This window comes from Falco rusticolus, chromosome 18 (genome assembly GCF_015220075.1).
Source record: "Falco rusticolus isolate bFalRus1 chromosome 18, bFalRus1.pri, whole genome shotgun sequence".
Taxonomy (NCBI): domain Eukaryota; kingdom Metazoa; phylum Chordata; class Aves; order Falconiformes; family Falconidae; genus Falco; species Falco rusticolus.
This window is the reverse complement of record NC_051204.1, coordinates 5,476,755-5,598,295: the sequence shown is the minus strand read 5'-3', so window position 1 is coordinate 5,598,295 and position 121,541 is coordinate 5,476,755. Positions and strand designations below refer to the sequence as shown.

At 54.5% G+C, this 121,541-nt stretch overlaps 18 protein-coding genes, 1 long non-coding RNA gene and 7 pseudogenes across 19 annotated transcripts; 8 read left to right on the top strand and 18 right to left on the bottom strand.

Moving 5' to 3' along the window:
- Positions 1-6,713: 6,713 nt before the first annotated feature.
- Positions 6,714-7,018, bottom strand: LOC119158698 (annotated as a pseudogene).
- A 1,882-nt stretch (positions 7,019-8,900) lies between these two features.
- LOC119159044 lies at positions 8,901-10,241 on the top strand. The gene is made up of 3 exons (XM_037411564.1): positions 8,901-9,044; positions 9,411-9,563; positions 9,915-10,241. The coding sequence occupies exons 1-3, from the start codon at positions 8,901-8,903 to the stop codon at positions 10,239-10,241; spliced, it is 624 nt and encodes a 207-aa protein (XP_037267461.1).
- A 4,871-nt stretch (positions 10,242-15,112) lies between these two features.
- On the bottom strand, positions 15,113-16,460 carry LOC119159043. Its single transcript, XM_037411563.1, is given in 4 exon segments — positions 15,113-15,439; positions 15,798-15,900; positions 15,902-15,950; positions 16,223-16,460. Coding segments are annotated over 4 exon segments (717 nt in total).
- Positions 16,461-18,076: 1,616 nt separating this feature from the next.
- Positions 18,077-18,886, top strand: LOC119158851 (feather beta keratin-like). Its single transcript, XM_037411244.1, has 2 exons — positions 18,077-18,228; positions 18,580-18,886. The coding sequence occupies exons 1-2, from the start codon at positions 18,077-18,079 to the stop codon at positions 18,884-18,886; spliced, it is 459 nt and encodes a 152-aa protein (XP_037267141.1).
- Positions 18,887-22,755: 3,869 nt separating this feature from the next.
- LOC119159042 lies at positions 22,756-24,494 on the bottom strand (annotated as a pseudogene).
- Positions 24,495-25,667: 1,173 nt separating this feature from the next.
- On the top strand, positions 25,668-26,487 carry LOC119159041 (annotated as a pseudogene).
- A 2,927-nt stretch (positions 26,488-29,414) lies between these two features.
- On the bottom strand, positions 29,415-29,739 carry LOC119158975 (feather keratin Cos1-2-like). The gene has a single exon (XM_037411477.1). It carries the CDS (start codon positions 29,718-29,720, stop codon positions 29,415-29,417), a length of 306 nt encoding a protein of 101 aa, XP_037267374.1. The 5' UTR covers positions 29,721-29,739.
- A 4,288-nt stretch (positions 29,740-34,027) lies between these two features.
- Positions 34,028-34,655, bottom strand: LOC119158976 (feather keratin Cos1-2-like). The gene is made up of 2 exons (XM_037411478.1): positions 34,638-34,655; positions 34,028-34,354 (listed from the first exon to the last, which is right to left on the bottom strand). The coding sequence occupies exon 2, from the start codon at positions 34,331-34,333 to the stop codon at positions 34,028-34,030; it is 306 nt and encodes a 101-aa protein (XP_037267375.1). The 5' UTR covers positions 34,334-34,354; positions 34,638-34,655.
- Positions 34,656-37,128: 2,473 nt separating this feature from the next.
- LOC119158973 (feather keratin Cos1-2-like) lies at positions 37,129-38,270 on the bottom strand. Its single transcript, XM_037411474.1, has 2 exons — positions 38,077-38,270; positions 37,129-37,709 (listed from the first exon to the last, which is right to left on the bottom strand). Exons 1-2 carry the CDS (start codon positions 38,242-38,244, stop codon positions 37,383-37,385), a joined length of 495 nt encoding a protein of 164 aa, XP_037267371.1. The 5' UTR covers positions 38,245-38,270; the 3' UTR covers positions 37,129-37,382.
- A 1,805-nt stretch (positions 38,271-40,075) lies between these two features.
- On the top strand, positions 40,076-41,254 carry LOC119158974 (feather keratin Cos1-2-like). The gene is made up of 2 exons (XM_037411476.1): positions 40,076-40,159; positions 40,527-41,254. The coding sequence occupies exon 2, from the start codon at positions 40,548-40,550 to the stop codon at positions 40,851-40,853; it is 306 nt and encodes a 101-aa protein (XP_037267373.1). The 5' UTR covers positions 40,076-40,159; positions 40,527-40,547; the 3' UTR covers positions 40,854-41,254.
- A 736-nt stretch (positions 41,255-41,990) lies between these two features.
- On the top strand, positions 41,991-44,505 carry LOC119159040 (annotated as a pseudogene).
- Positions 44,506-48,215: 3,710 nt separating this feature from the next.
- Positions 48,216-50,624, bottom strand: LOC119159039 (annotated as a pseudogene).
- Positions 50,625-51,518: 894 nt separating this feature from the next.
- On the bottom strand, positions 51,519-64,979 carry LOC119159037 (annotated as a pseudogene).
- Positions 51,747-52,539, bottom strand: LOC119159072 (feather keratin Cos1-2-like). The gene is made up of 2 exons (XM_037411587.1): positions 52,456-52,539; positions 51,747-52,088 (listed from the first exon to the last, which is right to left on the bottom strand). The coding sequence occupies exon 2, from the start codon at positions 52,065-52,067 to the stop codon at positions 51,762-51,764; it is 306 nt and encodes a 101-aa protein (XP_037267484.1). The 5' UTR covers positions 52,068-52,088; positions 52,456-52,539; the 3' UTR covers positions 51,747-51,761.
- LOC119159071 (feather keratin Cos2-2-like) lies at positions 54,345-55,633 on the top strand. The gene is made up of 2 exons (XM_037411586.1): positions 54,345-54,538; positions 54,906-55,633. Exons 1-2 carry the CDS (start codon positions 54,371-54,373, stop codon positions 55,230-55,232), a joined length of 495 nt encoding a protein of 164 aa, XP_037267483.1. The 5' UTR covers positions 54,345-54,370; the 3' UTR covers positions 55,233-55,633.
- On the top strand, positions 57,637-58,772 carry LOC119159038 (annotated as a pseudogene).
- A 971-nt stretch (positions 64,980-65,950) lies between the features above and the next one.
- On the bottom strand, positions 65,951-67,003 carry LOC119158832 (feather keratin Cos1-2-like). Its single transcript, XM_037411217.1, has 2 exons — positions 66,810-67,003; positions 65,951-66,442 (listed from the first exon to the last, which is right to left on the bottom strand). The coding sequence occupies exons 1-2, from the start codon at positions 66,975-66,977 to the stop codon at positions 66,116-66,118; spliced, it is 495 nt and encodes a 164-aa protein (XP_037267114.1). The 5' UTR covers positions 66,978-67,003; the 3' UTR covers positions 65,951-66,115.
- Positions 67,004-70,896: 3,893 nt separating this feature from the next.
- Positions 70,897-72,419, bottom strand: LOC119159036 (feather keratin Cos1-1/Cos1-3/Cos2-1-like). The gene is made up of 3 exons (XM_037411561.1): positions 72,378-72,419; positions 71,557-71,658; positions 70,897-71,223 (listed from the first exon to the last, which is right to left on the bottom strand). The coding sequence occupies exons 1-3, from the start codon at positions 72,417-72,419 to the stop codon at positions 70,897-70,899; spliced, it is 471 nt and encodes a 156-aa protein (XP_037267458.1).
- A 4,665-nt stretch (positions 72,420-77,084) lies between these two features.
- On the bottom strand, positions 77,085-77,414 carry LOC119158820 (feather keratin Cos1-1/Cos1-3/Cos2-1-like). Its single transcript, XM_037411203.1, has one exon. It carries the CDS (start codon positions 77,397-77,399, stop codon positions 77,085-77,087), a length of 315 nt encoding a protein of 104 aa, XP_037267100.1. The 5' UTR covers positions 77,400-77,414.
- Positions 77,415-79,902: 2,488 nt separating this feature from the next.
- LOC119158819 (olfactory receptor 6F1) lies at positions 79,903-81,664 on the bottom strand. The gene is given in 3 exon segments (XM_037411202.1): positions 79,903-80,864; positions 81,444-81,514; positions 81,624-81,664. Coding segments are annotated over 3 exon segments (1,074 nt in total).
- Positions 81,665-84,135: 2,471 nt separating this feature from the next.
- On the bottom strand, positions 84,136-85,918 carry LOC119159035 (feather keratin Cos1-1/Cos1-3/Cos2-1). Its single transcript, XM_037411560.1, has 3 exons — positions 85,880-85,918; positions 84,811-84,912; positions 84,136-84,477 (listed from the first exon to the last, which is right to left on the bottom strand). The coding sequence occupies exons 1-3, from the start codon at positions 85,916-85,918 to the stop codon at positions 84,151-84,153; spliced, it is 468 nt and encodes a 155-aa protein (XP_037267457.1). The 3' UTR covers positions 84,136-84,150.
- Positions 85,919-88,096: 2,178 nt separating this feature from the next.
- On the bottom strand, positions 88,097-90,722 carry LOC119158899 (feather keratin Cos1-2-like). The gene is made up of 2 exons (XM_037411335.1): positions 89,226-90,722; positions 88,097-88,849 (listed from the first exon to the last, which is right to left on the bottom strand). Exons 1-2 carry the CDS (start codon positions 89,292-89,294, stop codon positions 88,505-88,507), a joined length of 414 nt encoding a protein of 137 aa, XP_037267232.1. The 5' UTR covers positions 89,295-90,722; the 3' UTR covers positions 88,097-88,504.
- Positions 90,723-90,727: 5 nt separating this feature from the next.
- Positions 90,728-93,242, bottom strand: LOC119158902. Its single transcript, XR_005108006.1, has 3 exons — positions 93,165-93,242; positions 92,872-92,992; positions 90,728-91,566 (listed from the first exon to the last, which is right to left on the bottom strand). It is a non-coding gene; the product is annotated as an uncharacterized LOC119158902 (long non-coding RNA).
- Positions 92,537-121,069, top strand: LOC119158898 (T cell receptor alpha chain MC.7.G5-like). Its single transcript, XM_037411334.1, is given in 7 exon segments — positions 92,537-92,588; positions 93,064-93,347; positions 116,269-116,350; positions 118,373-118,636; positions 119,265-119,327; positions 119,670-119,786; positions 120,407-121,069. Coding segments are annotated over 6 exon segments (861 nt in total). The 3' UTR covers position 119,786; positions 120,407-121,069.
- Positions 97,558-98,116, bottom strand: LOC119158901 (feather keratin Cos1-2-like). Its single transcript, XM_037411337.1, has one exon. The coding sequence runs from the start codon at positions 98,099-98,101 to the stop codon at positions 97,778-97,780; it is 324 nt and encodes a 107-aa protein (XP_037267234.1). The 5' UTR covers positions 98,102-98,116; the 3' UTR covers positions 97,558-97,777.
- On the bottom strand, positions 102,680-103,441 carry LOC119158900 (feather keratin Cos1-1/Cos1-3/Cos2-1-like). Its single transcript, XM_037411336.1, has 2 exons — positions 103,363-103,441; positions 102,680-102,987 (listed from the first exon to the last, which is right to left on the bottom strand). Exons 1-2 carry the CDS (start codon positions 103,439-103,441, stop codon positions 102,680-102,682), a joined length of 387 nt encoding a protein of 128 aa, XP_037267233.1.
- Positions 121,070-121,541: the final 472 nt, after the last annotated feature.

Here is a 121,541-nt window from a genome sequence, read left to right as displayed (position 1 = left end):
CCAGCCGTCACCCCTGGGAGAGCTGGGGGAAGTTCCCTTGCCTCTCCAGTGGTGCCGGGTTGTGCTCCAAGGTGAGGAGGCCTTTGGGGCCTGGAAAGACGACATGATGAAGCACTAATGCCAAGAGAAGGTGTATCGCCTGACGGCCAGGGAGGAGCCCCAGCCGGTGGGGACACGTTTTCTGCAACCCCTCCTCTCCCTCCACGGGGTATGCAGGCATCTGGTGGCATGCACTCGTGTCTCTCCAACCGGTTTAAATGTCCCCACACCGGATCCTCCTCGACTGTGGGTAAGACTCTCCCTGCCCCAGACTTGCCAAGGAATGGCAGAGGCCCGGTCCCTCGACAGCAGCTCTTGCCAGTCAAGACCAGGCCGCGAACCCCCGCAGCACCTCCGCCTTGCCGTAACCCCTGTGCCCGGTGAAGCTGCCCCATTCAGCGCTGCAGCTGACTTTGGCCAAGCCTTGCGCTGACCTGTTGGAAAGAAATCTCCTCAGTGCCCTCCACGTGCCTTGCCTGATGGAACACCAGGTGGGCTTTGGCTTTCCGAAGACCAGCCCTGCGTACTCGGGCAGCTTGGCAAATGTTCTCCCCAGAGCAAAGGGCATCAAGAGGAACACGGCTGAAACCATTGGCACAGCCCGGCTGCCTGGAGACGCCATGGCTATGACCGTGGGCGAGCGGAGGCAGAGGGAAGAGAGAAGAAGCACACGGCACGTCCTTAAAACGAGGATCTGCGGGTGCTTGCTGACACGTGCGGCGTGGAGCACAGCTGGGCCTCTTCCTGCCAAGGAGCTGCAAACACTCGCACTGCACTGCCCCAAGCCACATCCCTGCCTGCGCGGGACTCCTCCACCACTGAGCCATCCTCTGCCACACGCCCGCTGACACAGTCCTGCCCAGACACCCCTGGCGTCTCATCCCAGCACATGAAAGGCACTTGCACGGCAGAGCAAGCATGTCAGAAATGAGGAAATGAAATGGCAGCACTGACGAAACCAAAACACAACATGTGCCATTAGGTAGGACATTTTGCTTTGGAGGTGAGCCTGCTGGAAAATTACTGCCCGCGTGCAGTGACTGTGCGCCTGGGGCGGTGCAGAAGCAGTATAAAGCAGGCCCTTCTCCTCACTCTCTCTCATCCACTTCTCTCGCCTCCGTCTCCTTGTGAACAAGGTGAGTTTGAGGCGCTTTTTGTCTTCATCCCATTCCTGACTCTTAACCTCCTCTTCCTCCGCCCCTCCTCCTGGGATTCTCAGCACATACCTACCCTTTGTCCTGTGCTGTGTTTTGAGGCTGCTTGCCATGGAGAGGGAAAAGGAGCAGAAGGTGTGGCATGGAGAAGCGCTGAGATTTGGCTGAGGGGTCTCCTGAGCTATGAGCTAGGTTGAGACCTCCCTGGGCTTTGTCAGTGTCGGTGGGGCACTTTTGCTCTGAGGGAAGGGGTCTCCCTCATTGTAGGGTGACAGGCTGCTCTTCAACCATCCTCTGTGCTTTGATTTCCCCTGCTTCTCTCTCCCAGGTGCACCTCCAGCCCCAAGCCATGTCCTGCTACAGCCCGTGCATGCCCTGCCGGCCCTGCGGCCCGACCCCGCTGGCCAACAGCTGCAACGAGCCCTGTGTCAGGCAGTGCCAGACTCCAATGTCTTCATCCAGCCCTCCGCCGTGGTGGTGACCCTGCCCGGCCCCATCCTCAGCTCCTTCCCGAGAACACCGCCGTGGGCTCCTCCACCTCCGCTGCCGTTGGCAGCATCCTCAGCTCTGAGGAGTGCCCATCAACTCCGGGGGCTTCAGCCTCTCTGGCTTGGGCAGCAGCATTTGCGGCAGGAGGTGCTTCCCCTGCTAAAGCTGCTGGCCATGGCCCTGGGTTAGAAGGCACCCAGGGACCCACACGATGGTACCGCACTGGGGACGGAGCATCGGCTTGTTGCTTCCAGAGGGGCTGAGCAACCCCAGCACCCCTTGCAAAAGGACAAGGCCAGCCTGGGCTCTCAGAAAGCACAGCCCGTGTCTGCCCTTCACGTGCTTCCACTCTTTCTTTTGCCCCCTGTGTCCTTGTTCTCTTGTGGTCTCCTCAGCTGCGAGTACCAGAAAGGCAGCCTGGGGGGTGGCCAGCTGGCCCTGCTCCCTCTGTGGGCAGGCAGATGGACAGCTGGCAGCATCTCTGCCTAGCTGAGGGCTGCAGACTCCTTTCTGCCCCTGGTGCTCCCTGCACTGGGACCTTCACTCAGGGTGACCTTATTTCCCTCTTTTGACTCATTAAAGTTCCGCTGCATCCCAGCCCATGTCTCTGTGTCATCTTTCTCAGGCAGATGATCTCCCAACACATTCAGGATGGTTCTGTGAGGGGTCTGTTGGAAATAAATGTGAAGCGATTACTAGAAGCATCGTAGAGGGTCTTCCTGGGATTGACTGAAGTTGTTTTGTTAAGAACCAGTTACCTGGTTCTTTGTAGTTTTTGGTAGAATGGTCTTGAGAACACATACGTGGTTTGGGTTTTGCTGGACAGTGTTTGCTAAGCAGCAACCTTGTCAATCCAACCCATTCCCCAAATAGCAAGTAGGCTGGGTGTGGACAAGAGACTGGGAGGGGACACAGGCAGGACAGCTGACTCAGACTGACCAAAGGGATAGTCCATACAATATGACATCATGGTCAGCAATACATTCTAAGAGAAAGAACAGTGAGCATCAGGGGACATTCATTATTAGGGAGTTTCTTTTCTGAAACAACTGCTAAGTGCATTGTGCTCTGCTTCGCAGGAGTGGCTGGACATTGCCTGCTGATGGGAAGTAGAGAATAAGTCCTTTTGCTTTGCTTCATTTCCACACATTTTCCCTGCTTTACTTCATTCAACTACCTTTATCTCGACCCATCTGGTTTTAATCTTATTTTCTCCCCCCTTTCTCTGAGGAAGGGCAGTGATAGAGCGCCTTGGTGGGCACCTGGCAGCCAGACAAGGTCAACTCACCACAATCTTTTTGGTGTTCACCATGGGACTCGGGACATCAGCAGTTTCGAATTGAGCATGGTATAGCTGTAGTAGTTACTAACTGGCATGCTTTTGTGTGAGTTTAAGAGTGCACTTGCTGCACCCTTTATCTCTTTATTTTGCTAAGCCTGGGAATACATTCACAGAACCAAAGACTATGGCTTTGCCCTGGCACTGACGCCCTTACTGTGCTGGGGGAGCTATCTACCGGAGAGGGTGAGGAAATACACCCTTCCAGTCTAGGACTGCTGTGAGTTGTTTCGTTGTGCAGGCTCCTGAGGTCCTTATTCACCCTAATGTGAGGTATTTAATGTTACCTAATTAACACTGTTGGCTTAATGTGGGGTTTGCAGAATCTGATGTCAGGCTGGTGTAAGAGGAGGCAACTTTTGGGTGCAGCAACAGTGAAACATGCCCTGAGGTGATTGTTCCCTGGGTGACAACTGCTTGAAAACCAGCTGCTTTTAGCGTGGTACTGGGGCTTGCAGTGAGTCTGTCAAGCCACGATTCAGTACTATCAGAGGATAGTGGTTAAGACAAGGACCCAAACTACCTCCAAGAATGCCATGATTGAGCCAGGCATCCAAACTACAATTAAGAACATGGCAGTTGAGGCAGAGACTTAAACCCCACCTGAGAACACCATGGTTGAGACAAGGAACCAAACACCACCTACAGTAATTGCTGCAGTAGTGAAAAAAAATAGCAGACAATGAAGTCAATGGGTCTATGTCATTGATTAGTAAGGGAGTGAGGAGGAGGAAGAGTCTGATGGGTAAGCAGGTACTTCAGCAAAGAAATGGGAGGAAGAAGTGAGAGAAATCACTCAAGAGACGAAGTACCCAGTCCCTGACCTTGAGAGAACCTGGGGAGTTCTGGTGGAAAGAGTTCTGGTGGAGAGTACAGGCATCAGACAGGTAAGCAGATGACTGCCTGGCAACTCCAGTGCTGGGAGAGTGGGGTCAATGGTCAGGAACTGGAAGGTAAGGAAGCCCAACAGCTGAGATCCCTCGCTAGGGACTGGGGAGCTGATTGTGGAATTGGAAAAGAGGCAATGAAATACAGTCTTGGGAGGCATCTCCTGTCAAGTGTGAGAGCAAGATATCTGTTCAAGGAAGATTTTGTGGTTTAGCAAGGAAGGTGGACTACCACTTAGGAAGGCATCAAGTACCTGAGAGAATTAGTGGTGCTGGAAGTCATCTACCATGATCTCAATGACAACAAGGTCTCTGAAGGTCTAGATAATGCTCTGTATATATGGTTGTCCAAAATGCACCTGTGTCATACTTTAACAGCTTGGCAGCAACATATTGCCCAGGTTTAGATACATTAACTGTGGAGAGAGCATCTTCCTGTCTGAAATTTTGAAGAAAATCTCTCTCCCTCCGTGTCTTCGCAGGCCAACACCTCAGCTGTGAAGAGTGCCCCACAGAGCCAATCCCCTCCTGCTGTGGTCAGGGGGAAAGGAAGACCAGGACCACGCTCCATGTCCCTTTCTGATTCTTCCTGTGTGACCAGGGGAAGGGGGATGGTGAGCCCACTTTTAAACTGGAATCTTGTGTATGCACGTGAACTGAGAGGGAAGACAACTGCTGAGGGGCCATGCAAGAAGGCTGTCAGTTTAGTTGCTGTTTAGTTACCCCATCATGTGGGTCAAGAAAGCAGAAGTGTTGAGAAGGGCAAAAGATAATTCTGACTCTTCTGAAAGGTGGATTGGCCATGAAATGAAGCAAAGTCAATGAACCTGCACAGGACATGCAGTTTTGGTGGGTAAAATGGGAGGGGCGAACGTTGTCACATCCTCTGTAAAGGAATGAAGGCAGTGGGTTGGTTATCATTGATAATACGCAGCTGTGGCCTTGCCTCAAAGGCAGTGGGTTATTGTCATGGACGATGTGCAGCTGCAGCTCATCCTGCTAAGTGGTTAAATAGCCCTGAGACGTGTGGGAGAGAGGCTGGTTGGAGGAGGAGTGGTGTGGTCTGACTTCTGGAGTAAGGAGAAACAGCATGGATGGTAGAATCTGACCCACGGTAAAGCCTTGTTGCAGCCAGCTAGTTTGTTTGTGCTGCAACAATTGGTACCTGCTGTGAGGCTGAGTTGGACTACGACTACAACAGCTGGTGTCCAATGTAGCTGAGACAAGCGGGAGAACCTGTGACCCATAACAGACACTGAGAGGTGAGCTATTGACAACCAATTGATATGGGTGTATTGCAATATTTATTGTCTGTCTTAACTCAACTTACAACTGAATCCCCATCACCTGGCAGCCAGACAATATCAACCCACAGCAAGCACAGTTGTTAATTGCATCTGCATGGTCCTTCCCTCTGTGGAGGCTGCAGCACAAAGGGTGATGAGGGCATAGTCCCGAGGATGCATGGGGAGCCTTTACTGCTCACAAAAGGAGGGGACGGAGGGACACAGCACAGTGGCCCTGTTGGGGGCACTGTCACTTTCAGGAGAGGAAGTCATCCATGACTCCTCCAGACCCATGGCCATCAGGCCCAGCTTTGCTGAGCCTTTGCCCAGATATACCTTCTTGGCCTCAGTGCACTTGCTTCAGAGATGTGTGTGGCCACTGCTGATGTCAGTTGAGGAGCCTAGGCTGTGGGAGGGCAGCAACCCCACAGGCGTCTGGGAATTATTCAGGTGGGGTGAAGAAAAATGAGGGCGATGGGGGGTAGCAATTCCTCTTCCCCTTGTTGCTGCTGTGCTGGAGAAGGAGGCTCAGGCAGGACATGACCACGGAATGGTTGACCAAAAATGATGAAAGAGCTGTGACATGCTGTAGAACATCACACCTAGCAATAAAAATGTAGGTAGAGCCCTGATCAACAACTGGCTTGGCAGCAACCAGCTATGTCTCCCCACGTATCCTTCAGCCAATGCTAAGCAACAGCACAAAAGCAGGGCCAGGAAAAGATGCTTTTGCAGAGATCCCATCAAAAGAGGTGTGGCACTCAGCACTGTTCCTGGACACCAAGGGCTGTCATCAAGATCCTGGACTATATGACCAGAGGTGTAGCCAGGAGATTGATGGGAATGATCATCCCACTCTGCTCAGCACCCACCAGACACAATCTAGAACACTATGTCATCTTTGGGGCTGTAATGCAAGAAGGACCTTGACTAAGCAGAGTGAGTTCAGTGCAGAATGGACAGGATGGAGAGAGGACTAGAGCACTTGCTTGGGGATGAAAGGCTGCAGTAAACATCTTGATGAGCGTTGAGAAATTAATGCTTTGGTGGGAAACCCAGAAGCAGCTTTGAGAGCTATGGTTGTTGAACTGTGTGAGGTAATTCTTCCAGCCTCAGCTAGGCAGAGAAATTCAGATAACAGAGGGTCACGCTAAGTACACTCAAAGCAAGCCTTTGTTAAAAATCACAGCAGGACCACCCCTAAGAAACATATCTTTCCCCAGACATGTTGGCAGGATATCTGCAGAGAAAATGATGACAATAAGGCATAGTATGGGATGCAGCAGAACTTTAATGAATCAAAAAAAGGAAGTGGGGTTGATGTGAGTGGAGGCCCAAGCACAGGGAACAACAGAATTCATGTCTGCCCAATGGCTCTTGCAGAGATGCCACCAGGTGTCCATCTGCCTGCCCCGAAGAGGGAACAAGGCCAGAAGGTGCTTCCTAGGTGGCCTTTGTGGTGTTTGCAGCACAGGAGACCACAAGAGAATGGTCTTCCCGAGAGCCATGGCCAGCAGCTTTAGCAGGGGAAGGACCTCCTGCCGCAAATGCCGCTGCCCAAGCCAGAGAGGCTGAAGCCCCGGAGTTGATGGGCACTCCCTCAGAGCTGAGGATGCTGCCAACGGCAGCGGAGGTGGAGGAGCCCACGGCGGTGTTCTGCGGGAAGGAGCTGAGGATGGGGCCGGGCAGGGTCACCACCACGGCGGAGGGCTGGATGAAGACATTGGAGTCCTGGCACTGCCTGACACAGGGCTCGTTGCAGCTGTTGGCCAGCGGGGTCGGGCCACAGGGCCGGCAGGGCATGCACGGGCTGTAGCAGGACATGGCTTGGGGCTGGAGGTGCACCTGGGAGAGAGAAGCAGGGCATGGGGGCTGGGTGAGGAGCAGCCTGTCATACCACAACGAGGGAGCCAAGGCACGAGCTGGAGACGAGAGCTGGAGGCTGTGTAGGGAGGCACAGGGGCTGCTTCTTCCCTATGGCCCAAAAGTGCCCTGCCGTGAGGGACCAAGCCCAGGCACCTTCCCACCTAGCCCATAGCTCAGGAGACACCTCAACCGAGACCCAGCCGCTCCCCACGCCACAACTTCAGCCCCATTCCCTGTGCCATGAAAGCTGCTCCAGGACCCACGGTAGGAGAAACCAGCAGCTCTGTGGCGAGAAATCCCGGAGGAGGAGGAGGAGGAGAAAGGTCTTCAGACTCACCTTGTTCACAAGGAGACGGAGGCGAGAGAAGTGGATGAGAGAGTGAGGAGAAGGGCCTGCTTTTATACTGCTTCTGCACCGCCCCAGGCGCACAGTCACTGCACGCGGGCAGTAATTTTCCAGCAGGCTCACCTCCAAAGCAAAATGTCCTACCTAATGGCACATGTTGTGTTTTGGTTTCCGTCAGTGCTGCCATTTCATTTCCTCATTTCTGACATGACCACTAGGGCACGGAGGCTCTTTTGAAGATTGGGATGAGGAGCCCAAGGATTTCCTGAGCAGGACCATGTCAACATGGCCAGAAGACATGCCCCTGAGCACTGGAGGGGTCTGTGCAGATGGAGGACATCATTCTCAGGCGATACAGTGAGGTTGTTCTCAAAACCCTGTGCAGGAGGGTGCACATGTCTTCCCACCAATGCCGTCCTCCCCTGAGTGCCCAAAGCTTCTCCAAATGAGGACAGGCCGCGTCCTTCTCCCTGGGCAGGACTGTCCCTCCCTGCCCCTCTGCTCGCGCCAGCAGTCGCTGATCATTGCCTCTATCGGCAGGTGGGCTGCGCGGCCGGTTTCAAATGGCTCCGCCCAAGGAAAACTTGCCTTTCTGGAAGACATTTGCTGCTTTCCTTGGCAAAGACAACCCCTGTCGTGGCAGCCTCTGGGGGTGCGCAAGCAGTGCCCTCAGCCCTGATGGGACACGGGCCTGCAGGCAGCCCGCGCTCCTGGCTTGGCCTCGTGCCAAAAGCTGACACACGCCAACCCAAAATTAGAGTGTGACTGGCCGTGGGTAGGGAGAGTCTATCCCAGGAAGCCTGCCTACTGCAGGCATCGCCTTGCCCTCCTGGGACGCGTCCCAGCTGCCTCCACGTCTGCAGGGCAGGGAAGAGCATCACCTCCTCGATGTAGTCTGAGAGCTGGTTTCGTGCCTTCCGAGCCCACCCCCTCCTTGAGCATCCCCACGCGCGTGGCACGGCAGGGTCCTGCCAGCCGTCACCCCTGGGAGAGCTGGGGGAAGTTCCCTTGCCTCTCCAGTGGTGCCGGGTTGTGCTCCAAGGTGAGGAGGCCTTTGGGGCCTGGGAAAGACGACATGATGGAGCACTAATGCCAAGGGAAGGTGTATCGCCTGACGGCCAGGGAGGAGCCCCAGCTGGTGGGGACACGTTTTCTGCAACCCCTCCTCTCCCTCCACGGGGTATGCAGGCATCTGGTGGCATGCACTCGTGTCTCTCCCATCGGTTTAAATGTCCCCACACCTGATCCTCCTCGACTGTGGGTAAGACTCTCCCTGCCCCAGACTTGCCAAGGAATGGCAGAGGCCCGGTCCCTCGACAGCAGCTCTTGCCAGTCAAGACCAAGGCCGCGAACCCCCGCAGCACCTCCGCCTTGCCTGTAACCCCTGTGCCCGGTGAAGCTGCCCCATTCAGCGCTGCAGCTGACTTTGGCCAAGCCTTGCTGCTGACCTGTGTGGAAGAAGATCTCCTCAGTGCCCTCCACGTGCCTTGCCTGATGGAACACCAGGTGGGCTTTGGCTTTCCGAAGACCAGCCCTGCGTACTCGGGCAGCTTGGCAAATGTTCTCCCCAGAGCAAAGGGCATCAAGAGGAACACGGCTGAAACCATTGGCACAGCCCGGCTGCCTGGAGACGCCATGGCTAGTGACCGTGGGAGCGAGCGGAGGCAGAGGGAAGAGAGAGAAGCACACGGCACGTCCTTAAAACGAGGAGTCTGCGGGTGCTTGCTGACACGTGCGGCGTGGAGCACAGCTGGGCCTCTTCCTGCCAAGGGAGCTGCAAACACTCGCACTGCACTGCCCCAAGCCAACATCCCCTGCCTGCGCGGGACTCCTCCACCACTGAGGAGCCATCCTCTGCCCACGCTGACACAGTCCTGCCCAGGACACCCCTGGGCGTCTCATCCCAGCACATGAAAGGCACTTGCACGGCAGAGCAAGCATGTCAGAAATGAGGAAATGAAATGGCAGCACTGACGGAAACCAAAACACAACATGTGCCATTAGGTAGGACATTTTGCTTTGGAGGTGAGCCTGCTGGAAAATTACTGCCCGCGTGCAGTGACTGTGCGCCTGGGGCGGTGCAGAAGCAGTATAAAAGCAGGCCCTTCTCCTCACTCTCTCATCCACTTCTCTCGCCTCCGTCTCCTTGTGAACAAGGTGAGTTTGAGGCGCTTTTTGTCTTCATCCCATTCCTGACTCTTAACCTCCTCTTCCTCCGCCTCCTCCTCCTCTGGGATTTCTCAGCACATACCTACCCTTTGTCCTGTGCTGTGTTTTGAGGCTGCTTGCCATGGGAGAGGGAAAAGGAGCAGAAGGTGTGGCATGGAGAAGCGCTGAGATTTGGCTGAGGGGTCTCCTGAGCTATGAGCTAGGTTGAGACCTCCCTGGGCTTTGTCAGTGTCGGTGGGGCACTTTTGCTCTGAGGGAAGGGGTCTCCCTCATTGTAGGGTGACAGGCTGCTCTTCAACCATCCTCTGTGCTTTGATTTCCCCTGCTTCTCTCTCCCAGGTGCACCTCCAGCCCCAAGCCATGTCCTGCTACAGCCCGTGCATGCCCTGCCGGCCCTGCGGCCCGACCCCGCTGGCCAACAGCTGCAACGAGCCCTGTGTCAGGCAGTGCCAGGACTCCAATGTCTTCATCCAGCCCTCCGCCGTGGTGGTGACCCTGCCCGGCCCCATCCTCAGCTCCTTCCCGCAGAACACCGCCGTGGGCTCCTCCACCTCCGCTGCCGTTGGCAGCATCCTCAGCTCTGAGGGAGTGCCCATCAACTCCGGGGGCTTCAGCCTCTCTGGCTTGGGCAGCGGCATTTGCGGCAGGAGGTGCCTGCCCTGCTAAAGCTGCTGGCCATGGCCCTGGGTTAGAAGGCACCCAGGGACCCACACGATGGTACCGCACTGGGGACGGAGCATCGGCTTGTTGCTTCCAGAGGGGCTGAGCAACCCCAGCACCCCTTGCAAAAGGACAAGGCCAGCCTGGGCTCTCAGAAAGCACAGCCCGTGTCTGCCCTTCACGTGCTTCCACTCTTTCTTTTGCCCCCTGTGTCCTTGTTCTCTTGTGGTCTCCTCAGCTGCGAGTACCAGAAAGGCAGCCTGGGGGGTGGCCAGCTGGCCCTGCTCCCTCTGTGGGCAGGCAGATGGACAGCTGACAGCATCTCTGCCTAGCTGAGGGCTGCAGACTCCTTTCTGCCCCTGGTGCTCCCTGCACTGGGACCTTCACTCAGGGTGACCTTATTTCCCTCTTTTGACTCATTAAAGTTCCACTGCATCCCAGCCCATGTCTCTGTGTCATCTTTCTCAGGCAGATGATCTCCCAACACATTCAGGATGGTTCTGTGAGGGGTCTGTTGGAAATAAATGTGAAGCGATTACTAGAAGCATCGTAGAGGGTCTTCCTGGGATTGACTGAAGTTGTTTTGTTAAGAACCAGTTACCTGGTTCTTTGTAGTTTTAGGTAGAATGGTCTCGAGAACACATACGTGGTTTGGGTTTTGCTGGACAGTGTTTGCTAAGCAGCAACCTTGTCAATCCAACCCATTCCCCAAATAGCAAGTAGGCTGGGTGTGGACAAGAGACTGGGAGGGGACACAGGCAGGACAGCTGACTCAGACTGACCAAAGGGATAGTCCATACAATATGACATCATGGTCAGCAATACATTCTAAGAGAAAGAACAGTGAGCATCAGGGGACATTCATTATTAGGGAGTTTCTTTTCTGAAACAACTGCTAAGTGCATTGTGCTCTGCTTCGCAGGAGTGGCTGGACATTGCCTGCTGATGGGAAGTAGAGAATAAGTCCTTTTGCTTTGCTTCATTTCCACACATTTTCCCTGCTTTACTTCATTCAACTACCTTTATCTCGACCCATCTGGTTTTAATCTTATTTTCTCCCCCCTTTCTCTCTGAGGAAGGGCAGTGATAGAGCGCCTTGGTGGGCACCTGGCAGCCAGACAAGGTCAACTCACCACAATCTTTTTGGTGTTCACCATGGGACTCGGGACATCAGCAGTTTCGAATTGAGCATGGTATAGCTGTAGTAGTTACTAACTGGCATGCTTTTGTGTGAGTTTAAGAGTGCACTTGCTGCACCCTTTATCTCTTTATTTTGCTAAGCCTGGGAATACATTCACAGAACCAAAGACTATGGCTTTGCCCTGGCACTGACGCCCTTACTGTGCTGGGGAGCTATCTACCGGAGAGGGTGAGGAAATACACCCTCTTCCAGTCCAGGACTGCTGTGAGTTGTTTCGTTGTGCAGGCTCCTGAGGTCCTTATTCACCCTAATGTGAGGTATTTAATGTTACCTAATTAACACTGTTGGCTTAATGTGGGGTTTGCAGAATCTGATGTCAGGCTGGTGTAAGAGGAGGCAACTTTTGGGTGCAGCAACAGTGAAACATGCCCTGAGGTGATTGTTCCCTGGGTGACAACTGCTTGAAAACCAGCTGCTTTTAGCGTGGTACTGGGGCTTGCAGTGAGTCTGTCAAGCCACGATTCAGTACTATCAGAGGATAGTGGTTAAGACAAGGACCCAAACTACCTCCAAGAATGCCATGATTGAGCCAGGCATCCAAACTACAATTAAGAACATGGCAGTTGAGGCAGAGACTTAAACCCCACCTGAGAACACCATGGTTGAGACAAGGAACCAAACACCACCTACAGTAATTGCTGCAGTAGTGAAAAAGAAATAGCAGACAATGAAGTCAATGGGTCTATGTCATTGATTAGTAAGGGAGTGAGGAGGAGGAAGAGTCTGATGGGTAAGCAGGTACTTCAGCAAAGAAATGGGAGTAAGAAGTGAGAGAAATCACTCAAGAGACGAAGTACCCAGTCCCTGACCTTGAGAGAACCTGGGGAGTTCTGGTGGAAAGAGTTCTGGTGGAGAGTACAGGCATCAGACAGGTAAGCAGATGACTGCCTGGCAACTCCAGTGCTGGGAGAGTGGGGTCAATGGTCAGGAACTGGAAGGTAAGGAAGCCCAACAGCTGAGATCCCTCGCTAGGGACTGGGGAGCTGATTGTGGAATTGGAAAAGAGGCAATGAAATACAGTCTTGGGAGGCGTCTCCTGTCAAGTGTGAGAGCAAGATATCTGTTCAAGGAAGATTTTGTGGTTTAGCAAGGAAGGTGGACTACCACTTAGGAAGGCATCAAGTACCTGAGAGAATTAGTGGTGCTGGAAGTCATCTACCATGATCTCAATGACAACAAGGTCTCTGAAGGTCTAGATAATGCTCTGTATATATGGTTGTCCAAAATGCACCTGTGTCATACTTTAACAGCTTGGCAGCAACATATTGCCCAGGTTTAGATACATTAACTGTGGAGAGAGCATCTTCCTGTCTGAAATTTTGAAGAAAATCTCTCTCCCTCCGTGTCTTCGCAGGCCAACACCTCAGCTGTGAAGAGTGCCCCACAGAGCCAATCCCCTCCTGCTGTGGTCAGGGGGAAAGGAAGACCAGGACCACGCTCCATGTCCCTTTCTGATTCTTCCTGTGTGACCAGGGGAAGGGGGATGGTGAGCCCACTTTTAAACTGGAATCTTGTGTATGCACATGAACTGAGAGGGAAGACAACTGCTAAGGGGCCACGCAAGAAGGCTGTCAGTTTAGTTGCTGTTTAGTTACCCCATCATGTGGGTCAAGAAAGCAGAAGTGTTTGAGAAGGGCAAAAGAATAATTCTGACTCTTCTGAAAGGTGGATTGGCCATGAAATGAAGCAAAGTCAATGAACCTGCACAGGACATGCAGTTTTGGTGGGTAAAATGGGAGGGCGAACGTTGTCACATCCTCTGTAAAGGAATGAAGGCAGTGGGTTGGTTATCATTGATAATACGCAGCTGTGGCCTTGCCTCAAAGGCAGTGGGTTATTGTCATGGACGATGTGCAGCTGCAGCTCATCCTGCTAAGTGGTTAAATAGCCCTGAGGCGTGTGGGAGAGAGGCTGGTTGGAGGAGGAGTGGTGTGGTCTGACTTCTGGAGGAAGGAGAAACAGCATGGATGGTAGAATCTGACCCACGGTAAAGCCTTGTTGCAGCCAGCTAGTTTGTTTGTGCTGCAACAATTGGTACCTGCTGTGAGGCTGAGTTGGACTACGACTACAACAGCTGGTGTCCAATGTAGCTGAGACAAGCGGGAGAACCTGTGACCCATAACAGACACTGAGAGGTGAGCTATTGACAACCAATTGACATGGGTGTATTGCAATATTTATTGTCTGTCTTAACTCAACTTACAACTGAATCCCCATCACCTGGCAGCCAGACAATATCAACCCACAGCAAGCACAGTTGTTAATTGCATCTGCATGGTCCTTCCCTCTGTGGAGGCTGCAGCACAAAGGGTGATGAGGGCATAGTCCCGAGGATGCATGGGGAGCCTTTACTGCTCACAAAAGGAGGGGACGGAGGGACACAGCATAGTGGCCCTGTTGGGGGCACTGTCACTTTCAGGAGAGGAAGTCATCCATGACTCCTCCAGACCCATGGCCATCAGGCCCAGCTTTGCTGAGCCTTTGCCCAGATATACCTTCTTGGCCTCAGTGCACTTGCTTCAGAGATGTGTGTGGCCACTGCTGATGTCAGTTGAGGAGCCTAGGCTGTGGGAGGGCAGCAACCCCACAGGCGTCTGGGAATTATTCAGGTGGGGTGAAGAAAAATGAGGGCGATGGGGGGTAGCAATTCCTCTTGCCCTTGTTGCTGCTGTGCTGGAGAAGGAGGCTCAGGCAGGACATGACCACGGAATGGTTGACCAAAAATGATGAAAGAGCTGTGACATGCTGTAGAACATCACACCTAGCAATAAAAATGTAGGTAGAGCCCTGATCAACAACTGGCTTGGCAGCAACCAGCTATGTCTCCCCACGTATCCTTCAGCCAATGCTAAGCAACAGCACAAATGCAGGGCCAGGAAAAGATGCTTTTGCAGTGATCCCATCAAAAGAGGTGTGGCACTCAGCACTGTTCCTGGACACCAAGGGCTGTCATCAAGATCCTGGACTATATGACCAGAGGTGTAGCCAGGAGATTGATGGGAATGATCATCCCACTCTGCTCAGCACCCACCAGACACAATCTAGAACACTATGTCATCTTTGGGGCTGTAATGCAAGAAGGACCTTGACTAAGCAGAGTGAGTTCAGTGCAGAATGGACAGGATGGAGAGAGGACTAGAGCACTTGCTTGGGGATGAAAGGCTGCAGTAAACATCTTGATGAGCGTTGAGAAATTAATGCTTTGGTGGGAAACCCAGAAGCAGCTTTTGAGAGCTATGGTTGTTGAACTGTGTGAGGTAATTCTTCCAGCCTCAGCTAGGCAGAGAAATTCAGATAACAGAGGGTCACGCTAAGTACACTCAAAGCAAGCCTTTGTTAAAAATCACGGCAGGACCACCCTAAGAACATATCTTTCCCCGGACATGTTGGCAGGATATCTGCAGAGAAAATGATGACAATAAGGCATAGTATGGGATGCAGCAGAACTTTAATGAATCAAAAAAGGAAGTGGGGTTGATGTGAGTGGAGGCCCAAGCACAGGGAACAACAGAATTCATGTCTGCCCAATGGCTCTTGCAGAGATGCCACCAGGTGTCCATCTGCCTGCCCCGAAGAGGGAACAAGGCCAGAAGGTGCTTCCTAGGTGGCCTTTGTGGTGTTTGCAGCACAGGAGACCACAAGAGAATGGTCTTCCCGAGAGCCATGGCCAGCAGCTTTAGCAGGGGAAGGACCTCCTGCCGCAAATGCCGCTGCCCAAGCCAGAGAGGCTGAAGCCCCCGGAGTTGATGGGCACTCCCTCAGAGCTGAGGATGCTGCCAACGGCAGCGGAGGTGGAGGAGCCCACGGCGGTGTTCTGCGGGAAGGAGCTGAGGATGGGGCCGGGCAGGGTCACCACCACGGCGGAGGGCTGGATGAAGACATTGGAGTCCTGGCACTGCCTGACACAGGGCTCGTTGCAGCTGTTGGCCAGCGGGGTCGGGCCGCAGGGCCGGCAGGGCATGCACGGGCTGTAGCAGGACATGCTTCAAGGCTGGAGGTGCACCTGGGAGAGAGAAGCAGGGCATGGGGGCTGGGTGAGGAGCAGCCTGTCATACCACAACGAGGGAGCCAAGGCACGAGCTGGAGACGAGAGCTGGAGGCTGTGTAGGGAGGCACAGGGGCTGCTTCTTCCCTATGGCCCAAAAGTGCCCTGCCGTGAGGGACCAAGCCCAGGCACCTTCCCACCTAGCCCATAGCTCAGGAGACACCTCAACCGAGACCCAGCCGCTCCCCACGCCACAACTTCAGCCCCATTCCCTGTGCCATGAAAGCTGCTCCAGGACCCACGGTAGGAGAAACCAGCAGCTCTGTGCCGAGAAATCCCAGAGGAGGAGGAGGAGGAGAAAGGTCTTCAGACTCACCTTGTTCACAAGGAGACGGAGGCGAGAGAAGTGGATGAGAGAGTGAGGAGAAGGGCCTGCTTTTATACTGCTTCTGCACCGCCCCAGGCGCACAGTCACTGCACGCGGGCAGTAATTTTCCAGCAGGCTCACCTCCAAAGCAAAATGTCCTACCTAATGGCACATGTTGTGTTTTGGTTTCCGTCAGTGCTGCCATTTCATTTCCTCATTTCTGACATGCTTGCTCTGCCGTGCAAGTGCCTTTCATGTGCTGGGATGAGACGCCCAGGGGTGTCCTGGGCAGGACTGTGTCAGCGTGGGCAGAGGATGGCTCCTCAGTGGTGGAGGAGTCCCGCGCAGGCAGGGGATGTTGGCTTGGGGCAGTGCAGTGCGAGTGTTTGCAGCTCCCTTGGCAGGAAGAGGCCCAGCTGTGCTCCACGCCGCACGTGTCAGCAAGCACCCGCAGACTCCTCGTTTTAAGGACGTGCCGTGTGCTTCTCTCTCTTCCCTCTGCCTCCGCTCGCTCCCACGGTCACTAGCCATGGCGTCTCCAGGCAGCCGGGCTGTGCCAATGGTTTCAGCCGTGTTCCTCTTGATGCCCTTTGCTCTGGGGAGAACATTTGCCAAGCTGCCCGAGTACGCAGGGCTGGTCTTCGGAAAGCCAAAGCCCACCTGGTGTTCCATCAGGCAAGGCACGTGGAGGGCACTGAGGAGATCTTCTTCCACACAGGTCAGCAGCAAGGCTTGGCCAAAGTCAGCTGCAGCGCTGAATGGGGCAGCTTCACCGGGCACAGGGGTTACAGGCAAGGCGGAGGTGCTGCGGGGGTTCGCGGCCTTGGTCTTGACTGGCAAGAGCTGCTGTCGAGGGACCGGGCCTCTGCCATTCCTTGGCAAGTCTGGGGCAGGGAGAGTCTTACCCACAGTCGAGGAGGATCAGGTGTGGGGACATTTAAACCGGTTGGAGAGACACGAGTGCATGCCACCAGATGCCTGCATACCCCGTGGAGGGAGAGGAGGGGTTGCAGAAAACGTGTCCCCACCGGCTGGGGCTCCTCCCTGGCCGTCAGGCGATACACCTTCTCTTGGCATTAGTGCTTCATCATGTCGTCTTTCCCAGGCCCCAAAGGCCTCCTCACCTTGGAGCACAACCCGGCACCACTGGAGAGGCAAGGGAACTTCCCCCAGCTCTCCCAGGGGTGACGGCTGGCAGGACCCTGCCGTGCCACGCGCGTGGGGATGCTCAAGGAGGGGGTGGGCTCGGAAGGCACGAAACCAGCTCTCAGACTACATCGAGGAGGTGATGCTCTTCCCTGCCCTGCAGACGTGGAGGCAGCTGGGACGCGTCCCAGGAGGGCAAGGCGATGCCTGCAGTAGGCAGGCTTCCTGGGATAGACTCTCCCTACCCACGGCCAGTCACACTCTAATTTTGGGTTGGCTGTGTCAGCTTTTTGGTTTGGTGCACAAGCTGGGAGTGTGTGCTGTCTGCATTTTTGTGTCCCACACAGGGCAGTTCCACCCCTGCCCCAGGAAATCCATCTTCAAGTTCTGGGCTGTACCCATGTACACAGCTCCAGGCAGCCCCAGCAGCCATTACACCCAACATGACCTTGCCAGCTCTCCCAGAGCTTGAGTGGCTTGCAGGGCAGTCAGTCTGTATTGCAAGAGCGCCTAGGCCTTTTGGTCAGGGTCTAAAGTGTGCAACGAAACTGCGTGGTGGTGTGAGGAGAGTAGGAGGAATAAGGCACTGTACTGTGTTCCTATGGTTGTTTTGAGGGACCCGAATCTATAAGGGTTGTTGAGGAATCACAGACTTTGAGTGGGCAACATTGTCCTTCTGCAACACTGCTGATGGCAATGGTTGGGGACCCCCAGAGAGCCATGAGAGAGGATGACTTTGCCAATAATCTGGCAAATTTCTTCCCAGAAGAAACTTTCCTTGGGCAAAGTTCTTTTAAATGAGCAGCACAGCCTACCTGCCTGTAGATGCAATGACCAGTAACTGCTGGAATGAGCAGAGTGCTAGGTAGGGAGGGAGAAGACATGGGCTGTAAACAACCTCACCAGACTTCCCCGCACCTGTGTTTGCTACCTATGCAACACCTCTCCAGCACTTGGAGGCACATCTTCTGCCTGTACTAGCATGATCCTAATCAGCACGTCCTTTGAGCTTCTCATCATGGTACTTGAAAGGAGCCTCTGTGGCATAGTGGGCATGTCTGAGATGAGGAAATGAAATGACGGCTTTGACGGAAGCCAAAACACAACCTGTGCAATTGCAGGTTGGATGTTTTGATTTGGAGATGAGCCTGCTGGAAAATTACTGCCCGCGTGCAGTGACTGTGCGCCTGGGGCGGTGCAGAAGCAGTATAAAAGCAGGCCCTTCTCCTCACTCTCTCATCCACTTCTCTCGCCTCCGTCTCCTTGTGAACAAGGTGAGTTTGAGGCGCTTTTTGTCTTCATCCCATTCCTGACTCTTAACCTCCTCTTCCTCCGCCTCCTCCTCCTCTGGGATTTCTCAGCACATACCTACCCTTTGTCCTGTGCTGTGTTTTGAGGCTGCTTGCCATGGGAGAGGGAAAAGGAGCAGAAGGTGTGGCATGGAGAAGCGCTGAGATTTGGCTGAGGGGTCTCCTGAGCTATGAGCTAGGTTGAGACCTCCCTGGGCTTTGTCAGTGTCGGTGGGGCACTTTTGCTCTGAGGGAAGGGGTCTCCCTCATTGTAGGGTGACAGGCTGCTCTTCAACCATCCTCTGTGCTTTGATTTCCCCTGCTTCTCTCTCCCAGGTGCACCTCCAGACTTGAAGCATGTCCTGCTACAGCCCGTGCATGCCCTGCCGGCCCTGCGGCCCGACCCCGCTGGCCAACAGCTGCAACGAGCCCTGTGTCAGGCAGTGCCAGGACTCCACCTTTGTCATCGAGCCCCCTGCTGTGGTGGTGACCCTGCCCGGCCCCATCCTCAGCTCCTTCCCGCAGAACACCGCCGTGGGCTCCTCCACCTCCGCTGCCGTTGGCAGCATCCTCAGCTCTGAGGGAGTGCCCATCAACTCCGGGGGCTTCAGCCTCTCTGGCTTGGGCAGCGGCATTTGCGGCAGGAGGTGCCTGCCCTGCTAAAGCTGCTGGCCATGGCCCTGGGTTAGAAGGCACCCAGGGACCCACACGATGGTACCGCACTGGGGACGGAGCATCGGCTTGTTGCTTCCAGAGGGGCTGAGCAACCCCAGCACCCCTTGCAAAAGGATGGGGCAGCCTGGGCTCTCAGAAAGCACAGCCCGTGTCTGCCCTTCACGTGCTTCCACTCTTTCTTTTGCCCCCTGTGTCCTTGTTCTCTTGTGGTCTCCTCAGCTGCGAGTACCAGAAAGGCAGCCTGGGGGGTGGCCAGCTGGCCCTGCTCCCTCTGTGGGCAGGCAGATGGACAGCTGGCAGCATCTCTGCCTAGCTGAGGGCTGCAGACTCCTTTCTGCCCCTGGTGCTCCCTGCACTGGGACCTTCACTCAGGGTGACCTTATTTCCCTCTTTTGACTCATTAAAGTTCTGCTGCATCCCAGCCCATGTCTCTGTGTCATCTTTCTCAGGCAGTTGCCTGTTTAATATGCACAGTGAGAAAGATGTTGCTCAAGGTTCATTCTGGAAGGATGTGTCTGGGGATTGTTTTTCAGTGATTGCTGACATAGCCGTGCGTTGTGTGTGCTCAGTCACTGGATTACTCTCTGCTTTCTAAACTTCTCTGCCTTTTTCTAGACCAGCAGGCTGATAATATTGCAGCTGCAAAAGGGGTTTTACTCTGGATGACATCCATGGTGAACCTGAAACTCTATGGAAGGAAAATGCACACAGTGTGTCAGTGTTTCTCTAGTGCACCAGGATAACTTGGTCCACATCTGGCAACCCTTTCCATGCCATGGTATATCCACTGTCTTATGAGTTGAGGGTCCACTTGCCACGGAAACTGCACACCTTTTTTTCTGCATAGGTGATCCACATAGGGACAATCCCTTTTTTCTGTGTTATGGGAAAATGTCCTCTGCAGAAGTCAAAAGTTTTTGATACAGAGGCTGGACTTGGAGGATACTTTACTAGTTTCTTTTGGTCTGTGGATTTTGCAGAGACCAGGTCAAAATAGCCCTGTGTAGCTACAGTAAGTGTGGTCCTGTCCTGGGATGTGGAGAGAGATCATTTCCACCATATAGGCTTTCTCACGCTTTGGCCATGCTCTGAAGAGTGACCATTTTCAGAAAGAGGTTCATTGTCTGGACATGCCTGGCTGTGGAGGTAAAATAGCGCAGCCAGGGCAGACCTGGCCCCAGAGCTCAACCCTGGACAGGAACACCTCCTCCCTTTTCCGCAATTTTTCCCAGCAGAGGAAGCTCCCTGCACTAGGGTGTCATGGACAGCACAGAAGGACAAAACAGCATCAGAGACCTCAAATTCCTCCAGCCACTGGAGCTTGTATTTCCCCATGGTGCTCAGCTGTGTGGTGAGCTGGCTGCTCTGCTTGGGGCCAGCTGCTCTGCGATATGAGAGCAGAGGCAGTGTTTGAGCTCCCTTCTGCTGGTACCAGAGCATGGCACGAAAGCAGCATATCTGATAAGAGCAGGTGGTCTTGAAGGTGCCTCTTTCCTCCACCATGACTAGTCCCTTCTGCTGACTGACAGGGGTCTTTTCCACGGAATCTGGAAAAGGTGGGAGTCGATTACTGCACAGTGAAAGGCTCCACGATCCAGGTGATCCTGGAGAAAGCAACAAGTTCCTGACTCTGCAGCAGGAACTGGAAGGCTGGAGACAAAAATCTGGGGAGTGGTTTGGGGCAGGAACTCAGAGCTCTTGGCTCAGTGTGGAACCAGCAGTACATTAATGATGTTCACCTCTCGTAGGATGGCCTGGTAGGGTCGCTGTGCTGTGCCCCTGCTTCAGATCCCTGGTCTGCTGCTGACCAGAAGCCCCAGGAACATCCTGTAGTGCTTGGCCCTTATGTGCTGGGACCAGGACACCTCCAGTGGGGTGCAGTTCTGGTGTGGATTTGAAGGAGAGGAGTTCCTTGGCTGGGCAAGACTCCATCAGCCTTGGGATCCTTCACATATTCAGGAATACTCTTTGAATGATGAGGGGGTGAAGAACTTTGGGGGAGTGGGGAGTGGAGGGAAATGCAAAGCAAGGCAAGAGCCCTAGATAACAGCGCAATACATCATCATGCAGGAGGAAAGCAGCGCTGCTCAGCATAAATGTGTACTCAGACAAAGATGCTGCTGGTCTGGCTGCACGCTGGGTGGCCAGAGAAGTTCACCGGGGAGCCTTTGGCCCCTGACAGGGATGGCTGTGAGGGTCGTGTCCTTGGCCGCCTCCATCATCTCCTTCAACCTGGGAACTGCCGGTCCAGCCCTGGGAACTGTCAGCAGCTTCCTACCTGCCTATCTGAGGTGCACGGCTCCCCGTGGACAGCCTGGCACAGAGTTTTGCAAGAGGCGGCGGTTTACAGGCAGGTAGGATTGCCTGCGGGATGTTCAGGGCTCTGATGACCAGCAGGATTTTGAGAGGTCGAGCTGTGGCCTGGCTGCACCAGTTGGAGGCTCCCAGCGCTGGAAAAACTGTTTCTGGTACTGGGGAGCCTGGGGCCCAGCACAGGTGGCTGCTTGATTCCCTTCGTTTGGCTGAGCGAGCGGTTTAACCACGAGGCGATGCGAGCAGAAAGGGTCCCTGGGGCAGAGGAGTGGGAGCCCAGGCAGCCCTCAGAGCACTTTGTTCCACCCTTTGGGCTGAAGTTTGGAGCCAGTTTTGAGGTGGCAGCGGGAGGAGAACGCTCGAGCTGGCAACCTTCAGCTTCCTGGCAGCTCCCTGGGCACTCTGGTGGAGGCAGAGCGTGACGCGGTCCAGGTTTCCTGGGCAACCTCAGTGGCACTGGCAGGGGCTGGTGCCACAGGGGCATCAAGCTGGGGAGCAGCAGGGCAGTGGGTCACTGGGACTGGAGGGGGAAGAGGGGAGGCCTGACCCTCTGGCAAAACCCGGAGCTATCTTACCCGGAGGGCAGAGGCCTTAGATGGCAAAGGATGGGAGGCATGTTGCGAGCAATGGGCATGAACGGGGGAACAAGGCTCTGCACACCTGCCGCAGGGAGAGAAGCCCCCATGAGACAAGAGCCACCTGCCAGGAAAGGCTCGCAGGTGCTGCTGGATGCAGGAGCAGCTCCCAGTGCCACTGCCACCAGCCAGTGTGGCCGGGGCCGTGGGCTTCTCGCTCGGGCACTGGTTGCGCACCCCATCATCTGCAGGGTGTGCTCCAAGGCTGAGGAGGGCATCTGTGCGCAGGGGTGCAGCAAGGCAAGCCCTGACGCTGCTGACTCTGCAGGAGCCAGGGACATCTTCCTCGGCTGCAACGGGCAGTGTCTTGGAAGGAGGCCGCTGCCTGTGTCTGACCCCCCTTCCTCCGGGAATGCCCATGGCTCTCCTTCATCCCTGCAAGCTCTCCCCAGAGCGACACCTTCCTTTCTGCCAGCTGGGGAGAGCATCCGGAGAGAGAAGGACCACGCGGAGGCCCAGGCTGCAATGCATCAGAGCTTTAATGAGTTGAAAGAGGGAAAGGAGGTCCTCTGCGTGGGTGCTACGGTGCAGGGAGCACTAGGAGCAGCTAGGAGTCTTTGCCACTTGGCCAGGGTGGAGCTCGCACCAGGCGTCTGCCTGCGCACCTGCCTGTCCCCGAGAGGGAGAGGGGCAGCAGGTCCTTCCTCAGATGGAGCTTAGCAGGCGATCACAGCCCAGGGGAGCAGAAGACAACAGCAAAAAGAGAGAGAAAGAAGAGAGGGAGAAACAGGCAAGTCAGACAAGGGCCATGTTTTCAGAGGGCCCAGGTGCACCTCTTCCTGCTTTCCTTTGCAGGTGGAGCCGGGGATGCTCAGTCCCTCTGAAAGCAACGGCCAGGATCTCCGTACTCAGTCCATTACCATCTTCTGTGTTCCTGGGGGTCCCTCTGTGTGGCTGCCTGTGGAAGCTTTAGCATGGAGGACATCTGCTGCCGCAGTAGCGGCTGGTGATGCAGGAGAGGTCAAAGCCCCCGGAGTTGATGGGCACTCCCTCACAGCTGAGGATGCTGCCAACGGCAGCGGAGGTGGAGGAGCCCACAATGGTGTTCTGCGGGAAGGAGCTGAGGATGGGGCCGGGCAGGGTCACCACCACTGGAGAAGGCTCGATGACGATGTTGGAGCTCTGGCACTGCCTGCAACAGGGCTCGTTGCAGCTGCTGGCCAGCGGGGTCGGGCCGCAGGGCTGGCAGGGCTGGCACGGGCTGCAGCAGGACATGGCTTGGGGCTGGAGGTGCACCTGGGAGAGAGGGTAGCGAGGAGTACAGGGGCACGTAAGGAGCAGCCCGTCCACCCACCACGAGGGAGCCGAGGCACATACTGGCTGGGGAGTTGGAGACCGTGCGGGGGGGGCCCTCACCTCGTTGCCTGTCCCCCTGGGCACCGAGCAAAGGGAGCCAGGCCCAGGAACGCTTTTTCCTAGCCAAGAGCCCAAGAGCCCCCTCAACCCAGCCCCAGCCCCTCTCCACACCAAACCTTCCCCCTGCTTCCCCTCCCAGGACAGGCTGCCCCACGGCCTGGTACAGGACAGAGCTTCCAACTCACTTGCTTCCAAAGGAGAAGAAGGGGAGCAAAGTGGATGAGAGAGTGAAGAGCCTCAATGCCTTTTATACTGGCCCTGCACTGCCCCAGGTCCAGAGGAAGCCTCTGCGGAAGTAATAATTTTCTGAGAAACAAATCTGAAATGCAAAACACCCAGCTAATGATACGGGCTGTGTTTTGGTTTCCTGCATGGCTGCCTTTTCATTTCCTTGTTTGGCCGTACCCACTCCCCCTTGAAGGCTCCTTTTCAGTGCTGGGGTGGGAGGCCCCAGGATTTCTGGGACAGGAGCGCATCAGTGCCAGCGGAAGATGAGTCCCAAGTGCCGGAGGGGTCGCGTGCAGGCTGGGGACATTGGCCTGCGGCACTCGTGTGGGCTTGTTTGTGGTCCCATCGGCAGGAAGGGCCCTGCTGCTCCCAGCCCTGCAGTGCTCGCCTGGATGCCAAAGGGCTCCCAAGCGGGATGATGTGCCGCGTCACCTTTCTCCCACCCCCCAAGGTCTCTCTGATGGTCACTGGCCATTGCCTCTGCAGGCGGGTGGTCAGCCCTGCTGCTTTTGACACTTTCTCCCAGTGCTGCTCTGGGGAGGCCTTGGTGCCCCTGCTGGGCCTTCTGCGCTCTCTTGGCTCTCTCTTGTGGTCCTCTACCAACACCAACAGATTATATGGTATAAAACCAGAGTGGTACTCACCAGGATGTATGAGGATGGTGGGAGAACGGGGAGCTTGCAATTGCAGCAAGTTTCTTTCAGAAGCAGGGGGGTGGGATGGAGAAGGAGAGGTTGTACTGGCAGTGGAGAAGGATCTATATACTGGATGGGAAACATGCAGCAGAGGGAAGGGAAGGGAAGGGAAGTAACAACTATATCTGGAGTTACTCTGATGAAACAAATAATTTGCAGCCAGCATGTGTGATTGCCTTGATCACAGTGTACAATGGCTTCCATGGTGAAGAGATGGCTGCTCTGGAGTTGCAAGGTGCTGCAACCAAGCTCAGGCTTCTTTGGGACTTGGTTGACAGTGGTGGAAAGGCAACACATTGGGAATAGTAGGCAGATCATCAATGACGTCCCACAGGGAACAGTTGTCTGTACCATATAATCAATCGCCATCAATTTTAGTGACAATCTCCTAGAAGAATAGTTCTTCCTCTTCAATGACTTCTCCATAACTTTTCTTATCATAACCCCAGTTGCCGTCCCAGGAAGTGAAGGGGTCATGGAAAACTCCGAGCAAATGGCAGTGTTTTTGACCAGAGAGTCTTGTCTCTGTACAGCAACTGGCAAGCATCGTTACAGCTCTCTTGCCTTGTGAGCTGTCCTTTGTGGCCAGATGGACTTTCCTCACCAAGTGGTCTCACTGATTGTAGTGTTAGGTTCCCACAGAATCCTACCACCTTCTGCTTTTTTTGGGTCCAGATCAGTGGGTTGAGCAGAGGCAGCAACAGTACTGTTGGAAACAGACATTCCTCTGTCCTGGGAGAGGCTGGTAGCGGGTTGGGTGAAGATGCAAAGAACAGCACAATCATAGCCAAGTGGGAAATGCCTTGCATCTCTCTTCTCATATATGCTGCCAAGTTTCATCAGAGTTACTTGTTTCATCAGAGTAACTCCAGATATAGTTGTTACTTCCCTTCCCTTCCCTCTGCTGCATGTTTCCCATCCAGTATATAGATCCTTCTCCACTGCCAGTACAACCTCTCCTTCTCCATCCCACCCCCCTGCTTCTGAAAGAAACTTGCTGCAATTGCAAGCTCCCCGTTCTCCCACCATCCTCATACATCCTGGTGAGTACCACTCTGGTTTTATACCATATAATCTGTTGGTGTTGGTAGAGGACCACAAGAGAGAGCCAAGAGAGCGCAGAAGGCCCAGCAGGGGCACCAAGGCCTCCCCAGAGCAGCACTGGGAGAAAGTGTCAAAAGCAGCAGGGCTGACCACCCGCCTGCAGAGGCAATGGCCAGTGACCATCAGAGAGACCTTGGGGGGTGGGAGAAAGGTGACGCGGCACATCATCCCGCTTGGGAGCCCTTTGGCATCCAGGCGAGCACTGCAGGGCTGGGAGCAGCAGGGCCCTTCCTGCCGATGGGACCACAAACAAGCCCACACGAGTGCCGCAGGCCAATGTCCCCAGCCTGCACGCGACCCCTCCGGCACTTGGGACTCATCTTCCGCTGGCACTGATGCGCTCCTGTCCCAGAAATCCTGGGGCCTCCCACCCCAGCACTGAAAAGGAGCCTTCAAGGGGGAGTGGGTACGGCCAAACAAGGAAATGAAAAGGCAGCCATGCAGGAAACCAAAACACAGCCCGTATCATTAGCTGGGTGTTTTGCATTTCAGATTTGTTTCTCAGAAAATTATTACTTCCGCAGAGGCTTCCTCTGGACCTGGGGCAGTGCAGGGCCAGTATAAAAGGCATTGAGGCTCTTCACTCTCTCATCCACTTTGCTCCCCTTCTTCTCCTTTGGAAGCAAGTGAGTTGGAAGCTCTGTCCTGTACCAGGCCGTGGGGCAGCCTGTCCTGGGAGGGGAAGCAGGGGGAAGGTTTGGTGTGGAGAGGGGCTGGGGCTGGGTTGAGGGGGCTCTTGGGCTCTTGGCTAGGAAAAAGCGTTCCTGGGCCTGGCTCCCTTTGCTCGGTGCCCAGGGGGACAGGCAACGAGGTGAGGGCCCCCCCCGCACGGTCTCCAACTCCCCAGCCAGTATGTGCCTCGGCTCCCTCGTGGTGGGTGGACGGGCTGCTCCTTACGTGCCCCTGTACTCCTCGCTACCCTCTCTCCCAGGTGCACCTCCAGCCCCAAGCCATGTCCTGCTGCAGCCCGTGCCAGCCCTGCCAGCCCTGCGGCCCGACCCCGCTGGCCAGCAGCTGCAACGAGCCCTGTTGCAGGCAGTGCCAGAGCTCCAACATCGTCATCGAGCCTTCTCCAGTGGTGGTGACCCTGCCCGGCCCCATCCTCAGCTCCTTCCCGCAGAACACCATTGTGGGCTCCTCCACCTCCGCTGCCGTTGGCAGCATCCTCAGCTGTGAGGGAGTGCCCATCAACTCCGGGGGCTTTGACCTCTCCTGCATCACCAGCCGCTACTGCGGCAGCAGATGTCCTCCATGCTAAAGCTTCCACAGGCAGCCACACAGAGGGACCCCCAGGAACACAGAAGATGGTAATGGACTGAGTACGGAGATCCTGGCCGTTGCTTTCAGAGGGACTGAGCATCCCCGGCTCCACCTGCAAAGGAAAGCAGGAAGAGGTGCACCTGGGCCCTCTGAAAACATGGCCCTTGTCTGACTTGCCTGTTTCTCCCTCTCTTCTTTCTCTCTCTTTTTGCTGTTGTCTTCTGCTCCCCTGGGCTGTGATCGCCTGCTAAGCTCCATCTGAGGAAGGACCTGCTGCCCCTCTCCCTCTCGGGGACAGGCAGGTGCGCAGGCAGACGCCTGGTGCGAGCTCCACCCTGGCCAAGTGGCAAAGACTCCTAGCTGCTCCTAGTGCTCCCTGCACCGTAGCACCCACGCAGAGGACCTCCTTTCCCTCTTTCAACTCATTAAAGCTCTGATGCATTGCAGCCTGGGCCTCCGCGTGGTCCTTCTCTCTCCGGATGCTCTCCCCAGCTGGCAGAAAGGAAGGTTGTCGCTCTGGGGAGAGCTTGCAGGGATGAAGGAGAGCCATGGGCATTCCCGGAGGAAGGGGGGTCAGACACAGGCAGCGGCCTCCTTCCAAGACACTGCCCGTTGCAGCCGAGGAAGATGTCCCTGGCTCCTGCAGAGTCAGCAGCGTCAGGGCTTGCCTTGCTGCACCCCTGCGCACAGATGCCCTCCTCAGCCTTGGAGCACACCCTGCAGATGATGGGGTGCGCAACCAGTGCCCGAGCGAGAAGCCCACGGCCCCGGCCACACTGGCTGGTGGCAGTGGCACTGGGAGCTGCTCCTGCATCCAGCAGCACCTGCGAGCCTTTCCTGGCAGGTGGCTCTTGTCTCATGGGGGCTTCTCTCCCTGCGGCAGGTGTGCAGAGCCTTGTTCCCCCGTTCATGCCCATTGCTCGCAACATGCCTCCCATCCTTTGCCATCTAAGGCCTCTGCCCTCCGGGTAAGATAGCTCCGGGTTTTGCCAGAGGGTCAGGCCTCCCCTCTTCCCCCTCCAGTCCCAGTGACCCACTGCCCTGCTGCTCCCCAGCTTGATGCCCCTGTGGCACCAGCCCCTGCCAGTGCCACTGAGGTTGCCCAGGAAACCTGGACCGCGTCACGCTCTGCCTCCACCAGAGTGCCCAGGGAGCTGCCAGGAAGCTGAAGGTTGCCAGCTCGAGCCTTCTCCTCCCGCTGCCACCTCAAAACTGGCTCCAAACTTCAGCCCAAAGGGTGGAACAAAGTGCTCTGAGGGCTGCCTGGGCTCCCACTCCTCTGCCCCAGGGACCCTTTCTGCTCGCATCGCCTCGTGGTTAAACCGCTCGCTCAGCCAAACGAAGGGAATCAAGCAGCCACCTGTGCTGGGCCCCAGGCTCCCCAGTACCAGAAACAGTTTTTCCAGCGCTGGGAGCCTCCAACTGGTGCAGCCAGGCCACAGCTCGACCTCTCAAAATCCTGCTGGTCATCAGAGCCCTGAACATCCCGCAGGCAATCCTACCTGCCTGTAAACCGCCGCCTCTTGCAAAACTCTGTGCCAGGCTGTCCACGGGGAGCCGTGCACCTCAGATAGGCAGGTAGGAAGCTGCTGACAGTTCCCAGGGCTGGACCGGCAGTTCCCAGGTTGAAGGAGATGATGGAGGCGGCCAAGGACACGACCCTCACAGCCATCCCTGTCAGGGGCCAAAGGCTCCCCGGTGAACTTCTCTGGCCACCCAGCGTGCAGCCAGACCAGCAGCATCTTTGTCTGAGTACACATTTATGCCGAGCAGCGCTGCTTTCCTCCTGCATGATGATGTATTGCGCTGTTATCTAGGGCTCTTGCCTTGCTTTGCATTTCCTTTCCCTCCACTCCCCTCTCCTCTCCTTTCACAGACATTCCTTTTTTTCCAGGATAGGGCCCTCACAAGGCAGACTTACTCTTCTGGCGTTTGCACTTTCTGTGTGCTGCCCGGGTCCCTGTCCCTTCCACCCGTGCCCATGTGTCTGGCTGTGGTCCTGCTTGGGGGCAGTTCCTGAGGCCATTCACCCAATTCCACTCCTGCTGTCTGTCCATCCGGTCTTCTGTCTCAGCCTACTGCTCCATCACAGCTCCACTCAGAGCAGGAGGAACTGTCTTCCCCAGTAGCTTGTGTAGCTGCAACCTACTCTATAACCTCCTGCAGCACCCCTCCCCCCCCCCCACCCCGTTCCCCACTAGAGGTCAGCAGAAGACAGGTTTCCCATGTCCAGGACACACTCCCAGCCTGAAGGGGCCTTTCTGGGCAGAGGTTGACCTAGGCAGTCCTTGGTGGCCACTGTCATTTGGGCAGCTGGCAACATCTTCCACAGGCCCAAAGGACACTGCACAGAGCTTCCTAGGGCAGTGTGCCACAACCTCTTCTCCCCCTTCCCAGTGAAGGGTGCCCTGTCATTGTGTTCCTTTGACCAGAACAATGCTTTTGTTCCTGAGTAGTTTGTGAGAACATCCTAAAAGAGAAGTATCACACAGAGGCTCAAGTTGGGTTGCAGCAGAATTTTTATGATTTAAAGGAGGGAAATGAGGTAAATAAGTGGAGGTTATGATGCAGGGAGTACCAGATCTTCAAAGAGACCATGTGCTGGGGCCAGGGTGGAGTTCACAAAGGGTGCCAAACTGCCTACAGCACAAAGGCAGGAGGACAGCAGATACCTACATGGATGGCTTTGGAAAAACCCATGGCCCAGGAGAGAAGGAGACAACAGAGAAAAAAAGAGTGAGAAGTAGTCAAGTCAGACAAGGGTTATGCTTTCAGACAGCTCAGGCACATCTCTTCCTGCTTGCCTTTGCATGTGGAGCCAGGGATGCTCAGTCCCTCTCAAAGTGATGACCCAACACTGTGTCCTCAGACCAGCATCATATCTTAGGTTCCCGGGGTCCTTCCTGTGGGAAGTCACCAGTGGCTTTAGCAGGGGCGACACCTGCTGCCGCAGTAGCGGCTGGTGATGCAGGAGAGGTCAAAGCCCCCGGAGTTGATGGGCACTCCCTCAGAGCTGAGGATGCTGCCAACGGCAGCGGAGGTGGAGGAGCCCACGGCGGTGTTCTGCGGGAAGGAGCTGAGGATGGGGCCGGGCAGGGTCACCACCACTGGAGAAGGCTCGATGACGATGTTGGAGCTCTGGCACTGCCTGACACAGGGCTCGTTGCAGCTGCTGGCCAGCGGGGTCGGGCCGCAGGGCTGGCAGGGCTGGCACGGGTTGCAGCAGGACATGGCTTGGGGCTGGAGGTGCACCTGGGAGAGAGGGTAGCGAGGAGTACAGGGGCACGTAAGGAGCAGCCCATCCACCCACCATGAGGGAACTGAGGCACATACTGGCTGGGGAGTTGGAGACTGTGCAGGGGGGACCCCTCAGCTCTTGCCTGTCCCCCTGGGCACTGAGCAAAAGGAGCCAGGCCCAGAAACACTCTTTCCTAGCCAAGAGCACCCTCAAACCATACCCAGCCTCCTTCCATGCTAGATCTTTTCCCTGCTTCCCCTCACAGTTAGTCCCAAGCCCCAGACAGGGCAGGTATTATCTGACATGTCCACTGAGACATGGCTTCATCCTGTAGGAGCAGGAGAAGGGACTTCAGACTCACCTGGTTCCCAAAAGAAGGAGGGTTAAGTGGATGACAAAGCAAGGACCTACACTTGCTTTTTATACTGGTCCTGCACTGCCCCAGGCCCAGAGATAGTCCTAGCAGGGTTAATAATTTTCTGAGAAGCTCTTCTGAAATGTAAGACATCCCAGGTAATGATACAGGCTGTGTTTCAGTTTCCTTGTGCCTTTTCATTTCCTTGTTTATGTCATGCTCACTTCCTCATGGATGTTTGAGTGTGGAATGAGAGTTCCTAAAATTTCTGGGGCAGAAACATGTCATTGCAGGCAGAACACTCACACCAGTTGCTGAAGGGGTCATGTGCAGACTAGGAATACTGGCCTGGGGTACTCCTAGGGGTATGTTTCCTGCCCCATTGACAGGAAAGACCAAGGTCCTTTCAGCGCTGTAATCCTTGACCAGTCACCCAAGGGCTCCCACACGTGAGGACATGACATGGCCTTTTTCCTCTCTCCCTCCCAGCCCTTTCTGGTTGTTACCAGTCTTTTTCTTCCAAGAGAGGCAGACTGCACTTCTGAGTTTCAGCGTTTCTTCTTCTAACATCAACCCTAGGAGAGATTTTCCAGGCTGCTTGGCTTCCTCCATTCTCTAGGCCATCTCTTGGGATTCCCAGCCAGCCCAGCTCAACCTTTCTTGGAACTCTGCAAGCAATATGTAAAGGTGAAAGCATGACATAGTCCAGTTTTTTCTGGCAGCCTTGGTGGGACTTGCAGCCTTTGGTGAGATGTGTCTTTCAGGCTGGCAAGGATTGGAGCAAAAGAAGTTGCTGACCCAGGCCTCTCAGATGCTGCTGTGGATGGGTAGCTCCAAACCTTGCATAGATTCAGGGAGAGATTCTCCTCTGTGCTGTCTGTGGACAACTTCCAGGTGCTTTCCCCCGTGTAACGATGCCAAGCTACAGGACAGCACCACCTGTCTCACCACTGAGCCCACACTGGTGCCCACAGCATGCAGCATCAGACAGAAAGAGGGTATATGTGTATGTTCCTCGTGGAGTGGTTTCCTCCCCAGCACTGTGTGCATGTAGGTCAGTTCTCAGCTTTTCCAGCAATAGCCTGTTGGGGTGGTGGTGGGGTTGGGTCTCTACCTCCCCAGCCTATGCAGCACAGACAAATGTTATTAACAGCATGCTGGTGTGACTTCTGTCTGAATTCAGAGCCAGTGACTTGGTAAAAGAGCAAAATAGTCCAATAAAACTGTCACTTTCAAGGAGTACTTGGACATGGAGGAGAGCTTTTGAGGGATGCCACATGGACCATACCAGACTTCATCAACCCCCCTGAGCTGAAACTAGCTGTGGCATGGGAATGAATATTAAAAAGATGTGTCTGATCAGCTTGTCCTGCTCTTACTGCTCCCTCAGCCTCCTCTGGAGCATGCTGCTGCAGAAGAGAGCCTTTGTTGTGAGACATGACTGCTTTCATGGTTTTATCTCCCAGCCAAAATAGCCCAAGGAAGGAAAATCTCTTCCTATCCATGCACCTGGGCATCAGCCAAACCCTCAGCATGTGAAAAAAGCCCGTCAGCCCTAGACTGGGGAAGATTTTCTGTTTAACCGGATTAGCACCCATACCCCAATCTGCTCCACTGCTTTTCATCGCTCTCCTCTCTCCCAGGGGAATCACCATTGCTTTGCTGGGAGGAATCTCAGTGCACCAATTTCCTGACAGAAATCAGCTGTTCACTCTGTTTCCATCTTGGTGGAAAAAAGAGCTGACCTTGGAGACCAGCTGTGTTGGAAGCTGACAAAATGAATTGTGGTGGATGCAGAGAAGTTTAGCTGTCATCTGTAAATATTGTTGAGCATAAGCTGTGTATTTTTGCAAGATGCCCAGGAGAAACTTGTGGTTACCCCTCCTCTTCTCTTACACATCTGTTTGAGACCTGCTCAGGAAATTTTCCTTGCTCTGTGATGAGCAGATGGATTAAATTCCAAGGCTAAATCACCTGGAAAAACCTGGTTGCTGATGTGCTGGTGGTGGGAGCTGACACTACTGGGATCTGAGTCCCCTGATTCTGCCTCCATCAATCCTGATCTGCCTACTGTCACCACCTCCTTGTGCATGTTTGTCCTGGTTTTGGCTGGGACAGAGTCAATTTTCTTCTCAGTAGCTGGCACAATGCTTTATTTTGGATTTAGTATAAGAATAGCATTGATAACACACTGATGCTGTAGATGTTGCTAAGTAATCCTTACTCAAAATCAAGGACTTTTCATGTTTGCCAGTGAGCAGGTGCACAAGAAGCTGGGAGGGAGCAGAGCCGGGACAGCTGACCCAAACTAGCCAAGGGTTGTTCCATAGCATAGGCTGTCATGCTAAGTATATAAAGCTGGGGGAAGAAGAAGGAAGGAGGGGAAGTGTGGAGTGACGGCGCTTGTCTTCCCAGGTAACTGTTATACATGATGGAGCCTGGCTTTTCTGGGGAAGGCTGAGCCCCTGCCTGCAGTTGGAAATTGTGAATTAATCCCTTGGTTTGCTTTGCTTTGTTTCCTTGCACGCACGGCTTTTCTTTACCTTTAAACATAATCTCAACCCACGAGTTTTCTCACTTTTACTCTTCGGATTCTTTCTTCCATCTCACTGTGGGAGGAGTGAGTGAGTGAGTGGCTGTGTGGGGCTTAGTGGCTGGCTGGGCTTAAACCATAGCAGTGCTTTATAGTGCCCCATGTTGGGTTTAACCCCAACCACACAGCTGCTCACCCACTCCTCACCAGGCAATGAGATGGGGAGGAGAATCAGGAAAAAGGTAAAGCTCATAGCTTGAGATAAGAACAGTTTAATAATTAAAAGAAAATATAATAATGATAATAACAACAACCACTACAAGAACAACAAATACAACAATTGAAATGGAAAGAGAAGGTGAGATTAATAATTCCCAAAAGGTAGGAAAAAAAAAAAAGTGATGCACAGTACAATTACACACCACCCTCCAACCACTTCCCTGCCAGTCCCCAAGGAGCAATAATCAGGACACAGAAACAATGGATACCTGAGGGATGCTGGGGTATAAACCATTACCCCATGCTGAAGGCCAAGGTACAAAAAGAAATATTTTACTATTACTGAAAACAATACCAAAAAGCTGACATTAACAGGGAAGACACACATTGTTTGCATAGGGAAGACAGAAACATGAAATGAGCAATAGAGGATTTAAGGAGTGTGGAAATACGCAGAAAGTAAGGATGTGATTGCATCATCGGAGTGTGGCTGATACCAATGCTAACTTGTGGATTCCCTCAACCCTGATGTCTGGGCGGAAGCTGGGCCCTACCAGGGACTGAAGGACTGTGTGAGGAACCTGTCTCTTCTGCCTGTACCCATGTGTGCCGGTCATGGACCCTTGATCGGTCAACGGAGACAAGAAGAAGGCAAGCATGAGGCTGTGGGCTGTCCCCAGGTATTATTGTTCCCCATTCCCACTCCTGCCACACTTTGGAGCCATGATTTCACCGATGACCATTAGCTATGGAGTAGCAAGGGCTGTTTTCCTCTGATCCAAGGGAAAAGGCACCAAAGAGAACACACTGCAGGCAGTTCTACCCTCCCCTTCCTCCCCCGTTATTCCCCGGGCAGACTGGGAGAGCTGCCACAGAAGGAGGGAGGACTCGGAGGCACAGGCCTGGATGCAGCACAACTTTAATGAGTCGAAAGAAGAAAAGGAGGTGGCTCCGAGGCAGCGCCAGGGGCAGCCGCTGAGGTGCGGTGGAGCTCCTGCAGGGTGTCCGTCTGCCTGCCCTGCAGAGGGAGGGAGGCCAACAGGTGCCAGCCACGCTGGTGCTGGGAGGCAGCGACAGCAAAGGGAAGAGGGCAAAAAGGCTGAGTGGAAGAAGGGGCCAATGGCACGGAGCTCCATCTCCGGTCCATGTTCTGAGGTCCTGAAGGTTCTTGCCCAAAGCTGTTGCCAGCGGCTTTAGCAGGGGCGACACCTGCTGCCGCGGTAGCGGCTGGTGATGCAGGAGAGGTCAAAGCCCCCGGAGTTGATGGGCACGCCCTCAGAGCTGAGGATGCTGCCAACGGCAGCGGAGGTGGAGGAGCCCACGGCGGTGTTCTGCGGGAAGGAGCTGAGGATGGGGCCGGGCAGGGTCACCACCACGGCGGAGGGCTGGATGACGATGTTGGAGCTCTGGCACTGCCTGACACAGGGCTCGTTGCAGCTGCTGGCCAGCGGGGTCGGGCCGCAGGGCTGGCAGGGCTGGCACGGGTTGCAGCAGGACATGGCTTGGGGCTGGAGGTGCACCTGGGAGAGAGGGCAGGGGAAGCCAGAAACGGGGAAACATGAGAAGCAGCACTGCACCCAACCACAGCGGGGCCACCGCATCTCCTGGCCCAGCACACGCTGCCCAGCTGAAAGCCCAGGAGCCACCTCAGCTACGTCCCAGGCTCTCTCTGCAGAAGACCTTCTCCCCCCTTCCCTCTCCCGTGAGAAGCAGCTCCCAGCCCGGGGCTAGCACAGCCCACACGAGCTGAGCCCTCCATGGAGGAAAGACCTGGTCTGGAAGGAGGAGGGCAAGAGACTTCACACGCACCTGATTCCCAAGGAGAAGGGGGCAAGAGAAGCGCATGAGAGCGCAGAGAGTCGGGCCGCCTTTTATAGCAGTCCTGCACTGCCTCGGGCCCAGAGGCACCCTCTGCGGAAGTAATAATTTTCTGACAAGTTCCTGGCAAATGCAGACCATCCCACCTAATGGTATGGGCTGTGTCCTGGTTTCCTGCACCGCTGCCTTTTCATTTCCTTGCTTACGGCACGTGCTTTCCCACATGAAGGCTGCTCTAAGTGCCGGCATGAGAAGGCCAAGGATTTCCGGGACAGGAACGTGCCGGCGCAGGAGGAAGACGCAGCTCAAGTGCTGGTGGCATCCCATGCGGAGAGGTGATGTGCGCCTGGCTCATTCCTGTGGGCTTGCTTGCGGCACAGTTGTCGGGAAAGGGGCACCGCTCCCATGCTTCTCATCTGCGTTGGCCCCAGGACTGCCATGGGAGAGGGCACGGCACATCCTTTCCTCTTGCTCCCCCCATCTCTCTCTGATGGTCGCTCATTGCCATTTCCTGTCTTTCTGTAAGTGTGCAGAGGTTTGCCTGGTTCCGTGCAGGCATGAATGAGCACACGTGTGTCAGCCTGTACTTGCGTGGGTCAGGGTGAAGACCTTGGCCTTCCCGGGGGTGTCCCTGGGCACTGCAGAGCAGCAGATTGCCCTTGCCAGCCAGAGCCCATTACAGCTGAGAGGCGGTGCCTTTGGCCGGGCAGAGAGGTGCCCAGGGAGCTGAAACGCAGCCTCTGCCCCCACACCCCCACCTCTTGCTCTAAGTACAGGGCCAGGAAAGCCTGCCCGCCTCTGCGGGCCCCTGTCCCTGAATCGGTCCCCTTATGGTGCCGTCTTGCTGGGGGCTGGGGCGGGACGCAGGCTCCTCGTGTCCAGGCCAGGGCCAGGTGCACTTCGGCCTGGTGCTCAGTGAGGCACGGCCTGAGACCTCGTGCCAAATGGGTGTGGAAGGGAAGGGACGGGGCTCCGCATGTTGCTCGGCTGTGAGATGGGGTGCCACAGGGGCAGTCGCGCAGCTCTGAGTCCAGCTCCTTTGGTGTTCAAGCTCCATGAGTTCCAGGTCACGCACAGAACACGGAGTCTGAAGGCCGAGCACGTGTGTCTGGGGAGGCAGAGACAAGGGGTTCGGGGGAAGGTGCCAAAACCCGGCTGCTTCTTCCTGAGCAGGTCAGGTGAAGTCCCTCTTTGCGCAGAAGGAAACTTGTGTGTGCTGACCGCAGCCCCCGCATCCGCAGCCCCCTGCGCTGCTGCGCGGTGGGGGAAATAGAAGAGCCGTGAATGAAGGAGGGAAGCTGAGGCTGTGGAGAAGACGTGGGGACGGGGTGGAGGCATCTTAAGGGCTTTTTTGCTGTTTCTCTCCACCCTGCTCTATTTTTCGTTGGCAATATGTTTGAGGAATGTTCCCCCAGTCAAGTCTGTTTTTCCAGTGAAAGTAACGGGTAAGTGATGCCCCTGGCTTTGCCTCGACCCACAGCCTTTTTCACCTTCTTTCCCCCTCTGTCGCGTTGCGCAGGGAGAGGGAGAGAGCAGCCTGGTGGGTCTGGAAGCCAGCCAAGGTCTTTTCAGTATTGCCCCACTTATGGTTCATGCAAGTGCCATGAGTGTTTGTCATTTATGTGCTTTTTTCCTGCTTTCTCTCTGTGCCATCAGGAGCAGACTCCTTCTGCCACAGATGTTCCCCTCAGAGGACAGTGGGCAATGATGCCCATTGGCCTCTGCAGGGACCCGCTGTACGGACGTGACGGAATGAGAGGGGACTTGCCGTAGCTACCCTTGCCCTCGGATGCACACCCTGCCCCTTCCTCCTGGAGATGGGTGGGGAGGTGAGGAGGCGGCGGCTGTGGGCTCTAGCCAGGGTGATTTCTCCTGCTATTCCCTCCTTCCGTCCTCGTCGCCACCTTCTGCCTGAGCCTTCTCCCCCAGCACAGCTCCATCCAGAGCAAGAGGAACTGCCCTGAGTGCCCGTGGGGCTGCTGACCTCCCAGGGCCTCCTGCAGCACCGGGCTCGTCCCATGAAGACAGGGCAAGCTGGCATCACCATCCGCAGGGCTTGTTTGGAGGCCAAGGGGACTATTTCTGGGCAGACACACAGCACGGGAAGGGCTGATGGGCACGGGCTGTGCAGTGGCCAGAGATGTTGTCCTCAGCTCCGAGGGACAGCGACCAAAGGAGGCCATGGGGCTGTGTGTGCTGCCCTCCCATTGGTCTAGGAATGAGAAAGGATCCACTTGCTCCCCCATTTGTTCCCTCCCAGCGCATCTCCTTCCTCCCTGCGCAGCTTTAGAGAACATCCAGAGAGGAAAGGACCACACAGAGCCAGGGGCTGGGATGCTGCAGAGTTTAATGAGTCCAAAGAGGGAAACAAGATGTCTCTGAGGGGAGGCCACAGGGAAAGGGTCGCGCGGACAGCCAAGAGCCAGTGCCCCACAGAGGGAGAGGGACAGGCAGGTCCCCCCTAGGCTGGCTTGGTGGGCCTCATGGCCCAGGGGAGTGGACAAAAACAAAGGCAAAGGAGGAAAAGGAGAGAGTGGAGGAAGGCAACGAGAGGCATCGGTCATGTTTCAAGAGAGCCCAGGCTGGCCCCTTCCTCAGGGCTGACACCCGTTGCAGGAGGCGTGAGGCATGCTCAGCCCCTCTCAAAGCAATGGCCAGAGTCTCCGTCGTTCAGCCTGGCATCATCTTCTGGGTTCCAGCGGATCCTTGTCCGGGCCGTCACCAGCGGCTTTAGCAGGGGCGACACCTGCTGCCGCAGTAGCGGCTGGTGATGCAGGAGAGGTCAAAGCCCCCGGAGTTGATGGGCACTCCCTCACAGCTGAGGATGCTGCCAACGGCAGCGGAGGTGGAGGAGCCCACGGCGGTGTTCTGCGGGAAGGAGCTGAGGATGGGGCCGGGCAGGGTCACCACCACGGCGGAGGGCTGGATGACGACGACGGAGTCCTGGCACTGCCTGCAACAGGGCTCGTTGCAGCTGCTGGCCAGCGGGGTCGGGCCGCAGGGCTGGCAGGACTGGCACGGGTTGCAGCAGGACATGGCTTGGGGCTGGAGGTGCACCTGGGAGAGAGGGCAGGGAGGAAGCAGAGCACAGGGACACCTCAGGAGCAGCCTGCAACCCCACCAAAAGGAAGCCAAGGCAGGGGGCTGCACAGCGGGAAACAAGGGCTTCTTTGCCCGAGCTCAGCGGGGTCCTGCGCATAGCAGCCAGGCCCAGGGATGCTCATCACTAGCCTGGAGCAAAGGGCCAGCTCAGCCCAGCCTCAGCCTGTCTCCGTGACAGACTGTCTCTCCTCTGACCTCTCCCGCCACCCCCGTCTCGGAGCACTAACATAAGACCAAGGAGCAGGTACCAGCTGAGCTGCCCTCGAAGGCTAGACCCTGTCCTGGAGGAGGAGGTGGAGGAGAAAAGGGGCTTCCAGCTCACCTGGTTCCCAAGGAGAAGGAGGTGACGGAAGCGGCTGAGAGAGCCATCAGTTGGGCTGGCTTTTATACTGGCCCCACGCTGCCTCAGGGCCAAGGCAGCCGCTGCATAAGCAGCAATTTTCCGGCATGCTGCTAATGAACGGAAACATCCCCGGTAATGACATGGCATGTGTTGCTCTTTCCCTCTACGCTGCCCTTGCGTTTCCTGGTTTATGTCATACCCGTCCCGTCACAGACGTCTCTTTTGAGAGCTGCGATGAGAGGGCCCGTGGTTTCCGGGGCAAGGCTGCCTCACTGTGGGCAGAAGACACGGCCTAAGTGCCAGAGGGGTCCAGTGCAGGCAGGTGATGTCAGCCTGGGCTCTCTCTTTTGGGTGTTTTTGTGATCCTTCAGACAGGAACGGCTCCAGCTGCTCTAGCCCTGCAAACTTGGTCTGCTGAGACCTGACCTTGTTTTCGCGTACAAACCAATGGGCATAAAAGGAGCACTGAGACTCCACACTGGTATTTTTGTAATGTCTGCAAGTTCCTCTTGATGTATTGTTCTTACGTAGATGTTTAGAGGAAGAAAGGAAAAGAGATCGTATAGGCCTTATCTTCCAGAATTATTGAATAACACAAAGTCAGGTTGGATGGAGCTTTGAGCCACTTGTCCAATGAAGAATGTCCCTGCCCAAGGCAGAGGGCTTGGAGCAGGTGATCTTCCATGGTCCCTTTGAACCCAAACATGCTACGAGTCTATCGTTCTATGAAAACGAGTTGTACGTAAGTAGGAATGGACTAAGTCCTTGGAGCCACACAGTGAAGCCGCTTCAATGCTAGAAGGGATGAAATGATGAAGTACCAGGCATGGGCAGGTGATGTTGAATTGTGCAGGAAATTTTTGGTAAGATGCACAAGCAGAACGGAAGCAAGAAAGTTGATGTCTCCTCCTTCTGAATGAGACTGTCACTACAGGCCGTTGGGTGACACAGAAAAAAGTGACGGACTCACACCCTTGTGAGATACTGTGGAAAGCAGCATGAGCTGCCAGGTTTGAGTATCAGGATGGACGTGAGCCTGCAATATAAGATTGTACAGATACATCGATCAGCATTTTTGAGAGTATAGAGAGTGAGACGAGGAATGAGCAGAAGGAATGAGCTAATAAGGTGATGGAGAGCTGGATACACAGTCCGGCAGTGTAAAAATAACTCCAGCTCTCGGGTGGATTCAGGGAGGTTCTTTGCCCTGTCTGCGGAGTAGTCCCTGGTGCTTCTCTGCGTGCCGGGTGCCACGCTGCCAGATAACATTGGCTCGTTGGGCAGTCCTTAATGGCATGGAATTTAACACGACTAAGTGCCAGATTCATGCACCTAGGACGGAGTAACACCAGATACAAGTATGAATTAGGAGATGAGTTTCTGGAGAGCAGCCCTGCAGAAAAGGGCCATGAGGGGACTACTGGATGGACATCAGGATGGGGTTGGTCAAGCAATGTGGCCCTTCTCCAACTGACCTGCCTGTACTAGGTTATCACAAGCCTGTCAGACCCCTCCATGCTGTGTGACAGGTATGGTGCTCACAGCATTGAGGGCTCATTGAATGTGGAGAAAGGCCCCAAAACCCTCCAGCTGATAAACCCAGGGAAATTTTTCAGAAGGCCAGAGGAGCGGGGATCTCTGTCCACACTGCTGGTAATTCAGCCAGGATGCAGTAGCCAGAGCTACCCTCTCCCTTGCTCTCTAATTCCTGGTCTGCCTTGGATCCATGGATTTTGGAATGCTGGGGCGATGGCCAGGAGAAACTGTTTGCTCTCTGGCCTGTGTGGCGAAAGCCTTGCAGGGCAAAGTAGGGCTGTTTGAGCCCCGCTGCCAAAGCCACGCAGCCTGCATGTGCCAGGGTGACCTGTTTACCCTGTCCTTGCTCCCCCGTCCGCATTGAGCACGCTGAAAACCTGGGGAAGAGCAGGATGTGACAGAGACCAGGCATGCAGGAAAATTGTCACGTCCTTTGGCCCTGAGGCAGCGTGGGGCCAGTATAAAAGCCAGCCCAACTGATGGCTCTCTCAGCCGCTTCCGTCACCTCCTTCTCCTTGGGAACCAGGTGAGCTGGAAGCCCCTTTTCTCCTCCACCTCCTCCTCCAGGACAGGGTCTAGCCTTCGAGGGCAGCTCAGCTGGTACCTGCTCCTTGGTCTTATGTTAGTGCTCCGAGACGGGGGTGGCGGGAGAGGTCAGAGGAGAGACAGTCTGTCGCGGAGACAGGCTGAGGCTGGGCTGAGCTGGCCCTTTGCTCCAGGCTAGTGATGAGCATCCCTGGGCCTGGCTGCTATGCGCAGGACCCCGCTGAGCTCGGGCAAAGAAGCCCTTGTTTCCCGCTGTGCAGCCCCCTGCCTTGGCTTCCTTTTGGTGGGGTTGCAGGCTGCTCCTGAGGTGTCCCTGTGCTCTGCTTCCTCCCTGCCCTCTCTCCCAGGTGCACCTCCAGCCCCAAGCCATGTCCTGCTGCAACCCGTGCCAGTCCTGCCAGCCCTGCGGCCCGACCCCGCTGGCCAGCAGCTGCAACGAGCCCTGTTGCAGGCAGTGCCAGGACTCCGTCGTCGTCATCCAGCCCTCCGCCGTGGTGGTGACCCTGCCCGGCCCCATCCTCAGCTCCTTCCCGCAGAACACCGCCGTGGGCTCCTCCACCTCCGCTGCCGTTGGCAGCATCCTCAGCTGTGAGGGAGTGCCCATCAACTCCGGGGGCTTTGACCTCTCCTGCATCACCAGCCGCTACTGCGGCAGCAGGTGTCGCCCCTGCTAAAGCCACTGGTGACGGCCCGGACAAGGATCCGCTGGAACCCAGAAGATGATGCCAGGCTGAACGACGGAGACTCTGGCCATTGCTTTGAGAGGGGCTGAGCATGCCTCACGCCTCCTGCAACGGGTGTCAGCCCTGAGGAAGGGGCCAGCCTGGGCTCTCTTGAAACATGACCGATGCCTCTCGTTGCCTTCCTCCACTCTCTCCTTTTCCTCCTTTGCCTTTGTTTTTGTCCACTCCCCTGGGCCATGAGGCCCACCAAAGCCAGCCTAGGGGGGACCTGCCTGTCCCTCTCCCTCTGTGGGGCACTGGCTCTTGGCTGTCCGCGCGACCCTTTCCCTGTGGCCTCCCCTCAGAGACATCTTGTTTCCCTCTTTGGACTCATTAAACTCTGCAGCATCCCAGCCCCTGGCTCTGTGTGGTCCTTTCCTCTCTGGATGTTCTCTAAAGCTGCGCAGGGAGGAAGGAGATGCGCCGGGAGGGAACAAATGGGGGAGCAAGTGGATCCTTTCTCATTCCTAGACCAATGGGAGGGCAGCACACACAGCCCCATGGCCTCCTTTGGTCGCTGTCCCTCGGAGCTGAGGACAACATCTCTGGCCACTGCACAGCCCGTGCCCATCAGCCCTTCCCGTGCTGTGTGTCTGCCCAGAAATAGTCCCCTTGGCCTCCAAACAAGCCCTGCGGATGGTGATGCCAGCTTGCCCTGTCTTCATGGGACGAGCCCGGTGCTGCAGGAGGCCCTGGGAGGTCAGCAGCCCCACGGGCACTCAGGGCAGTTCCTCTTGCTCTGGATGGAGCTGTGCTGGGGGAGAAGGCTCAGGCAGAAGGTGGCGACGAGGACGGAAGGAGGGAATAGCAGGAGAAATCACCCTGGCTAGAGCCCACAGCCGCCTCCTCCTCACCTCCCCACCCATCTCCAGGAGGAAGGGGCAGGGTGTGCATCCGAGGGCAAGGGTAGCTACGGCAAGTCCCCTCTCATTCCGTCACGTCCGTACAGCGGGTCCCTGCAGAGGCCAATGGGCATCATTGCCCACTGTCCTCTGAGGGGAACATCTGTGGCAGAAGGAGTCTGCTCCTGATGGCACAGAGAGAAAGCAGGAAAAAAGCACATAAATGACAAACACTCATGGCACTTGCATGAACCATAAGTGGGGCAATACTGAAAAGACCTTGGCTGGCTTCCAGACCCACCAGGCTGCTCTCTCCCTCTCCCTCTCCCTGCGCAACGCGACAGAGGGGGGAAGAAGGTGAAAAAGGCTGTGGGTCGAGGCAAAGCCAGGGGCATCACTTACCCATTACTTTCACTGGAAAAACAGACCTGACTGGGGGAACATTCCTCAAACATATTGCCAATGAAAAATAGAGCAGGGTGGAGAGAAACAGCAAAAAAGCCCTTAAGATACCTCCACCCCGTCCCCACGTCTTCTCCACAGCCTCAGCTTCCCTCCTTCATTCACGGCTCTTCTATTTCCCCCACCGCGCAGCAGCGCAGGGGGCTGCGGATGCGGGGGCTGCGGTCAGCACACACAAGTTTCCTTCTGCGCAAAGAGGGACTTCACCTGACCTGCTCAGGAAGAAGCAGCCGGGTTTTGGCACCTTCCCCTGAACCCCTTGTCTCTGCCTCCCCAGACACACGTGCTCGGCCTTCAGACTCCGTGTTCTGTGCGTGACCTGGAACTCATGGAGCTTGAACACCAAAGGAGCTGGACTCAGAGCTGCGCGACTGCCCCTGTGGCACCCCATCTCACAGCCGAGCAACATGCGGAGCCCCGTCCCTTCCCTTCCACACCCATTTGGCACGAGGTCTCAGGCCGTGCCTCACTGAGCACCAGGCCGAAGTGCACCTGGCCCTGGCCTGGACACGAGGAGCCTGCGTCCCGCCCCAGCCCCCAGCAAGACGGCACCATAAGGGGACCGATTCAGGGACAGGGGCCCGCAGAGGCGGGCAGGCTTTCCTGGCCCTGTACTTAGAGCAAGAGGTGGGGGTGCGGGGGCAGAGGCTGCGTTTCAGCTCCCTGGGCACCTCTCTGCCCGGCCAAAGGCACCGCCTCTCAGCTGTAATGGGCTCTGGCTGGCAAGGGCAATCTGCTGCTCTGCAGTGCCCAGGGACACCCCCGGGAAGGCCAAGGTCTTCACCCTGACCCACGCAAGTACAGGCTGACACACGTGTGCTCATTCATGCCTGCACGGAACCAGGCAAACCTCTGCACACTTACAGAAAGACAGGAAATGGCAATGAGCGACCATCAGAGAGAGATGGGGGGAGCAAGAGGAAAGGATGTGCCGTGCCCTCTCCCATGGCAGTCCTGGGGCCAACGCAGATGAGAAGCATGGGAGCGGTGCCCCTTTCCCGACAACTGTGCCGCAAGCAAGCCCACAGGAATGAGCCAGGCGCACATCACCTCTCCGCATGGGATGCCACCAGCACTTGAGCTGCGTCTTCCTCCTGCGCCGGCACGTTCCTGTCCCGGAAATCCTTGGCCTTCTCATGCCGGCACTTAGAGCAGCCTTCATGTGGGAAAGCACGTGCCGTAAGCAAGGAAATGAAAAGGCAGCGGTGCAGGAAACCAGGACACAGCCCATACCATTAGGTGGGATGGTCTGCATTTGCCAGGAACTTGTCAGAAAATTATTACTTCCGCAGAGGGTGCCTCTGGGCCCGAGGCAGTGCAGGACTGCTATAAAAGGCGGCCCGACTCTCTGCGCTCTCATGCGCTTCTCTTGCCCCCTTCTCCTTGGGAATCAGGTGCGTGTGAAGTCTCTTGCCCTCCTCCTTCCAGACCAGGTCTTTCCTCCATGGAGGGCTCAGCTCGTGTGGGCTGTGCTAGCCCCGGGCTGGGAGCTGCTTCTCACGGGAGAGGGAAGGGGGGAGAAGGTCTTCTGCAGAGAGAGCCTGGGACGTAGCTGAGGTGGCTCCTGGGCTTTCAGCTGGGCAGCGTGTGCTGGGCCAGGAGATGCGGTGGCCCCGCTGTGGTTGGGTGCAGTGCTGCTTCTCATGTTTCCCCGTTTCTGGCTTCCCCTGCCCTCTCTCCCAGGTGCACCTCCAGCCCCAAGCCATGTCCTGCTGCAACCCGTGCCAGCCCTGCCAGCCCTGCGGCCCGACCCCGCTGGCCAGCAGCTGCAACGAGCCCTGTGTCAGGCAGTGCCAGAGCTCCAACATCGTCATCCAGCCCTCCGCCGTGGTGGTGACCCTGCCCGGCCCCATCCTCAGCTCCTTCCCGCAGAACACCGCCGTGGGCTCCTCCACCTCCGCTGCCGTTGGCAGCATCCTCAGCTCTGAGGGAGTGCCCATCAACTCCGGGGGCTTTGACCTCTCCTGCATCACCAGCCGCTACTGCGGCAGCAGGTGTCGCCCCTGCTAAAGGTGCTGGCAACAGCTTTGGGCAAGAACCTTCAGGACCTCAGAACATGGACCGGAGATGGAGCTCCGTGCCATTGGCCCCTTCTTCCACTCAGCCTTTTTGCCCTCTTCCCTTTGCTGTCGCTGCCTCCCAGCACCAGCGTGGCTGGCACCTGTTGGCCTCCCTCCCTCTGCAGGGCAGGCAGACGGACACCCTGCAGGAGCTCCACCGCACCTCAGCGGCTGCCCCTGGCGCTGCCTCGGAGCCACCTCCTTTTCTTCTTTCGACTCATTAAAGTTGTGCTGCATCCAGGCCTGTGCCTCCGAGTCCTCCCTCCTTCTGTGGCAGCTCTCCCAGTCTGCCCGGGGAATAACGGGGGAGGAAGGGGAGGGTGGAACTCTTACAGAATCGGATCTCCTCAAGGCACTACTGGGCTCAACAGAACAACTCAGACACACGGCACCCCATGGATGATGTAAGGTTCCCCTCAGGCTCTTCCTTCCAACAGTTTCGGGCAGAGAAACCATCTATTTCAATGTCACTGGCCACTGGGCACCTTTTGGCAGTACGAGACAGGCCCCCACCTAACCATAGCACAAATGCTGGAGATGGCCCTGCCCAGACTCAGCTACCCTTCCTCACCCAGTGCTCTGAGGCAAGGCCAGTCTGAGCTCTGCTTACACCACCACTGCTCCTCATTGCAGAGCAGGGTCTTCTAGCACTGCAGCCTGTAGCCAGTGGCCATCTATCCGCCAACAGACCCTGCACTCCACTTGGAGCCACATGGGCACAATGAAAGGCAGGGCTGTGCCCTCACAGTAGGACACCTGCCTCACACTGGGCCGTGCGGGGAACCGGACCCGTCTGGGCAGTTACACTGGCAGGACGAGTACTGGTACTAATCCCAGGAAGGCATCTCCCCAGCATGGGTCCAAGGCCCTGCTCTGCCCTGCGCCCAGGCAATGGACCCCGGGGTGGAGTCCTTCAAAGTCAACAGAGCTGTCATCTAGAAGACCTAGATAATCAATACCAATACACTCCTCTGGGCACATCAATCTGACACCTTAGAAGTGTAATATGGACCTGCTGACTTACCCTTTGGGGACCGTCATTTCTCTTGATCGCTACAAAAGCCTTCTAGAGAAGAAGTTCAAAAGTTCATGTTCCTCTCTGCTATTCCCTGCCTATAGCATATGAGTCTTTAAGTGAACAAGTCTAGGAAATGAAGAGGACGATAACCATGCAGCATTTAATTTTCTCTGCCAAAAATGCTAGTCTTGATTGCCATAAACTCTTTTGGAATGCAGATTTTCTTTGTCGTGACGGTGGTGCAGTGGAGTGGTTTGTATAAAGTGACGTCATGATTGAAGGACATCACTGAGACGATCATAGAATCATAAGATAGTCCAGGTTTGAAGGGGCCTTCAGAGATAACCTGGTCCAATCTTTCATGGGATAGGAGGCCTAGATGAGATTATCTAACCACCTTGTCCAGTTGCATCTTGCAAACCTCCAGCAATGGGGACTGCGCCGTGTCCCTGGGGAGGCTGTTCCAGGGAATGGTTGTTCTTACTATAAAAATTGTAGTTCTTACGTCAAGGTAAAACCTCTCCAGGTGCAACTTGTACTTGTTGGCCCTTGTCTTCTCCATGAGGCTTCTTGTGATGAGAGAGCCTCCCTCCTCTTTGTAGACAGCCTTTAAGTACTGGAATACTGTGATCAGGTCCCCCACCAGAGAAAAAAGGCCTAACTCCTTCACTCTTTCCTCACAGGACAGGTTCTCCAGCCCTTTGGTCCTTTGACACATAAGAGGGGCTGGTGGAGCTTGCAAGAAGCAGATTTTCTTGCTCATGAGAGTGGTGTAATGGAGCAGTTTGCATATGATGAAATCATGATTAAAGGACATGTTGTGGTTTAACCCCAGCTGGCAACCAAGTACCACCACACAGTTGCTCGCTCACTCCTGCCCACACCACACCACCCCCCACCCTCCCCATTGGCATGGGGAAGAGAATCAGGAAAGGTAAAACTCACATCTTGAGATAACAGCAATTTAATAATTGATGTAAATGAATATAATAGTAGTAGTAGTAGTAGTGTGACAAAAAGGGGAGGGAGAGAGGAATAAAATCCGAAAGGGAAAAAACAAAACAAGTGATGCACAATACAATCGCTCACCACCCGCTTACCGATGCAACAACCAGACTGCCCAAACCGCTCCCCCTGAGTTTATATACTCAGCATGACATTCTATGATATGGAAGATCCCTTTGGCCAGTTTGGGTCAGCTGTCCTGGCTGTGTCCCCTGCCATTTCCTTGCACACACACCCCACACCCCCACACCCCCCGCCTTATCACTGGCAGGGCCTAAACAACCCAAAAGTCCTGGACTTAGTATAAATGTTACTTAGCAACAACTAAAACCATCAGTGTGTTATCAACATTATTCTCATACCAAACCAAAAACATAGCATTGTACCAGCTATGGAGAAGAAAACTAACTCCACCCTGGCCAAAACCAGGGCAGGACATCACTGAGGGGATCACAAACTCAGTGATAACCAGGAAAAAGGGGAAGAATGGCTGTGCCTGCCAGCAGGCAACACCAGCATTTTTTCTGGTGACAAGAACATCTACATCGTTTTTGACACGCCAGTGATGGTATACCAGGCCTCCATGAAGGGGGCCTGATGAGGATGTAGAAATTCAGCAAGGTCTGCAGGTGCTGACTGCTCCACACAGTGACAATGAGGAGGCCATTCCCCACCAAGGTTAGAAGACACATGGAGGAAATAATGGCACATGGGAGCATGTGCCCACCTTGGGAGATGTGGGAAGCCCGGGGGAATGACATCACTTACAGATGTCCTGCTCTTCTTTGCTGTGGCCCAGTACATGACCGGGAGGAATCAGCTGCCCAGACCAGACTGAAGGAATAAAGCTGTGGTCGGTTAAATCTATTCTCTCTATTGCTGTCAGACGGATAATCAGAACCTGTTGCCAACTGACAGAACCTGACTATCCAAGGTGAAGGTCTGACCATGCCTGGGCAGAGGTGTGCGTGGTAGACCAGAGCAGAGAGGACTTGGCAGACATCTGACCAACACTGCTGGTTTGCTGCAACTGACCATGGCATGATATTGCTTGTAGAGGAATGAAGGCAGTGGGCTGATTACATTGATAACATGCAGCTGTGGCCTTGCCGCAAAGGCAGTGGGTTATTGTCACGGACGATGTGCAGCTGCAGCTCATCCTGCTAAGTGGTTAAATAGCCCTGAGGCGTGTGGGAGAGAGGCTGGTTGGAGGAGGAGCAGGGAGGAGCTGGATGTAGCCGAGAGAAGCAGCAGTGTGGCCTGGCCTCTGGAGGATGGAGACACAGCATGGACAGTAGGATGTGACCCATGGTAAAGCCTTGTGGCAGCTTGCTAGTTTTGCTCGTGCTGTGACAATTGGTGTCCCATGTGAGGAAAACTGCTTGGGCCTCAGTCTGTAACAACCACTGACACCTGTTGTAACTCACTGAATGTCTGTGTTTCCTGGGTGCTTTGGTTTCTTGATTGTCTCATTCTTAATTGCCTGCTTCAAATATCCAAGATGCCTGACAGCTATGTATCTATAGACCATGGGTGGGGGTTACATTATGTGTGATTAGGACCAGGAGAGAATGCTGGCTGAGAGCTGATACTGTCATTGCCCGATGGAGCATGACACACCTGCTAAGCTGACCATCCTTCAAAAGCAATTACCATCGGTTCATCCACAAAAAAAAAACCATTAAATTAATTTAGCATGTTGCCAAGTGATAGAATCCACTGCAGGGAGTTCTCCCCTTCCCCTCCCCTTCCTCCCCCGTTATTCCCCGGGCAGACTGGGAGAGCTGCCACAGAAGGAGGGAGGACTCGGAGGCACAGGCCTGGATGCAGCACAACTTTAATGAGTCGAAAGAAGAAAAGGAGGTTGGCTCCGAGGCAGCGCCAGGGGCAGCCGCTGAGGTGCGGTGGAGCTCCTGCAGGGTGTCCGTCTGCCTGCCCTGCAGAGGGAGGGAGGCCAACAGGTGCCAGCCACGCTGGTGCTGGGAGGCAGCGACAGCAAAGGGAAGAGGGCAAAAAGGCTGAGTGGAAGAAGGGGCCAATGGCACGGAGCTCCATCTCCGGTCCATGTTCTGAGGTCCTGAAGGTTCTTGCCCAAAGCTGTTGCCAGCACCTTTAGCAGGGGCGACACCTGCTGCCGCAGTAGCGGCTGGTGATGCAGGAGAGGTCAAAGCCCCCGGAGTTGATGGGCACTCCCTCAGAGCTGAGGATGCTGCCAACGGCAGCGGAGGTGGAGGAGCCCACGGCGGTGTTCTGCGGGAAGGAGCTGAGGATGGGGCCGGGCAGGGTCACCACCACGGCGGAGGGCTGGATGACGATGTTGGAGCTCTGGCACTGCCTGACACAGGGCTCGTTGCAGCTGCTGGCCAGCGGGGTCGGGCCGCAGGGCTGGCAGGGCTGGCACGGGTTGCAGCAGGACATGGCTTGGGGCTGGAGGTGCACCTGGGAGAGAGGGCAGGGGAAGCCAGAAACGGGGAAACATGAGAAGCAGCACTGCACCCAACCACAGCGGGGCCACCGCATCTCCTGGCCCAGCACACGCTGCCCAGCTGAAAGCCCAGGAGCCACCTCAGCTACGTCCCAGGCTCTCTCTGCAGAAGACCTTCTCCCCCCTTCCCTCTCCCGTGAGAAGCAGCTCCCAGCCCGGGGCTAGCACAGCCCACACGAGCTGAGCCCTCCATGGAGGAAAGACCTGGTCTGGAAGGAGGAGGGCAAGAGACTTCACACGCACCTGATTCCCAAGGAGAAGGGGGCAAGAGAAGCGCATGAGAGCGCAGAGAGTCGGGCCGCCTTTTATAGCAGTCCTGCACTGCCTCGGGCCCAGAGGCACCCTCTGCGGAAGTAATAATTTTCTGACAAGTTCCTGGCAAATGCAGACCATCCCACCTAATGGTATGGGCTGTGTCCTGGTTTCCTGCACCGCTGCCTTTTCATTTCCTTGCTTACGGCACGTGCTTTCCCACATGAAGGCTGCTCTAAGTGCCGGCATGAGAAGGCCAAGGATTTCCGGGACAGGAACGTGCCGGCGCAGGAGGAAGACGCAGCTCAAGTGCTGGTGGCATCCCATGCGGAGAGGTGATGTGCGCCTGGCTCATTCCTGTGGGCTTGCTTGCGGCACAGTTGTCGGGAAAGGGGCACCGCTCCCATGCTTCTCATCTGCGTTGGCCCCAGGACTGCCATGGGAGAGGGCACGGCACATCCTTTCCTCTTGCTCCCCCCATCTCTCTCTGATGGTCGCTCATTGCCATTTCCTGTCTTTCTGTAAGTGTGCAGAGGTTTGCCTGGTTCCGTGCAGGCATGAATGAGCACACGTGTGTCAGCCTGTACTTGCGTGGGTCAGGGTGAAGACCTTGGCCTTCCCGGGGGTGTCCCTGGGCACTGCAGAGCAGCAGATTGCCCTTGCCAGCCAGAGCCCATTACAGCTGAGAGGCGGTGCCTTTGGCCGGGCAGAGAGGTGCCCAGGGAGCTGAAACGCAGCCTCTGCCCCCGCACCCCCACCTCTTGCTCTAAGTACAGGGCCAGGAAAGCCTGCCCGCCCCTGCGGGCCCCTGTCCCTGAATCGGTCCCCTTATGGTGCCGTCTTGCTGGGGGCTGGGGCGGGACGCAGGCTCCTCGTGTCCAGGCCAGGGCCAGGTGCACTTCGGCCTGGTGCTCAGTGAGGCACGGCCTGAGACCTCGTGCCAAATGGGTGTGGAAGGGAAGGGACGGGGCTCCGCATGTTGCTCGGCTGTGAGATGGGGTGCCACAGGGGCAGTCGCGCAGCTCTGAGTCCAGCTCCTTTGGTGTTCAAGCTCCATGAGTTCCAGGTCACGCACAGAACACGGAGTCTGAAGGCCGAGCACGTGTGTCTGGGGAGGCAGAGACAAGGGGTTCAGGGGAAGGTTGCCAAAACCCGGCTGCTTCTTCCTGAGCAGGTCAGGTGAAGTCCCTCTTTGCGCAGAAGGAAACTTGTGTGTGCTGACCGCAGCCCCCGCATCCGCAGCCCCCTGCGCTGCTGCGCGGTGGGGGAAATAGAAGAGCCGTGAATGAAGGAGGGAAGCTGAGGCTGTGGAGAAGACGTGGGGACGGGTGGAGGCATCTTAAGGGCTTTTTTGCTGTTTCTCTCCACCCTGCTCTATTTTTCGTTGGCAATATGTTTGAGGAATGTTCCCCCAGTCAAGTCTGTTTTCCAGTGAAAGTAACGGGTAAGTGATGCCCCTGGCTTTGCCTCGACCCACAGCCTTTTTCACCTTCTTTCCCCCTCTGTCGCGTTGCGCAGGGAGAGGGAGAGGGAGAGAGCAGCCTGGTGGGTCTGGAAGCCAGCCAAGGTCTTTTCAGTATTGCCCCACTTATGGTTCATGCAAGTGCCATGAGTGTTTGTCATTTATGTGCTTTTTTCCTGCTTTCTCTCTGTGCCATCAGGAGCAGACTCCTTCTGCCACAGGTGTTCCCCTCAGAGGACAGTGGGCAATGATGCCCATTGGCCTCTGCAGGGACCCGCTGTACGGACGTGACGGAATGAGAGGGGACTTGCCGTAGCTACCCTTGCCCTCGGATGCACACCCTGCCCCTTCCTCCTGGAGATGGGTGGGGAGGTGAGGAGGAGGCGGCTGTGGGCTCTAGCCAGGGTGATTTCTCCTGCTATTCCCTCCTTCCGTCCTCGTCGCCACCTTCTGCCTGAGCCTTCTCCCCCAGCACAGCTCCATCCAGAGCAAGAGGAACTGCCCTGAGTGCCCGTGGGGCTGCTGACCTCCCAGGGCCTCCTGCAGCACCGGGCTCGTCCCATGAAGACAGGGCAAGCTGGCATCACCATCCGCAGGGCTTGTTTGGAGGCCAAGGGGACTATTTCTGGGCAGACACACAGCACGGGAAGGGCTGATGGGCACGGGCTGTGCAGTGGCCAGAGATGTTGTCCTCAGCTCCGAGGGACAGCGACCAAAGGAGGCCATGGGGCTGTGTGTGCTGCCCTCCCATTGGTCTAGGAATGAGAAAGGATCCACTTGCTCCCCCATTTGTTCCCTCCCGGCGCATCTCCTTCCTCCCTGCGCAGCTTTAGAGAACATCCAGAGAGGAAAGGACCACACAGAGCCAGGGGCTGGGATGCTGCAGAGTTTAATGAGTCCAAAGAGGGAAACAAGATGTCTCTGAGGGGAGGCCACAGGGAAAGGGTCGCGCGGACAGCCAAGAGCCAGTGCCCCACAGAGGGAGAGGGACAGGCAGGTCCCCCCTAGGCTGGCTTTGGTTGGCCTCATGGCCCAGGGGAGTGGACAAAAACAAAGGCAAAGGAGGAAAAGGAGAGAGTGGAGGAAGGCAACGAGAGGCATCGGTCATGTTTCAAGAGAGCCCAGGCTGGCCCCTTCCTCAGGGCTGACACCCGTTGCAGGAGGCGTGAGGCATGCTCAGCCCCTCTCAAAGCAATGGCCAGAGTCTCCGTCGTTCAGCCTGGCATCATCTTCTGGGTTCCAGCGGATCCTTGTCCGGGCCGTCACCAGTGGCTTTAGCAGGGGCGACACCTGCTGCCGCAGTAGCGGCTGGTGATGCAGGAGAGGTCAAAGCCCCCGGAGTTGATGGGCACTCCCTCAGAGCTGAGGATGCTGCCAACGGCAGCGGAGGTGGAGGAGCCCACGGCGGTGTTCTGCGGGAAGGAGCTGAGGATGGGGCCGGGCAGGGTCACCACCACGGCGGAGGGCTGGATGACGACGACGGAGTCCTGGCACTGCCTGCAACAGGGCTCGTTGCAGCTGCTGGCCAGCGGGGTCGGGCCGCAGGGCTGGCAGGACTGGCACGGGTTGCAGCAGGACATGGCTTGGGGCTGGAGGTGCACCTGGGAGAGAGGGCAGGGAGGAAGCAGAGCACAGGGACACCTCAGGAGCAGCCTGCAACCCCACCAAAAGGAAGCCAAGGCAGGGGGCTGCACAGCGGGAAACAAGGGCTTCTTTGCCCGAGCTCAGCGGGGTCCTGCGCATAGCAGCCAGGCCCAGGGATGCTCATCACTAGCCTGGAGCAAAGGGCCAGCTCAGCCCAGCCTCAGCCTGTCTCCGCGACAGACTGTCTCTCCTCTGACCTCTCCCGCCACCCCCGTCTCGGAGCACTAACATAAGACCAAGGAGCAGGTACCAGCTGAGCTGCCCTCGAAGGCTAGACCCTGTCCTGGAGGAGGAGGTGGAGGAGAAAAGGGGCTTCCAGCTCACCTGGTTCCCAAGGAGAAGGAGGTGACGGAAGCGGCTGAGAGAGCCATCAGTTGGGCTGGCTTTTATACTGGCCCCACGCTGCCTCAGGGCCAAAGGACGTGACAATTTTCCTGCATGCCTGGTCTCTGTCACATCCTGCTCTTCCCCAGGTTTTCAGCGTGCTCAATGCGGACGGGGGAGCAAGGACAGGGTAAACAGGTCACCCTGGCACATGCAGGCTGCGTGGCTTTGGCAGCGGGGCTCAAACAGCCCTACTTTGCCCTGCAAGGCTTTCGCCACACAGGCCAGAGAGCAAACAGTTTCTCCTGGCCATCGCCCCAGCATTCCAAAATCCATGGATCCAAGGCAGACCAGGAATTAGAGAGCAAGGGAGAGGGTAGCTCTGGCTACTGCATCCTGGCTGAATTACCAGCAGTGTGGACAGAGATCCCCGCTCCTCTGGCCTTCTGAAAAATTTCCCTGGGTTTATCAGCTGGAGGGTTTTGGGGCCTTTCTCCACATTCAATGAGCCCTCAATGCTGTGAGCACCATACCTGTCACACAGCATGGAGGGGTCTGACAGGCTTGTGATAACCTAGTACAGGCAGGTCAGTTGGAGAAGGGCCACATTGCTTGACCAACCCCATCCTGATGTCCATCCAGTAGTCCCCTCATGGCCCTTTTCTGCAGGGCTGCTCTCCAGAAACTCATCTCCTAATTCATACTTGTATCTGGTGTTACTCCGTCCTAGGTGCATGAATCTGGCACTTAGTCGTGTTAAATTCCATGCCATTAAGGACTGCCCAACGAGCCAATGTTATCTGGCAGCGTGGCACCCGGCACGCAGAGAAGCACCAGGGACTACTCCGCAGACAGGGCAAAGAACCTCCCTGAATCCACCCGAGAGCTGGAGTTATTTTTACACTGCCGGACTGTGTATCCAGCTCTCCATCACCTTATTAGCTCATTCCTTCTGCTCATTCCTCGTCTCACTCTCTATACTCTCAAAAATGCTGATCGATGTATCTGTACAATCTTATATTGCAGGCTCACGTCCATCCTGATACTCAAACCTGGCAGCTCATGCTGCTTTCCACAGTATCTCACAAGGGTGTGAGTCCGTCACTTTTTTCTGTGTCACCCAACGGCCTGTAGTGACAGTCTCATTCAGAAGGAGGAGACATCAACTTTCTTGCTTCCGTTCTGCTTGTGCATCTTACCAAAAATTTCCTGCACAATTCAACATCACCTGCCCATGCCTGGTACTTCAGCATTTCATCCCTTCTAGCATTGAAGCGGCTTCACTGTGTGGCTCCAAGGACTTAGTCCATTCCTACTTACGTACAACTCGTTTTCATAGAACGATAGACTCGTAGCATGTTTGGGTTCAAAGGGACCATGGAAGATCACCTGCTCCAAGCCCTCTGCCTTGGGCAGGGACATTCTTCATTGGACAAGTGGCTCAAAGCTCCATCCAACCTGACTTTGTTTTATTCAGTAATTCTGGAAGATAAGGCCTATACGATCTCTTTTCCTTTCTTCCTCTAAACATCTACGTAAGAACAATACATCAAGAGGAACTTGCAGACATTACAAAAATACCAGTGTGCAGTCTCAGTGCTCCTTTTATGCCCATTGGTTTGTACGCGAAAACAAGGTCAGGTCTCAGCAGACCAAGTTTGCAGGGCTAGAGCAGCTGGAGCCGTTCCTGTCTGAAGGATCACAAAAACACCCAAAAGAGAGAGCCCAGGCTGACATCACCTGCCTGCACTGGACCCCTCTGGCACTTAGGCCGTGTCTTCTGCCCACAGTGAGGCAGCCTTGCCCCGGAAACCACGGGCCCTCTCATCGCAGCTCTCAAAAGAGACGTCTGTGACGGGACGGGTATGACATAAACCAGGAAACGCAAGGGCAGCGTAGAGGGAAAGAGCAACACATGCCATGTCATTACCGGGGATGTTTCCGTTCATTAGCAGCATGCCGGAAAATTGCTGCTTATGCAGCGGCTGCCTTGGCCCTGAGGCAGCGTGGGGCCAGTATAAAAGCCAGCCCAACTGATGGCTCTCTCAGCCGCTTCCGTCACCTCCTTCTCCTTGGGAACCAGGTGAGCTGGAAGCCCCTTTTCTCCTCCACCTCCTCCTCCAGGACAGGGTCTAGCCTTCGAGGGCAGCTCAGCTGGTACCTGCTCCTTGGTCTTATGTTAGTGCTCCGAGACGGGGGTGGTGGGAGAGGTCAGAGGAGAGACAGTCTGTCGCAGAGACAGGCTGAGGCTGGGCTGAGCTGGCCCTTTGCTCCAGGCTAGTGATGAGCATCCCTGGGCCTGGCTGCTATGCGCAGGACCCCGCTGAGCTCGGGCAAAGAAGCCCTTGTTTCCCGCTGTGCAGCCCCCTGCCTTGGCTTCCTTTTGGTGGGGTTGCAGGCTGCTCCTGAGGTGTCCCTGTGCTCTGCTTCCTCCCTGCCCTCTCTCCCAGGTGCACCTCCAGCCCCAAGCCATGTCCTGCTGCAACCCGTGCCAGTCCTGCCAGCCCTGCGGCCCGACCCCGCTGGCCAGCAGCTGCAACGAGCCCTGTGTCAGGCAGTGCCAGAGCTCCAACATTGTCATCCAGCCCTCCGCCGTGGTGGTGACCCTGCCCGGCCCCATCCTCAGCTCCTTCCCGCAGAACACCGCCGTGGGCTCCTCCACCTCCGCTGCCGTTGGCAGCATCCTCAGCTCTGAGGGAGTGCCCATCAACTCCGGGGGCTTTGACCTCTCCTGCATCACCAGCCGCTACTGCGGCAGCAGGTGTCGCCCCTGCTAAAGCCGCTGGTGACGGCCCGGACAAGGATCCGCTGGAACCCAGAAGATGATGCCAGGCTGAACGACGGAGACTCTGGCCATTGCTTTGAGAGGGGCTGAGCATGCCTCACGCCTCCTGCAACGGGTGTCAGCCCTGAGGAAGGGGCCAGCCTGGGCTCTCTTGAAACATGACCGATGCCTCTCGTTGCCTTCCTCCACTCTCTCCTTTTCCTCCTTTGCCTTTGTTTTTGTCCACTCCCCTGGGCCATGAGGCCCACCAAAGCCAGCCTAGGGGGGACCTGCCTGTCCCTCTCCCTCTGTGGGGCACTGGCTCTTGGCTGTCCGCGCGACCCTTTCCCTGTGGCCTCCCCTCAGAGACATCTTGTTTCCCTCTTTGGACTCATTAAACTCTGCAGCATCCCAGCCCCTGGCTCTGTGTGGTCCTTTCCTCTCTGGATGTTCTCTAAAGCTGCGCAGGGAGGAAGGAGATGCGCCGGGAGGGAACAAATGGGGGAGCAAGTGGATCCTTTCTCATTCCTAGACCAATGGGAGGGCAGCACACACAGCCCCATGGCCTCCTTTGGTCGCTGTCCCTCGGAGCTGAGGACAACATCTCTGGCCACTGCACAGCCCGTGCCCATCAGCCCTTCCCGTGCTGTGTGTCTGCCCAGAAATAGTCCCCTTGGCCTCCAAACAAGCCCTGCGGATGGTGATGCCAGCTTGCCCTGTCTTCATGGGACGAGCCCGGTGCTGCAGGAGGCCCTGGGAGGTCAGCAGCCCCACGGGCACTCAGGGCAGTTCCTCTTGCTCTGGATGGAGCTGTGCTGGGGGAGAAGGCTCAGGCAGAAGGTGGCGACGAGGACGGAAGGAGGGAATAGCAGGAGAAATCACCCTGGCTAGAGCCCACAGCCGCCTCCTCCTCACCTCCCCACCCATCTCCAGGAGGAAGGGGCAGGGTGTGCATCCGAGGGCAAGGGTAGCTACGGCAAGTCCCCTCTCATTCCATCACATCCGTACAGCGGGTCCCTGCAGAGGCCAATGGGCATCATTGCCCACTGTCCTCTGAGGGGAACACCTGTGGCAGAAGGAGTCTGCTCCTGATGGCACAGAGAGAAAGCAGGAAAAAAGCACATAAATGACAAACACTCATGGCACTTGCATGAACCATAAGTGGGGCAATACTGAAAAGACCTTGGCTGGCTTCCAGACCCACCAGGCTGCTCTCTCCCTCTCCCTGCGCAATGCGACAGAGGGGGGAAGAAGGTGAAAAAGGCTGTGGGTCGAGGCAAAGCCAGGGGCATCACTTACCCATTACTTTCACTGGAAAAACAGACCTGACTGGGGGAACATTCCTCAAACATATTGCCAATGAAAAATAGAGCAGGGTGGAGAGAAACAGCAAAAAAGCCCTTAAGATGCCTCCACCCCGTCCCCACGTCTTCTCCACAGCCTCAGCTTCCCTCCTTCATTCACGGCTCTTCTATTTCCCCCACCGCGCAGCAGCGCAGGGGGCTGCGGATGCGGGGGCTGCGGTCAGCACACACAAGTTTCCTTCTGCGCAAAGAGGGACTTCACCTGACCTGCTCAGGAAGAAGCAGCCGGGTTTTGGCACCTTCCCCTGAACCCCTTGTCTCTGCCTCCCCAGACACACGTGCTCGGCCTTCAGACTCCGTGTTCTGTGCGTGACCTGGAACTCATGGAGCTTGAACACCAAAGGAGCTGGACTCAGAGCTGCGCGACTGCCCCTGTGGCACCCCATCTCACAGCCGAGCAACATGCGGAGCCCCGTCCCTTCCCTTCCACACCCATTTGGCACGAGGTCTCAGGCCGTGCCTCACTGAGCACCAGGCCGAAGTGCACCTGGCCCTGGCCTGGACACGAGGAGCCTGCGTCCCGCCCCAGCCCCCAGCAAGACGGCACCATAAGGGGACCGATTCAGGGACAGGGGCCCGCAGGGGCGGGCAGGCTTTCCTGGCCCTGTACGTAGAGCAAGAGGTGGGGGTGCGGGGGCAGAGGCTGCGTTTCAGCTCCCTGGGCACCTCTCTGCCCGGCCAAAGGCACCGCCTCTCAGCTGTAATGGGCTCTGGCTGGCAAGGGCAATCTGCTGCTCTGCAGTGCCCAGGGACACCCCCGGGAAGGCCAAGGTCTTCACCCTGACCCACGCAAGTACAGGCTGACACACGTGTGCTCATTCATGCCTGCACGGAACCAGGCAAACCTCTGCACACTTACAGAAAGACAGGAAATGGCAATGAGCGACCATCAGAGAGAGATGGGGGGAGCAAGAGGAAAGGATGTGCCGTGCCCTCTCCCATGGCAGTCCTGGGGCCAACGCAGATGAGAAGCATGGGAGCGGTGCCCCTTTCCCGACAACTGTGCCGCAAGCAAGCCCACAGGAATGAGCCAGGCGCACATCACCTCTCCGCATGGGATGCCACCAGCACTTGAGCTGCGTCTTCCTCCTGCGCCGGCACGTTCCTGTCCCGGAAATCCTTGGCCTTCTCATGCCGGCACTTAGAGCAGCCTTCATGTGGGAAAGCACGTGCCGTAAGCAAGGAAATGAAAAGGCAGCGGTGCAGGAAACCAGGACACAGCCCATACCATTAGGTGGGATGGTCTGCATTTGCCAGGAACTTGTCAGAAAATTATTACTTCCGCAGAGGGTGCCTCTGGGCCCGAGGCAGTGCAGGACTGCTATAAAAGGCGGCCCAACTCTCTGCGTTCTCATGCGCTTCTCTTGCCCCCTTCTCCTTGGGAATCAGGTGCGTGTGAAGTCTCTTGCCCTCCTCCTTCCAGACCAGGTCTTTCCTCCATGGAGGGCTCAGCTCGTGTGGGCTGTGCTAGCCCCGGGCTGGGAGCTGCTTCTCACGGGAGAGGGAAGGGGGGAGAAGGTCTTCTGCAGAGAGAGCCTGGGACGTAGCTGAGGTGGCTCCTGGGCTTTCAGCTGGGCAGCGTGTGCTGGGCCAGGAGATGCGGTGGCCCCGCTGTGGTTGGGTGCAGTGCTGCTTCTCATGTTTCCCCGTTTCTGGCTTCCCCTGCCCTCTCTCCCAGGTGCACCTCCAGCCCCAAGCCATGTCCTGCTGCAACCCGTGCCAGCCCTGCCAGCCCTGCGGCCCGACCCCGCTGGCCAGCAGCTGCAACGAGCCCTGTGTCAGGCAGTGCCAGAGCTCCAACATCGTCATCCAGCCCTCCGCCGTGGTGGTGACCCTGCCCGGCCCCATCCTCAGCTCCTTCCCGCAGAACACCGCCGTGGGCTCCTCCACCTCCGCTGCCGTTGGCAGCATCCTCAGCTCTGAGGGAGTGCCCATCAACTCCGGGGGCTTTGACCTCTCCTGCATCACCAGCCGCTACTGCGGCAGCAGGTGTCGCCCCTGCTAAAGGTGCTGGCAACAGCTTTGGGCAAGAACCTTCAGGACCTCAGAACATGGACCGGAGATGGAGCTCCGTGCCATTGGCCCCTTCTTCCACTCAGCCTTTTTGCCCTCTTCCCTTTGCTGTCGCTGCCTCCCAGCACCAGCGTGGCTGGCACCTGTTGGCCTCCCTCCCTCTGCAGGGCAGGCAGACGGACACCCTGCAGGAGCTCCACCGCACCTCAGCGGCTGCCCCTGGCACTGCCTCGGAGCCACCTCCTTTTCTTCTTTCGACTCATTAAAGTTGTGCTGCATCCAGGCCTGTGCCTCCGAGTCCTCCCTCCTTCTGTGGCAGCTCTCCCAGTCTGCCCGGGGAATAACGGGGGAGGAAGGGGAGGGTGGAACTCTTACAGAATCGGATCTCCTCAAGGCACTACTGGGCTCAACAGAACAACTCAGACACACGGCACCCCATGGATGATGTAAGGTTCCCCTCAGGCTCTTCCTTCCAACAGTTTCGGGCAGAGAAACCATCTATTTCAATGTCACTGGCCACTGGGCACCTTTTGGCAGTACGAGACAGGCCCCCACCTAACCATAGCACAAATGCTGGAGATGGCCCTGCCCAGACTCAGCTACCCTTCCTCACCCAGTGCTCTGAGGCAAGGCCAGTCTGAGCTCTGCTTACACCACCACTGCTCCTCATTGCAGAGCAGGGTCTTCTAGCACTGCAGCCTGTAGCCAGTGGCCATCTATCCGCCAACAGACCCTGCACTCCACTTGGAGCCACATGGGCACAATGAAAGGCAGGGCTGTGCCCTCACAGTAGGACACCTGCCTCACACTGGGCCGTGCGGGGAACCGGACCCGTCTGGGCAGTTACACTGGCAGGACGAGTACTGGTACTAATCCCAGGAAGGCATCTCCCCAGCATGGGTCCAAGGCCCTGCTCTGCCCTGCGCCCAGGCAATGGACCCCGGGGTGGAGTCCTTCAAAGTCAACAGAGCTGTCATCTAGAAGACCTAGATAATCAATACCAATACACTCCTCTGGGCACATCAATCTGACACCTTAGAAGTGTAATATGGACCTGCTGACTTACCCTTTGGGGACCGTCATTTCTCTTGATCGCTACAAAAGCCTTCTAGAGAAGAAGTTCAAAAGTTCATGTTCCTCTCTGCTATTCCCTGCCTATAGCATATGAGTCTTTAAGTGAACAAGTCTAGGAAATGAAGAGGACGATAACCATGCAGCATTTAATTTTCTCTGCCAAAAATGCTAGTCTTGATTGCCATAAACTCTTTTGGAATGCAGATTTTCTTTGTCGTGACGGTGGTGCAGTGGAGTGGTTTGTATAAAGTGACGTCATGATTGAAGGACATCACTGAGACGATCATAGAATCATAAGATAGTCCAGGTTTGAAGGGGCCTTCAGAGATAACCTGGTCCAATCTTTCATGGGATAGGAGGCCTAGATGAGATTATCTAACCACCTTGTCCAGTTGCATCTTGCAAACCTCCAGCAATGGGGACTGCGCCGTGTCCCTGGGGAGGCTGTTCCAGGGAATGGTTGTTCTTACTATAAAAATTGTAGTTCTTACGTCAAGGTAAAACCTCTCCAGGTGCAACTTGTACTTGTTGGCCCTTGTCTTCTCCATGAGGCTTCTTGTGATGAGAGAGCCTCCCTCCTCTTTGTAGACAGCCTTTAAGTACTGGAATACTGTGATCAGGTCCCCCACCAGAGAAAAAAGGCCTAACTCCTTCACTCTTTCCTCACAGGACAGGTTCTCCAGCCCTTTGGTCCTTTGACACATAAGAGGGGCTGGTGGAGCTTGCAAGAAGCAGATTTTCTTGCTCATGAGAGTGGTGTAATGGAGCAGTTTGCATATGATGAAATCATGATTAAAGGACATGTTGTGGTTTAACCCCAGCTGGCAACCAAGTACCACCACACAGTTGCTCGCTCACTCCTGCCCACACCACACCACCCCCCACCCTCCCCATTGGCATGGGGAAGAGAATCAGGAAAGGTAAAACTCACATCTTGAGATAACAGCAATTTAATAATTGATGTAAAATGAAATATAATAGTAGTAGTAGTAGTAGTGTGACAAAAAGGGGAGGGAGAGAGGAATAAAATCCGAAAGGGAAAAAACAAAACAAGTGATGCACAATACAATCGCTCACCACCCGCTTACCGATGCAACAACCAGACTGCCCAAACCGCTCCCCCTGAGTTTATATACTCAGCATGACATTCTATGATATGGAAGATCCCTTTGGCCAGTTTGGGTCAGCTGTCCTGGCTGTGTCCCCTGCCATTTCCTTGCACACACACCCCACACCCCCCGCCTTATCACTGGCAGGGCCTAAACAACCCAAAAGTCCTGGACTTAGTATAAATGTTACTTAGCAACAACTAAAACCATCAGTGTGTTATCAACATTATTCTCATACCAAACCAAAAACATAGCATTGTACCAGCTATGGAGAAGAAAACTAACTCCACCCTGGCCAAACCAGGGCAGGACATCACTGAGGGGATCACAAACTCAGTGATAACCAGGAAAAAGGGGAAGAATGGCTGTGCCTGCCAGCAGGCAACACCAGCATTTTTTCTGGTGACAAGAACATCTACATCGTTTTTGACACGCCAGTGATGGTATACCAGGCCTCCATGAAGGGGGCCTGATGAGGATGTAGAAATTCAGCAAGGTCTGCAGGTGCTGACTGCTCCACACAGTGACAATGAGGAGGCCATTCCCCACCAAGGTTAGAAGACACATGGAGGAAATAATGGCACATGGGAGCATGTGCCCACCTTGGGAGATGTGGGAAGCCCGGGGGAATGACATCACTTACAGATGTCCTGCTCTTCTTTGCTGTGGCCCAGTACATGACCGGGAGGAATCAGCTGCCCAGACCAGACTGAAGGAATAAAGCTGTGGTCGGTTAAATCTATTCTCTCTATTGCTGTCAGACGGATAATCAGAACCTGTTGCCAACTGACAGAACCTGACTATCCAAGGTGAAGGTCTGACCATGCCTGGGCAGAGGTGTGCGTGGTAGACCAGAGCAGAGAGGACTTGGCAGACATCTGACCAACACTGCTGGTTTGCTGCAACTGACCATGGCATGATATTGCTTGTAGAGGAATGAAGGCAGTGGGCTGATTACATTGATAACATGCAGCTGTGGCCTTGCCGCAAAGGCAGTGGGTTATTGTCACGGACGATGTGCAGCTGCAGCTCATCCTGCTGAGTGGTTAAATAGCCCTGAGGCGTGTGGGAGAGAGGCTGGTTGGAGGAGGAGCAGGGAGGAGCTGGATGTAGCCGAGAGAAGCAGCAGTGTGGCCTGGCCTCTGGAGGATGGAGACACAGCATGGACAGTAGGATGTGACCCATGGTAAAGCCTTGTGGCAGCTTGCTAGTTTTGCTCGTGCTGTGACAATTGGTGTCCCATGTGAGGAAAACTGCTTGGGCCTCAGTCTGTAACAACCACTGACACCTGTTGTAACTCACTGAATGTCTGTGTTTCCTGGGTGCTTTGGTTTCTTGATTGTCTCATTCTTAATTGCCTGCTTCAAATATCCAAGATGCCTGACAGCTATGTATCTATAGACCATGGGTGGGGGTTACATTATGTGTGATTAGGACCAGGAGAGAATGCTGGCTGAGAGCTGATACTGTCATTGCCCGATGGAGCATGACACACCTGCTAAGCTGACCATCCTTCAAAAGCAATTACCATCGGTTCATCCACAAAAAAAAAAAAACATTAAATTTAGCATGTTGCCAAGTGATAGAATCCACTGCAGGGAGTTCTCCCCTTCCCCTCCCCTTCCTCCCCCGTTATTCCCCGGGCAGACTGGGAGAGCTGCCACAGAAGGAGGGAGGACTCGGAGGCACAGGCCTGGATGCAGCACAGCTTTAATGAGTCGAAAGAAGAAAAGGAGGTGGCTCCGAGGCAGCGCCAGGGGCAGCCGCTGAGGTGCGGTGGAGCTCCTGCAGGGTGTCCGTCTGCCTGCCCTGCAGAGGGAGGGAGGCCAACAGGTGCCAGCCACGCTGGTGCTGGGAGGCAGCGACAGCAAAGGGAAGAGGGCAAAAAGGCTGAGTGGAAGAAGGGGCCAATGGCACGGAGCTCCATCTCCGGTCCATGTTCTGAGGTCCTGAAGGTTCTTGCCCAAAGCTGTTGCCAGCACCTTTAGCAGGGGCGACACCTGCTGCCGCAGTAGCGGCTGGTGATGCAGGAGAGGTCAAAGCCCCCGGAGTTGATGGGCACTCCCTCAGAGCTGAGGATGCTGCCAACGGCAGCGGAGGTGGAGGAGCCCACGGCGGTGTTCTGCGGGAAGGAGCTGAGGATGGGGCCGGGCAGGGTCACCACCACGGCGGAGGGCTGGATGACGATGTTGGAGCTCTGGCACTGCCTGACACAGGGCTCGTTGCAGCTGCTGGCCAGCGGGGTCGGGCCGCAGGGCTGGCACGGGTTGCAGCAGGACATGGCTTGGGGCTGGAGGTGCACCTGGGAGAGAGGGCAGGGGAAGCCAGAAATGGGGAAACATGAGAAGCAGCACTGCACCCAACCACAGCGGGGCCACCGCATCTCCTGGCCCAGCACACGCTGCCCAGCTGAAAGCCCAGGAGCCACCTCAGCTACGTCCCAGGCTCTCTCTGCAGAAGACCTTCTCCCCCCTTCCCTCTCCCGTGAGAAGCAGCTCCCAGCCCGGGGCTAGCACAGCCCACACGAGCTGAGCCCTCCATGGAGGAAAGACCTGGTCTGGAAGGAGGAGGGCAAGAGACTTCACACGCACCTGATTCCCAAGGAGAAGGGGGCAAGAGAAGCGCATGAGAGCGCAGAGAGTCGGGCCGCCTTTTATAGCAGTCCTGCACTGCCTCGGGCCCAGAGGCACCCTCTGCGGAAGTAATAATTTTCTGACAAGTTCCTGGCAAATGCAGACCATCCCACCTAATGGTATGGGCTGTGTCCTGGTTTCCTGCACCGCTGCCTTTTCATTTCCTTGCTTACGGCACGTGCTTTCCCACATGAAGGCTGCTCTAAGTGCCGGCATGAGAAGGCCAAGGATTTCCGGGACAGGAACGTGCCGGCGCAGGAGGAAGACGCAGCTCAAGTGCTGGTGGCATCCCATGCGGAGAGGTGATGTGCGCCTGGCTCATTCCTGTGGGCTTGCTTGCGGCACAGTTGTCGGGAAAGGGGCACCGCTCCCATGCTTCTCATCTGCGTTGGCCCCAGGACTGCCATGGGAGAGGGCACGGCACATCCTTTCCTCTTGCTCCCCCCATCTCTCTCTGATGGTCGCTCATTGCCATTTCCTGTCTTTCTGTAAGTGTGCAGAGGTTTGCCTGGTTCCGTGCAGGCATGAATGAGCACACGTGTGTCAGCCTGTACTTGTGTGGGTCAGGGTGAAGACCTTGGCCTTCCCGGGGGTGTCCCTGGGCACTGCAGAGCAGCAGATTGCCCTTGCCAGCCAGAGCCCATTACAGCTGAGAGGCGGTGCCTTTGGCCGGGCAGAGAGGTGCCCAGGGAGCTGAAACGCAGCCTCTGCCCCCGCACCCCCACCTCTTGCTCTACGTACAGGGCCAGGAAAGCCTGCCCGCCTCTGCGGGCCCCTGTCCCTGAATCGGTCCCCTTATGGTGCCGTCTTGCTGGGGGCTGGGGCGGGACGCAGGCTCCTCGTGTCCAGGCCAGGGCCAGGTGCACTTCGGCCTGGTGCTCAGTGAGGCACGGCCTGAGACCTCGTGCCAAATGGGTGTGGAAGGGAAGGGACGGGGCTCCGCATGTTGCTCGGCTGTGAGATGGGGTGCCACAGGGGCAGTCGCGCAGCTCTGAGTCCAGCTCCTTTGGTGTTCAAGCTCCATGAGTTCCAGGTCACGCACAGAACACGGAGTCTGAAGGCCGAGCACGTGTGTCTGGGGAGGCAGAGACAAGGGGTTCAGGGGAAGGTGCCAAAACCCGGCTGCTTCTTCCTGAGCAGGTCAGGTGAAGTCCCTCTTTGCGCAGAAGGAAACTTGTGTGTGCTGACCGCAGCCCCCGCATCCGCAGCCCCCTGCGCTGCTGCGCGGTGGGGGAAATAGAAGAGCCGTGAATGAAGGAGGGAAGCTGAGGCTGTGGAGAAGACGTGGGGACGGGGTGGAGGCATCTTAAGGGCTTTTTTGCTGTTTCTCTCCACCCTGCTCTATTTTTCGTTGGCAATATGTTTGAGGAATGTTCCCCCAGTCAAGTCTGTTTTTCCAGTGAAAGTAACGGGTAAGTGATGCCCCTGGCTTTGCCTCGACCCACAGCCTCTTTCACCTTCTTTCCCCCTCTGTCGCGTTGCGCAGGGAGAGGGAGAGGGAGAGAGCAGCCTGGTGGGTCTGGAAGCCAGCCAAGGTCTTTTCAGTATTGCCCCACTTATGGTTCATGCAAGTGCCATGAGTGTTTGTCATTTATGTGCTTTTTTCCTGCTTTCTCTCTGTGCCATCAGGAGCAGACTCCTTCTGCCACAGATGTTCCCCTCAGAGGACAGTGGGCAATGATGCCCATTGGCCTCTGCAGGGACCCGCTGTACGGACGTGACGGAATGAGAGGGGACTTGCCGTAGCTACCCTTGCCCTCGGATGCACACCCTGCCCCTTCCTCCTGGAGATGGGTGGGGAGGTGAGGAGGAGGCGGCTGTGGGCTCTAGCCAGGGTGATTTCTCCTGCTATTCCCTCCTTCCGTCCTCGTCGCCACCTTCTGCCTGAGCCTTCTCCCCAGCACAGCTCCATCCAGAGCAAGAGGAACTGCCCTGAGTGCCCGTGGGGCTGCTGACCTCCCAGGGCCTCCTGCAGCACCGGGCTCGTCCCATGAAGACAGGGCAAGCTGGCATCACCATCCGCAGGGCTTGTTTGGAGGCCAAGGGGACTATTTCTGGGCAGACACACAGCACGGGAAGGGCTGATGGGCACGGGCTGTGCAGTGGCCAGAGATGTTGTCCTCAGCTCCGAGGGACAGCGACCAAAGGAGGCCATGGGGCTGTGTGTGCTGCCCTCCCATTGGTCTAGGAATGAGAAAGGATCCACTTGCTCCCCCATTTGTTCCCTCCCGGCGCATCTCCTTCCTCCCTGCGCAGCTTTAGAGAACATCCAGAGAGGAAAGGACCACACAGAGCCAGGGGCTGGGATGCTGCAGAGTTTAATGAGTCCAAAGAGGGAAACAAGATGTCTCTGAGGGGAGGCCACAGGGAAAGGGTCGCGCGGACAGCCAAGAGCCAGTGCCCCACAGAGGGAGAGGGACAGGCAGGTCCCCCCTAGGCTGGCTTTGGTGGGCCTCATGGCCCAGGGGAGTGGACAAAAACAAAGGCAAAGGAGGAAAAGGAGAGAGTGGAGGAAGGCAACGAGAGGCATTGGTCATGTTTCAAGAGAGCCCAGGCTGGCCCCTTCCTCAGGGCTGACACCCGTTGCAGGAGGCGTGAGGCATGCTCAGCCCCTCTCAAAGCAATGGCCAGAGTCTCCGTCGTTCAGCCTGGCATCATCTTCTGGGTTCCAGCGGATCCTTGTCCGGGCCGTCACCAGCGGCTTTAGCAGGGGCGACACCTGCTGCCGCAGTAGCGGCTGGTGATGCAGGAGAGGTCAAAGCCCCCGGAGTTGATGGGCACTCCCTCACAGCTGAGGATGCTGCCAACGGCAGCGGAGGTGGAGGAGCCCACGGCGGTGTTCTGCGGGAAGGAGCTGAGGATGGGGCCGGGCAGGGTCACCACCACGGCGGAGGGCTGGATGACGACGACGGAGTCCTGGCACTGCCTGCAACAGGGCTCGTTGCAGCTGCTGGCCAGCGGGGTCGGGCCGCAGGGCTGGCAGGACTGGCACGGGTTGCAGCAGGACATGGCTTGGGGCTGGAGGTGCACCTGGGAGAGAGGGCAGGGAGGAAGCAGAGCACAGGGACACCTCAGGAGCAGCCTGCAACCCCACCAAAAGGAAGCCAAGGCAGGGGGCTGCACAGCGGGAAACAAGGGCTTCTTTGCCCGAGCTCAGCGGGGTCCTGCGCATAGCAGCCAGGCCCAGGGATGCTCATCACTAGCCTGGAGCAAAGGGCCAGCTCAGCCCAGCCTCAGCCTGTCTCCGCGACAGACTGTCTCTCCTCTGACCTCTCCCGCCACCCCCGTCTCGGAGCACTAACATAAGACCAAGGAGCAGGTACCAGCTGAGCTGCCCTCGAAGGCTAGACCCTGTCCTGGAGGAGGAGGTGGAGGAGAAAAGGGGCTTCCAGCTCACCTGGTTCCCAAGGAGAAGGAGGTGACGGAAGCGGCTGAGAGAGCCATCAGTTGGGCTGGCTTTTATACTGGCCCCACGCTGCCTCAGGGCCAAGGCAGCCGCTGCATAAGCAGCAATTTTCCGGCATGCTGCTAATGAACGGAAACATCCCCGGTAATGACATGGCATGTGTTGCTCTTTCCCTCTACGCTGCCCTTGCGTTTCCTGGTTTATGTCATACCCGTCCCGTCACAGACGTCTCTTTTGAGAGCTGCGATGAGAGGGCCCGTGGTTTCCGGGGCAAGGCTGCCTCACTGTGGGCAGAAGACACGGCCTAAGTGCCAGAGGGGTCCAGTGCAGGCAGGTGATGTCAGCCTGGGCTCTCTCTTTTGGGTGTTTTTGTGATCCTTCAGACAGGAACGGCTCCAGCTGCTCTAGCCCTGCAAACTTGGTCTGCTGAGACCTGACCTTGTTTTCGCGTACAAACCAATGGGCATAAAAGGAGCACTGAGACTGCACACTGGTATTTTTGTAATGTCTGCAAGTTCCTCTTGATGTATTGTTCTTACGTAGATGTTTAGAGGAAGAAAGGAAAAGAGATCGTATAGGCCTTATCTTCCAGAATTATTGAATAACACAAAGTCAGGTTGGATGGAGCTTTGAGCCACTTGTCCAATGAAGAATGTCCCTGCCCAAGGCAGAGGGCTTGGAGCAGGTGATCTTCCATGGTCCCTTTGAACCCAAACATGCTACGAGTCTATCGTTCTATGAAAACGAGTTGTACGTAAGTAGGAATGGACTAAGTCCTTGGAGCCACACAGTGAAGCCGCTTCAATGCTAGAAGGGATGAAATGCTGAAGTACCAGGCATGGGCAGGTGATGTTGAATTGTGCAGGAAATTTTTGGTAAGATGCACAAGCAGAACGGAAGCAAGAAAGTTGATGTCTCCTCCTTCTGAATGAGACTGTCACTACAGGCCATTGGGTGACACAGAAAAAAGTGATGGACTCACACCCTTGTGAGATACTGTGGAAAGCAGCATGAGCTGCCAGGTTTGAGTATCAGGATGGACGTGAGCCTGCAATATAAGATTGTACAGATACATCGATCAGCATTTTTGAGAGTATAGAGAGTGAGACGAGGAATGAGCAGAAGGAATGAGCTAATAAGGTGATGGAGAGCTGGATACACAGTCCGGCAGTGTAAAAATAACTCCAGCTCTCGGGTGGATTCAGGGAGGTTCTTTGCCCTGTCTGCGGAGTAGTCCCTGGTGCTTCTCTGCGTGCCGGGTGCCACGCTGCCAGATAACATTGGCTCGTTGGGCAGTCCTTAATGGCATGGAATTTAACACGACTAAGTGCCAGATTCATGCACCTAGGACGGAGTAACACCAAATACAAGTATGAATTAGGAGATGAGTTTCTGGAGAGCAGCCCTGCAGAAAAGGATCTTGGAGTTGTGTTTGACAGCAGGTTCCATAGGAGTTAGCATTGTGCCCTGGCAGCAAGGGGGCAAACCTTATACCAGGGTGCATTAAGCACAGTATAACCAGCTGGTCAAAAGAGATGATTATTCTGTTTTTTATAGCATTGATGTGGCCTCATCTTGAGTTCTGTATGCGGTTCTAGGCCTCACAATTTATGGTGGCTGTTAAGGTACTTGAATGTATCCAGAGAAGGGTAACAAAGCTGGTGAAAGGGCTGGAAGGTATGTCCTATGCGGAGCAGCTAAGGGCTTTGGGTTTGTCTAGCCTGGAGAAGAGGAGGCTGAGGGGGAACTTCACTGCTCAATACAGCTTCCTGAGGAGGAGAAGCAGGGGTGGAGGTGCTGAGCTTTTCTCCCCAGTACTCAGTGACATGACGTGTGGGAATGGTTCAAAGTCACATCAGACGCGGTTCAGACTTGACATTCAGAAGCATTTTTTTGCTGAGCTGGTGGTCAAACACTGAAGAGGCTTCCTAGAGAGGTGGTTGACGCCCTGTGCCTGTCACTATTTAAGAGGCATTTGGACAACGCCCTTAATAACATGCTTTAATTATTCTTTGGCCCTGAAGTGATCAGGTAGTTGAACTATACAATCATTACAGGTCCCTTCCAGCTGAAAATATTCTATTCTGTTCTATTCTTTCCTATGCAATCCTACCTTATCCTATCCTATCCTGTCAGGGATGACTGGACTTCCAGAATGGGAGTTCACCTGTAGGTGAGCAAAGGCAGTGGGTTGATTGCTTTGATGATGTACAGCTGTGATCCTATAGCAGAGTGGTTAAATAGCTCTGAGGTGTGTGGGAGAGAGTGGGTGTCTGGATGAAGCAGAAGGATTGGGATGAGACAGAGGGAAGGAGCAGTGTGGTCTGGTCTGGTCTCTGGAGGATGAAGAAACAGTGCAGACTGTAGAGTTTGCCCAATGGTAAAGCTTTTTGCTGTTTGCTATTTTATTTGTGTTGTGCTATTTCCTGACTGCTGTAACTAAAATTTCAATGTTTACCCACATTTTCTCTGGCATGCTGCTCTCTGCCATGCTGATCTGTCACCTCTCCCTGACCAAGAAAAAGGTTGGTTTTTGTTTTAATTATGCTTTCAAGCTAAACCATACTTCTTCTGTCTCTGTAAAACACACATAAGGTTTGGTGGTCTGGGGCTGTGGCTGCAAAGTCAGAGCTGGGGCCAAAAAAGCTTCTCAGTACTCAGAGGAGTCGGAAAAAAGATTTCAAATACCTGTGTCCTGGTTTTGGCTGGGAAAGAGTTAATATTCTTCTTGGCAGCTGGTGCAGTACTGTTTTGAATTTGGGGTGAGAATAATGTTGATAGCACATTGATGGTTTTGGTTGTTGTTACTTAATGTTTATACTAAGTCAAGGACTTGTCAGTTTCTCAGGCCCTGCTAGTGAGAAGGTCTGGAGGGGCACAGGAAACCGGGAGGGGACACAGCCAGGACAGCTGACTCCAACTGGCCAAAGGGTTGTTCCATACCATATGATGTCATGCTTGGTATACAAACTGGAAGGGGTGAGCCAGGGCCTGGGACCACTGCTTGGGGACTGGCTGGGTATCGGTCAGCAGGTGGTAAGCAACTGTATTGTGCATCACTTCTTTTCTTTCCTCCATTCCCTTTGGATTTTGTTGCTCTCTCCTTCTTCCTCCTTTTCATTATAACCGTTAGTAGTAGTAGTATAGGTTTTCTTTTATTTAAATTATTAAATTGTTCTAATCTCAACCCTCAAGTTTTGCATTCCTTTTCAATTCTCCTCCCCATTTCTCTGGGTGATGGGGGAGTGAGTGAGCAGCTGTGTGGTACTTAGTTAAAGGCTGGGGTTGAACCACAACAACATGCCACAGGTAAAGCAGTGTCAATTTGGGGAATCTTATAAAATTTAATTTCCTGCAAATCAAAACAAATATCTGGTCACTGAGCTGGAGGTACTTAAGGAGAATAAGGACCCAATTTAGAGAAAAGGATGTTGTGGGACACAATGTCAAAGACCTGATGCCAGAATGCAGGGCTTGTTCCCCACTGCCTTAGAAGGAGCTGACTATGTCTTCCTCAGCTCCGAGAAACAGTGACTGAGCATCAAGGGACTCGTTGTCCTGTCCCACCCTCCCCTTCCTCTGGGAATGGTGAATGATCTGCTTGTGTCCCCACCTTATCCTCCACCACCCAAGGAAATGCTTTTCTTCCTCAGCAGCTCGAGACAATGACACCCAGAAAGGATTACACTGAGGCAGAGGCTGCGATGCAGAAAGCTTTAATGACTCTGAAGCAGGAAATGAGTTCCCTTGTAGAGGAGGCTGCTGGTGGTGGGAGATCACCAGCAGCTGCCAGAAGTTTGTGCCCGTCACCCATGGTGGAGATCCCACAGAGCAGCCATCTGCCTGCCCCACAGATGGAGAGGGCTTAGCAGATCCCCCCAGTTGTCTCTGGGAGACTTACAGCCCAGACACACAGAAGACAGGAGATGGGAGAGAGTCAAGCAGGGAAAGCAGACTTTGGCCATGTTTCAGAGACCCCAGCTCATGCTCAGCATCTCTGAAGTCAAGGGCCAGGAGCTCTGTCCTCAGTCTAGGTCTGGATTCCTGGGGGTCCTTGTCCGGGTTGTCACCAGTGGCTTTAGCAGGGGCGACATCTGCTGCCGCAGTAGCGGCTGGTGATGCAGGAGAGGTCAAAGCCCCCGGAGTTGATGGGCACTCCCTCACAGCTGAGGATGCTGCCAACGGCAGCGGAGGTGGAGGAGCCCACAACGGTGTTCTGCGGGAAGGAGCTGAGGATGGGGCCAGGCAGGGTCACCACCACGGGGGAGGGCTCGATGACGACGGTGGAGTTCTGGCACTGCCTGACACAGGGCTCGTTGCAGCTGTTGGCCAGCGGGGTCGGGCCGCAGGGCCGGCAGGGCATGCATGGGTTGCAGCAGGACATGGCTTGGGGCTGGAGGTGCACCTGGAGGGAGGAAGCAGAGCACAGGGACAGGTGAGGAGCAGTCTGCCACGAGTCCATCACCCCACTGTGAGCTCTTCAAAGACAGCTGCTGAGCTGCAGGGTAGAAACTGAGCAGAGGAGTTTCATGGCCTCATCCAGACACAGTTCGGCAAAGTACCACCATGCCCAGCCGAGCTGCTGCCTATCTCTTCAAGTAACAGCTCCCTCAGCCAAGCGCTAGGCCTTTGCCCTTCTCCCCCTCCCATGACAAGCAGCATCACAACCCAGCATCAGGTGGAGGATCACGCATCTGCGTGGCCACAGAAGGACATGGCGAAAGCGCTTCGGACTCACCTGGTTCCCAAGGAGAACGAGGAGAGAGAAGTGGATGAGAGAGCGAGGAGCTGCACTGGCTTTTATACTGGCCCTGACCTGCCCCAGGCCCACAGGTGGCTTCTGCGGAAGTGGCAATTTTCAAAGCTGCTCATGAGGTGAACGGAAAACATCCCAGCTAACAACATGGGCTGGGTGGCTGTTGTCCTGGATGCTGCCTTCTCATTTCCTGGCTAATTCCCTCACAGAGGCTTCCTCTGGGTGCGGGGACTGGGAGGTCCCAGGTGTCCAGGGCAGGAACGTGTTGGCATCAGGGTGCAGTGCACCCGAGTGTTGCTGGCCTGGGGCACGCTGGTGGGGTTGCTTCGGGCTGCGTTGACAGGAAGGGGCCCAGCTGCTCCCAGCCCTATAATCCTTGGCTGGTGACCCAAGGGCTTCCCTGCCTGAGGACATGCTGCGCCTTTCTTTTTGCTTCCCTCCCAACAGGATAAGGACAGCTTCCCTGTGTGGGCTGCCTGATGCTCCCCCAAGCCCTGAGGGAGTACTTGAGAGCCCCTTTTAGCCCCCACCCTCGAATACCACAGAGGTGCACGTCATGGCTTCCACAGAGTGCATCAGGTGGTGGGACTGGCTGATCCAGAGGTTTGGAGCTAGACAATATGTAGAAAGATAGAGTTATTACTTTCTATCAGGCATTACTTCTCTAAATGAAACTTGTTTAAACTTGAAACTTTACAGGCAGAAAGATGATATCTTTTTTGCAACCTGAGCATAGTAAGAAAATCCAAGTGATAAGGCTGGTTTTAAATTCTTTGTGGGGAATATTTGGACAGAGACCCAACCTCCTTGACGTTAACATTGTAAAACAACCAGACGAGTATCATGGTTACCTCTTTTCTCCAGCTTATGGAGAAAGTCTTTTTTTGGTGCTTTTATTGATGAAGATACAGCCACGGTCTCGTGGAACCACACCAAGGGTACGTGACCCTGGAGTGTACAATACTAACATTTCTGTAGCTTGCTTCACAACAGGGTATGCACACCTAGAGCTTTACAATCTCTCAGGTGCCCTGCAAAACCATTCCCTTTATCTTGTCACAGCCTCTGTGATATCTGTGAGTCATCTGGGGTGCTGGGACCCCCTTGCCCAGTGAGTTGATGGGCAAGTGTCTGCCAGATAAGCATATCATGGAGTTTGTGTCATTGGGCCCTAAATCTTAATGCTTCTTGCAGTCTAAAGAAAAGGGTAATTTCAAGGTTAAATGCATCACTTTAAGTGCAACAGAGGAAAGATCAATTTTGAGGCACTGAGGGATCTTGTGTTGTATTACAGTGCAAATCTAGGCAGTCACAACCTTAAAAAGGTTCTGATAGACCAGTGCTGTATCACCAGGAACAAGCAGAAGTGTGCAATAGATACCAAGGCCCCTTTGGAACATGCAGGAGGTAGTCTATGACAAAACAGTAATGACTGAAAATTTAAAAGCCTCTTTTATGAGCATGCACTGAAAGCACCCTTTTCTGCTCTCCTGGAAAGGCATAGCAACTGTAGGGAATTTGTAAAAAGTCTTCTGGAGCATCACAGAATGGTTGAGGTTGGAAGGGACCACTAGAAGTGACCTTGCCCAACCACACTTCTGAAGCAGGGTCACCTAGAGCAGGTTGCCCAGAATTATGTCTTGATGGCTCTTGAATCCCTTCAAGGAGGGAAACTCCACAACCTCTCTGGACAACCTGTTCCAGTGTTCAGTCACCATTACAGGAAAAAAGCGTTTTCAGACAGCCTCCTGTGTTTCAGCCTGTGCCCATCACCCATGGCACTGTCATGGGGCACCACTGAGAAGTTGTCTTTGCACCTTGCCTTCAGTTACTTATTTATACAGTGTATTGTGTTTACATGACAAGGTTTTGGCAGTGGAGGGGATTCCAGAGGTGGCTTCTGTGAGAAGATGCTAGAAGCCATTCCTGTGTTGGATGGACCCAGTTCCAGCTAGCTCCAAGAAAGACCCATCTGCGGCCAAAGATGAGCCAATCAGTGATGTTGCTAGCATTTCTCTGATAACATATTTAAGAAGAGGTAATAAATTGTTGTGCAACATCAGCTGGGAGAGAGGTAAGAATAGGTGAGAGGAAACAATTATGCAGACACCAAGGTCAGTGAAGGAGGGGGAGGTGGCATCAGAGCTCCAGGTGCTGGAGCAGATTTCCCTGCAGCCTGTGGTAGAGACCATGGTGATGCAGGTTGTCCTGCTGTAGCCTATGGAGGTCCACAGTGAAGTAGATATCCACCCTGGAGACCACAGAGGACCTCCTACCAGAGCAGGTAGATGTACCTTGAAGGAAGCTGTGAGCCCATTGAGAGCTGGAACAGGTTCCTGGCAGGAATGTGGTCCCACAGGGCACCCGTGCTGGAGAAGTCTGTTCCTGGAGGACTGCACCCCATGGAAGGGAGCCACACTGCAACAAGTTCATGAAAAACTGCAGCCTGTAGGAAGGACTGACATTAGAGAAGTTTGTGAAGGACTGTCTCCTGTGGGTGGGACCCCATGCTGGGGCTGGGGAAAAGCATGAGAGGGAAGGACCATCAGAGACAACATGTGACGAACTGACTGCACCTCATCATTGCCTGTCACCCTGCACCCCTTGAGGGGAGGAGGTAGAGAAGTCAAAAATGAAATTGAGCCCTGGAAGAAGGGAGGGTTGTGGGTAATGTGGATTTAGATTTGTTTGTATTTTTCGTTATCCTGCTCTAATTTTGATTGGAAATAAATTCTTGAATATAGAGGAATTCTAGAGGAATGAAGGCAGGTTAATTAACATTGATAATGTACAGCTGTGGGCTGGCTTCAGGGGTGGTGGGTTGGCTGATATGGATAATGTGCAGCCGGCTAGTTTGGGTAGTGCTGTGACAGCTGGGCTGAACGGAGGAGGAGCAGTGTGGCCTGGCATCTGGAGGAAGGAGAAACATCACGGACAGTAGAATCTGACCCACGGTAAAGCCTTGTTGTGGCCTGCTAGCCTGCCTGTGCTGTGACGCTCCAAGTTGACTCTGTGTTGCCAGCAATGGTAACTGCTAAGTGATTTCCCTGTTCTTATCTCAACCCATGGGCTTTCCATTGTATCTTGTGCCCCTACCCAGCTGAGGAGTGATAGAGAACCTTAGTGGGCACCTGGCAGCCAGCCAAGGTCAATCCACCACACATTATGAAGATCTCTCCTGAGCTTTCTGTTCTCTAGGGTAACCAGTTACAGTTCTCTCAGCCTTGCCTCATAGCAGAGATGCTCCAGTCCCTTAAATTATCTTTATGACCCTTCATTGACTCTTTCTACTGCATCCATATCTCCATTGTACTAAGGAGCCCAGAACTGGAAACAGTACCACAGGTGTTCTCTCATTGGTGCTGAGGGAAAGGATCACCTGCTGGTAACAGTCCTCCTAACGTAGTCCAGGTCATTGTTAGTCTTCTTTTAGGAAAGGGTCCATTTCTGGCTCATGATCAACTTGGTGTCCAGCAGGATAACCCAGGTAATTTTCTGCAAAGCTGTGTTCCAGTTGATCAGCCCCCAGCACAGAGGAACGACCCTGTCCTCCACCCTGCTCCTGTGGTGCTGGCAGTCTGTGGGGTCTGTGTAAGGGCAAGCCCCCGCACCGCAGGGTCCCCAAGCCTGCCGATGTGGGAAGGACTTGTGTAGAGGAATGAAGGCAGTGGGTTGATTAACATTATGTGCAGCTGTGGCCTTGCTGCAGAGGCAGTGGGTTGGTTGACATGGACGATGTGCAGCTGTAGCTCATACCCACAAAATGGTTAAATAGCCCTGAGGAGTGTGGGAGGAGGAGGCTGGATGGAGGAGGCAGCGGTGCTGGAGAAGGAAGAACCCAAATGTAGCAGAGAGAAGGAGCAGTGTGGTCTGGCCTCAGGAGGATGGAGAAACAGCACAGACAGTAGACTCTAACCCACGGTAAAGCCTTGTTGCAGCTTGCCAGCTTGCTTGTGCTGCAACAGACTTGGCCTGTGCATGGGGAGCTGCGATGCTGCATGAAGTACAAGGGCACGCCAGCCCTGGAGCTCAGGGAATGCTGATGGAGCTTGGTGCCTTGGGGAAGGCACCCCACCCCACGCTCCAGCATGTGCCCCATGGTTGGGCTGGTGCCAGCACTCTGACATTCGGGCACAGCTCGGGGATCCTGCTGAGTGCAGAGTCAAATCCCACTGCCATGTCTCTGCAGAGCTGGGGGCATCTCCTCTCACGCAGCACCTTTCTAGAGCAGAGGCCACTTGTGGGACTGTAGAGTTTCTGGGCCTGAAGAAAGCTGCTCCTTGCTAGGAGGAAAAAAGGCACCAAAGAGCACCCATGTGTGGTTGGTCACCAGTCAGTGTCATAAGGCTGTTTTCACCCAAGGGGGAGCTGGATTCACCAGGACAGGGGACTCTAGCACAAGGCCTGCTGCAGCTGGTAGCTACGCTAACTTGTGAGCTCCTCAGCCCTACACACGTGGGCTACAGAAGGGCTGTGGCAGACACTGTGCTGAAGGGTGACAGGGCTGCATGGGGAAGTTGTCCCTGCTGCCCATGTGCAGGCAGGCTGACCATGGCCCCTAGATCAGGTGATGGAGGGAAGGAGCAGGTGCAGTAGGGAGTGTGGGCCATCCCCAAGGCTATTCACCCATTCCCAGTTCCTGCCACCCTTTGGCAACTTCTTCTTCTGAGCCTCCTTGCCCAGCAGAGCTACCTCCAAAACAAGAGAAGCACTCTTCCCCAAGGCTTTACTGACATCCCCAGGACCTCCCACGTGCCCACAGTTCTTCTCTGGAGGACAGCAGTTGTCAGGAGTTCTCTTATTCACCAGTTCCAAGGAGATATTTCTGAGAAGAGCCACAGCAAGGAAGGAGTGATAGCTGTTGGCTGAAGATTAACTAGGCTCCTCTTTGTCAGCTTCAGGAGGCAGTGCCTGAAAGAAGACTCGTTGCATTCTGTTCCACCATCCAATGCCTCTAGGAGTGATGAAGGGTCCCCCTGTGCCCCCACCTGTTTCCCCTTCAAAGCAATGTCCCTCCCTCAGCAGTCAATGTGCGGATGAAAGACAACCAAAAGGACACAGACACAGTTGCAGAAAACTTTTAATGAGTCTAAAGAGGGAAAGGAGATCTGTCCAAGTGGAGACCACCAGTGCAGGGAGGAGCAGAAGCAGCCAAGAATCTGTTTGCCTTTTCCTGCAGCAGAGTTCCCACAGCGTATCCGTTGGCCAGCATGGCAAAGGGAGACAAGCTGGCAGGTCACTCCAGGCTGCTTTCTGGGGTCCTCACAGCAGGCTTTGAGGGCAGCACAAGACAAGAAAGAAGAGAGAGAAAAAGTCCAAGTGGAAGAGAGGAAAGGTAGACGTTGGCCATGTTTTCAGAGAGCCCAGGGTGACACATTTCAGGCTGCCCTTGCAGGACAAGCCTGAGATGATCAGCTGCTCTTAAAACAATGGCACAAAGTTTGATCCTTTGTCCAGCATCGTGTTTCTGGGTTCCTGGGAGTCCTTATCCAAGGCTGTTGCCAGCACCTTTAGCAGGGGCGACACCTGCTGCCGCAGTAGCGGCTGGTGATGCAGGAGAGGTCAAAGCCCCCGGAGTTGATGGGCACTCCCTCACAGCTGAGGATGCTGCCAACGGCAGCGGAGGTGGAGGAGCCCACAACGGTGTTCTGCGGGAAGGAGCTGAGGATGGGGCCGGGCAGGGTCACCACCACTGGAGAAGGCTCGATGACAACGACAGAGTCCTGGCACTGCCTGCAACAGGGCTCGTTGCAGCTGTTGGCCAGCGGGGTCGGGCCGCAGGGCTGGCAGGGCTGGCAGGGCTGGCACGGGTTGCAGCAGGACATGTCTTGGGGCTGGAGGTGCACCTGGGAGAGAGGGCAGGGAGGAAGCAAAACATGGGGATGCATGAGGAGCAGCCTGTCGCCAAACCATGGGGGAGCCAAAGAACATGCAGGGCCGGAGGAGGAGGCTGTGCAGCGATGTATGAGGGTTCCTTGGCCTCATCCTGCCAGGGCCCAAAAAGAGCCACCAGGACCTATGTGGCTACTGCCTAACCCCTGTGACCAGAAGCCACTTCAGGACAGTCCTAGCCTCCCTCCATGCCTAACCTTCTCCCCACTTCCCTCCCCATGACAAGCAGCCCCTAGACCTGGCACAGAACAAAGTCGGCACCAGCTGAGAGGTCCGCTGAGGTGAGAGCTTTGAGAGACAGCAGAGAAGGAGAAGGGGCTTGAGACTCACCTGACTCCCAGGGAGAAGGAGGCAAGAGAAGTGGATGAGGGAGCGAGGAGCTGGGCTGGCTTTTATCATGGACCTTCAGTGCCCCAGGCTGCCAGAGGCATCCCTTGTGGAGGTGATTATTTTCTGACAAGCTCATCTTGAATGCAAAGCATCCCAGCTAATGCTGTGGGCCGTGTCCTGGCTTCCGGAATTGCTGCCTTTCCATTTCCTGGGCACATTCCCCGCTCAAGGCATCTTTGGCGTGACAGGATGAGAGACCCCAGCATTTCCCGTGCAAAACATGCCAGCGTGGGCAGGGGACTCATCTCACGTGCTGGAGGAGTCTGGTAAAGGTCAATGATGTCAGCCTGCGTCACTGCTTTGGGGCTTTTTGTGGCCCTGCTGGCAAGAAGTGTCTCAGTTCCTGTGTTTGACCCTGTCCTGCCTACCACTGCTCCCAGTAAAATTCTGCTTGCCTGTTTTTCCTCCTTTTCTGCACCAGGGAGAGGGTTTGGGCACGTCTGGGGCGTTTTCCTTCACCTGAGTGCTCTAGTCTTGCTGTGGTCATCCCCAGATGTCCATGGCAGAGTCCACGATTGGTTGTGTTCCTGTACGTGTTCTTTTGTTATGTGCACTCGTGTGCAGCTGGGTCTGTGTGAATGCACGTGGGTGCAGAAATGTCTGCGTGATTCCATGTTGATGTGCATGAGTGTGTGTGTCTCCCTCCTCAGGAGGGATTGCTCTGCTCACAGCAGCAGCATTCTCCACTGCTCTGTCAATGAGCTCCACAGAGTAGCCAGAGTCAGGAGGACCCTGACTGCACATGAACCATAACAGAACAAACCTGGCAGAGAATTGTCCCCAGCACAGGCACTGAAATGCTTTCTCCAGCCTCAGTGAGCTGTCCCAGACATTTTCCCAAATGCCACCGAGAAAGAGAGCACAGCTGACAAGGGTGGGCATCAGCCTGACCTTGGGCACTGGTGCCTGGGCCAAATTCAGGTGCACACAAGAGAGCCACCTCCAGAAGCACCACTGCTTCCAGAAGGGAGGAGTAGATGTTCAGTCCAGACTCAGTCATCCCATTTGGAGAGCTCTACACCCAGGTGAAATCAACCCCACACTGCTCACAAAGGTGTGTCTGCCATGTGGATGCATCTTCCCTATGAAATGGTCACATGGACTCCCTTCACTGTCAGTGCACAGCAAGAAGAGTTTGGAGAATGATTCAGCTATTCTGAAATGAAAGTCATATGAAGGCAGAAAGCAAGTGCCCTTTGGAAGTGCTAATGTCCTCCCGGCGTGTGTGCAGAGAGACTTGTGACCCAGCCAGCCTTGCACAGCTCTGCAGTTTGGGGACTTTGCCAGCCCCATTAAAGTGTTTCCACAACAAAGCCCGAAATGGGTGGAACTATGGACTGTTGAAAATTGATGTGGGGTTTTAGATGTGGAAATACCCTGACACATCTAGCATGAAGCACAGCAATTTGCGTATTTTTAATAAAAAATTAAAAAGTTCTTTCAGAGACTGGAGAGAGGAAAGAAGGGGAATGTAAATTTTATTGATGGTCTTATGCTAGAAATAATGACTATAGGTAGAGATATCAGACATTGTCAAATTTTATCATGAGCCAGAGTAGGATTCAATGAAACAGCCACAAGAGTGGGGCATAGATACACCCAGAAAATATCAAACTAAACAGAAAAATACAAACCTATTTCCTAAAGCAATGAGGCAGCTGCTGGGACTTCTTTAGGGGATTCAGATGAATCCCTGAAAAAATGGAGCACATAGCAAACTGCAATACAAACCTGTGGGAGGATCACTCCTCCAGTGTTCTATCAGAGGAGTGTTTCTGGATGGGGTTTGTGACCTTTTGCAAGCGCTGGTCTTTAGAGCACTGGGAGGCATTCAGGGTTTACCCAGGAATGAACAGGGGGAGATGGAAGCATTAGCCTTGAGGCTCAGCCCAGCCTAAGATGAGCTTACTGGGGAACTGGTGGCTTCTCACTGCCTGAGTTGCCCAGGTGCACTTACACTTTGGTGAGGAACTTCTGCAGGGCAGAAGTCGTGGGAGGGAGAGGGTGAATCTCTTTGCTCCCACTGAAGCCTGTTGAAAAGCCACTTCATTTCTTCTGGAAAGCCCGACCCAGAGCTTGCTTCACTTCTTTGTTCCTGAGTGTGTAAATGAAGGGGTTCAACAAAGGGGTTACAACTGTGTTGAAAGTATTCACGAGTTTGTTCAGATCCAGGGATTTCTGGGCTGATGGCTTGACGTACAGGAACATGGTGGAGCCATACCAGATCATGACGACACTGAGATGGGCAGAGCAAGTGGAAAAGGCCTTTTTCCGGCCATGGGCTGAGTGGATCCTCAGGATGGAGGAGATGATGTATATGTAGGAGACCAGGGTGACCACACAGGAGGCCACCACAACAATTAAGGAGACAAGGAAGGTTGCCAGCTCCACGGGCCATGTGTCACTGCAGGAGAGGGCAAGGCAGGAATCTATATCACAGAGGAAATGATTGATGACATTTGGCCCACAGAATGTCAGCCTGGATGTCAGAAAGGCCAGCACTGAGATGGCCAGAAAGCCTCCCAGCCAGGAGCTGAGTGCCAGCCGAGTAGAGAGGACGCTGTTCATGAGGGAGCTGTATCTCAAGGGGTAGCATATGGCTAAATAGCGATCATATGCCATCACAGACAGGAGAAAACACTCAGTGGAGCCTAGAGAGAGAAGAAACAACAGCTGGAGGATGCAAGCACTGAAGGAGATAGTCTGGCTACTCCCCAGCATGACTCCTATGGCTTTGGGAACAGCACCCGTAGTGTACCAGATCTCCAGAAAGGAGAGATTACAGAGGAAAAAGTACATTGGGGTATGGAGGTTACTGTTCATCCAGATGAGGGCTATGATGGATGCATTGCCTATTACTGTCAGGCAGTACATCAGTGCAAATGCCACCACAAGGGAGATCCGGGAATGCCACATGCCCGGGAAGCCAAGAAGGATGAATTCTTCCACACCTGTTCCGTTTGCAGTGGGCCTTGACGTGTTGAGGTTCATCTGCAAAGACAAATTTTCTGTGAGCATTTGCATGCCTGTGCTATCCTTCAGGTGCTACTGGTAGCGAAACAAAGCCATCATCCCTGAAAAAGCAGTCAGTGCAGAGCACGGGAAAACAGCATCTACTCTAAGTTAAAACTGCCAGGGAAATCCTTCCCCCAGAAACACCTTTGGGCAACGGGTCTGACCCTGAAGGTCAGGGTTCGCCAAATGAACCTGGATAATTGTTTATCCATGCCTCAGTGGCTTAAGACAAAGTCCTCTGAGCTGAATCCCATCCTCTAGGATGGTAGCTCTGCTGAGAAGGCAGCTGAACTGAGGGGTTTTATCTATGCCCTCCCTGCAAACAAGGGAGGATTCTTGATCAGTTATTTAGGGGAGAACTGATCTCATCCTCAGGTAGGTATCTAAGACAGATGGAGTTGAACCATCACCCAAAGGATTCCTTTCTCTCCTTTCTTCCTCCTCAGGAACTTACATCCCAGAAATCTCATGTGGCTAAAGAGCAGAGAAATCCCCCTTAATCTGGCTCTCCTTAAGTGTGCAAGGCACTGGAAGTCTAAGCTGTATGACTTAGGCAGGCTTCACTCACCAGCTCAGCCATGGAAATGATCCAAACAACATGTCTTCATGGACCATCCTTCAGATGAAGCCATGGTCCCCTTGGCTGAGGGAGAGCATTGGGAAGAGGTTGATTTATTTGGGGGAGCTCTGAATGCCGTGATGTCAAAGGAATGTCCACCTGTGCATGGACAGGTCTCACCTTGCCAACTCACTTCAAGCTGCATGCAACTGCCTGGGGTTGCTTCCTCTCCATCCACCTTGTAGGTACTGACAGCTTGTGCTGCTGATCTTCTTCTCCCCTTCACAGCCATCACTGCACTTCCACGAGGAGCTCTGTGTGCACACACAGTGGAAAGCCTCTGCAGTTTGTTTCCATCTAGTGAGAGCATACATCAGAGAGTCACCAGCATCATTAGCATAGGAACATCCCCACACCCACCTCATTAACACACTGAAGCTCAAACTGGCTAGACCTGGGAGACGGTTTGCTGTTTTCCTTCTGTGGCCCACAGGGAGTTTGACCTCTGGGGGATCTTAGGGGCTTGTGGAGATGGATAATGCTCCCTCTTCACACAGGCCAATTAAAGGCCAGCAGTGCAATTCTCTGGAGTGGCTCTCGGGCAGGGTGTTTGCCTCCTGCCCGCAGCTGTGGTATGTGAGTCTTGTCAGTAACTCGGTGATCTCTTGTGTACCCATTTGCTGATGCACAGGAGATGTCTGAAACAGCCATGTCCTGAAAGACTGGAAATGTCAAGTATTTGGTGCTGAACAGTAACAGGGGCTTGAAACCCCCAGGGTGAGAGATAACTAAAGGCGACTATGGGACACATGAATACTGAGAGAGTAAGTTCCAGGGATTCACCTACCTCGTTGCAGAGCCTCTAACTGCTGTTAAAGCCTAAGTCTTCAGTCCTCATTGAACTGATCTAAGTAAAGATCTAAGCGCAAAGTCAGAGCGGAGATGAGGAGGGGGGAATTGATCTCCCTTCCCTCCAAAGCAGGTGTCTCTGGGTGAGCTCCACTGATCATCAGTGGAGAGAAACAGGCACTGTCAAAACTCGGCTCTCTCCTGGCTCACACCATGCCCTGGCTATGCATTCCTCCTGCATTTCTGCATTGCCAGAGCTTCCTTTTCCCTCTCTTGATCTCAGAGCCTTCTGAGAGGACAGGGAATCAGGAGCAGGATGAAACACCTTTGCAGCAGTTCCCAGGTTCCTCACACTGTTGGCAGTGTTCTGGAGCCAGCTCTGAAGGGCCAGGCACCACAGGTGTTCCCCACAAACCCCAGGCAATGCAGCAGTGGAGACCAGAGACCTGGGTGAAAGCACAACTCTCCTCTGGTGTTAACGTTGTGGGAAGTAATTGGCATTATTTTGCTGTGGCATCCACACTGATCTGAGGTCCCCTATCCCAGCCAACACTAGGACAAATGACAAGACACTACCAAAGAGAGAGACACCTTCCAGGCCACCTACACCTACCAGACTGCTAACTTTTATGGCTTGTTCTAGTACCAGGAAAAGAAAGGCCAAGCCCCACGGCATGTGTTCTGTCAGGCAGTAGCTGGCCCCAAGATCTCAATGGGGGAGCAGTCCACCATGCAGAAGCAGGCAGTATGCCCACCAGGAGAAGAGCTGGCCTGCGGGAAGCTGCTTCATGCCTGGGGGAAGGCCAGGGGCCACAGGGCACAGACCACTGACTCTGTGAGTCACCATAGCCCTGCCCATCTGTGTATCTGCTGTGCTGTGCTGGGAACTATTTGTGGGACAGAGGGTATATAGGTGACCTGCCCTTGCTATCCTTGCCCTTGGATGCAGGCCATGCCCCATCATTATTGGGGCAGGTGGGAGGATAAGGAGGAGAAGGTCTTGGACTCTAGTAAATGCTTTTTCTTACTCTATCCCCACTCCTGCATCCTTTGCAGTAATCTTCTCACTGAGTTTCTTCTCTCAACACAAAGCTACTCAGACTATGAGGAACTCCATTCTTCACAGACTTCTGAGCTGCTGACCGCTCATGTGCTCCAGCAGCATCAGGATCCTCACTGAGGGACAGCAGTGGCTGGGCTCCCCATCTGCAGGACGTGCTCTGAGGCCAAGGGGCTGTGTCTGAGCAGAGATGCCATAACACAGACCCTGATTGCCAATGGCTTTCAAGAAGCTGACTATGTCTTCCTCAGCTCCAAGAAACAGTGACTGAGCATCAAGGGACTCGTTGTCCTGTCCCACCCTCCCCTTCCTCTGGGCATGGTGAATGATCTGCTTGTGTCCCCACCTTATCCTCCACCACCCAAGGAAATGCTTTTCTTCCTCAGCAGCTCGAGACAATGACACCCAGAAAGGATTACACTGAGGCAGAGGCTGCGATGCAGAAAGCTTTAATGACTCTGAAGCAGGAAATGAGTTCCCTTGTAGAGGAGGCTGCTGGTGGTGGGAGATCACCGGCAGCTGCCAGAAGTTTGTGCCCGTCACCCATGGTGGAGATCCCACAGAGCAGCCATCTGCCTGCCCCACAGATGGAGAGGGCTTAGCAGATCCCCCCAGTTGTCTCTGGGAGACTTACAGCCCAGACACACAGAAGACAGGAGATGGGAGAGAGTCAAGCAGGGAAAGCAGACTTTGGCCATGTTTCAGAGACCCCAGCTCATGCTCAGCATCTCTGAAGTCAAGGGCCAGGAGCTCTGTCCTCAGTCTAGGTCTGGATTCCTGGGGGTCCTTGTCCGGGCCGTCACCAGTGGCTTTAGCAGGGGCGACACCTGCTGCCGCAGTAGCGGCTGGTGATGCAGGAGAGGTCAAAGCCCCCGGAGTTGATGGGCACTCCCTCACAGCTGAGGATGCTGCCAACGGCAGCGGAGGTGGAGGAGCCCACAACGGTGTTCTGCGGGAAGGAGCTGAGGATGGGGCCAGGCAGGGTCACCACCACGGGGGAGGGCTCGATGACGACGGTGGAGTTCTGGCACTGCCTGACACAGGGCTCGTTGCAGCTGTTGGCCAGCGGGGTCGGGCCGCAGGGCCGGCAGGGCATGCACGGGTTGCAGCAGGACATGGCTTGGGGCTGGAGGTGCACCTGGAGGGAGGAAGCAGAGCACAGGGACAGGTGAGGAGCAGTCTGCCACGAGTCCATCACCCCACTGTGAGCTCTTCAAAGACAGCTGCTGAGCTGCAGGGTAGAAACTGAGCAGAGGAGTTTCATGGCCTCATCCAGACACAGTTCGGCAAAGTACCACCATGCCCAGCCGAGCTGCTGCCTATCTCTTCAAGTAACAGCTCCCTCAGCCAAGCGCTAGGCCTTTGCCCTTCTCCCCCTCCCATGACAAGCAGCATCACAACCCAGCATCAGGTGGAGGATCACGCATCTGCGTGGCCACAGAAGGACATGGCGAAAGCGCTTCGGACTCACCTGGTTCCCAAGGAGAACGAGGAGAGAGAAGTGGATGAGAGAGCGAGGAGCTGCGCTGGCTTTTATACTGGCCCTGACCTGCCCCAGGCCCACAGGTGGCTTCTGCGGAAGTGGCAATTTTCAAAGCTGCTCATGAGGTGAACGGAAAACATCCCAGCTAACAACATGGGCTGGGTGGCTGTTGTCCTGGATGCTGCCTTCTCATTTCCTGGCTAATTCCCTCACAGAGGCTTCCTCTGGGTGCGGGGACTGGGAGGTCCCAGGTGTCCAGGGCAGGAACGTGTTGGCATCAGGGTGCAGTGCACCCGAGTGTTGCTGGCCTGGGGCACGCTGGTGGGGTTGCCTCGGGCTGCGTTGACAGGAAGGGGCCCAGCTGCTCCCAGCCCTATAATCCTTGGCTGGTGACCCAAGGGCTTCCCTGCCTGAGGATGTGCCATGTCATTCTCTTTCCCTCTCTTCCTCTGTCCCACCCTACTTGCCCCAGTGCTCATTTGTGGTCATCTTCCCAGCCATCTGGGCTGCAGTGGTGGATTTCATTCTCTTCCTCCTCAAGCTTTCCATATGCCTTTTAAATATCTCAAAGGAGGAAAGCCCAGAAGCTCTCTGGGCAATGACAGTCCTTGGTCCCCTTCACCAGTTTAAAAAAGAGTTTGCTGATATTTAAGACTGAGCTTTCTGTGTTTCAGCCTGTGCCCATTGCCTGTGGTCCTGTCGCTGGGAGTTTCTAAGACGGGACTGGCTATTTTCTTTGCACTATGTATTGATTTTGCATGGCAAGGTTTTGGTAATACGGGGAGCCACAGGGGAGACTTCTGTGAGAAGCTGCTAGAAGTTTCCCCCATGTCCAACAGAGCCAATGCCAGCCGGCTCCAAGACGGATCCACCACTGACCACGCTGAGCCCATCAGCGATGGTGGTTGTGCCTCTGCGATAGCTTATTTAAGAAGGGATAAAAAAACCTACTCCTGTGGAACAGCCACCAGAGGACAGGAGTGAGAACATGTGAGAGAAAGAACCCTGCAGACACCAAGGTCAGTGAAGAAAGGGAAGGAGGAGGTGCTTCAGGTGCCAGATCAGAGATTCCCTGGCAGCCTGTGATGAAGACCATGGTGCGGCAGGCTGTCCCCCTCAGCCCATGTAGGTTAATGGTGGAGCAGATACCCACCCACAGCCCGTGGAGGACCCCACGCTGGAACAGGGGGATACCCGAAGGATGCTGTGTCCCCATGGAAAGCCCATGCTGGAGCAAGCCCCTGGTAGGACCTGTGACCCCGCAAAGAGAAGCCCACCCTGGAGTGGGTTTGCTGGCAAGGGACCCACACTGAAGCAGTCTGTTCCCAGAGGATGGAACCCCATGGAAGGGATTCAAGCTGGAACATTTAGTGAAGAACTTATGTTGGAGAAGTTCATGGAGGAATGTCTCCCATGGGAGGGACTCCATGCTGTAGCAAGGGAAGGTCATGAGAGGAAGGAGCAGCAGAGGCAATGTGTGATGAGCTGACCACAATCCTCACTGCCCAGCACTCTGTGCTGCTCAAGGAGGCGAGGAGGTATAGAACATCGGGAGTGAAGTTGAGCTTGGGAAGAAGGGAAGGGTGGGGGGAAGGTGTTTTAAGATTTGGTATTATTTCTCATTATCCTACCCTGACTGGATTGGCAACAAATTAAATTAATTTCCCCAAGTCGAGTCTGTTTTGACTGTGGCAGTAATTGCTGAGTGATCTCCCTGTCCTCATCTTGATCCACAAGTCTTTCATTATATTTTCTCTCCTCCGTCCAGCTGAAGAGGGGTAGTGACAGAGTGGCTTGGTGGGCACCTGGCGTTCAGCCAGGGTCAACCCACCACACCCTCCCTTCAGGTATTTATATAAGTTGGTAAGATCCCCCCTGAGCCCTCTCTTTGGTGTTGAACAGTCCCAGCTCTCTCAGCCTTTCCTCACAGGAGAGATGCTCCAGTTCATTCATCATCCTTGTGCCCCTTCTTCGGATTCTTTCCAGTAGTTCCATAGCTCCCTTGTACTGGGGAGGATAGAACTGGAACCAGTACTCCAGGAGTGGCCTCATCAGTGCTGAGTAGAGAGGAACCATCATGTTCCTCAACTTTCTGGCAACACTCCTCCCAGGGCAGCCCAGAACACCACTGGCTTTCTTTGAGGCAAGGGGACATTGCTGGCCCATTGTCAAGTTGGGGCCCAGCAGGACAACCCAGGTCATTCTCTGCAAATCTGCTTTACAGCTGGACAGTGCTCAGTACATACTGGTGCATGGGGTTGCTCCTCCCCTGGTGCAGGACTTTGGCTCCTCTGAGCCCATTTTGCCAGCCTGTTGAGGTCCCTCTGAATGGCAGCAAGATCCTCTGCTCTGCATGGGGCTTTTTGTAAAGCAGGGATAGACTATGTGAAAAAAATTTATCTGGTGCCTGGAAATTAGCTCAAGCAGCTACAGGTCCTGCCATTACCCAGAGAAACCATGAGGGCTGATGTGGTCCACTCTGTGGATGCTGAAATAGGGTACATTCTCCAGAAACCAGGTTTGATGGCCTATGAGATAGCTAGGGTCTATACAGCTCTGGAGTCCACCATGCACAAAAGACATGGTCCTGTTGGAGTAGGTGCGGAGGAGGCCACAAAAATGATCAGAAAGGTGGAACCTTTCCTATGAGGAAAGGCGGAGAGAGGTGGCATTGTTCAGCCTGGAGAAGAAAAGACTCTGGGGAGACCTTATTGTAGCCTTTCAGTACTTAAAGGGGGCTTGCAAGAAAGATGGGGACAAACTTTTCAGCAGGACCTGTTGCAATAAGACAAGGGGTAACATTTTTAAGCTAGAAGAGGATAGATTCAGACTAGCTATCAGGAAGAGATTTTTTAAATAAGGCCAGTGAAACGCTGGCACAGGTTGCCCAGGAAGGTAGCGGATGCTTCATCCCTGGAAACATTCAAGGTCTGCTTGGACAGGGCACTGAGCAACCTCATCTATTGAAGATGCCCTTGCTCATTACAGGGGGGTTGGACTAGATGACATTTAAAGGTCCTTTCCAACGCAAACTATTCTATGATTCCATGACTTGATGAATCCTTTGCTTCAAGAGGCAGTGCCTGAAAGAGGACTCGTTGCATTCTGTTCCACCATCCAATGCCTCTAGGAGTGATGAAGGGTCCCCCTGTGCCCCCACCTGTTTCCCCTTCAAAGCAATGTCCCTCCCTCAGCAGTCAATGTGCGGATGAAAGACAACCAAAAGGACACAGACACAGTTGCAGAAAACTTTTAATGAGTCTAAAGAGGGAAAGGAGATCTGTCCAAGTGGAGACCACCAGTGCAGGGAGGAGCAGAAGCAGCCAAGAATCTGTTTGCCTTTTCCTGCAGCAGAGTTCCCACAGCGTATCCGTTGGCCAGCATGGCAAAGGGAGACAAGCTGGCAGGTCACTCCAGGCTGCTTTCTGGGGTCCTCACAGCAGGCTTTGAGGGCAGCACAAGACAAGAAAGAAGAGAGAGAAAAAGTCCAAGTGGAAGAGAGGAAAGGTAGACGTTGGCCATGTTTTCAGAGAGCCCAGGGTGACACATTTCAGGCTGCCCTTGCAGGACAAGCCTGAGATGATCAGCTGCTCTTAAAACAATGGCACAAAGTTTGATCCTTTGTCCAGCATCGTGTTTCTGGGTTCCTGGGAGTCCTTATCCAAGGCCGTTGCCAGCACCTTTAGCAGGGGCGACACCTGCTGCCGCAGTAGCGGCTGGTGATGCAGGAGAGGTCAAAGCCCCCGGAGTTGATGGGCACTCCCTCACAGCTGAGGATGCTGCCAACGGCAGCGGAGGTGGAGGAGCCCACGGCGGTGTTCTGCGGGAAGGAGCTGAGGATGGGGCCGGGCAGGGTCACCACCACTGGAGAAGGCTGGATGACGATGGTGGAGCTCTGGCACTGCCTGCAACAGGGCTCATTGCAGCTGCTGGCCAGCGGGGTCGGGCCGCAGGGCTGGCAGGGCTGGCAGGGCTGGCAGGGCTGGCACTGGTCACAGCAGGACATGTCTTGGGGCTGGAGGTGCACCTGGGAGAGAGGGCAGGGAGGAAGCAAAACATGGGGATGCATGAGGAGCAGCCTGTCACCAAACCATGGGGGAGCCAAAGAACATGCAGGGCCGGAGGAGGAGGCTGTGCAGCGATGTATGAGGGTTCCTTGGCCTCATCCTGCCAGGGCCCAAAAAGAGCCACCAGGACCTATGTGGCTACTGCCTAACCCCTGTGACCAGAAGCCACTTCAGGACAGTCCTAGCCTCCCTCCATGCCTAACCTTCTCCCCACTTCCCTCCCCATGACAAGCAGCCCCTAGACCTGGCACAGAACAAAGTCGGCACCAGCTGAGAGGTCCGCTGAGGTGAGAGCTTTGAGAGACAGCAGAGAAGGAGAAGGGGCTTGAGACTCACCTGACTCCCAGGGAGAAGGAGGCAAGAGAAGTGGATGAGGGAGCGAGGAGCTGGGCTGGCTTTTATCATGGACCTTCAGTGCCCCAGGCTGCCAGAGGCATCCCTTGTGGAGGTGATTATTTTCTGACAAGCTCATCTTGAATGCAAAGCATCCCAGCTAATGCTGTGGGCCGTGTCCTGGCTTCCGGAATTGCTGCCTTTCCATTTCCTGGGCACATTCCCCGGTCAAGGCATCTTTGGCGTGACAGGATGAGAGACCCCAGCATTTCTCGTGCAAAACATGCCAGCGTGGGCAGGGGACTCATCTCACGTGCTGGAGGAGTCTGGTAAAGGTCAATGATGTCAGCCTGCGTCACTGCTTTGGGGCTTTTTGTGGCCCTGCTGGCAAGAAGTGTCTCAGTTCCTGTGTTTGACCATACCCCACCTAACACCGCTCCCAGTAAAATTCTGCTTGCCTGTTTTGCCTGCCCATGTTTTACACCAGGGAGGGGGACAGGGGAAGATGTGCAGGCTGCTTTTCAGAAGAAAAGGCCAGATAGCAAATAACATAATAAAATGGCTGTTTTAGTAAGATAGAATAAAAAGACAAATAAAGCTAACGAGTAAACCTTTCGTCCCTTCAGATGCTGGGAACCCTGTGTTCATGCAGCATCACATGGACCCAGGTAGACTTTGCCAAGGCACACTGCGCAGATCCCTCCCATGGAGATCTTCAGATTCCTCCCCCCCGCATGCCATGGTGTCTTTTATTTTACTTAACAAATAAAAAAAAAAAATCCTGTATCTTCTCCTTACACACTGGAAGGTTATTTCTGCCATGACACTCACCAGGGTGCAGCACATGATGGCACTGGGCACTCCAGCAGATTCCCTTGCAGCAGTTACTCATGCTGGTGTACAGGCTCCTCAAACCTTTAGTGCAAGGTCCAATAGAGCAGATAGGTCTTTCCTAAGAACACTGACTCCTTGAATACTATGCTTTCTTCACAGCCTCTGATACAACTCCCCTCTGTGCAATACCATGATCACATGTAGGACCTTGTCCTTCCCTGCAATGCTCCCCCCAAATCCCCGCTGGTGTCCCCAGGGTGTCCCTAATTGAGTGCAAAGTTGCTCATGTTTATGCATGTGTTCTCTTATCTGCACTGGTCTGCATGCTGGATTTGTGCAAGGGGCCCAGGGGAGGGTGGTCAGCAACATAAAACCAAGCTGGAGGCCAGTGACTAGTGGTGTGTTCCATGGATCAGTACTGGGTCCTGCTGAACCTCTTTGTTAATAATCTGAATGATGGAACAGATTGTACCCTCAGCAGGTTTCTAGACAACACCAAACTGGGAGGAGTGGCTGATATACCAGTATAGAGGAATGAAGGCAGTGGGCTGATTACATTGATAACATGCAGCTGTGGCCTTGCCGCAAAGGCAGTGGGTTATTGTCATGGACGATGTGCAGCTGCAGCTCATCCTGCTAAGTGGTTAAATAGCCCTGAGGCGTGTGGGAGAGAGGCTGGTTGGAGGAGGAGCTGGATGTAGCCGAGAGAAGCAGCAGTGTGGCCTGGCCTCTGGAGGATGGAGACACAGCATGGACAGTAGGATGTGACCCATGGTAAAGCCTTGTTGCAGCTTGCTAGTTTTGCTCATGCTGTGACAATTGGTGTCCCATGTGAGGAAAACTGATTTGGACTCAAATTGCAACATACCAGAGGGTCTGGCCACCATCCAGGGGGACCTCACCAGGTTGGAGAAATAGGCTGATTGGAACCTCATGGAGTTCAAGAAGGAAAAGTGAAAAATTCCTGCCCCTGGGGAATAATAACTCCATGTACCAGGGCAGCCTGGGGTCACCCAGCTAGAAAGCAGCTTTGCAGAAAAAAAAAAACTAATGGTCTGGTAGACACCATGTTGGCCATGAGCCAGCAATGTGCCACTGTGTCAAGGAAGTCCAATGGTATCCTCGGCTGCCTTAGACAAAGTATTGCCAAGAGGTCAAGAGAGGTGATTGCTCCCCTGGATTCAGCACTGATGGGCCACAGCTGGAGTTGGCATCCTCTCCCATATCTACTTTACGACCAAAGTGGTGACAAAAGGTTTCAGTAAGAGGATGGTAGGGTGAGTGGAACATTGGCTGGACTACCAGGCTCAAAGAGTTGTGAGTAGTGGTGCAAAGCCCAGTAGGCAGACAATAGTGGGGTCTCTCAGGGATCAGCAGTAGGATGAATGAATTTCCATGAATGCCAGAAGTAGGAAGGATACTTTCCACAAGTTTGAGGATGATGTTCAATCACAGGGAACAGATGGTACATCTGTAGAGCCAGATTGTTCCCAGCAGCAGCAGGAACTACCTGTTCAAAGGAAAGAGAAGACTGACCAGCCGTGGAAGTGCTCTGCAACAGGCGGAGTGGCAATGAACAGCTGCTGGAACATGGGGAGTTCTCCTTCAGCCACAGGCTAAAAGAAAATCTGAGAACTGGCATGGCTGTCCCTGGCAGCTTCTGCAATCTCCATCAGAGCAGCCTGATCTAAGGGGAACTGTTCCAAGCAGGGGCTGATCTCGATGACCTTGGGAGCCCATTCTGCCCCAGCACCGTGATCCCCCAACACTGCTGCTCACCCCGACCCCTGCACGGGCGCTTTGTCCCCACACCGCCTTTGCCTCTGCACAGCTCTTGGGGCTGGGGTGCAGGGAGGCTGCGGGGCTCCTCGCTGCCGCCCGCAGGGATCCGAGGCCGCCGGTTCCAGCCCCTGAGCTGGGAGACAGCGCTGGGAAGCTGCTCCATCCCCTGGATCAAGGTGCTGCTGCTGGCGCTGCGCAGGCGGCTTCTGGCTCAGCCCTGGGCGGCGCTGGCGGGGGGGTCGGGGGGAGCGGGGCGGCCGGAGCGGGGAGCCGGGGCCGGCGGGGGGGGGGGTGGGGGGGCGCGGGGCGGCCGGAGCGGGGAGCCGGGGGGGGTCGGGGGGAGCGGGGCGGCCGGAGCGGGGAGCCGGGGCCGGCGGGGGGGGGGGGGCGGGGAGAGCGGGGCGGCCGGAGCGGGGAGCCGGGGCCGGCGGGGGGGGGGGCGGGGAGAGCGGGGCGGCCGGAGCGGGGAGCCGGGGCCGGCGGGGGGGGGGGCGGGGCGGCCGGAGCGGGGAGCCGGGGGGGGCGGGGCGGCCGGAGCGGGGAGCCGGGGGGGACGGGGGGGCGGGGCGGCCGGAGCGGGGAGCCGGGGGGGGCGGGGCGGCCGGCGCGGGGGGCCGGGGGGGGCGGGGGGGGCGGGGGGGGGCGGGGGGGGCGGGGCGGCCGGAGCGGGGAGCCGGGGCCGGCGGCGGAGCGGCGGGATGCGGCGGGGCCGGGGCTGGTGGCTGACGGCGCTGGCCGCCGTGCTCCTGGGTGCGCGGGTCTGGCGGGGGTCGGGGCTGAGCGGGGGTGGCCCCCGCAGGTCCCTGGAGGCTGCTGTGCGCTCTGGCTTCTTCCCGGAGCGCTGCCCCCCCGAGCCGCCCTCCCGTCCGTCCCTCCCTCTGCCACCGTCCCGCGTTCCCTCAGGAAACATGGCGCTGGCCGCTGCGCAGCCCCCGCTGCCTCCGTCCCCCCGTGTCTCCCCGTGCAGCGCCTGCAGTCACTGCTTCCCCTCTGCCTTCCTCCCCCTCGTCCCGCTGGTTTCCCCACTGACCACCTTCCACCCGCCGTCCGCGCACTCCTCTCTCCACCGACTGTTAACGGACGCTTCTGCCAATGCACAGGCCGACACCCTCTGGAAACCTCTCCTCTCCGGATGCTCCTGACTGGGTTTTGTTCTGGGAAACAGCGGGCAGGGCTGGGCACAAAGCCGGTTTTGAGGATTCTCCCTTCTTTTTCTCCTCGGCAGTGGCCGCGGCCAGAGCCCAGGTGCACCAGAAGCCATCGGCGGAGACCACCGAGGGGACCAGCATCAGCCTCAGCTGCTCACACCCCAGTATAAAATCTTACGACTTCATCTACTGGTACCGCCAGCTCCCGGGCCAAAGCCCCACGTACATCGCGAGCGGTAGCGAAGGGACCTCACTGGTGCAGGACCCTCCGGGGCGGCTCTCGGTGGCGGCAGACCGGCGGTCCAGCTCCCTGTGGCTGACCCGGCCCCAGCTCCGGGACGCGGCGGTGTACTACTGCGCCGTGGGAGAGACACGGGGAGCGGGGCCGGGGCTGCGGCCGGGCACGAACCGCCGGGGGGGCGGACCGGGCGGCTGGGGCGGGGGGCAGGTCCAGCCAGGCCCGCCAGGGGGCGCTGCCGCTCCGCCCGCCACCGGCCCCGGCCCCTTGGCACCGCGTGCACAGCCGGCCGTGCAGCCTCAGAGGATGCCCAAGCGCCTCCTGCCTTGGAGGGCTGTGAGAAGCCCAGCTGCGCCCTGGCTGCCACGCTGACAGCCTTCCCCTTGGCCCTTGCAAACCTGCACACTGGAAGGGTCACAGTTTGGTGCCTTTCCTTGCTCTGAGCACTTTTAACAATTTCTTCTCCTTCTGGCAGTGTGTGCACACCTGACTCGGAAGAATCTCTTCTTCATCCCCTCCCATCAGGTATCTGCACTCATAGCCAAGGTCCTCCCGAGCCTTCTCTTCCCCGGGATGAACACTGCCATCCCCTCAGCCAGTCCCCATAGGAAAGATGCACCATTTTCCTGGGCTTGCTCCAATAGATTGTGCTGGGGAGCCCAGAACTGGACCCAGCACTCCAGAGGTGGCCTCACCAGCACTGACTAAAAAGGAAGGATCAGGTCCCTTTTCCTGCTGGCAACTCACGTCCTACTGCAGCCCAGGATGCTGTTGGCCTTCCTTGACACAAGGGTGCATTGCCAGATCAGACTCAGGAACACCCCTGAGATGCTGAAGCAGAGGGCGACACGGCAGTGAGTGTTCAGGAGAAGTATCCCAGACGCTTGTCCAACTCTTACTCTTTCTTCAGCGTCCACCAATGACCAGTGTTAGAGGAGGGGGCTCTTGGTAGGAGACGTGACTGCTTCTGTGGCTTTCCCTCCTGGCCAAAGAAGCCAAAGGAGCAAAAATGTCTTCCTAGCTCTGCATCTGGGGATTAGCAAAAGCCTCCACAGGTGAGCAAGACCCATCAGCCAGACACTGGACAAGATTCTCTGTTGAACCCCTTGAGCTATCCCCCCTGCTTTTCACATATCCCTTCTCCAGCTCTGGGGACTCACCAGTGCCTGGCTGAGAGGAGTCCCCACATCCCTGAGACCCTGTGAGTTCTCTGCCTGATAGAAAGATGCTGGTGGCTACAGTTCTGGGATTGAAAAGCAAATTGCTGGCCCTGGAGAGGGGAGGCTGTGGGGGAAGCTGACAAAAGCAGCCGTGGTGACAGGCCAATGTGGTCTAACTACTGGAGTGATGTCACCTCAGTAGGCCATGACACAGAGGCTGTTGGCAGCAAGGCCTTCTGAGGTGACAAAGACATTTTCAGGTCTTTTGGAAGAGAGGGAGTGGGGAATATGTCCAAAGGTGACATGGGCCAGAGGGAAAGAGGAGACAAAGGGAGTGAGGCATCTGGAGAAAAGTGTCTCTGTGAGGTACAAGGAAGATGGATGAGAAGCCCATTCCCACCTGGATGGGTAAGAAAGGTATCACTCAGATCCCACCTGGAGGTGGAATTCGTGCTGGACTGCATGTACGTAAAGACATCAGAGAGGTCTTGTAGGAAATATAGTACATCTGGAAGAGCAAAGAATAAATATTTTGGAATATTGGAAACATGAACTGGCTCTTTCCAGAATTACATTTCACGTGTCCTGAGTGTGGTTTTACAACCACATTGCATCAAAACCGCTCATTTGCCTATCTTTCCCTTTTCCTTCATGTTTGTAATATCTTGGGTGTCCTGGAACATGAATGTCATGGCTTAGCACTGCTGCAGGTGTTGCAGGGAGACACTCCACACACTGAGCTCAACATGGGGTTTGCCCCCAGAGCCCGTACCCAAAAGACTCACTTTCTCTGGGGACAGGAGCCTTTCAGCATCTTCAGGGACTTGCACACCTCAGCAAGTTCATCAGAGGCCACTGTAAGGGCCTGTTAGTCTAATCTCAGTGCCTGGGAAAGTTATGGAGAAGATCATACTGGCTGCTGCTGAAAGGTATTTAGAGACCAACGCAATCACCAGGCACAGCCAACATGGCTCCATAAAGGGAAAGTCCTGCCTAACTAATTTGATACCCTTCTGTGATAAGGTCACCTACCTAGTGGATGAAGGGAAGGTGATGGCTGCAGTTTTTCTGGCTTTTAGTAAGGCTTTTAATAGTGCTCTCACAGCATCCTGGTGGACAAGTTGACCGACAGGGAGATGAGCAGGTATGTGGTGCACCGGGTGAAGAACTGGCTGAACGGCAGGGCTTGACGGGTTGTAGTGAATGGGGCTACATCTGGCTGGCAACCGGCTGCCAGCGGTGTTCCTCAGGGCTCACATTCCAGGGCCAATCCTGTTTAGTATTTGTATTGATGATCTGGATAGAGGACTTGAATGCACCGTTAGCCAGTTTGCTGATGATACCGGACTGGGAGCTGCTGTTGAGCATCTCGAGAGACAAGAGGGCTTGCAGGGGTCTCTGGATAAATAGGAGCACTGGACAGTTAGTAATGGTAAGAAATTTAACAAGTTCAAATGCTGCACTCTGCACCTGGGATGGAGTAACACCAGACACAGGTATAAATTGGGAGAGGAGTGTCTAGAGAGCAGTCACACAGAAAGGATGTTGATTATTTGAATGCCCCCAGAGGAAGGCAGCAAGGCTGGTTAAAAGGCAGTAAGGTATGCCCTGTGAGGAGTGGGTGAGCGCCGGGTTTGTCTGGTTTGGAGAAAAGGAGGCTGAGGGGCAACCTCATTGCTCTCTACGGCTCCCTGAGGAGGGGGAGTAGAGAGGGAGGTGCTGAGCTCTTCTCCTGGGTTCCAGGGAGAGGGCACATGGCAATGGTTCAGAGCTGCATCAGGGAGGTTCAGATGATATTCAGAAGCATTTCTTTGCAGAGTGGTCAAACACTGGAACAGGCTTCCTGGAGAGGCAGGTCGATGCCCTGTGCCTGTCAGTGGTTATGAGGCTTTTGGACAATGCCTTTAGCACCATGCTTCAATTTTTGTTCAGCCCTGCAGTGGTCAGGCAGTTGGACTAGGTGGTCACTGCAGGTCCCTTCCTTCCAGCTCTAACGTTCTGTTCTGTTCTACTCTGCTGCATTCTATTCTATTCTATCCCTCACCTAGCCCAGAGGTTGTCCTTACCTTAGTACTAGGGGGAGACACTGCCTGCTTCCCCATGGCACCTGGGGTCTGGGGCTCTTCAAGCTGCTGAATCCCAGACAAAATCTCCCTTTCACCTGCTTTACGCTGCACAGCTGGCTCACTTGCAACTGCTCGCCAACTGACAAATGCCAACTGCTTGCTGTCTGTTATGCCTGAGAGTATTTTGTGGTGTTACAGTTCCTGGCAAATGCTGTATCAGGAAATACCCTTTTATGAAATCTGTGAAGAACTTCAGTTTTGCTCTTCTGCTCATTACAGGGCTTTTGGTAAAGCAGCGATGAACTGTATGAAAAAAAATTATCTGGTGCCTGTAACTTAGCTCGGACAAGTATGGGTGCTGCCCTTACCTGGTGCAGTCTACTCTTCGGATGCTGAAATGAGGGGCATTCTCTAGAAACCCAGTCTGGTGGCCTATGAGAGAGCTAAGAGGTACATGGCCACTCTTCAAAAGTACTTGGCACAGCAGAAGCAGAGCAACCAGAAAAGTGGAAAAGTAACTCCTGCTTTCCCAGAAGAAAACAAGACAGAGGTGTAAAAGCCCCTGGAGACTCTTGAGGACTCCAGCCATGTTGTTCAGAAAGGGCCTGATAATGTGCATCCATGGTATTGGAGAAATATGGAAGTGTTCCGAGGTAAACTAGGGCAGCACAAACATATTTTTTCTTGGGAAAAACATCCCCAAGGCTATTTACCCATTCCCAGTTTCTGCCACTCTTTGACAACTTTTTCTGAGCCTCCTTGCCCAGCACAGCTCCCCCCAAAGAAGCAGACCACTCTTGCTTGTAACTAGGGTTACATCCTAGAGTAACTAGGATGAAAGGTCCGCCTGTGCCCCTACCTGATTCCCTTCACATGCAATGGCTTTCTTCACCAGTCAACATGCAGATGAAAGACCACCTAAAGGGCACAGACACAGTTGCAGGAATTTTTTAATGAGTTTAAAGAAGGAAATGAGGTCACTCCAAGTGGAGGCCCTCAGTCTGAGGAGGAACAGGAACAGCCAAGAATTTCACTTTTCCTATCAACCAGCCCCACAAGAGGAGACAGGCTGGCAGGTCATTCCAGGCTGCTTTCTCAGGGCACAAGACAAGAAAGAAGAGAGAGAAAAAGTCCAAGTGGAAGAGAGGAAAGGTAGACGTTGGCCATGTTTTCAGAGAGCCCAGGGTGACACATTTCAGGCTGCCCTTGCAGGACAAGCCTGAGATGATCAGCTGCTCTTAAAACAATGGCACAAAGTTTGATCCTTTGTCCAGCATCGTGTTTCTGGGTTCCTGGGAGTCCTTATCCAAGGCCGTTGCCAGCACCTTTAGCAGGGGCGACACCTGCTGCCGCAGTAGCGGCTGGTGATGCAGGAGAGGTCAAAGCCCCCGGAGTTGATGGGCACTCCCTCACAGCTGAGGATGCTGCCAACGGCAGCGGAGGTGGAGGAGCCCACGGCGGTGTTCTGCGGGAAGGAGCTGAGGATGGGGCCGGGCAGGGTCACCACCACTGGAGAAGGCTGGATGACGATGGTGGAGCTCTGGCACTGCCTGCAACAGGGCTCATTGCAGCTGCTGGCCAGCGGGGTCGGGCCGCAGGGCTGGCAGGGCTGGCAGGGCTGGCAGGGCTGGCACTGGTCACAGCAGGACATGTCTTGGGGCTGGAGGTGCACCTGGGAGAGAGGGCAGGGAGGAAGCAAAACATGGGGATGCATGAGGAGCAGCCTGTCACCAAACCATGGGGGAGCCAAAGAACATGCAGGGCCGGAGGAGGAGGCTGTGCAGCAATGTATGAGGGTTCCTTGGCCTCATCCTGCCAGGGCCCAAAAAGAGCCACCAGGACCTATGTGGCTACTGCCTAACCCCTGTGACCAGAAGCCACTTCAGGACAGTCCTAGCCTCCCTCCATGCCTAACCTTCTCCCCACTTCCCTCCCCATGACAAGCAGCCCCTAGACCTGGCACAGAACAAAGTCGGCACCAGCTGAGAGGTCCACTGAGGTGAGAGCTTTGAGAGACAGCAGAGAAGGAGAAGGGGCTTGAGACTCACCTGACTCCCAGGGAGAAGTGGAGGCAAGAGAAGTGGATGAGGGAGCGAGGAGCTGGGCTGGCTTTTATCATGGACCTTCAGTGCCCCAGGCTGCCAGAGGCATCCCTTGTGGAGGTGATTATTTTCTGACAAGCTCATCTTGAATGCAAAGCATCCCAGCTAATGCTGGGGGCCGTGTCCTGGCTTCCGGAATTGCTGCCTTTCCATTTCCTGGGCACATTCCCCGCTCAAGGCATCTTTGGCGTGACAGGATGAGAGACCCCAGCATTTCCCGTGCAAAACATGCCAGCGTGGGCAGGGGACTCATCTCACGTGCTGGAGGAGTCTGGTAAGGGACACCCAAGAAAGACTAAACAGCTCTCTTAGGCAACGCACAGAGCTTGGAACGCATCCTAGGGTGTTCAAGGAACCAACTGGACAGGCCCTGCTCATTTCCTGGAATGACGATGGAGCAAATACTCTCAGAAGCCATTCCTAAACTGATAAAAGGTAAGAATGTGACTGGGAAGAGCTCACATGGGTTTACTGAGGGCAAAGCATGCTCACCAACCTCATTGCTTTCTGTGAGAAGGTGTCTGGCACTGTGGGGAAGGAGAGGGGCACTGGCTGGGGTCCACCTTGACTTTAGCAAGACCTTTGGCATACCCTCATAGGTGCACACACAAAGAACCGTGTACACACAGAGGTACTCACATTCCAAGGCAGGCACACACACAAATATGTGTGCTGGTGGCAAATTTTTATTGTACCCCTTGAGGCTAATTAGATGCATGCTTTTCCTACATATATGTAGACCAGTCACACACATTCGTGCTCTCTTGCGTGAAGGCATGTGTAAATGCTAAAACACATACACGCCTGTGGATACAGTTGCCTACGCACACGCACAGACAACATTTGTGCACACCCATGTTTGCATGTGCATTACCACAAGCACACACATACGCATGCGAACACACCCAGGAACACAGCCAAAAGAATTTGTACATGAGCATGATGGTGTTTACACACCACTGAGACCCAGGACTCCCAACACCAGCTCTCAGCCCCTCCAGACCACTCTAGGCAAGTCCTTCAGACCCTACAGCAAGGAATCAGTTAATGGCCAGCTCCCTCAGCTTTAGTGAAATCAAAGGTTTGGCAGTGGTTTACTCAGCTGTTTTCACATAGGGCAAACAACAGCAGAGTGGAGGTTTTCATGGCCCTTCCAGACATTCAGCCTCTCCATGTCTCAAGTCTATGTGTGAAGGATAATATAAAAGCTGGAGAACAGCCCCATTGCTGCAGCCCCCCAGAGAATTCCCATATTACAAGGGAATTCTTATTGCAAGAAAAAATATCCCTCAGTGTCAGAAGCTCCCAACTGACCTTGGTGATCTCCTCAAGGGACTGGGACCAGCCCCTGCCCTTGCAAAGGGAGCGGTGCCACAGTGAACGCTCATGTGGCAGCGGAAGGGTGTATGTCTGGGACAAGCCAGACTCCCCTTGGGCTACAGACACTGAGACTGGGCCATCAGAAGTGAGGCAGCAGTGAACCTGTCTCGAGACTCACTTCAAGGTAGACACCCTCTCTTCTAAAGGCAAAGAAATGCAGGAGCAACACTAATTTACAGAGCAGCTGACAAAATGCTTTGGCTACCCTGTGAATGTACATGCATTCTTTTTATTTTTTGCCCGGTTTTAATTGATGGGCTGGCTTTTTTTTCTTCTGGTGTTCTGCCTGCAGGTGCGGGTGGTGTAATTGCCTGTAGCAAGTGGGAGCTGCAGCCTCGGCTGTTCGCCATGAGCTGCCTGGCTCTGTCCTGCAGCCAAGCTGCCCAGGCGCAAAAGAGTTTTTGCATGTAATAATGCAAGGGTAATGACAGCGTATTGGTTTCACCTCAGGTTTTGGTAGTGGAGGGGCTGCAGGGATGGCTTTTGTGATAAGATGCCAGGGGCTGCCCCCACGTCAGACAAAGCCTGCAGCAGTCAGCTCCAAGATGGTCCTGCTGCTGGCCAAAGCTTGTCACCCTGCAAACCATGGAGGACCTCATGCTGCAGCAGATGGAGAAACCTTGATGGAAGCTGCAGCCTGTGGAGATGCCAAGAGGGAGCAGATTCCTGACAGAAACTGTGGGCCATGGAGAGGAGCCCATGAAGGAGAAGGTTTTGTAGCAGGACCTCTGGTGCCAGGGGGGACCCACACTGGAACAGTCTGTTCTTGAAGGGCTACAGCCCATGGAAAGAAGCCATGCTAGAGCAGTTTATGAAGAATGGCAGCCCATGGGAAGGACCCATTTGGAGAAGGCTGTCGAGGACTGTCTCCCACGGAAGGGACCCTACCCTGGGGCAAGGGAAGAGCATGGGGATGAAGAAGTGGAAGAGATAAAGCATTTTGAACTGACTGCAAGCCCCATTCCCCATTGCCCTGCACTGTTTGGGGGAAAAATGTAGAAGATTTAGGAATAAAATTGAGCCTGAGAAGAAGGGAAGGGTGGGGTGAAGTAGTTTTAGTTTTGTTTTTCACTATCCTACTCTCTTACAGATCACTGGCAAAAAATAAATTTCCCAAAGTTGAGTCTCTTTTGCCCATGACAGTAATTGGTAAGCAACCTTCCTGTCCTTATCTTGACCCACGAGCTTTTCACCATATTTTTCTCCCCCTGTCCTGTTGATGGAGGAGCATTGATAGAACAGCTTGGTGGACACCTGGCTCTTGAACCTGCTCAGAGCAGCTTTCATATCCTCATTTCTTAGGGTGTAAATCAAGGGGCTGAGCAGGGGAGTAAGAACCATGTAAAGAACAGCCACTGCTCTGCCTGGTGACCCTTTCTAGTGGCCTCCCATGTCAGTGAAGACACATGGGGCACAGAACCAGGCCGCAGCAGTGCAATGGGAAGCACAGCTCAAGACAGCTCAGTGCCTGTCTTCTGCATGGGGGAGCTGCAGCATGATTTAAATCTCCATTGAAAAGGACAGCCAGCCTCTGGCAGCAGTGCCCTTAGTTTGAAGTGTAAAACCTGCATGGATCCTTTGTCCCTTTCCTACCTTTCCAAGATCAGCTTTGTTGGGCAGGCAAACCAGGGGTCGTGCCAAGAGCCAGTAGCAGTGGTCTGGCAGTGCTTTGGCAAAAGGGCTTACTCAAAAGGCCATCACTGTCTCTTCTACAAGGCAATTGCAGATGGATGGGATCATCATTGCAAAAGACCTGAGGTACCTTCGGCTTATTACAAGGTTCAGTACAGCAGGGTTAGGAAGTCCAATCGTGCTGCTGTTGATGATGGTTATTAACAGTATGACTAGAGAAAAAGGGCTTCAGAGATGCATAGGAAATGCCCTTATAAACCAATTTCTGCCCATGCATGCTGGTCATGACCCTTAGGCTGGGTGTTGGAGCAGAGTGGGAGGTGAAGCAGCAGCTATGGGCCATCCCAAGGGCTATTCCCTGCTTTATGACTCTTGCCATTCGGCAAAGTAAATCATCTTCTGGTGCCCCACACCCACCCCATGCTACCCCAGAGCAGCTCCAGCTGTAGCAAGAGGAAAACCCTTCCTCAAGAGCTGAGGCTGCTGACCCCTCAGGGCCTCCTGCCTTCCTGGGCATTTGTGAGCAGAGACACAGCACGGCAAGGCCTGACGGTCACTGGCAGCACAGCAGCCAGGGATGACTTCCTCAGCTCCATGGGATGGTGCCCAAAAGAGGAGCCACTGCCAAGTGTCCCAACTTCCCAGTCCTTGTGAATGGAGAAGGGCCTCCTTGTGCCCTCACCCCCTTCCACCCCAGAGCAGCACCCTTTTCCTTTGGCAGCTTGGTGAGTGCCCACAGAAGGAAGGACGACATGGAGGCCACACCTCAATGCAGCAGAACTTTAATAAGTCAAAAGAGAGAAAACAGATCACTCCAAGCGGAGGACATAAGTCCTAGAGCACCAGGGGCACCCAAGAGTCTGTGCTTTTTGGCCATGGAGAAGTTCCTGCATGACGTCTGTCTGCCTGCCCAGAGAGGGAGAGGAGACAGATGGTTCCCACCAGGCTGGCCCAGGTGGGACCTTGTTGCCAAGGGGAACCGAAGCAAAAAAGGAAAAGGTAAAGAAAGGCAAAGCCATTCAACAATACTGCAAGCACATTGAAAATCTTGATCCTTTGCCCAGCACCATGTTCTGTGTTCTTCAAGGTGTCTCCATGGAGCTTTCCCAGCAGCTTTAGCATGGGGGACACCTTCTGCCACAGTAGCGGCTGGTGATGCAGGAGAGGTCAAAGCCCCCGGAGTTGATGGGCACTCCCTCACAGCTGAGGATGCTGCCAACGGCAGCGGAGGTGGAGGAGCCCACAACGGTGTTCTGCGGGAAGGAGCTGAGGATGGGGCCGGGCAGGGTCACCACCACAGCAGGGGGCTCGATGACGACGGTGGAGTTCTGGCACTGCCTGACACAGGGCTCGTTGCAGCTGTTGGCCAGCGGAGTCGGGCCGCAGGGCCGGCAGGGCATGCACTGGCTGTAGCAGGACATGTCTTGAGGGTGGAAGTGCAACTTGGAGGCAAGCAGTGAGGAAATAGAGCAAAACACTAAGTGAGAAGCAGCCTGGTTACCCTGTCACAGGGGAGACAAGGCTACTACTGAGTGGGGAGCTGGAGGCTCGGCCAGGAGACGCATGTAGTCTTCATCGCTCTATAACGAGCAGCCTGCCCCAGTGAGTCTCTCTCCCAATTTGTAAAGCAAAAGCTCCCTCGGCCACATCCCAGACTCTCTCTAAGCAGACCTTCCACCCGCTTCCCTCTGTCAAGACAAGAAGATCCAAACCACAGCACAGGACATAGCCAATATCAGCTAAGGTGTCCATCGAGCAGAGATCTTTGGCAGAGGAGGAGAAGGGGCTTCAGACTTACCTGGTTCCCGAGGAGAAGGAGGCAAGAGAAGTGGATGAGACAGCACGGGCTTGGGCTGCCTTTTATACCTGCCCTTCATTGCTGCAGGACCAGAGGCACCCTTTGCAGAGGTAACAATTTTCTGACAAGCTCATCTCAAATGCAAACCATCACAGCTAATGATATGGGTGGTGATCTGGTTTCGAACACTGCTGCCTTTTCATTTCCAGGTTTGTGCCATGCCCATGCCCCAATGAAGTCTTCTGAGCACTGGGATGAAAGGCCTCAGAATTTCTAGGGCAGGTTCCTTTGCATGATTCTACACTGGTGTGCATGAGCACGTGCATGTTTGCACATCCTTGTGTGTCACTCCTCATGAGGAAATTTGCCGGTCATAGCAGAAACAGTCTCCACTGCTCTGATCATGAGCTCCACAGAACAGCCAGAGCCAGAAGGACCCTGAGTGCAACTGAACAGCAACAGAACAAACCTGGCAAAGAACTCCCCATAGCACAGGCACTGAAATGCAACCTTTGGTATCTCAGTCCTCCTTTTTCTGCCCCTGCAAAGCTCATGCTCCACTGCTGCTGATTTCAGGCCCCAACAAGGATGGTTTGACACCAGTTGGGATTCTTAGTTTAATTCAGTGTGAAGGTATTTGGAGTGCCTCAGCGTAGCTGGAAGTCACCTCTCTCAGCAGTTCCTCACCAGCCTAAGACACAGCGCTTGGCCCAAGTACTAGAGTCCTAAAGAATGGAGTTTGCTTTATGAGCAGCTTGTTTGGGGCAAGGGGACATTGCTAGCTCATTGTCCAGCAAGACAACCCAGGTCATTCTCTGCAAAGCTCCTTTACAGCTGGGTGGGCCCCAGCACATACTGGTGCATGGAGTTGTACCTCCCCAGATGCAGGACTTCGCACTTTTGTCCAAAGGAGGAAGCATGGGTACCTTGTTACCCTCCCACAGGCACTGCACCAAACCAGGCCCTTCCCATTGTATCTCTCAAGTTGCTCCCATCAGTTGGGTAGTGTGTCACAGTCACCTGTACCATCACCTCCTTGCACTGAAATCGCTCCTTCTTCTGGTGCTGCTCACCGGTAGCAGTGAGCCTAGGTACCTTGTGGGCACTGCCCAGTCCTCCAAGAACAGCGGCTGCTTTGTCCAGGGGATGTTCACCACCTGGGGAGATTTCAGGTGAAGGTCTGAGATTTACAGGGCCAACCTCACCTGGTACCCTTGACGGACAGAGGAGTGCATTAGTGCAGAATTAGATGCACAGCAGATAAGGCTGCTCTCTCCATTGCATGCAAAGTACCCACCAAGGTGAGAAATGCAGCAAAAGCTGCAGATGTGTCAGGAGGCTGGAGAGACAGAAAGGTGCTGCCGAGGCGCAGCTGTTCCCAATGCCAGGGCTGCTCCTCGGCCCTTCTCCGGCTCCAAACACCAGGATTTTCCTCCCACTCCATCCCAGCCTCAGTCCCTTTCCTTCCCGGCTGCCAGCAGCGGATGGGGAGCCCCTGCCCTGCCCTTACGTCTGGCGCAGGTGTAGAGCTGCGCTGGGGACGGGGCCGCAGGTGCCCCCACCAGCCCACCCTGCCCTGCCACACGGGGCCAAAGCATTGGCATGGGACTTCTGCCGCCTCCTCCAGGGATCTGTACGTTCACTCGTCGAAATGCCTTTCCTTCCCCCTCGCCAGTGCCTTTCCTTCCGCCTTGCTCCCCCCTCCCCCCTCGCCAGTGCCCTTTCCTCCCCCGCACCGCCCCCCTCCCGCCCGGAGACACACTGAGCAGCCGCCCCCAGCACCGCAGAGGCCGGACCAGGAGGAGGCCGGTGCCCTCGGCGGAGAGCAGCGCCCGGCTCCGCCCGAGCCCCCGGGGCCGCGCTGCCCCGGACCCCCAGCGGCGCGCAGCACCCGCAGCGGGCACGGGCGGCCCCGGGCACGGGCACGCGGGGCTGCGGGCGGCGGGGCGGGGCGGCGGGGCGGCGGGGCGGGGCGGCGGGGCGGGCCCGGAGCGGGGCGGGGCGGGGCGCGGCGGGGCGGGGGGGCGGGCCCGGAGCTGGGTGGGGCGCGGTGGGGCGGGGCGCGGCCCCCCTCGGCTCCTCCGGAGCTGCCCGGGCCCGGCGCGGCTGGGCAGGATGGTGCCCGCGCTGGGGCCGTGGCTGCTGGCCTGGGCCTGGGCCTGGGCCGCGGGGCGGGCAGGTGAGGGCCGGGCAGGGAGGGCAGCGAGCCCGGGGCTGGGGCGGGAGGTGAGAGGGAGAGGAAAGAGGAGCCAGAGGGGAGAAGAGGTGGAGAGGGGAAAGAGGGAGAGGAGTGAGAGCGAGAGGGAGAGCAGGGAGAGGGGAGGTGGGGCAAGAGAGGGAAGAGAGGGGACAGAGGCAGAGGAGGAATAAGCAGCAGGAGAGGGAGAAGGAGAAGGGGAGGAAGAGGGAGAAGGAGAGGCAGAGCATGAAGAAGAAGGAGAGGCAGAGAAGGAGAAGAAGGAGAAGGAGGAGAAGAAGGAGGCTTTCAGGCTGGGGCCAGAGTGCAGGGAGCAGGCAGGCTCAGCCCGAGGAGGGCAGGGGGCCATTGCCCCGGGTGTGGGGCTTTGCCAGGGCAGGGGGCGGCTGTCACTGGGCCAGAGCAGGGGGGCACCAGGGAACGGCCCTGGGCCCTGGGCACCCCCTGCCCGGCTGCCCGCGCTCTCCATCCACAGGGGTCTGGGCACAGATAAGGCTGGTGGAGTCCGGTGGGGGGGTGCAACCCCCCGGGGGCTCAGTGCTGCTCTCCTGCCATGGATCTGGCTTCGAGTTCAAGGATTATGCAATTTTGTGGTACCGTCAGGCACCCGGTGGCCATCTCGAGTGGGTGTCCACTGTTGGGTTTGACTCATCAACCTGGTTCGGGGCAGCAGTGGAGGGTCGGGCCGTGGCATCCCGGGATGATTCCCGGTCCGAGTCATCTCTGTCCCTGCGTGCCCTGCGCCCCCAGGACTCTGCCCGCTACTACTGCTCGGTGGACACGGAGACAGGAAAACCAGCGCAGCTTTGACAAAAACCTGCTGGAGCCCGGCCCAGGGTGCAGAAGCTGTGGGGGATGATGGGGTGCTGGGGCAGCTCAGGGGTGTTCTCAGGGAGAGGGGAGACAGGGCAGGAGAGAGAAAGGGAGAAGGGAGAGGGAGAGGAGTGAGAATGAGAATGTGAGGGGCAGGAAAGAGAGGGAGAAGGAGAAGGAGAAGGAGAGGCAGAGAAGGAGAAGGAGAAGAAGGAGTCTTTCGGGCTGGGGCCGGAGTGCAGGGAGCAGGCAGGCTCAGCCCGAGGAGGGCAGGGGGCCATTGCCCCGGGTGTGGGGCTTTGCCAGGGCAGGGGGCGGCTGTCACTGGGCCAGAGCAGGGGGGCACCAGGGAACGGCCCTGGGCACCCCCTGCCCGGCTGCCCGCGCTCTCCATCCACAGGGGTCTGGGCACAGATAAGGCTGGTGGAGTCCGGTGGGGGGGTGCAACCCCCCGGGGGCTCAGTGCTGCTCTCCTGCCGTGGATCTGGCTTCGAGTTCAAGGATTATCGAATTTTGTGGTACCGTCAGGCACCCGGTGGCCATCTCGAGTGCGTGTCCACTATCTGGCTTGGCTCATTAACCTGGTTCGGGACAGCAGTGGAGGGTCGGGCCGTGGCATCCCGGGATGATTCCCGGTCCGAGTCATCTCTGTCCCTGCGTGCCCTGCGCCCCCAGGACTCTGCCCGCTACTACTGCTCGGTGGACACGGAGACAGGAAAACCAGCGCAGCTTTGACAAAAACCTGCTGGAGCCCGGCCCAGGGTGCAGAAGCTGTGGGGGATGATGGGGTGCTGGGGCAGCTCAGGGGTGTTCACACGGAGAAGGGAGACAGGGCAGGAGAGAGAAAGGGAGAAGGGAGAGGGAGAGGAGTGAGAATGAGAATGTGAGGGGCAGGAAAGAGAGGGAGAAGGAGAAGAAGAAGGAGAGGCAGAGAAGGAGAAGGAGAAGAAGGAGTCTTTCGGGCTGGGGCCGGAGTGCAGGGAGCAGGCAGGCTCAGCCCGAGGAGGGCAGGGGGCCATTGCCCCGGGTGTGGGGCTTTGCCAGGGCAGGGGGCGGCTGTCACTGGGCCAGAGCAGGGGGGCACCAGGGAACGGCCCTGGGCACCCCCTGCCCGGCTGCCCGCGCTCTCCATCCACAGGGGTCTGGGCACAGATAAGGCTGGTGGAGTCCGGTGGGGGGGTGCAACCCCCCGGGGGCTCAGTGCTGCTCTCCTGCCATGGATCTGGCTTCGAGTTCAAGGATTATGCAATTTTGTGGTACCGTCAGGCACCCGGTGGCCATCTCGAGTGGGTGTCCACTACCAGGTCATTTGATTCATCAACCTGGTTCGGGGCAGCAGTGGAGGGTCGGGCCGTGGCATCCCGGGACAATTCCCGGTCCGAGTCATCTCTGTCCCTGCGTGCCCTGCGCCCCCAGGACTCTGCCCGCTACTACTGCTCGGTGGACACAGAGACAGGAAAACCAGTGCAGCTGTGACAAAACCTGCTGGAGCCCGGCCCAGGGTGCAGAAGCTGTGGGGGATGATGGGGTGCTGGGGCAGCTCAGGGGTGTTCGCAGGGAGAAGGGAGACAGGGCAGGAGAGAGAAATGGAGAAGGGAGAGGGAGAGGAGTGAGAATGAGAATGTGAGGGGCAGGAAAGCAGCAGGAGAGGGAGAAGGAGAAGGAGAAGAAGGAGTCTTTCGGGCTGGGGCCAGAGTGCAGGGAGCAGGCAGGCTCAGCCCGAGGAGGGCAGGGGGCCATTGCCCCGGGTGTGGGGCTTTGCCAGGGCAGGGGGCGGCTGTCACTGGGCCAGAGCAGGGGGGCACCAGGGAACAGCCAAGGGCCCTGGGCACCCCCTGCCCGGCTGCCCGCGCTCTCCATCCACAGGGGTCTGGGCACAGATAAGGCTGGTGGAGTCCGGCGGGGGGCTGCAACCCCCCGGGGGCTCAGTGCTGCTCTCCTGCCGTGGATCTGGCTTCACGTTCAAGGATTATGCAATTCGGTGGTACCGTCAGGCACCCGGTGGCCATCTCGAGTGGGTGTCCACTGTCTGGCTTGGCTCATCAACCTGGTTCGGGGCAGCAGTGGAGGGTCGGGCCGTGGCATCCCAGGATGATTCCCGGTCCGAGTCATCTCTGTCCCTGCGTGCCCTGCACCCCCAGGACTCTGCCCGCTACTACTGCTCGGTGGACACGGAGACAGGAAAACCAGCGCAGCTTTGACAAAAACCTGCTGGAGCCCGGCCCAGGGTGCAGAAGCTGTGGGGGATGATGGGGTGCTGGGGCAGCTCAGGGGTGTTCACAGGGAGAAGGGAGACAGGGCAGGAGAGAGAAAGGGAGAAGGGAGAGGGAGAGGAGTGAGAATGAGAATGTGAGGGGCAGGAAAGAGAGGGAGAAGGAGAAGAAGAAGGAGAGGCAGAGAAGGAGAAGAAGGAGAAGGAGAAGAAGGAGGCTTTCGGGCTGGGGCTGGAGTGCAGGGAGCAGGCAGGCTCAGCCCGAGGAGGGCAGGGGGCCATTGCCCCGGGTGTGGGGCTTTGCCAGGGCAGGGGGCGGCTGTCACTGGGCCAGAGCAGGGGGGCACCAGGGAACGGCCCTGGGCACCCCCTGCCCGGCTGCCCGCGCTCTCCATCCACAGGGGTCTGGGCACAGAGAAGGCTGGTGGAGTCCGGTGGGGGGGTGCAACCCCCCGGGGGCTCAGTGCTTCTCTCCTGCCATGGATCTGGCTTCACGTTCAAGGATTATGCAATTCGGTGGTACCGTCAGGCACCCGGTGGCCATCTCGAGTGGGTGTCCACTGTTGGGTTTGACTCATCAACCTGGTTCGGGGCAGCAGTGGAGGGTCGGGCCGTGGCATCCCGGGATGATTCCCGGTCCGAGTCATCTCTGTCCCTGCGTGCCCTGCACCCCCAGGACTCTGCCCGCTACTACTGCTCGGTGGACACGGAGACAGGAAAACCAGCGCAGCTTTGACAAAAACCTGCTGGAGCCCGGCCCAGGGTGCAGAAGCTGTGGGGGATGATGGGGTGCTGGGGCAGCTCAGGGGTGTTCACAGGGAGAAGGGAGACAGGGCAGGAGAGAGAAAGGGAGAAGGGAGAGGGAGAGGAGTGAGAATGAGAATGTGAGGGGCAGGAAAGAGAGGGAGAAGGAGAAGAAGAAGGAGAGGCAGAGAAGGAGAAGAAGGAGAAGGAGAAGAAGGAGGCTTTCAGGCTGGGGCCAGAGTGCAGGGAGCAGGCAGGCTCAGCCCGAGGAGGGCAGGGGGCCATTGCCCCGGGTGTGGGGCTTGCAGGCAGGGGGGCGGCTGTCACTGGGCCAGAGCAGGGGGGCACCAGGGAACGGCCCTGGGCCTGGGCACCCCCTGCCCGGCTGCCCGCGCTCTCCATCCACAGGGGTCTGGGCACAGATAAGGCTGGTGGAGTCCGGTGGGGGGGTGCAACCCCCCGGGGGCTCAGTGCTGCTCTCCTGCCGTGGATCTGGCTTCAAGTTCAAGGATTATGCAATTTTGTGGTACCGTCAGGCACCCGGTGGCCATCTCGAGTGGGTGTCCGCTATCTGGTCATTTGATTCATCAACCTGGTTCGGGGCAGCAGTGGAGGGTCGGGCCGTGGCATCCCAGGATGATTCCCGGTCCGAGTCATCTCTGTCCCTGCGTGCCCTGCACCCCCAGGACTCTGCCCGCTACTACTGCTCGGCGGACACGGAGACAGGAAAACCAGCGCAGCTTTGACAAAAACCTGCTGGAGCCCGGCCCAGGGTGCAGAAGCTGTGGGGGATGATGGGGTGCTGGGGCAGCTCAGGGGTGATCCCATGGGGAGGGAGGCCATCAGTGGTCCTGGCTTTTCAGCAGGAGCTGCTTTCTCTGCACCACCCCTTTCCTTCTCCTGAATCCCAAAAGCGGTGACTTATTTTGCAGAGCATGTTCAGTACATTCCTTGTCACTCAGCCAGCATGACCACTCTGCCTGCCTGCAACACCTCTCACCTTCCCTTGGTCCCCTCTGGGCTGCTCCTAGCGTGGATGGGCGTACTCTTTCCTAAACAAAGACCTGGCTGGATGGCCGGGCCCAAAGAGCGCTAGTAAATGGAGGTAGGTCCAGCTGGTGGCAGGCCATACACAAGTGGTGTTCCCCCAGCCCGAGTATTTGGGCCAGGTTTGTTTAATATCTTTATCAGTGATCTGGTGGAGATGGGGCTTCTTGACCTACTGGAAACACTCCTGGTGCCACCCAGGACACCATTAGCCACCTTCACGCTGGTGGGTTAACCTTTGGTGGCTGCCAGATGCCCATCAAGCTGCTCTATCATCCTCCTTCCACAATGGAATGGGGGGAGAAAAGCAGATGAAAATTCACAAGTCAAAGTAAAGACAGGTAGATGGCTTCCAAATCACAGAGAAAAAGGCTTGGGGAAAAGGAATATGTTGCTAATCAAAAAAAAGAGTAGGAAGATGAGAAACAACAAAAACAAGAAATCATCCCCCATTCCTTCTTCACAGGGTGAACTTCACTCCTTTGTTCCCGATTCGTCTACCTCTTCCCCACTCCAAGCAGCACAGGGAGATGGGGAAGGGGGCTGGAGCCAGCTCGTAACTGTTCAGTGCTGCTCTCCTGCCATGTGTCTGGCTTCAAGTTCAAGAGTTGCACCATTGGTGGTACCGTTGGGCACCATCATCAAGCGGGTGTCCGCTGGTCATTTGGTGCTACAGATTACAGAGCAGCAGGGGAGGGTTGGGCCACTTCCCAATCCAGGTCGTCTCTGTCCCTGCCTGCCCTGCGCCCCAGGGACTCTGCCCGCCATTCTGTGTTTTTTCCAGGGGGCAGGAAACCTGTCTGAGGCTCTACCATAGATCTCCTGCCAGGGTTCCAGCTCTGAGCCTACAGTGCTGCTACCTGGGAGTTGTAGACAGCTTCAAATGTTTGATGCTGAGAGAGATGCTGTAGTTGGTTCTGTCCCCTTCCGTTCTACCCTTTCTGCCAGGACACCTTCCCACATCTCTCACCCACAGTGCCACCACTCCGAAACCTCTTCACCTTTGGAAACAAGTTTTGCTTCTGTCAGTTCCCAGTAGGGCAGTACCCAACACAGTAGACTGCCTGTCAGGACAATGTCAGATGTCTTTCAAAAACTATAAACACAAAGCAAATGCTACGTTATCTCTTCTGTTAACCACCCTCCTTTGTTGTAGGTGTCAGCAGCTTAGGGACTTCCCCAGGCAGGTACTATAGATCTCTTTTTAAATCACTGCTTTTAGTTGTCCTCTCCATAGTGAAGGTTGTGACTTACTTTTTGGTCTTAAAAATCTAGTTTCCTAAGATCACCTTTAGTGTCTCCAGGGAATCCATGACCAGTAACATTTCTGTCATGGAAGAAAGGTTGAGTGGGATGGTTCTGTCCGCAGAAGAACATAAAGCCCACTGCATCCTTGAAGAGAAAAGTCACCTTCTTGACCGTCATGTCCCAGAAGCAGCTTCCCTTGCCAATAAAAGTCATGGACACAGTCTCCTACAAAGGTGTGATGCATTCAGGTGGACATGCTGGGAGCTAGGCTCAGAGTGAGCTGTTCTCAAAAAGAGGAAATGGTGTTAAAATACAAATGGAGGTTTTGAGGGGGGTCAAGAAGGATTATGCTGGAAGGGCCAGGTTAGTTTCTTCTGGAAAGAAGCAGGGTAGGCCTTCAGCAAGGGCTGAAGGAATACCAAGAACCATGCATGCACACACCACCTGCTAGTTCCCCTCCAAAACCTATCTTCATCTGCCTAGGACAATTTTCTGGAGGAAAGTGGGACTCCCTTTCTTCTTGTTTCCTCTGAACCAGAACTCGAGGACAGGTCTTCAGCATCACCTTGGAAAGCCTAAACACTCTCTCTAACACATCACTGGCAGCATTGGAGCACCTCCTGCGATTTTTTGAGGGGTTGCACCAGGACAGAAGAAGAAAAAACAAAGGCAGAACTCAACTTTTACACTGAACAAATCCAAGCGTGTGGCTTGCAGCAGGCTGTGAAGAGCAGGTGTGTTTCTGTGGCCACCCAAATGGAAAAAAGGCTGTTTAACTGCATCCAGATCTGTTGACAAGCACGGGGTGGTCTCACTGCTCTGGAAAGATTTGGCAGCAAGCAAAGGGTGTAGGAGGGGCACCTGTGTGTACCCAGGCCTGTTGCAGGAGGTATTTAGAGCTTTTTCCTTTGTCCTGCCAGCAGTTCAGGAGACTGAAAGTAGCATATTGGCCACTCAGCTTTCCTGGAAGAGTGGGGCAAGAAGGAGAAAACAACGTGACACACTAAAGGGAACAGCAGGTGAACGTGCCCATGTTAACAATGGAAAATATAGCAGCACTGGTGTCAAAAACAGTGATTAAAAATGAGAAATACACCTTTGTGCTTGGTAACAATAATGCAAATAAACGTACAGAGTAATACAGCATGGAACCACGCAGATTTGTGAACAGGATGAAATAATGCTATTTCCTTTTGTGTCTTAGAACTGGGTTTGGGTATTCCAAAACTGCCTCACTATTCCAGGCAACCTTTAATCAAAATCATTAAGGTAAGATAAAAATAAAATTAAAAGCTAACTTTACTCAACCATAACTAGGTGTTTCCCTGCTTTCAAACTACAGCCAAAGGCACATATAAGTAAAAGTCCAAAGCATATCCAAGCCAGTGGTCAATAATCTGGTTCACAGATTAAAGAAACTGAGGAAAAAAATGATGCGTATAATCAGGAAAAAGCTTCCAAGACCCTTATGAAAATAGCATTCAGACAAGACTTATTCAAAATCAAATACCTGAGTAAATAAGCAACTTATAGCACATCAAGGCAAACCAGAGGTCCATTAAATCACTACCAGCTAAACCAGAAAAAACTATCGAACATTTCATAAACATGACTGATTTTTTATTTGGCATTAAAACAGACCTTGAGAACATAAATACTTGAAGGTCCAGAAAAAAGTTGTAGAATGAAACTAAATTGAAAATTAGTAAGACTGGGGCAGCTGGTCCCCAGATATTCTTTAAAATATTTCACCATAACTCTCTTGATGTTTCTTAAGAGAAACTGGTAATGGAGTCCTTTAAGTGAGAACAGCTGTAACAATTCAAAAGGAACAATATTGCTTTCTGACAAGTATGGATAATATTTTAGTGAGAGATTAATAGTATGCTATCTGCCAAAAAAAGCAATGCTGATGATAGTTTTAGTGTACTGCAGCCTCTCTGGAACAGTGTAGATTGCAGAAGTAGAACAGTATAGAGGAAGAGGAAAATAAAAACCAGCTCTTCAAAGGACATGAATGGGGACACATCACCGGCCACTGAAAAACGCCAGTGTTTTTTGTACAACTGTCTACCACTGTGGGAAATACGTACCACAGTAACTGAAAAAGACTGAGCCACTCCACACAAATTCTCTCACTCACTGACTTCTCCTGAAGATGGAAACGTGGTGCCCTACAGAGGCTCTTTTTCCTCAGACAACCATATGCACATACACAAATTTGATTCCCAGACTGACTCTGCAGGAAGACCTTTCTATGCAAGAACAGTTTCCTCAACATTCAAGGCCACATCTTGGATTTTGCAAGCACATCATTTTAGACATCTGAAAGTCAGCTCAGGTTCAGCCAGTGGGGATTAACTCACTGTATTTAGGTGTTTCCATTTAAGCTTAGCACTGTGTTCTATTTGTCTCAGAGCACAGAGGAGATAGATTTCGTCACAGTTTTTGGTAAGAACAAAGATCCTATAACTTCATATCCAAGTGTCTAGCAGCAGGTGCATAAAAAACAAGGAGACTAGAAAGAATACTTCCCACTAGTAATCTCCCAGCTAGTAGACATCAGAAGGACTTTGAATTACATATGGTTCCTTTGTATTTATAATTTATGAGTTTATTCAGGAGCCCCTCATTCATAATTTTGGCCTTCTGTCACCTTTGTTTGACTTACTGCTTTGTCAGGGTGAACCATTCTCAAGCTTGAAGGAGCTAATCTCTGAAAGTCAGGCAGCTTTCCTAGACCCTTTCTGTGTCCAGAACCATAACCCATGGGATTCTTCCAAGAAGATCCCTGAGAGCCCAAATTTGCAGTCGTGTTTTGTGCATTGCTCCCTGTTCTCTGGATCCTGAGCTCAAACACTGCATGATCGCTGCAGCCAAGGCTGTCCCTCACCTTCACATCTACCACCAATTCTTCTTCGTTTGCAAGTAGGAGGTCCACCTCATCAGTCACTTGTGCAAGAAGTTTTCATCAGTCCACTCCAGAAAACTACTGGACTGATTGTGCCCTGCTGTGCTGTCCCGCAACAGACACTCGGCATGGTTCAGGTAGCCAACGAGGACCAGGACCAGTGAACATGAAGCTTCTTCAAGGTGTCTGAAGAAGTTTCTTCCTGGTCCAGTGATCTGTAGTAGCCACCCACCGCAGTGTCACCCACGCTGATCTGCCCTCTGATCCTGACCCATTCGCTATCAGCTGGCTCATTGTACACCACAAAACGTGCGTTTCAGCTGCTCCCTCACAGAGAGGGTGATTCCTTCTCCTCCCCTTCCCCACCTGTATTCCCTACTCAGCCTGGCTCCATCCACTGCAGCACTTCTGTAAGCTATCCCGCTGCACCTCCTGCTCCCACAGCTCTGCAGCCAGGCCACCGAGGAAGATCTGGGCCGTGCTGGAGAGGAACCCAGGCAATGCGTGCTAACTTGCACTACACCGTGCATTTCAGCCATGCGAGCTCCCCCACCACTTCTCCGTATTGCCAATGAGATCATCTTCTTCTTTGTGCCAGAAGTCACGAGCTCCCAGCCTTTATCATCAGGGGAAGCTCCATTCCCCATCCTGATGGGCACAGACTCAACATGCCTCTCCCATGTTAGAAAAGGGAGGAGTGGGCTCTTAAAGCTGCAGAGTCTCTGAGATTGAGTCCATCTCTTGCCATCAAGGTCTAGATAGCGCTAATGATGCGGAAGCTGATCATCATGAAGGATTTGATCAATCTGCAACAACTCCTTTGCTCGTTAGTAGCCACTTCCATGAGTACAGTGCCTCTACCTAACAAAGACCAATCACTTTGCCTGCTTACTCATCTTACTTAAAAAGGCACAAAGACTTTCTAAGGCACCAAATAACCCCCAAACACCAATTCTAAGAGCCCAGGTGAGGCACATTCCTCATGCTCCTGAGCACTGAAACCAAATTCAAGGTGAAAAAGCAGGCAGCTTCCTGCAGCCCAGAAGAATTTTCATAAATACTTTGAGATAGCACTAAAATTACTGATATTTTTTTTTCCTGCTTTCTATTCAGCTTAACTCCATAAGACTTTTCAGAGTTGTTGTGTAATTCCCAAGTTTTCACTTATAATTCAACCTTTCTGGTATTATTTTAGACCCTTCTTTGAAAGCCATACCATGTTTCTTCATGTGGTATGTTGGCTCAAAAACCACTCGAGAAGTCATGTGACTGCCTGTATAATCCAAAATTCTTTGTAGTGAAAAAGAAGGAAGAGACAGTTTTTATAAGGAAATATATCACCGTGTTCGGGGTGGGGTAGCACAATGATGTAAACAACACAGGGCCCTGTACAAAAACCTAAAGAAGGAAAAAAGGCAATGTATTTTGGGGAAGAAAGGAGATGGGTGACTGAAATGACTAAGGAGACAAATACAACATTCATTTCGTGTTTCTTATTTATCCTGGAAATACATTGCTCACAGGGTTTCTAAAAGATGGGACAACTTGGAAAGTCTGTATGCAATCAAGTTATTTGCAATCACTGAACTATTCAATTATTGGTTTTCCCTTTCCAGTTTTGGAAGAGAATCTGGCTCTGGATACCCTCATGGAGTTGCACATGTTGATAATTAGGACAAATATCTGGCTTTTCATCTCCTGTTTTTACAACACTTCTGAAAACCATGAGGAAAGTTATTTATTGGAGTAGGTATTAGCAGTGTGTGAACAGACAAGCTCGTATTTGGAAGTGGCACCACTCTCACAGTTGAACAAAGTAAGTACCATTGTTTTCTTTCTAAAAATTATGTTCAAATTAGGGGAGGGGTGGAGGGCAAAGGAATCTAATGGTTTGGGTTCACTGTAAGAATTTTCTGCTGCTGTAATCCCTAGAGTGCACTCCCTTTGGCCAGGTTTTCAAGCTGAATCCTCAGCTTGTATCTGCTTAAGAAAGCTTTACAGGAACAACCGGGCTAACTCTGTGTATCACCATTACCCCATGATCCCCAAACACCCAGGGTGCACTATTTAAGTTTAACACGTTATAATATAATGTAGTGCTCTGGCCCCAATTTACAGTGAAGTATCCTGTCCTCCAGTGGATGTCCACTGCCTCGTTTGGAGCAGGAACGCACAGCTCAGTGACCAGCTGCCAGTGAAGTGTTTTGAGACAGATCTTTAGCTCACTGGTGTGAGAAGTTAGGTTTTGACACTGGCACTACACTCATAGTGTCACCGGTAAGTAATTCCACTGGCATGGAGACAGAGGAAGAAGAAGGTTAAATATCCTTGGGCTTAAATTTTTACAACTGCTTCATCTCCAAGACCACTTAGAATGAATGGAAGTTGGCTACCAAGTTGCCCAGACTTTGAAAATGCAGATGTGGTGAGCAGGGATCATAAAAAGCCTTAGTTCTTCCTATCTTTATTTGGAATTTCACGATGTAGAAAAAGGGTGGATGTCACCCCGAGCTTCCCTGTGAGAGTGTGCGTGTTGGGGCAGCAGGGGAGTTTGTTAGATTGATGTTTGTTCTACTAAACATCCAGGTGCATAACTTAAGACTTGTTACGATGCTTTCAGAGGTCTGCATGTCTTTAAAGTGGTGCAAAAATGTCCTATGTAATTTTACATAGCTAAAATATCCTGCTCTCATTCCAGAAGGGCAAGGGGCTCCCTTAGGTGCTGCCTAATAGCTGTCCAGGTCTGTAGGATATCTTTCATGTGAATAAATATCTATTTTGGAACAATTTAAGTCCACTTCCAATTCCAAAGGGACACAGGAATACAAAGTTATCATTCTGAAGAAAGATCTATTCTTTCCAACCAGCAAGTCCTGCTGTAAGTGTAGGACCAGAAGAAACTGCTGGATTCCATTATTTTAACACCAGTCTACATTGGTTTAAAGATTATATTTGTAAAAAAAAAAATAATAATACAAAAAATAGGTAAAATAACCCATAGAGAACAGTAGAATTTGGCAAGAAAAAACAACCAACAAAACACAGTCTAAGAGCTGGCAGGTGGAAGACTGAGGAATGGTATTGCCATTTTAGACGTTTACAGGAACGCTGATATGATACTCATTTCTCACATAAAGGGTCTTATACATCTTTTTCAAAAAGCTTAGTGTGTTGGTTCTTCTGCTGACAGGAACATACTTGTTTTTCATCAGCTGAAAGTAGCATGTGGCTGGTTGAGTCAACAGGTATTCTTGGTTTAAGGACACTTTTACAGTACATTACTCCAATTTCTAAAACATCTTCACTGAGTTACCCGCAACTTGGGTTAGGGAACAATTCATTTCACAAAAGAAAGGTATTAGCCTTGTCTTCTCCTGTACCTGAATGCTTTAAATTATTCTTTCTCTGGTTTTCCTGCCTAGGTATGCTCTCTGACAAAATTCTGTGAAACTTCAGCTGAGTGAAGTTTCCATGCTGTTCAATGATTTCTCTTTTCTAGCTAAGGATAGGATGACATTTTCAAAGCTGCACAAAGACTTTAAGATTATGTTTGACAGTAAGAGATAATATAATTCACATATAGGCACAAGCTTTGGCATCAGGAAGCTTAGAATCCTGTGGAATTAAAGCTCCTACAAAAAAACCTACTCTCATACACTCTTTCTGTCTTTGATGTGATCTTTTGGAAGCAGCAGCAAGAAATAATGACGAAAAAGGGAGTTAGTCATTGATAATGCTAGGAATTAGCCACAGCTGGAGTCTATATGAACTTTAGGTGACTTAGCACTCAGACAAGCTTGCAATAACATTAAACCATGCCCAATGTCCCTTTTTACAGACAATCGAGAACCTTCTGTCCCACAAGTCATCATGTTGAAATCAAAGAAACTAGAAGATAGCACTGGGAAAGCAGCTTGTTTGGCAAGGAATTTCTCTCCAAAGAACATCAGCTTGGAAATGTCCCCTAATGAGGTTGTATATGAACAGAGTACATCCATCTTGACATCAGAAGGGTTGTACGATGCCATTAAGGTGGTCAGCATGGCAAATGGCACAGAGGTGACCTGCACGGCCAAATTCTACGGCAGAACTATTACACCAGGTACAATTTTGTGGTACAGCTGCAACTGGTTTCTGGAGGCGGTGTCTCCTAGCACTTGCTTTTCTCCTGCTAGAAAGCATTGCCCTGGGTAGCAAGCAGAAATGGGAAAGACATGTGGTACTTAAGCAGGCAGAGCTGTAAGACATTTAAAAGCATCTGAGATAAACGGTCTTAACTGTGTAACAACTTGGAGTTAGTTGGGGTTTTTTTTGGGGGGAAGACACAATCTTTTTTTTTAAATGTACATTTACTTATGACTAAATACTTCACCACATAGCAGCAAACCTGCTAGAGCACAACTGGAATAGCCTTTCTAAAAAGTTAAAGTGGTAGTGTGTTTGTGAGTGGTGGTTTTTTTCCCAAACCACTTTTTGTAATTTGGGGGCTTTTTTGTCATCATGAAGCTCATTCAAATAGTAAAAACAAAACAGGTCAGGAATTCTTTTGCTTCCTGCAGTTCCGTGGAGGAATTTTCTTCTGTAATTAATGTTAGAAGTAGTGACTGGTCACCTAAGCCTCAGACTGTACTGCCCACATGTTCCTACAGGAAGGGTCATATAAACATTTTGTTTAATCCCTTTTGAAGTTTGGGTATAGTTTATAATGCCTTTTCTTTATCATGCTACAGAAAAGGAGGCTGACGAACCAGGAACAGGGAAGGTTTGCAACACCGCAGACACCTTGGCTCCAGGTTAGTTACCCAAACAGGCTGTGAAGTTACAGTGCTGTGCTGGGGATAAATGCATGGAAATGTGTTTTCTCGGGGGCAGAGGGATCAGCATACAATGTATTCATCAAACACAACCTGCTTTTTCAAGGCAGCTAGTTTAGCAACAGGCGAGCCACAGAAAGCAAAATCCAGTCTAGACAGAATCCTCCCCCCTGTCGCTGCCGTGTGTCTCTACCACCTTTTCCTTCCCTGCTGTTTCTTCACCTGAAACTATCACCTGTGGGGGTTTTCCACTTTCTGCCAGTACCACAACATCCAAATCTAGAGCATGATCTCACCCGTCTTTTCTCTGTCACTGAGCAGATACCAAAGTGGAGAAAGCCAACACGCTGTCTGTGGCTGTGCTGGGTTTGAGAGTCCTGTTGGCAAAAAGCATCGCCCTCAATACGCTCATGACTATCAAGCTGTTTCTTTTCTGAGGTAAGGAAGCATGTAGCTTGATCTGTAGAAATACTGGAAGCACACATCAGGAATGACTACCTGCCTTTGTGTCCTTCTCTAACCCCACAAGCAATGATACCCACCTGCCTGTCTCCTTTAGATACCTCCTGTAGGTTTCTGGGGGAAAAAACAACGATGATGTCCAAAAAAACCAAACCCCAACATAAAACAACTAAAAAACCTCCCACCCTCTCTTCCAAACCACAGAGAAAACAGCCCCTTTCTCCATCAAAAGCTCAGTTCTTGGCAGCTGTTCCCCACATTTTCTTGGCAGCAAACCTGCTTTAAGCAGCTTGGCTATCACCAGGAGTGCCGAAGAGGTCTCTCATTGACTTCTGCAAGTGGCAGAGCACAAAGGCTGGAGAAAAATTAAGACAAATAAGGGTTCAAAAGCAAGGCTTCTGAAACACAAACATGTGAAGTGGTGGGAGGAAAGAGAGGAGCGGAGAGGATTTTTAAATTAAGGTATCCAAAGAGGCACAAAAGATAGTCCAGCCTAAATTTTTTGACTCTACCTGTCTTGATCTGACAGCTCTCAGACAGTGGCATGTAGACCCCACTGCATTAAATGTAGTTTAAAACACACTTTGCTCTTCCAGACAGGGGGAAGCCAGGCAACAGCAATGTGCAGAACAGCAGGAGAGAGCGTGTAGCAGCGGCACAACAGGTTGCACAGCCAACGTCAAATCCGCTGGCAACAACCACGGAACACAACAGGGCACCTTCCCCTTGAGCCATTTCAGACTGCTGAATCCTGCATAGCGAGTTCATTTAGTTTTAAGAGTTGTAACTGCTTCTGCTGCTTCTTTTTCTCTGTGAACTGAGGAGGGTGTATTCTTCCTCATCCCCCTGCTGAGCAGAAATTGATTTCCCCACTCTCCCAGCCTTTGCATGGAATTACCCAGCCTGCTTCTATAGTTTTGAAAAATCCAATCCTCACTGTAGATACACAACCCTCTTAAAACACCTTTTGCAGGCATGTTGCATTACTGTCTGTAGCACTGATGTATTACTGCTGAGGGAATTAAGGCACAGTACGTGCTATTTATAGCTTTAATGGTTTTTAGATAGCTTTAATGACAGCAAGTTTCTAGTGTAGATGAGAAGACCTGTGTTGGATCTGAAGTGATTAAATTCAACCAGATAAAGTTCAACCATAGAAGCATTTCTTTATTAAACCTACATTTCTTCTGCAAAGTGTATGGCACATGCATTTTAGGTTACTGTAGTAGTAACCAAAATAAAGTTTTACTAAGCCAAAATGCTGTGGTTTGTTCCATGCTTTTTCTTCAGAATTTGGGATGGAGATTGCTGAAATCCAACTGTCCTAATAACCACTGAGATGAGAAATGCAGCTTTAATAACTGGGACTTCCCATTGGCTGAATTTGTCTTTTCTAGACCTTATACAGGGAAGTGGAGATTCTCTTTGGCACATTAAAAAGCTTCAGTAGGGCCATGAATTCCAGACTCAGGGGATGCAAATGAGGTCTGGTCTGTCACTCTGAAGACATCCCCAGCCAGATGTTCTGCATCATGGCAAAAAAAGAAACATGTCTAAGGAGAAACCAGATAGGAGATGGCTTGATATGAGCATAAGGAAGGAAAATGCACATATCAGAAGAGAAGAAAACATGTTTTTTTCCACTCATTGCTACGAGGAAGAGGCCAACAGGAAATAATGCACGGTGGTTTGATGGAGTGATAGTTTCTATAACAACTTGGTTATTAGTCA

What these genes read in the sequence shown, in the direction of transcription:
- LOC119159044 (XM_037411564.1), top strand. Translation starts at nt 8,901, where the DNA reads ATGGAACACCAGGTGGGCTTTGGCTTTCCGAAGACCAGCCCTGCGTAC. An exon ending in GGCTGCCTGGAGACGCCATG is followed by an intron (nt 9,045 to 9,410) that starts GCTAGTGACCGT and finishes ATGTGCCATTAG; the next exon opens with GTAGGACATTTTGCTTTGGA. An exon ending in TCCGTCTCCTTGTGAACAAG is followed by an intron (nt 9,564 to 9,914) that starts GTGAGTTTGAGG and finishes TCTCTCTCCCAG; the next exon opens with GTGCACCTCCAGCCCCAAGC.
- LOC119158851 (XM_037411244.1), top strand. Translation starts at nt 18,077, where the DNA reads ATGAGCCTGCTGGAAAATTACTGCCCGCGTGCAGTGACTGTGCGCCTG. An exon ending in GTGAGTTTGAGGCGCTTTTT is followed by an intron (nt 18,229 to 18,579) that starts GTCTTCATCCCA and finishes CCAGACTTGAAG; the next exon opens with CATGTCCTGCTACAGCCCGT.
- LOC119158975 (XM_037411477.1), bottom strand. Translation starts at nt 29,720, where the DNA reads ATGTCCTGCTGCAACCCGTGCCAGCCCTGCCAGCCCTGCGGCCCGACC.
- LOC119158976 (XM_037411478.1), bottom strand. Translation starts at nt 34,333, where the DNA reads ATGTCCTGCTGCAACCCGTGCCAGCCCTGCCAGCCCTGCGGCCCGACC.
- LOC119158973 (XM_037411474.1), bottom strand. Translation starts at nt 38,244, where the DNA reads ATGCCATGTCATTACCGGGGATGTTTCCGTTCATTAGCAGCATGCCGG. An exon ending in TCCTTCTCCTTGGGAACCAG is followed by an intron (nt 37,710 to 38,076) that starts GTGAGCTGGAAG and finishes CCTCTCTCCCAG; the next exon opens with GTGCACCTCCAGCCCCAAGC.
- LOC119158974 (XM_037411476.1), top strand. Translation starts at nt 40,548, where the DNA reads ATGTCCTGCTGCAACCCGTGCCAGTCCTGCCAGCCCTGCGGCCCGACC.
- LOC119159072 (XM_037411587.1), bottom strand. Translation starts at nt 52,067, where the DNA reads ATGTCCTGCTGCAACCCGTGCCAGTCCTGCCAGCCCTGCGGCCCGACC.
- LOC119159071 (XM_037411586.1), top strand. Translation starts at nt 54,371, where the DNA reads ATGCCATGTCATTACCGGGGATGTTTCCGTTCATTAGCAGCATGCCGG. An exon ending in TCCTTCTCCTTGGGAACCAG is followed by an intron (nt 54,539 to 54,905) that starts GTGAGCTGGAAG and finishes CCTCTCTCCCAG; the next exon opens with GTGCACCTCCAGCCCCAAGC.
- LOC119158832 (XM_037411217.1), bottom strand. Translation starts at nt 66,977, where the DNA reads ATGCCATGTCATTACCGGGGATGTTTCCGTTCATTAGCAGCATGCCGG. An exon ending in TCCTTCTCCTTGGGAACCAG is followed by an intron (nt 66,443 to 66,809) that starts GTGAGCTGGAAG and finishes CCTCTCTCCCAG; the next exon opens with GTGCACCTCCAGCCCCAAGC.
- LOC119159036 (XM_037411561.1), bottom strand. Translation starts at nt 72,419, where the DNA reads ATGATACTCGTCTGGTTGTTTTACAATGTTAACGTCAAGGAG. An exon ending in ACAATGTTAACGTCAAGGAG is followed by an intron (nt 71,659 to 72,377) that starts GTTGGGTCTCTG and finishes CCACTTCCGCAG; the next exon opens with AAGCCACCTGTGGGCCTGGG. An exon ending in TCGTTCTCCTTGGGAACCAG is followed by an intron (nt 71,224 to 71,556) that starts GTGAGTCCGAAG and finishes TCCTCCCTCCAG; the next exon opens with GTGCACCTCCAGCCCCAAGC.
- LOC119158820 (XM_037411203.1), bottom strand. Translation starts at nt 77,399, where the DNA reads ATGTCCTGCTGCAACCCGTGCCAGCCCTGCCAGCCCTGCCAGCCCTGC.
- LOC119159035 (XM_037411560.1), bottom strand. Translation starts at nt 85,918, where the DNA reads ATGGTCTTCATCACAGGCTGCCAGGGAATCTCTGATCTG. An exon ending in GCCAGGGAATCTCTGATCTG is followed by an intron (nt 84,913 to 85,879) that starts GCACCTGAAGCA and finishes CCACTTCCGCAG; the next exon opens with AAGCCACCTGTGGGCCTGGG. An exon ending in TCGTTCTCCTTGGGAACCAG is followed by an intron (nt 84,478 to 84,810) that starts GTGAGTCCGAAG and finishes TCCTCCCTCCAG; the next exon opens with GTGCACCTCCAGCCCCAAGC.
- LOC119158899 (XM_037411335.1), bottom strand. Translation starts at nt 89,294, where the DNA reads ATGATAAAAGCCAGCCCAGCTCCTCGCTCCCTCATCCACTTCTCTTGC. An exon ending in TCCTTCTCCCTGGGAGTCAG is followed by an intron (nt 88,850 to 89,225) that starts GTGAGTCTCAAG and finishes CCTCTCTCCCAG; the next exon opens with GTGCACCTCCAGCCCCAAGA.
- LOC119158901 (XM_037411337.1), bottom strand. Translation starts at nt 98,101, where the DNA reads ATGTCCTGCTGTGACCAGTGCCAGCCCTGCCAGCCCTGCCAGCCCTGC.
- LOC119158900 (XM_037411336.1), bottom strand. Translation starts at nt 103,441, where the DNA reads ATGAAGGGCAGGTATAAAAGGCAGCCCAAGCCCGTGCTGTCTCATCCA. An exon ending in TCCTTCTCCTCGGGAACCAG is followed by an intron (nt 102,988 to 103,362) that starts GTAAGTCTGAAG and finishes TCCACCCTCAAG; the next exon opens with ACATGTCCTGCTACAGCCAG.